The sequence below is a fragment of the Anas acuta genome, chromosome 12 (genome assembly GCF_963932015.1).
Source record: "Anas acuta chromosome 12, bAnaAcu1.1, whole genome shotgun sequence".
In the NCBI taxonomy this organism is placed as follows: domain Eukaryota; kingdom Metazoa; phylum Chordata; class Aves; order Anseriformes; family Anatidae; genus Anas; species Anas acuta.
Genome location: NC_088990.1, coordinates 6,259,739 through 6,388,183, shown reverse-complemented (window position 1 = coordinate 6,388,183; position 128,445 = coordinate 6,259,739). Strand labels below are relative to the sequence as shown.

At 43.9% G+C, this 128,445-nt stretch overlaps 2 long non-coding RNA genes across 2 annotated transcripts; both read left to right on the top strand.

Annotated features, from left to right (window-relative positions):
- Positions 1-32,805: 32,805 nt before the first annotated feature.
- LOC137863294 (uncharacterized) lies at positions 32,806-51,625 on the top strand. Its single transcript, XR_011100843.1, has 5 exons — positions 32,806-38,415; positions 38,468-43,787; positions 44,543-44,654; positions 45,491-45,592; positions 47,380-51,625. It is a non-coding gene; the product is annotated as an uncharacterized lncRNA (long non-coding RNA).
- A 3,609-nt stretch (positions 51,626-55,234) lies between these two features.
- Positions 55,235-109,135, top strand: LOC137863297 (uncharacterized). The gene is made up of 3 exons (XR_011100847.1): positions 55,235-55,391; positions 75,491-75,617; positions 108,859-109,135. It is a non-coding gene; the product is annotated as an uncharacterized lncRNA (long non-coding RNA).
- Positions 109,136-128,445: the final 19,310 nt, after the last annotated feature.

Here is a 128,445-nt window from a genome sequence, read left to right as displayed (position 1 = left end):
CACTCAGATCCTGTATCCATGGGGCATTTTGGCAGGTCTTGAACGGGGCTGTAACAGGCTTGGAAACTCTGGCACTTTGGGGTGACAGCTATTGGGTGAAAAACCAGAAGCAATGCCATGAAACTCCCTTTGGAGGAAAAACAAGCAATGCATGTTTCTGTTTGCTCTGCCCAGTACCTGCTGTGGTTTGGGGTCTGCTTCCCCTTGCAGGGGATGTCCTCTCCTGCTGCTGCTGGAGAATGCTGTAGGCATAGAGAGATGGACACTGGGGTCTGGTGTCCCCACCTCTGTTCCATCACCTGCCCAGCTGCAGCTCTCCATCACCTGTGTAAATGCTGCTCCCATTAAGTAGGCTCTTGCTGGACTCTAAAAGCCTCCAGATCCCAACATCCGACTGCTGGGGGCTGTGTTGCAGCTGGCTGGGTGCTGTTGATTGCCACCAAATGTGTGCAGGGGTTTGGCCAGGCAGCACTGACCGAGGGCTTGGCTGCAGACTCCTGTTTCACTGGGACAGATGACATTTGCTCTCCCTCTGTCTTCCCTACGAGGATTTCTTGTCTGGGACGTGACATGAGTCTGGATGCTCAATGTGAGCTCTCAGGGCTTGCAGGAGAGCCCAGTGGTGTGGGAAATGCCCAGTTTTTCTTTAAAGCAGCAAATTCTTTGCTCTCTGTGATATGCTGATAACACTGCAACAACAATCAGCCACCCCCTGTCCAGTGCTCAAACAAGCCCCTTGCATTGCACATTGCCTGGACAACTTCTCCAATGACGAACTCAGCCCACGAATAAGGTTTGAAGGATATTAGTGCATTTCCCAAGAGCACGCAGCTTTTTAAATGTCATTTTTGCTTGGTGTTAGGAGTTCTGGAAGTTGAAGCCAGCCAGCTGATAGGGATCTGTCACTGCATCATGAGGACTCCTTTTGGGAACAGGCATCCGTACAAGGGATTGTTGCAGGCACATGAATGAAGTGTTAAGAATCAGCTGAGGGGCAGAGCGTAAGGGGAAGGTGTGTCTCTGGGTGTGCTGAAACGTTATCTCCAAATTGCTCATTAAAACTTCATTTTAATGGCCTGATTCAGACCCTGTTTATTCAAGCGCAATCAAGAGTGGCTCCCCTGAAGAAAACCTGTGCCTGATACAGCAGTGCCCTGCATCTTGAAGTCCTTCATTTGGGAGCACGCAACACTTTTAGCTTAACCTCCTTAAAAAACAAAACAAAAAAACAACAACAACAAAAAAAAAACAATTCGAGGGGTTTTCTCTGTTCATGTTGAATATAACTCCACCTGCCCTGTTGTTTCTTTGCTCTACCTGGCCATCAGCTCTGTGCCTGCTGGTTTTGGGATCCAGCATGCTGCTCTGGCAGGTCATCGAGGCAGCTCGTAAGTACTCATTCAAACACTGTTCAAACCCCTCATCTAATAAGCTAGTAGCAAAGCAGCTTCCAGAGCTGCACTCTATTCCAGCAACTCCCTTTGCCAGCTAGAAATTACACTATTTTCCAATTTCATTATTACCTCTGTTTTTTATTATAGCATCATTAGAGTGAGAAAACTGGAAAGGAAGTGGGGATTGTATAATGCAGGAAATAGTGAATTAATACCTCGACCATATGATGGAATGGCGCAGAGCTGTGACAGGGTCAGGAAAATATAGAGCAAATGAAGACCATGCTGGCTGGGTGAGGACAAGACTTCTCCACTTGCTCTGAGGAGTATTAGCTCACAAAAAGAACGATTTATCAGAGATGTAAGATCTGTGTTTTCTTCTTGCATGCACATGTGCCTGCTTGCACATAGAGCTGTCACACGGAGATGGAATATGGAAAAAAAAAATGCTTTTATGATGGGCTTTAGCATGTTGGCAAAAGAAAGCTGATTTATTGCCTGAGAAGTCATGTCAGGGCATTTTAAGGAAGGGGCTGCATACGATGATGATAACGAATTGTCTATCCCTTACCACGTGGTTCTCCAGTGCTAAATCCTGAGAAGTGTTTATTAGCTCCTGAGCATTTATAACTACCAGCTTCAGTGCTGCAGTCTGAATAGGAAAGAGGAGCTCCCACCAGTCAGCAATGTGGAGAGGTTTGTCTTTGTTGTTCTGGAAGGGTAGGCAGCACTAAATAGTGGGGGGGAAAAAAAACAAAAACACTTTTTTTTTCCACTTTTCAAATGACATCTATATTTTCAGGCTCCCTGACCTTACACTGACACACACAAATCAGACAAATAACCTGTTATTTACTGTGCGCCCTGGAATTTTTGACAAAGCACGGAAATTTGGTGATTCTGCTGCTTGGAAATGGCACTGCTCGCAGTTCCTGGGGATGCTCAGATAAAAGCCTCTGCAAAATGCATCCTTTAAAACCCCATTTTGTTCATAGCAACACCAGAAAGTAATTAAATGCTGGTACATATCGTTTGTATTTTGACACTGCCTTTTGAGCTGTGAAGTGATTAGTTGGGTTAAACAGCTCGGCAGCAGAAGCGGCGTGTATCTGTTGTGCAGTTGTCAGATCTCAGCAAATGTGCTTTTAATAACAGCCTGTTATTCACTTCGCTGGGTAGCGAATGGAGGCAGGTTTTAGAAGCAACTTCTTATTTAGACATCTTCTGATCATCTCAGATGCCTGACAGTGCTGCAATAAAGATGCTTCCTAGCTGGGTGAGTGTCTTCAAAGGAGCTGCAGGATAGCGAAGTGGAAAACAAAAATATCTGCCGGGGAACTGAAAGCACCGACGGGTGCGGGACTATGAATTTTAAAGTATAAAAATCCGGATTAGCCATTTCTAGAGCCTCTCAAAGCTTTAAACTCTTTACAGCCTGTTGAGAGCAGGATGATCTCCGACTTCCTGAGGGGAGGCCAGCGCTGGGGTGGAAGGACACAGCTGCTTCGCCGGCACCGAGCAGCTCTATGAGGTCGGGAGAGATGCGAAGAAACCTCCTGCATCCCCCCAAAAAACACACGGGAGAGGAAGGGGGAAGCACATTCGCCTGCCAGGAGCTGCTCGGAAGTTATTGGGTCCGTTCCTGCTGCCACCATGGGGAGCGTGCAGCAGGCTGGGGTGACCCCCAGCAGGGCTTCCAAGGTCCGAGGCTTGTGGAGGCCAATTATGGGATGTTAAATAAAATGCCAGGCGATCGATGAAAAATGTACATTTATTGAGATGTAACAGTCAATTGCTTGGCTGTTAAGGAGCTATAACTGGGTATTAAATAATCAGTTCAGCTGGTATTTATTTAATATAATCGCAGCCTATTAAACCTGAATTAAGTACAGAGTTAAGTGTCTCTGGGACACACAGCTGAAAGTGCTGCCAGGAACATTTTATGTTGCCTGAAACCCTTTGTGGAAAACTCCCACAAACATGATCTCTGCAAACTTGTCCTTTGTTTGACGGGGGAAGCCTAATAGGAGGTTTTTAATTTGTGACCTGACCCATGGCAGTTATCTAGCAACTTTTACCTAGACGAAGACTTGATGCCGATGCATGATTTCTGTAGATCAAAAATACTCGACTGACTTTTTGGAGCTGTTCCCTTACAGATTTGGTACGGTTTATTCTGCTTCACTTGCACATCTTTGCTCCCCTGATTCTCTGATACTGACGCAGTTAATCGCATCAGCACCAAGCGAGTCCAAAATAAATGTAAAATGCTGCTAAGTCAACACGGAATCTGCTCTGACCTGGCTGGGCTCACAACCTGGAGATGTGAATACAGAGAAACCCTCACACTGGAAATGTGAGGTCAGAGGACCTAAGGGGATGGCTGATCCCAGCAGCTCCTCATTTTTTTTTTCTACCAGCTCTCAGAGGTTTGTGCTCTGGCTCCTCGGCTGTCAGCGTGGTTTTGCTTGGTGAGAGCTCACGTGCTGCCTTGAGCCTCCGAGCTAGCACAGGCTGGCACCTGGGATGAAAATCCTGCTTGTTATTTGGTGAAATTGCTGCCGCTGGTGTTCTTGGTCTGGGTTGAAATGCTTCTATTTTTGCTTACTTTAATCCCTTTATATTTCTCCTTTTATAGTGATGAATGAAGCCAAGGTAGGGCTCGTCTATTAAAACAAATACCCGGAGTGAATGCACATGGTGTAAATTACAGATTTATTTCTGTGACAGCCTGTGAAGAAAACCTGTTGCAGTCCGGGCAGACCCTCACTCGTTACCCCCACTGCCAGGGCTGCACGCGGTGTTTTCACGCAGGGATTATTTGGGTTGCTTTGGCTCTGCGCTTTCCTTTCCCCAGCTGCCTGAGCTGATGTGTTGTTTCGCAATTCCTGGGGCGTGGAAGTGTTGCAGAGAGCCGATTGCAATTTATTCTCCCCATCCCTGATAGAAAAGCACGGAGGAAGCGAGTGAGCCCACGCAGGGTGTGCTCCTGCCTCCCGAAAGCTCTCCCTTCTTGCAGTGGGGACAGAAATCGCACTAACCAGGCAAATCCCAGGGCCTGTGCAACCTGAATGCCTCTGTGCAAGGAATGCTGCAATCTCCCTTCCCCTCCCTCTGGCTAATTAGCCCGCGTTTAACACCCAGACAAAACCCCGCTGCACCTGCACTGCCCTGGGAAGCACAATGCTGGGGCAGCCAACAAAGCGGCGTGGCAGGGACCCGGCTCACTGAAAGCCCTGCGATCCCCTGAAAGCACCCCTTTGAAAAAGGATGCCAGAAAAAGGAAAAAAAAAAATAAAAAAGGAAAAAAAAAAAAGAGGAGGAGGCGATTCGCTCGCTAGGACTTTTTCACTATCGGAGAGAATGGGTGAAAGCCCACAAAGGCAGCTTAATAAAGAGGAGAGGGAGAACAAGGCGAGGGGAAGTGCAGGGCAGGCTGAAAGGAAGGAGGACTTTCCAGGTTGTATTGTCCCCTGCGCCCTCCGGAGATTCTTGGCCAACCTCTCAAAAGCCGTGGATGACACCAAGTTGATTGGTTTTGCCGCCTCCGTTAAAAGTAGAGGCTGGGGAATAGATGCGGCCACCTTCCGCCCAGGGCCCTCTTGTTAGGAGGACAAAATAAAGTCTCATTCACGGGCACTACAAAGGGGCCAGCCCTGCTTTGATGTGGTGACCGATGGCCCCTCCACCTGTTTCTGCCCTGCGGAGGAGCAGCGCGATGCGTCCTCAGCTGGCTCTTTGGCCAAGTTCTCCCTAGAAATAGCTGCCATTCGCCAGCAGCTGAAGGTTTTCCTTTTTGAAAAACTACTTAAAAGTCTTTAATTAAAAACTATAAATGATTTTCTACCTTCACAGAGGAAAGGCAGAATTATTCCTCCTCCCAGCAATACATATGGGAGAAAAGCTTATGCAGAACTTGTGCATTCTGGTGGCTGGGTTGGCTGATAATTCAGCTGGCTTTTAGGGCGTGACTTTTAGAAGCTGCTGCTGCTTCATCATTAAAAAACAAGCTAAAACTCAGCCGTGCCACCCAGGGGGGCTCAGCCTCCCATGCTTATCACCCTGCAGTTGATATAGGCAGCCTCAGCAGAGGGCAAAGCGGGGTGCATCCCTCAGTCACCTGCTGAACGGCCTGGATTGCTGCCGTTGGTGTGATAGATGGGCTCTGTGACAGGAGAGGAACCGGGGGCAGGATGGTTAAATGGCTTTCCTGAGACTGCTGAAAGAGTAAGTGTTGAGGATGGCTATAGATCTCAGGAGATTCTGATTTCCAGGCCAGCACGAACATATAGTCATCTATAAAGTCATCTTTTCTTGTTCTTTCACAGAATCACAGAATTTCTAGGTTGGAAGAGACCTCAAGATCATCGAGTCCAACCTCTAACCTAACACTAACAGTCCCCACTAAACCATATCCCTAAGCTCTACATCTAAACGTCTTTTGAAGACTTCCAGGGATGGTGACTTTGTACAGGACTGACAAAGCAGAGCCCATGAAGATGAGGGATGATCACAGGCCTGCTGTACAAGGCGCTGTATGCCTGAGTTAGCACTCTCGGAGCCACAGTTTGGTGCAAAATTCCTGAGAGGGGTTTTATCTGAGGGTGTCTGTTCCCTGTGAGTGAGCTCTCTGGTTCACCATCGCCTAGGGGAGGCCTGATCATTCTCAGTGTGATGCCCATGCTGGTGGGGTGTCTGGCATCTGGAGTCGCGGGACAAAGTGCCAGGTGGGAGACTGCTCACAAAGGCTGTGGTAGGCTTCAGGCATACCCTGGTTGATCTCAAAACGTGAGCAGAATATTTTCAGGCTTAACTAGCAGAGTGATGACAAGGTCAGTCCCAACAAGAATCACTAGGTGTCTAATACCCTGGGCATAAATTAGTATCATCAGTTCAAACACCTCGAAAATTAGAAGTAAATTACTTCAGACACTTAGGACAGATGGCAGCCACACACCAGGCAGAGCCAGAAAACCCAGCTGTCAGAGCATCGCCAGGCCCTCCCTCTCCTGTGGGCTGGGTCCCAGCAGTGACATGGTGGGACTATTGCTTAGTGCTGATGTGTGTTCCCTGAACCTCCCTTAGTAGCAGATGAGAGTGGGGGAAGAAAATGTGATTTGTGCCTGAGAACAGGTGATTTCTCTGGACATCCTCTTTCAGCTTCATCCAGAGCACAAGCAGCAAAGAGAAAAACTTGTTCAGTAACCCAGCCTCCTGCTGAGTCCTCCTACAGTGATATAAATATGGCTGGAAAATGTCTGTACTGTTTATTACTTTGAAGTTAACTGTGCACCAGCTATTTTCAGAAACATGGGAGAAGTAATGCCTTCTGCCTGGCTTGGAGCTGCTAGGTCATCTGACAAATTTCCCTTTCCCTGTCCCCCTGCATTTTTATACACACATGGAAATGCAGACACGGAGATTTTAATGTATATATTAAAAGTAGACCGAAAGTTCACTTGCTGTTTGGAGATGTGTGGCACAGAAATAAATCACAGAGGGGAGAAAGGAAGGCACGTGTGCTGTTCCCTGGCAGCCTTGTTTTGCCTGGGGCTACACAACAGAGTGAGGCACAGCTCCTGCCCCACAGCCTGAACAGGCAGGCAGGTGGATGTGGGTCAAACCCTAGGGGCAAAATGACCATCCATAATTTTTCTGGGGGTTTGACAGGGTTGTTAAGGTGTGTTTAGGGAGTAGCTTGAGGGGGAGCAATGAAATGCTGACAGCTTCAAGTGGGGAGAGGGCTGGTTTCTCCTCTCCCTGAGGTTATGTGGCTGAACATGGGCTGCATCCTTGAAGGTGCTCGTGGATGTTCTGGAAGAAACAGAGGGAAGGACACAGAGGACAACCAGGTCAGCTCCCTGCCTCGATGGGCTGTGTGAAGGTGTTTCGACACATCAGCTTCAAACAGCCAGCCGAAGTGTATCAAGACTTTAAAGAAAGCCCAAGGTTAAGGAATATTATCGAGCTCTTTTGTTTCCCATGTGTTGGGTTGCTATTGTTTGCTTTCTGACCTTTATTACACACAACAAAAAAAGCCCTTGAAAAGGTGATTTGGGCCATGAGAAATCAAGGTGCTGTTATCTCAGTCAGTGAGATATCAGACTTAGCAGATAGCAGAAGGCACCAGGGACTGCTCCCCAGCCTGATGTCACCAAGAACAAGCTAGCTCTGTGTGGTGACACTTTTCAGATTTCTACCTTTTCCTTAGAAGGCGGGAGGGGACATGGCGACAAGGCTGACTGCATCACTCAGGCCCTAGGAGAGCAGCCATGTGCTGAGAACACAAACTGCTCATTTCACTCATTACCATCATCCATGCCTTTCCAGACATCCTATGGATGGACAACTACAGGGCAATTCTGCACTGCCTTGAGAGGGCTTTGTGTGCAGGCCCATGCACGTGGACAGAAGAGCTCTACCAGGGAGGATGGCAGTGCCTGGGGTTGTCCTAATTGAGTGTTAATGGGTCCCAATTGGGAGACAGGCTCAGCTGGGTGACAATTACCCTAATTGAGAAGAAGCTCTGGTTGGGTCCTTGGAGGGTGCTGGTTCCTCACTGAGGAGGCTGGGAAAGGAAATAGCTGTTGTTTAAAAGGGGGGGAAGGTTGTGGTTATTGATTTTTTCTTTTTCCCTGTTACGATTTAGAAATATGCTGCAAAGCAAGTGGAAGGATTAAAAACCAAAAGGTAGCTCTGTGAGGGGTGGGGAATGGGGCTGCAGTGGAGCACACAAAACTGCTTAGAATAAATATCTTCAGCGTGGAGGGAAGCTGTCTGGTGCAGGTAGGAGAAGGGGTTTTGACAGTATTTGCTGGCAGGTGCTGCCTGGTTCAGCTGCTGTCAAGGAGCAGCTGGAGATCCACCTCCCCTTCTGCTGTGCCACTCACACAGCGAACGGTGCTGCCTGGGGAAACCACAGGAGGCAGGGAAGGTGCTGTTGTAGATATGGTTCATCAGTATGTTAGGGTGAGGATGCCTGCTTGAGCTTGGGATGGCTCTGGGGCTGCTGCTGTGTGAAGTATAGGGCTCTAGATTGGTGTTACATGGAGAAATGGGGTCAGTGGGAGAGCAGCTTCCTCCTGCGGGCTCTGAGCATGCTGGTGATGCTGGTGTGGGTGGCAGGTTTGGCTCAAAATGAGGTGGCTTCCCTCATCCTGCGGCCTGGTTGTTACACTTTGTGCTCACTATAGGGATAGATGGGACCAAAGGAGATAGGGTCGGTCTTCTGCTTGTCCTTGAGTCTGTCAGAGTCAACTGTAGGCAAGTAAAAAGGAAACTGAGTCATGGAGAAGTCATGAACAAAGCACAGTCAAGCAAATGTAAATTTAGCCTCTTCTTGGACAGATAAATAAAGTCTTCAGCTATGCAAGTGCATCTGCTGGTGGAGACTTTGCTGTTCGTTTTGCTAAAAATCCTGGATATTTTCCTTTGTTTGCTAAATTGATCCATGGCTCCCAACTCTGTTGAGAGCTTGTATCTTCAGAGTCTCAGCTGGAGCCCTTTCAGTCTTTCCCACCCAGCGTTTTCCTTTCCTGTGGGAGGAAGGCGTGCAGCAGGCATTATACAGCCTTGCTGCGGTGCCAGGCGCTGGAAACAACCTCATTACAGAGGATCCCCCTCTTCCTTTCTCTTTTTCTCACCAGGACCATAAAACACTTGCAGATGTGAAGGCAGCCTCCAAGCATGGCTCACCTGCTCTCTGTAGCGCTTGGTCTTGATGCAACTCCAGGGAGCTTTTTAGGAAGCCCTTGTAAAAGTATCAAAGGGCTGACTGGATATTTTTGTTACGGGGATATATTGCCTCTGATGCTCTTTTCTGGCCTGGCCTTTGTTGTTCTGTTAAGGCTTTATTTTTCTATGAGCAGCTAAGGGAGCTGGGCAGACCAAAGGTCTGCTTTGCCCAGCAGCCTGCCCCTGAGGATGTAGTGCCACGATTGTTCGTGCTGGCTTTGTGTGTTGGACCAGTCAGTGACAGGTCTGACTGGATCATCTATTGGTGTGTACAGAACTTGGTTTTACTCTTCAGTGCTTAGGAAGTCCGAGGCAACACAGACACTTTATTATTAGAATTAGTCACCATTTTTGGAGCTGGAAAAATGAGCTTTTATTAGACTCCACGCTGCTTTTTTTCATGTCTTTGAGCTATAACTGTGGCAAGAAATGTTTTGAGTCACAGCCTTAGGCAATAAATAATAGATGCTCTGGGAAAAAAAAAGGATAAGAAGGGGGCAAGCAAGAAGTGATTCTCTTCACAGTATTCTCTCAGATGCTGTTAACCAAACAAGATGGGCCATAACCATGTTAATTGTATGTGCCTCTGCTGGTGAAAAAGGCAAAGTACAGCAGAAACATCAAGGAAGCCAGCAGAGTCTCATCCCAGAGCGTGCGCTGCTGACTTATCAGCTTTTAAATTGCTGACAAATGACAAGCTCCTGTAATGATCCAGTTCAGAGAGTACCTTGCTGGAGAAACACAGGGATCCTCCTGGCAGGGTCATTTCTGGGGGTCATTAATCACTGATTTGATATTCAAAGCTGATGGCAAAGTCAAAGCAGGTCAGCATGCTAATGGTCATCAGCAGTGGCAACGACCAATTTCCACAGAATTATTGTCAGTGCAAGCAGCAATAAGCAGCTCAGGAAAGGCAATCTTTTATTTTTAAATGGAAGCCAATATGGGGTGGGCTGTATGTGCAAAATGAACCCCTGCCTGACAGGAGGCAGATTTGCTTCTAATTGGGAGAGGAGAGATGCAGCTGTAACTCCAGGGGCAAGCAGCATTTCCCAGCTGAGACCATCTGCTGTCATTTTGGACTGAGAAATTAAACAAGGTAATGCTTCTGGTTAGCGTGAGGGAGCTGGTGCTCGTTGTGGGTGAGCGTGGTGGGGGATGCGTCCATCCTCTGGGCTGGAGAGCAGTTCTTCCACTGCTTGCACCAGCAAGGATCCTGGCCAGAGTCCTGGGTGGCCCAGTTTAAAGGTGGAAAATAAAAGCTGTGAGCTCTTGAAGTTGTTGCTTGGCCCTTGTCTGGGAGCATGCTGTCCAGGAAGACTACAAAATGTCCTTTTGTATCAGAACCACTGCTTTCTGGCAGCCCTAAAGATGCCCCAGGAACAACTAAGGCAGGCTCATGTTTTTTCTTTCTTTTTCCGTAGACCCATGTGGTGGTACAGAGGTACCGTCTGGTGCCCAAAGGGCGAGGATCGCTTTTTTTTTTTTTTCCAGTTTGCTGTAGACTCTCTTGTTTGCATCCAGTAATTTCTAGCTCTGTTAAAGCAGCTCAGGCAGTTTTCCATGAAAATGAGTTTAAAAATATGTTGATATTTAATTTTATTTTTTTTAAACACCTGGATTTATCTGAAGTGTTTTTATTCAATGGAAAATTGAAGTGAAAGAAAACTGAAGTGAGAGCACTGATGTTCCCCCATGAGAGCCTGAAGCAGTGCTGCCCTGTTATGGCTCAAAGCAGTGAGTGGGCTCTTCAGTCTGCACTCGTGGGTCAGGGGCTGCTATGCTGCTGGCTGTGCAAAATCAGAACCAAAACTGCCTGTGTCCTCTACATCTCCCTGTCTAACTCCATCCTGTTATCTCAGCCATTTTTCTCCTGGAAAGCAGAATTCCAGCATCACATTAGGGATTACTTCTTACTCTGAATTATTGATCTTGGGTATGTGAATCTGAGTCACATCTTGAAATTATTTCTGTACAAAAGCGTATGTGGTGTGAGAAGAATGCCTCTGGAAATGGAGAGAACAGGACAAGTGCTGCTTGCTCATGCTGACCTTTGCCGAAGGCAGGTTTCCATCTGGGGATGAGGCAGGAGCTTCATCACTCTCTGCTGCTCTGCTCCTGTGCTCGAGTGGCCTTTGGCTGCTGCAAGTTTTACTGAGATGGACACACATGTACTAGGAATTGGACTTGAGACTGGCAATTAATTTCACATAATACTTTTGTTGTCCCTGCCTTGGACCAGATTTGAACTGGTGACCTGGAGATGAAAGTCACCATAGTCCCTTAATAGTCCCCGGAGGCAGGCTGTGCTAAAAGCCACCGCCAGCCTCTTTTCCTGCCTCCCTCAAGTTTAACCCTCTCCCCACCTCCTCCAGATCTCCTTTGCCTGCTGGGCATGATGGGGATAAAAGGAAGAGCAATGGGCTGTCTGTGAAGCCTTTTAACCCCTCAGGATGGCCTGGGGTGAGCTGCGTGAGTCCCGGGAGTCCTCCGGTTGCCTGAGCCTCCATGTGTCTGAGGGGATTGCATCAGCTAGAGATGTATTTGCTGGAATAGGCATGGCACTTGATCAAGCCTGTAGCTGGAATCCATTTGAGGAGCGTGAGGCCCTCTCTGGTTCCTCCCAGTGTCAGGTAATATATATTATTCATCTGATTCTTATCCAGTCTTCAGCCTGCACTCGTAGTGCCCTGCTTTTTGGCCCATGGTGGCAATGGCCGTGGTCTGGTGAAGACTAAGAAGTGATGCGTGTGCTCTGGCAGCAGCAGGAGGCAGTGAGCAGTGAGGTCTGGGCTGCAGAAAACTCCCACCCTGCAATGGGAAGGATTTTATGGGCTCTAATAAATTAAACCTTGTGTGCTCACTCTGAAATGCAGTAGTAATGAGCCAGCCTGAATTCTGAATTTGAAGATAACAGGAGCGAAGCACGGAGTAACACGCTCACTTTCAGAAGTCACAGGACCATCTGACAGTACAGGTGGTATGAAATGTAGGGGCCTGGCTGTCCTGGGTGGTGGGATGAGCTTCAGTCTCCTGCTCCTTTCCACAACATACCCAAATATTCTCTCCCAATAAACCTCCCTCTGATTTTTTTTGTAAGTTGTCTTTGAGGAGTTCCTCAGAAAACAAGGCATATCGTCATTAGCCAAGCGTTCTCCATGTGAAGGAACACAGCTCCACGGAAAAAAAGGTCTGGAAATCAGGTGAGCACTGAAAACTCCACGTGTCCAACTGCTCTCCAGAGCCGTGGCACTCCCCTGAGGCGGGCGGGCTGCCAAATTAGTGACATGAGCTCGTTAGGGGGAACACGTTCCTGCAGGCCCTGTGCTGGGAGTGTGCGAGCAGGCGGGAGGCTGAACGCCTGCCGTGACCCCCCAGCAACACCAAGCTGACATGGGTACATGGAAGGCTCCCATTCCCTACCAAATTCTTCCCCCTCCTCTTTCCCAGACATCCTAAGGACCTTACAGAGCCTCTTAGGAGCGTGTGGGCTCCTGGCCCTGGTGAAGCAGAAGCTGCCTGCAGGCAGAGCAACCCCCACTTGGACAGCTCGATGAAGACATCACTCGTCAGGCACCAGCCCTCTGCAGGTAACAAATCTCTTGCCCCTGCTCCGCAGGAATGTCTGCAGTCAGCGCTTGCACCTGAGGCTGTCGTCCTACAAAGCCCTCCCTCCCCACACACACGTGCTGCTTTGGGGATCTGGCCCCGTGTGGAGCCCCAGCCCGGCACCTCCCCGCTGTCAGCGGTGAGGAATGTCAGTGCAGGGCCAAAGGGAGAGGACGGGAACAAACCTCCCCTGCCAGGCTGTGAGGGTTGGCAGGCTTCAGTCCCACCCTGGTTCATCGGTCCCTGTCCTCCCTGAGCTGCTCGACCCCACAAGCTCTTTTCCCACCCATCCTGCTCCACCAAACCCGCCTGCTCCACTGAGCCCCCATTCCTACCCTTTCCATCGCACCCACCATACCATAATAGTATCAACAACAAGGAATGCTTTGGCCTTGTGTTTTTTAATCCCCCCTGGGGGTCACAAAGTGGACTGGAAGAGTGAGAAAGGATTTATGTGAACGTGAGGGACGTTAGTTCAGGAGGTTGGGCCCGGTCAGTGAGTTAGTGTCCCTTGGTGTCCTGCCACCAGGAGGTGATGAGATGACAACTCGGTCATCCTGCTGTCAGACAGGAGAAAAATGAAGGCGTGTTCAGCTGCAGGAGTGAGGGCTGGCTGTCCTACGAGGGGCTGTGCCTTCCCTACCTTGTGTGATAGTAGGAGATGGGACTGGCTGTGAAGGCTGGCTGAGCTGTTTGGGGGGTTAGGTCCATGTCCAGAGAATTTGGGGTAGTCTGCTCCACCCAGAGATGGGTCATGTTCCCTCGTGTAACAAAAATGCAGTAATACAGAATATATTTTGCCTTAGAAATTGTATTGTGATAGGTGGTGTGACCCACGTGCTAAGCTTTCTGTCTCTCAGTAGTTTGTTCACTTTGTGTGTTATCAACGAAGGAATAAAAAATTGCTTTTGATCACTCTCTGCCTAGTGCACTGTGCTGTGGATGGGTAATCTCCCATTCCCACATTATCCTCCTGCTGGATTTCAGGTGGGCTCTGCACCCTACTTCTCTACCCAACAGTGATTCCAGAAGATTGAGAGTGGGGTTCAGGCTGGGAGAGATGATATCAGTTGGTAAGATTTTAAAGGAAAGAATAACTCCCTCATCCAGGCAAGGGGACATCCAGCCACGTTGCAGTGCGGGTCTTTGAAGCATGGTGATGGATTTTTGTTAGTGAGAGAAGCTTCTCCTTGCAACAACAGGAAATATTTCCGCAGCCCTTGCCATGTGTCCCGAAGTATGAAATGCCTCTAGCACATGGGGAGGGTGCTGGAAATAGCAGCATGCAGATCTTCCTGAGGGGGGGGAAATAAGTGGACACATGGTAGGCACCAGGCGAGAAGCAGTGATGGAGCCCTTCCAGGGAAAATAACCCTTTGTTAGGGGTCACAGAGCAAACACAGATGTCTTGAATTTTAAGTAGCCAGAGGAAGCAGAGCTGAGCCATCGTGTAGGATGCAGGAGAGGTTTTGCTTTGCGGGCAGCCCCATTGGGATGCTGGCTGCAGCATGGGGCAGTGGTGCCTGGCTTGGGAAGGAGCTCTGGGGACAGCAAGGCATCCCTGCCTGGGACTGGCCGCTTGTCACGGCGCCTCAGCTGTCCAGGCTGGCTTTGTCCTGCAGCCTGGGAGCTTTCTGCTCTGTGGTTGCCTCCCCATTCACTGCCACAGTGAATGCTTGTGATTTTGGCTGGAGCTTTTGATAGACGGGGAGACTATGGCACGGGGGAAAAAAATCAACTTGGCCAAAAGCAAGTCTCATGTATTTTTTGGACAGAAGAATTAAGCCTTGATCTGCCATATGCTCCTGGACAATCCCATCTCTGCTCACAGCCTTAGACTTTGAGGAAAAAGGACTAAAGTAAATGAAATTCAGTGTGAGTGAGAACTGGGAGCAAGTGCTGAGAAGGGAGCAGATAGGAAATGTCCTTCCCAGGCAAACTTACATCCTATCAGGCTAGCCTCTGCCATGGCATGAATTGCTTATGAGTGACTTAGATAAAAATAAAAGGAAGGCAAGACCCCACAATGATTTAATAATGAAGTCACTGTTTAATTCCTTCTGGGTGAGCAGTCAGGGAGCAGCACTGTGATGGGGTGTATAAGAAAATGGTGGTAGTTCTCCTCCCTCCTGTGCTGGCTGCCCAGCATCTTCACCAGCTCTCAATTCACATTGCTTGCATCCTTTGCAGTGACTGAAAAAGAAAGGAAAATGAAACTTAAAAAAAAAAAATATATATATATCTATATAAAGGTTAGAGATATTATAAAGGTATCGTCCTTTTGTTAAGCGTGCACTTGGAGAGCTCTCAGGAAGGTTTCTATCTGAAGCTGAGATTGACTGAATTTCTGGAAAGGGAACAGGGATCAGGGCTGCAAAGAGAAATGCTGTGCAACGAGATGTGGAGCAGCTCAGCTCACTGCAATGAAGAGGGACCTGGATGCTGACCTCACTCAGGCTGCAGGCAGTTGCAGGAGGAATAAAAAGTAAATCTGGGCTTATTGCCATGAATAATATGATGTCTTTACATCCTGACCTAATTGTATTAATTCTTCATGGCAAATATCATATGGAAGTGGCTGATTAGTACCTAGCAATGAGACTGGTATTGGCCATCTGGTGCTCCTGGCTCGGAGGAAAAAAAAAAAAAAAAGGATGAAATAAAACTGAAAAACATTATAAGAGTCTTTCAAATAATGAATTAGCCAGATTCATTAAATTCCAGTTCAAATTTGTCTCTACTGCCACTCGTTTATGTGCAGGGCATGAGACAGTTGCATGACTGTATCTAGGAGGAAAGTGGCCCCTCCAAGCTGAACACGTGCAGTGAATTAGGGTTATTTTGCAAGTAAGAGACTCCATGAGAAACAATGGAGTCAGCTCTGTCTTATCTGACTTACTGTCTGTTTGCCTTTGTTCTGGGTTAATACCCCACCTTCAGTTCCGGAGACTCCTTATCCTGGGAGTGCAGCTCATTTACAGGTGAGAGTAATTAGTCAACAGCTCTTCCATCTGTGAATTATAGCAGGCAGGGAAACTGAGGTACAGGGATCTTTCATATGTCTTATCTGAGCCTGGCCTGGCAAGGCGGTTGTGTAAATCCTTCCCTTTAAACCTTTCACATCTGGCAGCTCAGAGACAAAAATCTGCCTGTGGTTTTGCTTCGTATTTCCCCCCTTAGTCCTAGGAAAAGGTGATGCCTGAGAATGGCAGTCCATTGAAATGAGGAATTCTTCAACTTCTCTTGGAGTTTGACAGCAAAGATCTTGCATGAGGTCTGCAGAGACTGAGGATCCTCTTCTGAGGCAGGCAAATTTGATTTCAAATGTTAGGATGTTGGGACTTCTGCTGAATAAATTTTTTCTTATTGTTGGAAGAAGCCAGGAAGAGACCAGTTTGGTTTGGAAAACAGGGTGGAAGTCTTGATCTGAGTACAAGAGAACTCCAGAGGGATGACAAAGTAGCTGGGTTCTCTGGATGGGTGGGGAGAGCAGTCAGGAAACCCGGATTTGAGTCAGTGGCTTCCCTCAGTGTGAGGGTTGGCCAGAGGTGACCTGAGTTGTTCATCAGCCAGATGTCCTTGCTGGACTGTCCGCTTGTGAAAGACCTGGGTGTGCCTGAAGTGTTCTGCAGGGCCTGCTCTTGGAAAGTTTTGGACAAAAACAAAAAGATTTAATTTTAAGGTTTTATTTTTGATTACCAGTCTCTTTCCTGTGCTGCACCTGTGTATGCTGAAAACACGTGTGGTGGTGGCAAATTTGTTTGGCTGGTAGGCCACTGGAATGGGCAATGGAAATGGGATGAGGTCCACTTGACCGAGGCTGTAGAGACCGGGTCTGTATGCTTGCAGGATTCTCCCCAGAGTTCAGCTAATCCCATGCTAAATCTCTGAAGTCAAGAAATTTTGAAGGCAGCATCGAGGATGGCAAAAAGTGGTGGATAAATCTTACAAGCAACTGAATTTGTTATTACCCAGGGAAAGGTCAAAGCTTTGCTAGCACACTCTATGCTGCCCAATGTACAGCCAAGTACTCGTGTTTTTGACTGGTCAGACCCCGCATACCCGGTGTTTGGGATGCTCTGATACCTGTGCAGTGTCTGCAAACTCAGTGCCCCTGTTGTGATGCTGCTCCTTCAGCGAGGTGAAGCTCAGCACATAACGTTGTCTTTCTGATGTTCGTCCGTGCTGCTTGTTTCCTCTCCTCTGCTCCTTAGCTTCTTGCTGCTCCACTGCTTCAGCACGGGGTCCTTGATGGGCTCTGTCCCTTAGGGAGTTTCCTGCCCTGGTGTGCTGCCCCATGGCAAGCTGTTCCCTTGGGCACAGAGATGCTCTTTCAAGTGTGTATCTTCATCTGTGTCCCCAGCTTTGTCCTCTTCCCGTATTTCCCTATTCCTCCTCTCTTACCCAACCACACCTCTTCACATTTCTCCTGTTGTACTCCAATCTCCTTTCCTATCTCCTTTTTGCATCTCCCTATGCCTTCCTCTTTGTGTCATTACCCCTCACATGTCCCTCTGCCAATCTTGTCCATGCAGCTGCTGCCTTCACTTAATTACACCTGAACATCAGTGCCCCGTCCTCCCTGAGTGGCTGCAGTTTTGGGGTGCCATGGGCTGCATGGATGCTGTGGGCACAGAGCAAAAAGATGCAGCTGCTCTCTGGGGGAGAGCAGCACAGAAACGAGCCAGAGAGCCTTGCTCTTGGGTAGGAGGAGCTGAGTGTCCTTGTCTTTATGCCTGGTTTACTACGTGCCTAATAAACTCTGGGTTTGCTTTTAATTTAAGCCTGCTTTTTCTTTTCCCCCTAATAATTAATGGTCAACAACATAACCCAGCCTGGTTGCTTGACAGAGCAGCGCTGCGCTATAACCATGGCCTTCTGAGCAGGCTCCTTATTAAGTGTGCTTGCTGGGTAAACAAATAGGGGGGAGCCTGCTGTGGAGTAATATATTCCCCAAACACTCCAGAGTTGCCAAAGGATGTGTGTTCGGAGCCACAAGAGCCATTTGTTGCTGGCCTTACTGACAGATACTCCTGATTGTCCATGCTTGTCTCTGAAGGAGGAGAGGTGGGAGAGCAGCAAGGGTTTTCCTTTCTTCTTTGGGGTTCAAAATAAGCGAGCTGTAGATATTTATGGTTATTGCGAGAAGCTCCAGGTTTGTGGTGATGAAGGGGTAGACAGGTTCCCAAGACATAGCCAGCACCTTGCATTTCCCATTTCACTGCTGGAGGAACCAATTTGATGATGAAGGATGAAGGCTTAGGAGGAGCTGTCAAGGCTGGGCCCATGTCCCCAGTGTTGCTTCACCTTGCCTGGATGGGCTCTTTCCCTCGATTTTACTTCATTTAGGATTATAACATTGCCCTTTGGTCTCTTACTGTAGATATTAAGCTGGTTTGGGGGAAGTATTTTGTGGCTGCAGTGGCGCTGGTGACCCATGTGTGCCTCTCCTTGGGCTGCAGGATTTGTTCTCCCTGTAGGATTTGTTCTCCCAAGGCCATGGGGCAGCCCTGGCACTCTTGCTGCTGATTGCTGAGAGGCAGCTGTTGGGCTGTGGGCAGCTGGAGCGGGCCTTTCCCATCTTTCACTGAAGAAGCAAGCAGCCATCGTGCGTTGCCCACTTCTGATAGCTCACAAAATCTCTCTGCATTTTGAACCAGTGACCTCCAGGTCAAAGGCTCTGTGCCCTGCTTGGTCCCCAAAGAATAAAGCCTACGGTTTTCTGCAAACCACAGGTACAGCTTGGCTGAGGGCTGGCTTTCAGTGGCTGTTTGCTTTTGGAGCCAAGCAAGCAGCTCCTGAGTGCCACCTCATTGTCATACGTTGGCTTTTATACTAGATTTTCATGTTTTAAAACTAACAAAGTGGGAAAAAGAAAGCCACACACCTCAACAATGCTCCAGCTCCTTCATCCTTCACCTTTCCAAATTGTCAGGGCTTGGGCAAAGCTCTACTTGGTGGTGGATCTGATCAGCCCACCATCTCCTGGAGCCTTTCTTGGACATCATCTCACTAATTGTGTGCCACCAGCCTTCCTGGCCTCCTGCCAACCCGTTGGACAGCTTTATATGTCAGCTTGTGAATTTATGTTCTGGGGAAGCATCCAGGAAAACATGGGCACAGCAGGATGCTCTGATGGGGCCAAACTTGTATATTATGCTTTTTTTTTTTTTTCTTTTGGATGGGTGGCATGGTGTAATGAGCAGTTAGGTGTTATCTCTACACTGCTTTTTCTGTGACCATCCCCACTAAGGGCAGACTTTTTTGTTCTGGGATCTTTCAGTTTTCTGGAGAAGTGGCTCTCCCTCTATTTCTCTTTATGGGGTCCTGATGTCCATTATTAATCTAAAATAAAGGGCTTGAACAAATGCTTTCACCAGATGATTATGGGAAACCTAAAATGTACTGAGCACTGATTCATCAGGGCAAGATAAGATGTGATCCTTTTATGACTGTGGTATGTGGATGACTGATTGCTTTATGAAGATCATGTGATTAATATGAAAGGTAAATTATAATTAATAATGACATTCCATGGGGTGGGAAGGGAGAATTCAGCCAGATGCCTTTCCCACCCCATCCCCATCTGAAACAACACATCTGTGGCAATAGAGCAATAGTGTTAAAAGTATGCCCAGCACGGCACAGTGAGTCTCTCTCTCACACACACACCAAAAAAATTTACAAAAAAAAAAAAGAATAAATATATAAAAAGCAAACCACCCACAGGCTTCCATTGACTAAAAATTTAGGAGAAAGATAATCAGCAAGTGACATCAGCTGCAGCTGACGGCACCGTGCAAATATGCATAATTATGCAAGCAATTTGCTTAGCATTGATGGTATCAGCTATGAGGTAAAAACATCCTGGTGCACTGTGGGAAGGTCCATGCAAATCACAACGGGGCCAGTGCTCGCTAACTTGATTTAAAGCTTCACTGAACTGCGGGTAGTCCCTGCAACTGCTTGGCCTCTGGGAATTAGCATGGTTTCTGCTACCTGCATTTTCCATGCATTTGCTACAGCTGTGACCACGACAGGCTAACTCCCACTTCCAAGGATCAGCAGCCTATGCAAATACGTGCTTGTATTTATTTGCTTAAGAAAAAAATAAAAAACAACTCGAACCCCCCATACCTTCCCTAATATATGTTTATTCATTTGTTCCTGTGTTAGCAGGACCCAAATGTATTGTTTTCAAAATATTCTTGCCTCTCTCCAGCAGTTTTACTGCTACCAAATATGTTCTGTGCCCCAGCTCAGCAGTAGGTAGTTATTTAAAACAATACATTTCTCTTATGCGCAGTGCCTTCTCAGAGGTCTTGGCTTGTTCAGGCTTTAACTAGAATTTTGCATGCAAATTTAATGTGTCATTGCGGCGTACTTAGGAATAATTAATACAAAAGGGTTACTTGTAAATTAGAACTAGGGACAGATTTGTGAACTCAACCCCAACAGTGTTTTTCCTTGAAACGCTGGAGCTGATGACAGGTTTGATGTGAGAGTGTCAAGTGACATTTACTAGCCAGGAGTATTTATATTTTGGATGTGTGTGGTTGGAGATTTTTTTTTTTTCCCCTCCCTTTTTTCTGTTCCCAAATTTTGCAGCTGTGCTTTGATTTACACAAAGCGGACAAAGTTGTGAGTTTACAGCATTCCAGTTCCTTCCCTCATTAGGAACCCAGAAAGGCAACTCCAGCAGTCCCTGGGGAAGGGGGTTCAACACTCTGCGTACAATATGAAGGCAGCTGAATCTATCTCATGAAATCTTGGCCAAAATACGGAGAATATGGAAATACCTGGTATGGCAAAAGGCTTTTCTCTGTTAAACATGTTAAAGAAGGTCCTAAATACTTAGGGGGTGCAAAAATCAAGTTCTTTCACTAGCTGACTCCTGACTGCACTACCCTTCTGAAAGCACAATGTAAAAAAATCAGGGGTGGGGGTGGAAATTGGGAAGCTGCAAATTCTCTCTTAAGAGCTTGGAGCAGATCGAAGCCTCTTGTTTCAGGATGCAAACTGGCTTGTTACAGAGGATTTGGGGAAAAAACTCCCTTGGAACAGCTGGAGCCGATCCCCATCGGAGTCAGGATACAAAGCCAGATGGTCAGGTCTGGTTTGATAATTGTATCTTATTTTTATTATTATTATTTAAATGAAAACACGCTTTAGTTTGTGGGGAAAAAAGAATTGTTACCAGCTCTGCTGTGAATAAACATAATGAAAAAGTAGTTTTTGTATTTTGAGAAGTTCACTGCTTAAGAGTGACTCTCATATCACTGGCATATCAAACAAGGAGCTGATCAAGAAGGGAAGGAGTCAGCTCTTTTTTGGCTTGCAGGGTTCGGCAGAAATACAGAGAGAAATAGTTAGTAGTTGATATATCGACCTGTTTTCATTATAACTTCAGTGTTTCTTTCATCTGAAAGAGAAGATATGATACGTCTTGATTAAATGAAATGTCATCCGAGTGTTGAATTAATTACGTGGAACGTGGGCAAGGAGTTGGTATCGTATTAATTTGGCTGCTCTGGAGAAAACATCAATAGGCTGTTTGCGAATGATAACTTCATACTCATCTTCCACAAAGGGATCTCACAGCTCTTGGCCAACGATGATGTATTAAGCTTGGTAGAGGCAGCAAAGTATTAAAATCTCCCTTTCGTAAGGGCCAGAATAGCACTAAGAAAGCTTATTTAAGGCCTTTTCCTCTGCAGTTTAAAGGTGATGGGAGTTTGATATACAGAGTTATGTAGGACTGGTCCCTAAACAAGCTGTTAAAGCCTTTCTGTTGCCTTTGTGCTACTAACTGCGTTGTGCAGGAGTGGCAGAAGACCTGCTAAGAGCAGACCAGGTTTCCATGTTTTTTAGTGCTGGAGTTTTTAAATGAGTTCGAAGTTGTGTCCCTGCTGGTGGCTCATTAAGAGCCAGCCACAGCTGGGCTTTGGCAAAGATCAAGATCATTTTACAAGCCCAGGTTGATTCACAAGTGAGTTGTCACATAATGTTCTCTGGGGAAAGTCAATTATAACTCGGTAGGTTTTGATATGAAAATGCTTTTGGCAGATATGTTCTTTTTAATATGCTCACACATGCTAAAGCAATACCGAAGGTGAGGTGACAGGAAAGGTGAACTCAAGCCGGTGTCTGTTTGAGCAGGGTCGTGTTTTGTTTGAGCAGTGCTCAAAGCAAATTTGAGGCTGTCCCCTGGACTCACCACCTCATTTAATGGGTCATTTAGGGCTTGAGACGGGGCTGACTGTGAGACCCAGAACTTTGTAAAAGTGCTCGAAACCTGCCTTTTTGAAAGACCCCATGGGCAGAGATACAATGATTGATCTCCCTGCGACATTGCAGCCCTGATTTGGGTTTTACTAGGGGCAAGGCAGGATAATGGTGCAGGTTCACTGCCTGCTCAACCCTTCACCTTCTCGTAAAGATGGCTAGGGCAGATTCTGTTGTGAGTCTAAGCACTGAGCCCTCCCCAGCCAGGTAGCGCATATAAATAGCAGGAATCATTACTGGCAATCGTTGCGTGAGATTTTATAGTGCAGACGTAGTTTTATGGTTATTTATTTTTATGGTTCATTGGATCAAGGCCCCCATTTACTTCATAGCTCTCCAATGTCAACAATTATCAGGCAGCTGCTAATTGGGGCTGGATCAGAATCAGCAGCCTATCGCTGATAATCTCCATGGGTGACATTTCTGACACCACTGAAATTGATGGCAATAAGCCCAACGGTGCTGAGAAAGCCAGAAAGTTATCCCGTTCCCCCATGTCCATCTTGAATGACAGGTCTGCAGGACTTGGAACCAATCTTGATTTTGGTCCTGATAAAAGCTAACGAAGCGTGGAGGAACATCATTAAGTCATAAGGAGTTCTTGCATTAGTTGCTGGATGCAAGGAGGGGGATCAGTGTTTTTTTTTTTGTGTGTGTGTGTGTGTTAGTGGTTATATAACTGAGTAAAGCAGTGTTCTGGAGAACTTAGCCCTCGGATGATGAGGAGAGACAAAGAATAAAGGAGAAAGAAAGAATAATGGCATAGTCATAAGAAATGGGGGGAAAATATTAAAGTTTTTGGCAATTTTCATAAATTTCATATTCCTAAAAAAGCGTCAAGACGTTGAAAACAAGCTGTAGACTTGGTCATACTTTGCCTGAAAAAAAAAAAAAAAGAAAAAGGAAAAAGACATCAGACATAACTTTTGACCTCAAATTAGTTTGCAGGCTTTAAATTCCATTTTTCTGTACATTTCCCATGGGACAAAATATCCAAAATGGTGCTACAGGCCCACCCTCGTAGTGGCAGCACCGGACACGTGCCAACGTCACCCTCACTGTCCCCGCTGCCACCTGTTTGCTTGTCACCCCGTGACAGCTGCAGCGTGGGAGGGCAGGGGCTTGCATCTCCTGCAGGCTCGGGTGGCAGATCCCGGCAGTGCCTCTGAGCTCTGCAAACAATTGACATATGTGCACCGGGAAGGGTTTAAAAATGTGCATTTGATGGATTATTTTTATATTTTTTTAGGATATGAGGCTCTTGTTTCGTGGTGGTTTTCTATCTTAGAAACCACTAAATCTATTGCAATCTGCTCGTGCGCTGTGAGGGGAGGTTGCAAACTCCCCAGAACTGCTTCTCCCAGCCCTATATTTCACCTTCCTTTTGATTGCTCTGTCATTTTAAGACTTTAGATAATAGGCCATTCTTCTCAGTATCGCTATTATATGTTATTAATAGGGCGGGGGGTGGGATTTATTGTCACAAACTCTGAAAGATTTGCCATCGGAGCACTCGCAGCTCTCGTAAAGGGCAATTCATTTAGCTGCCTCGTTTGATGGATGTAGACTGATCTCTTCCTTCTTACTTTTCTAGGTGTTTGCAATATTGGCAACCTACGTGGGTCCCCTTCGAGGCTGATGGCACCACCAGCTGGTCTCTGCTCTCGGTGATGGAGGCTGGGGTTGGTGCTGGTGGCTGGAGCCCAGCTTGGAGCTTTCCCCTCGTGTGGGTGTGCGTACGCGTCCCTACGGTCCGAGCAAGTCTGTTCCTGCTGGGGAGATCAGTGTCAAAAGTGTATTTTGTAAGAGCTGGCCGGCCTCCCGTTTCCACATTGCTAACCAAAAGCAGTTAGCTGCTTTCTTTTTTTTTTGGGGGGGGAGGGGGGGGACAAGGACACCTTCGTTTTTCTGAAGCAGAGCACTGCTCTGTCTCTTCCTTTAGCAGGGCAAGGAGCCGAGGGAAGGGAGGACGTGCTGCAGAACCCTTGGCACAAGGAGCCCCTCAGGGAGATGAGGCAGAGGTTTGTCTGGGTAGGCTGGGCACTGAGGGACAGCATGGACATCGTGTGACTGTAGAGGTAAGGAGCTGGAAAACCCCCTGCTGGGGGATGGGGACCAGCTCCAAAAGGCTTCTGCTCCCCCAGTGCTTACAAGACAGGAGCAAGTATGGACATGTGGGATCTAGCTCCGTCTCTCCCTTTTGTCTCTGTGCAAATCTTACCTTCTCCAACCCTCCCGATGCTTACAGCAAGGAGTTTTTTTTTTTATTTTTTTTTTCCCCTGAAGTGCCTGAACATCTGAGGCTGAAAATCCTGTTCTCACCTCAGCCTCCCTTTCTTGTTCCCATAGCACTGTGCTTGCAGGCATCTCAGGGTGCCTGGAGCAGCTGGGGTCTGGATGTGGTAGTGAGGTCCCTCTGAAGGGACCATGCTGGGTCCTGCCCCTGCACTGCCCTGGTCAGGGAGCAACCTGCTGGCTAAGGCTCTTCTACAGGGAACGTGTCAGTCCCTGTAAACCCAGGCAGGACTGATGGTGTCTCCTTCGATCATCATCCTTGGGGTGTCTCCTTCGATCATCATCCTTGGGGTGAGAAGTTACTATCTTTGGCATTCATAATTTTGTCCAGTGAAAACTATCCTCTGGGGTATTCCAAACATTACTGTGAGCATTATATGGCTGGGCATGGGGTCTTTGCACCCACCTGCCCTTGTCAGTCTTTTCTACACTTTCTCTCCTTGCTGGGGTGGCAGAAAGGAGGAAGGTGTGAAACTGGCTTTGTGAACCTTGAGGTAGATGTGGGCACCACGCTGGGGTGCCTGGCCTGCCTCTGTTAGCAGGAGGAAAGCAGCAAGGGATGGAGAGCGGGACTTGTTCCCCTCAGTGCATTAACCCATCCCTCTGCTTTTCAGGTTGTATGTTCTGGGGTGGGGGCGAGGGGGGACAAACAGCCAAAAGTGGCCCTCGGGGGAAACGGGACACCTGTGGTGGAAGCAGCTTTCAGATCCTAGCCATTGCCTGGTGTTTTTTCTTCACATTTTTCTCCAGGTCTCTTTTCTGTCAAGCCCAGAAAAATGGTATTTAATCTGCAGCTCGAGTGCACAGATGGAATAAATGTATGCATACCTGCACCTTTGAATGGGGTTAGGTATTTGTCGGGGGGGGGGCAGAAATGTTTCTGTGGGCTTGGATAAGGGTCTCGCATTTTATGCAAAGGAGGAACATAGTTTCATAGCTATCTATTACAGATGTAGCAGCTGGTCTTATTAGACTTGCTTGTATCCTGAACGAGCTGTTGCAATCAAAATGTGGATTTATAGTCTGAAAGAGTCCGGCCTGTGGAGCACAGGAGCTGTGTGGGTTGCCCACGGTGGCAGCGGGTGCTGAGATAACTTCCCTGACACCCAGCTCGTGCACTGAGCAGCTGGGGCTCCTGCCTCTCTCTGATTAATGCAGAGATCTCCGTCCTAAGCCAACATTGACAAACTGATATCCCGTATGGAAGGATACGAAGGTGATCTTTCCTGGAAGAAATGCTCCCGAATAGTTTTATTGACAGAGGTGGAAATAGAAATGGGAATTATTGACTCCCTGTTCAATCTGTAATCAGCAGCTTCACCTGCTGAAAGAAATCAGTAGGGAAGTCAGTGGGTACTTTACGATATTTCAGTGGTTCGTTTCCAATATTTCTAGTCATAGCCTTTCAAATCTCAAGATTCAAAAAATCCTTGGTTGAGTACTAACAATGCAGTCTGGTGTTCTAAGTTGCAGAGCTGTTACGAATCCTTTGAAAAACTAGAACAAGGACTTTAAATGTGCAAATCTACAGTCAGGAGCCCAGATTTAAGCATCTGGGTTTGCATACTTTGTTTTTCCTACCTACAGCTTCAGAAAGTGGAAAACTACTATGTTGATCACTACTATTCATTAATCCAAGCTCTTTGGAGGCAGTTTGTTTTGTTATAAATCAGTCATTAAGTTAATTCTATTTATTTCACTTTGTTAGAAATTATAAAGCTATGCTATTTTTCTGTACGTTAACAAAGCAAAACTTTGTTTGGCACTGCTATTTTCTGAGTGCCCCACAGCTAGCAGCAGTCAGATTTGTTTATTTTTTCCATTTTAAAGTGTTTTTTTGGTTAAGTCCAATTCTTGCACAGTTTCTTTTGTCTGGCTCTAGAATTTTTAAGGTCCCATCGCTTCTGGGCACAGGGTTCAAAAGGGCTCTGAGAAGAGCAGGTTTGCATCCTGAACTTTGGAGCAAGTGTTACAGGCCCCAATTTGCAAACAAGGAACCACGACGCTAATTATTTTGGTTGCTTATTTATGTCCTGATGCCGTAATCCAATTAAAATCACTGCCGTTACTTGTAGGTGGCATGCTTCCTCCTTTGGATTTCGGGAGGCGTAAACACCACCAGCAGCTTGTGTGGGAGATCCTGCTTTTGCGATGGGGAAATTCTCTTTGGAAAATTCAACTTGGAAATTCACTTCTGTGGTGTGTTTTTTTTTTTTGTTTTTTTTTTTTTTTTTTTCTTCCAGAGACTCTCTCAGGCCTTGAGCAGTGGAGATTTAAGATGGTAAATATTGTAAAACCTTGTAATAACTCTTATATCGTAACTCAATTTTAATGATACTGGCTGAATGAGGCCTTGAATTACCACCAACTTCTGAGCAACTTGTTAGGAGGAAGCGCACCCATGTATGCTGGGACAAACATGTTAGCAAAAAATATAGTTCTGGGCTTAAAAAAAACAACAAACACAACATCTTTCAAGCGGTTTCTTTAGAACTTGTCTTTAAATATCTGTGGGAAGTTGGCGTAATGATTTAAAGTCAGCCTGGAAAGTCGCGCACCACTTGTGGGTCCGAACAGTGAAATTAGCAGTAACGCACACGCTGGGCTACGAGACAGATATTGCCTTAATGAAAGGCACAGCAGTGACACCGCGTGAACTTCGTGTTTAGCCAGTGACGTCTGCGCTTCACGAGAGCCCAGGGGAGGCAATTAGGAGGGCTGCAGAAAGAGGGAATAATTTTACCTGTCAGGTTTATAAGTGGGCAGCTTTTCGTGTGTGTGTGTGTATGTGTACGCATATTTGTATGTGTGTGAAAGATCCAGAAAGTAATGAAACAGAGAGGCTTGGAGGGGACTGTCAAGCCTGTGGTTAGAGGTGGGGAAGCAGCTATTTCCAAACCCACAAGATTTATTTGTGGAGCTGGTGGGGGGTGAAGTTAGCAGACTTTAGCCTTCAGGGCTTTCATCTGCTTTAAATTCAGTTTAAAAAAAAAAAAAAAAAGGCAAGCTAATTGTGACAGCGAGCAGGTAAGTTACCACATATGTCTTACGGATGATTTCATTGTATTTGTATTTAAAGTTCTGATTTTTTTTCTTCCTGATTTCTTAGAATGTGACTGGGGAGTGGTAGGTGGAGGAGGCTCCAAATTCAACACGTGCAGCTTGTGGGTCTCAGGTTAATTTAGGTCAGCACTGAGATATAGCACGGTACAAAGAACAGTGTAGTTCTGCCCAGAGTTAACCTGGCAAATGGGAACTTTCAGGACATAAATGATGCTAAGCTGTACAAAAAAAAAACTGTACAAAAATGGTCCTTGCTCCAGGAGCTTGAAAACACCAGAAACGCAGTGCAAAGCACTCCTGCACGTGCAGGAAGATTTGGCTGAAGTCTGATCCTAGCCTTGTGGTCACCCCGGTCTTCAGCTAGTGCTAAGCCCCAGATCTTTCATCTCTGGTTTGGGGAGGTGTGGATCTACAGTTTCATCCCCAGGGCACATAAAGCTGCTGAGGGAGAATGAGAGCACAGAGCAGCAAAATACTGGGTCCAAAGAGTCGTTTCAGTGTCAAGTTCTTAATGGTGTTCTGTTTTCTCCTAGGGACATTTGCAGGGTGATCCTTGCTCAGGCACAACCAAGATTGTAACCTTGCCTGTGCCACCCAAGCCCCTACCCCAGGCGCTGGGGGTGATTTCAAAGCAGGGGCCAAACATCCCAGGAACGTGGCTCTGGTGCCCTGAGACAACCAGCAGTGATGGGACCAGGTGCGGTCGTTTCCATCGCCCACCTGGGTGCCTGCTGTGCCAGCAGTTACTGGCACATAGCTGCTGGCAGCATGAAAACAAACCCATCTTCCAGCACTGCTTTCATCTAAGACACTACTGTGACTTGGAGGCAGTTATTTTTGGTGGAATATGTATGAACTAGAGCTCAAAAACTTGGCTTGAGCCAAGGGCAGAGGTGGAAGATGCCTCACTTAGCCTGAGGAATTCTTTTGACAGACACGTTGTTGCCACATGGCTTGGCTGGAAAAAAAAAAAAAAAAGTTGTACCTTTCTTGCAAATGGAAAAAGAAATCACTGAAATCCTGCTGCAGGAACAGCAAGTTGTCTCTTGATCACATTTTTGGGTTTAAAACCCATTTGTAGTCCATCAACGAGGAGAAAATCCGAAGCTGATTCACACTTGTTGATGGAAAAAAAATAAATCACGTTAGATCTAAACCAATCTCCTGTGAGTCACGGCTTTTTAAAGGCCGGGGACTGATGCTGAGGCTGTTAGCAATGCTTGGTGCTTATCTGCGAGTGGTGAGGTGGTGGCAGGGAGGGGTTTTGTGGTGTCTTTCCAAAGGCCTGATCATTTGGCTGCCTAATTTGGGAAGCGGGACTATCACCGACTCGCTCTTATCACCCTTTCAGCAAGGCAGATAGCAGCCAGCACATTACTCACCATTACCCCACGGATATCTCTTTTTCTGAGTACGTGTTATAAAAAGGGGCAGCCGAAACCGTGAAGCCTCTCAGCGCTGGCTGGAGCCACCTCTGGCTGGCTGGGGACGGACTTGTCCTTGTCACCTGCCCCGGAGGCTGAGCACAGCACCTCAGTGGCTCTGCCCCGTTGGCACTCAATTAGCCACTTCTGGGGATTAAAGGGTGGGGAGAAGATAAGTTGTGCTGCAGATAAGTCCCCTAACTTGCCCCAAAATAATAAGGGGAACTTTATTATAGCTAGGAAATGTAAAAATAAAAATTAAAAAATCTGTTGCTTCCTTCTCCCTGACAGCCAGGTATGGGGAATGGAATTTAACCTCCTACTGGCACTTTACAGCTTTCTCTTCCACATAGGGTTTCAGTGCCCATGTGTGTAATTCATTCCCATTTTGCAGGTGGAAAATAGAGCCATAGAGTTCAGAGGTGCCTCCAGCTTTCTGCTGAAAATCCATCCTCCCTGAGCAGTGATGCAGCGAGGGGCGCAGCCTAGCCCACCTTGCACTAATCTGGATTCACCCCTCCACGTGTTCACACGTGCTACACTTTGTTTGGGAGCATGGGCAAGCAGTAAATCTTCCTGTTCTTGGGATAGCTTGCTGTTTTGGTGCTGGATTAAGCCTGAGATCTTGCTCTTGACTGTTCTTCCAGGATAAAAACAAGAGTTTGCAGAAGATGGGCTGAAGATTTCACTGTAGTTCTGGAGGATGCACAAAACTCCTTTCCAGCAAAGGTAAGCTTCCTTTTGGTGTCACAGGGGTGGTGAGGGAAGGAAAAGGTGGGATGGGAAGTGACAAAGAGGTTTTAGGATTGCCCAGGGCTCTGGTACCTGGTACTGGGCTTGTTGATGGTGTGACAAATACAGAGAATACATTGCACAGAAGCTCCTGGATCATTTTATAGCAGAATTCCTGCGTTAGCCTGCGGAGATGTTGTGGAAGTGAGAAAACCTGAAGAGCTGTGGGTAGAGCAATGAGGTTGGCTTGGCAGGGGGGGTGCAGGAGGTTGCACTTGCTCGTCATGATGCTGGACACACTGACTGCTGTTACTGGGAAGCAGCTGCTGCTTCCTTTGATCACCCTTAAATCTGTCCTGGTGCAAACTGTCCTCCTAGCAGGAATCCACTCGTTTGTGTGCACACGTGTAAAGGGGAGCAGGGACAGGATGGGAGTAGTGTTCATGCACAGCAGTCAAGAAGGATCAAAGTTTGGCAGTTTTCATTGCACAAAAGGGTGAGTGATGCTGAAGTCTTTCTAGACTGATTCCAGCTGAACTCAAAACATTTAAACCTTTTTAATCCTTGCTTCTGAATTACAGTTTAGACATTCAGGGGTTTGTGGCTTTTCTGTAGGTTCTCCCCTCATCCCAAGCATATAGCAAGGCACCCCTGAGTACTGCACAGTGCATGTTGCACGTTGAGCACAATGTTCATTTTGCAGGCTCTCTTTGGTTGTTTGCCTCCGTTGCTGACCATGGTGGGAATTCATGGGAATCCTCACTAGGAAGGAAGCAAACCTGAAGTGGCTGAGGATGTAAAATCTCATTTCCCATTTCAATTTGGGGAAGTTGAACCCAATTTGCACCTCACCCCTCCAAGGAGACCCCATAACCTTCCTGCGCTGCTCTTCTGCAATCTTCCCACCTTGGCTGTTTGCTTATCTTCTCACCAAAGGCTGGGAGGTTCCTTCATGCTTCCCAGTACGTGGGCTTCAGTGACAACATATCCGTAGTGATGCTAGATATGAAGGCACTATTTCATTTTTTTGGCCTTGTTTGCATTATTTTTGGTTTGTATATTTGGGCTTGGCATAAAACCCAGCGGAGAGGCTCTCATTTAGTCAAGGCCGTTTCTGCATTCATTGCAGATGAGCATGGTGCTCCTGGGAGCCAGTTTTATTCCGGGCTTTGCCAGTGATTCATTTCTGGACGCTGCCTGAGTGATTCCCTGTGGGCCTCAGTTTCCTGTTCTGTAAAATGGAGATAATACCCGTTTACAGCCCAGGGCTGCTTTGAAGCCCTTACAAACTAATCTGATGTGTTTGGATGAAAGTTTCTATAAAGCAGATTAAAAAAGCATGCAGCTCTCATTCAGGGGCTTGTATGAAGTGATGGGGACTGTTGAATTCCTCCCCGGGATGAATGTGTCTGTGTCGAGCACTCAGACAATGCTGAACACTGCAGCAATATTCGTGTAACTTTTCTAAAAGCATCCACTGTTGGTGCCCATGGCAGGGCTTGCTGCTATTCATTCTTTTTGTTTATTTTATGTAAATCCTTTTTCCTTCTCATTGAAAACACAAACAAAAAAGGGGGTGACAAAAAAAAAAAAGAAAAAGATTTTTTTCCCTGTAAGCCCCATAAAATCGATTCATCCTGACGGAGTTTTTAACAGTGCCAACCCTCTGCCTGTCCGTCTGATTTTAAAAAGAAACTCTCTGCTTTCTCCCGACTGTCATATTACGGGGGAAAACATGAAAGCAGAAATGAAAGAGGTGCAGAATTGTTGTCCCCTTGCTTTTCTCCCCCGGCTCCCTTTATGTGCGCCCTCCCAGCCCCCTCCACCTCCCTCCCTCCTGCTCTGCCTCAGTTCCCATTGAAATGTCAAATGCAGCAGTTGTCTGCAAGTGAAAGAGGGGCTCCCTGGTGGGAACAGGCTGCCCTTCTAACCTGGAGGCCTCGGCTCTTCTCTTCTCCCTTTTTGGTGTTTCCCATCCCACTTTCTCAGCAGATGTTGTGTGGCTGTAAAGGAATGAGTTTCTTTTCACCTGGCCATGTGAATGGGCTGGCACAGAAACTTATTCTCTCAGACTCTGGCAACAGCTTACACAGAAAGAGATTGTTTCTAAAAGCAGTCTTTTTTTTTTCTTTCTTTCCCTCTTTTTTTTTTTTCTTTTTTCTTTTTTTTTTTTTTAGAAGAAGATAGGGAGAAAAAAGGCGGAGAGAAACTGGCTGTATTTTAAGCTTCCTCCTTGGGTGCCAAAGGAGCCCTTAGAGTTTTGTTGCTGCTACTTTTGTTCCTTTTATAGCTCTGATTCAAGCCGCTGGGCTTTCAGCTCCCCTTTTGTCTTAGCCCCTCTTTTCCCAAGCAGTTGACATGAGAATGGCTGCAGCAAGATGGTGGAGGTTCACCCAGGAGCATTGCCCTTGGTTTCGTCCAGGGCTGCAGTTTTTGACTCTCCCAGTAGCTGATTTGTGGAAGTTCGCAAGCGTGTGACATTTCACATGCTTTCTGCGGGAAAAAATATTTACTTTTAGAAGGGTTCTGCCTGAAAATATGTAACAGCGTGGTGCAAAAATGCTCAAACTCTATCCCAGTGTTGGTTTTTGTGTCACTCAAATATTTGAGATAGGAGGAGCACATTGAAAGTGGAAGAAATAGAGGGTGGGTGAGCTTTCACACTCTGTCCCTATTTTAGCGTCCTCAATACTTAACGTTGCTCATTGTCCCCGGTAGCCTGCTTTTTCTCCCTTCATCACAAGTTCAGGCATCTAACGTTGGTCAACAGCAGAGAAGTTATGAAGAAGAGATGCTCGGCAACCCTGTGCAGAGGTTTTTGGCCAATGTTTTTCTGTGTTTATTTGCTCAGAGCCCAGCTCTTTCTACTCAGGCTCGGTGGATATTCAGGAGCAAACTCCATACCTGGGATCACAGATCATTTGGTCTTTTCCTGCCCCGATGAGACAAATGCACGTGCCGCTGGTCCTGAAGAATGGGGTTGTCGTTTACTGATTTAATGAGTAAATAATGAGCTATTCTGAAAATACTGTAGGGATGTTATGCCAGTGCTTCTCTCTGGGTATTTATACACATTTTAACTCCAGTTGTTTTTTTGTTGTGTGTGTGTGTGTGGTTTTTTAAAAATCTGAAGTTTATTTTTACAGTGGTGCTTGGAAGGCTGTAAATGATCCACAAGGAATTAACAGACAAAAGTCCCTGGCACTGCTCCACCCTATTGAAGGCAATGGCAAATCTCCCATTTACTTCAGTGGAAGTAACAAGTAAGGCCTGTGAGAGTAAAAAATTAATCATTTTTATGATCAGGATATCTTTCTAAGTCTTGGTCTTTGTACTTTATCTGACTGAGGTGTCTGGTGCTCACGTGACAAAGAAGGGCATAAACAAATCACAAACATCTCAGGTGAAATACGGATTCATAAAAGGCAAATTCATAAATCTGAAAGCTGTGGGTAAGCATTGCTATTCAGACAATATTTTGGAAACCTGGACTCAAGTTCTGTTAACAAAAAATACAGTTGGTGTGTTTGAGAGGTTGACCTGACTCTCCATCGATCACATAGTCTGCAATTGTTTGAGAGCATTTCATCTTTCCTGTTTGTAAAAAGTGCAGTTTTTGGAGATGCGGGACTGCAGGAGTTTGGAATTGAACCTTCTGCCTGGACAAGTGAACATGAACAGATCCCTTGCAAAATCTAACCAGGAGGAGATGGTTCACCCCCAGCCAGAAATCCTGTGTATGCTGTGCTTGAGGTTAGAAGTTTGTAGAAGCATTTTCCTCTGTCTGTTCTGGCATGTCTGAACTGTTACTCTGTTAAATAATAGGATGGTGTAAGTAACTCAGAGGTACACTGCTTATGTAGCCTGCTCTGTCAGTGGGTTCCAAATGACTTCATGAAGGAAGCAAATATCACTATCTTACATCTCAGATGGGAACCTGAGGCTCTCTAGCAGGGCCAAATTCACAAGGATAGGGTTCAGCCCTTTCCTAAGTCTTAGTCTAGCATCTTATCCCCTGTCTTTTAAAAGCTTTATCCCTAAAACGTGTCTTGAGCTAAGGGCTCTGTATTGTAAAGTTTTCCTATTGATTCCTTCCCTGGAGTTTATGCCTTTTGGAGGAGATGGGGCATTGCTAATTGCTTCAGCTGTTCTTGACTGTTACAGGGCACTTGAGCAGAACTGTGCAGCCTGAGCATTTGTGCTTGTAAAATAACCCTTCGGCCCTACAGAATGGAAGGATTAACAAGTTTAGCCTTCTTGATTTGTTTTGAATTATTCTCTGCACCATACTCGTCTAGGGCACAGCGTAGCTGAAGGTAAGGCAAGGCTGTCGCTACACTAGCTGAAGATGAGTGCCATGGAAATAAAGAGCTTTTGTCCCTCTCCAAGCAGTGACACTGACCGAAATAAAGGACATCTGGGTAGGAAATAGCAAGCTGCTTCCAGGGAGCATCCATGGTGTACCTCAGCTTGCCATGAATGCTGCCCGTGCTAGGCAACGAGCGGAGGGAGCTGCAGGCAGCCGTGAGCCAGGCCAAAAAGAGAGAAAGAGAAAAGAGTAACCCTGAGAAAAAGGGGTATGCTCTTCCCAACCATGCTCTGGGCTGGAAGTCTTTTTATTCTTGCCTTTTGTCGCATTTTTCCCCCTTCTTTTTCACAGCCCAGCAGTGGGTCTCAGTGCTGGGGGAGCATTGGGTGGCCATGTCCCCCTTCCTGCCCTGCCTGACCTTCAGGTGGGCTCAGGGCTACTCGTAGCGGGGCTGCAGCGGGTCTGGAGGGTGAGCTGTCCAATTTGTCCCAACAAATTTCTCTGGGCAATATTTTGAAGAAGGCAGTGGTGGACGGAGGTGAAGTAGCTTGCCCAAGGTTATAGGAGAAGTCAGTGACAGAGGGAAGAATTAAACATGGCTTTCCTCTGCCCATCTTACCCCCGTTTCTGTGCCATCTTTTTTTCCTCACTTGCTGTGGAAATGCATGAAATTGCAATTAAAATCAGAGGGTGAAAGACAACAAAAAAGGAGGTGTGTGTGGGGTGTACAAACGGCTTTGGATGAGAGCTGGGGGTCACTGCCAAGCCCGTGAAATGGAGCAGGACAGGGCAATGGGGCTGGAGAGGGGGCAATGCTCTTGGGGTGGCTCTGAGGCTGTAAGAAAGTGGGACCAGGAGAGGAGGGCAGGGGAAGAAGCTCCCCTTGGTGATGGTCTCACTGCTTAAATATTTCTTGCTGTCCATTTTGTCTCTGTTTCTCTGGGCTCTCTGAAGAGCTGCTGCCCTGTTCCTTTATTATTGTGTGTGGTTCTGCAACAAATCAGCACTCAAAAATTTACTAAAATTCTTGATTTAATTAATCCCTATTTCTCTCACATGCCTCCCTCCCATCTTTAAGGGCTGGAGCAATGAGACCCTCCTGAGATCAGGGGTGCTGGAAGCAACCCGAGGCATCCCGTGCCCTTCAGCACAGGCTGGGGGCTGAAGTGCAGGGGAGGCTGCAGCTGTAGCTCAGGAAGCAGCCTCAAGAGGGAGAGAAGGCTTTCTCTCAGGCTTTTACAACCAACGTTCAAAGAGAAATGCCTTTAGAGAAGAAAAGGCTGGGCTTGCTGGCTGTACAAACCCCAGCCCTGCAAATCTGTTCAGTAGCTTTGCTTTCCTTGATGCTCCTCATCTATTTGATCCTCCCCTTCATTCCTGCTGATGTCTGGGGACTGCTTTCTAAACCTGGGGGCTAAAAAGCTGAGGATGGGATGAGGCATCTCTCCTAAATGATGCAGGTCTGAGTCTCTGCTCCGTGGTCAGAGATGCCTCGTCCCTGTGCACGACAGGACAAACAGACTGCAGAGGAGGGGAGCGAGCAGATTTGTTTCTTTGATCTGAAGGATGCGCTGGCACTCTTTGGGTAATGACTGGACAAGGCCAGCACAATTGGACAAATGACCAAAATAATAAATAACAAATGGAAAACTCTGCTTCCAGCAACGAGCTGGCTCTTTACAGGCAGTAAGAGGTTTGCAGCACCAGCCCTAGCAGCAGTGTTGAAAGTTGTCCCAAACATGTAAATGAAGCAAAGCTCTAATGACAGGAGGCCAAGCCACCATGAACCCACTGTATCACGCTGTTAATAGGAAGGGGGCCTCAATTAATTAAACTCTTAAAGGGTGATGCAAAACCATCAGAAGAAATTTGTGGTGCACATAAAGACAAAGTGTGTTGCACCATATCTAATTGCCAGAATAATTATTTTCTGCTATGCAAATTACCAGGAGCAAATTCACTGCAGTACATTTATGTGTATTTAATTATCATCAAGAGCTGGAGTTGAGGGACTAGATTTAATATGTTTGTAATGAAATAGCCAGAATATGTGTGTGTGTTTGCAGAGAACTCGTTATTTCACCACAGCTGGATTTGTTTATTTTAAATAAATCATTATGGCAGATACAGTTTTGCATGTTTGCCCATTTGCCGATTTATCATAAAAATTGTGGTTTCAGTTATATGGGTGGTTTCTATCAAACACACATGACCCCTCTTGCTTGCGAGCTGCATGCTTCTGTGTTTTAAGGAGGAGCTCAACTCAAAGAAAAGATGTTAGTTCATGTCAAATATAAGAGCAGAGGAGTAGGAGGAATTGGGATGACCATCTTTGAGAAGAAAGCCTGGGTGGGTGTAGGTTTTGTAACGGGCCACGGGTCTCCATGCTTTCGGGATGACAGTTTTAATTCCAGCTTCGCCCATTTGGAAGCCAAAATGGTTCTTGCTGGATGGTTAGTTGGTGGTATACGTAAAGCAAGTCAGTGCTTTTGGTTTCTAGTGAATATTTTATATATTTTCATCCTACCAAAAAGCCACAGAAATGTGTGTGGGATGCAGGAGCACTGCTGCTGGCCCTGACATGGTTCTTCCCCTCTTAAGCTGCAAATTTTCTGGGCAGTGCTACAATGAAGATGCTGGGATCTCAGTTCAACACTGAAGTTATTAGAAAATATTAAAAATGGGAAGAAATACATTTGCTATTTTTTTTATTTTTATTGTTGTCTGTTAATGGAGCTCTTAGAAGGAAATATTTGACTCTTGCGCCAGGGAAAGACAAGATTTGCAGGGTATTCAGCTCTTTTTCCTGGGAGAGATGTATTTTATTGTCACTTTCAGAGAGCTCAGCAAGCTGAAATTTGCCTTTTGATTGAATCCCATTTATTCTTGTGCTCATTGTGTGTTAAGTGTCTTGATACCACCTCATGTGCAGAAAGTGCATTTGACAAGTGCTAGCACACCACAAAGTGAGGAAAGTACAGTCCTGGACTATTATTTCTGTGGGTCAGTGTAGGTGGCCACGTCGCATAGTTCTCAGCAGCGTTGTGTGCAGCGTGATCCTATCGAAATCTCTGGGGATCTGCAGCTCTGGAGATACTGCTCCATGGCAGTTCAAGCTCAGGTCAGGAAGATGAATCATTAAAAGTCTTCTGCCTTGTGTGTTTTTTGCTTCCCTTGGTCTAGAGGCAGTAACCTGGATGCAGTTGACTTCTGCCTAACACCCAACCCATCCCAAAAACGAGCAGAGAGGCTCCCAAGCTGACTGGTTCTCTGTGTGCAGCAGCAGTGCCAGGTGAAAAAGGGGTTGCAATGCAATTAGCAGCACCAGCCATAGCCACAGAGCCGTGCTTGGCACTTTGCTTCCCCTCGTGGATTCAGGCACCAGCTGCACAACACAAAGCAGGGGTAAGGAGGGGACACAAAGGCACCATGCTGTGACATGGGGGTGGGACAGAGCCAGCTTCTGGTGACATCGCCTGAGCCCCAAGGGTGCCCACTGAGACCTTATTTGCTGTGTCCCTGTGCTGGTTTGTGTATAATTGATGGACCCTCCGATGTCCTGCCTCCCCCTCCTCACCAGGACATCCTCTTCTGTGTTCGTTTATTTTTTAAATAATTAACAGACTTTGTGACTGCCTGTCTATACATCCCCCTGGAATTCCTCTCCAGCTGCTCTCATCCATCCCCACAGCTCCTCCCTCTCCTCTGCAATGCTCTTTTCCATTCACTGTGTCTTAAAAGGGTGCCTTTTGTTTCAGCTCTGCCGTGCAGTGAAATCTCTGGGCACTTTTTGAACGGGGTTCCCCTCGCTGCTTGATGGTGCCCTGTAATCTTCCTTTGCTTCCTAAGTGCACCGCAGAAGCCGTCACTCCTACAGAAACCGATGTGGGTGTGTATAATTCTTGTAACTCTTGTCTGATGGGCACCTTCTCTCCCTCCCCAAAGTGCCTTTATAAACCACTTAGTGTGAAGGGCTTGGTGCAGCTGAGGACGGACCAGGAACACCCTTCTTACCTCTGCCTTGTCCCCTCCTATGCACCCTCCATGTGGCTGGTGGTGGCCACAGCTCGCTGTGGTTTGGCTGGCACCTGGGTGGGTGCAGCTGGGGTTCGAGCAACCCAGCACACATCATCTTCTTCCAATGAATCTGCCTTGCTATGGTATGAGTAGTGGAGAAGCCTTAGCACTTCTTCACACCATTGGGAAAATCAGCTTCTGGAGGTGCTGGCTTCAGTCCTGCTGCCACGTTGGGCTCTGTGTGCTTTGTGTAAATCACCAGCAGCAAGAGGAGGTGCTGCTGTCCAGGTGGAAGCAGTGATTTGTGTGTAAAAGCCCTGGGGAAGTGCTGCTCTATGGGCATGCATTTGGGAGTGAGAATTGCTGGGACTATTCTTGTTGAGCCTGGACCTCTTCTCATTGTGAACAGAAGACGGTATCAGATTGTTTTTCTTCTGTCCCGTGAGGACCAGCTCCCTATGTTAATAACTTTATAAATAACCTCGCTTCCCACCTTCGCTTGCCTTGGCTTGCTGCTCCCCAGACCCGCCTCGTAATTGAGGCTCAGCCTGTGGCGAGGCTGGGGGCTGTGCCGGCAGTGCACGTCTTCACGGCGTGGCAGGCAGGCAGAGAGGACCCTCCCTGACACCATCACTCACAGCAAGCATCAGACACGCAGCCGGCTTTGATGTGGCTCCTGGGTTTGCAGCCTCAAAAGGGGGAATCTTTGGAGCCCCGTTTGCTCTGCTCCCTGCACCAGGCATCACAACGATGCCATAACGGCCAGCAACATTGCTCTTGGTGCATCAGGGCTGCTCTGAAGGTTGTAATACTCAGGGCTGGGGCAGGGAGGGTGGGAGATAGGGCTGCTGGGGGGCACTTGTCAGGGGACGTTAGCCCTGCAATTAGAAGCTGAGCAGGAGGGAAGGGAAGACAGCAAGAGCGATGCTGCAGCAGGGAGGGCTTTGTGTCAGCAAGCAAAGCTTTTCTGCTCAGCAGGGCTGCTGGGATTTGCTCAGGTCTCCTCCCAGACAAATTAACTCAGTACAACACCTGCTCCTTTACTATGGCCAGGCTAACTCCACTGCAGCCCTGGGCTTTCCTTCTCTCTCTCTCTCTTTCTCTTTTTAATGGCATGGATGCAGGCTGTGAACTCCCTTCTCTTATTTTTATGCTCCCCAACCCACCCTTTCCCATGGAGGGTGAGATTCGCTCCCTCAGAAACATAACTGGGGAAAAAAAAAAGAACAGTTGAACACTTGAAAGACTTAGAACAAAACCTCACAACAACAAAAAAAAAAAAAAAAAGGAAAAAACCAACACCAAAAAAACCCAAGCTGGCAAGAGGTGAAGGGTATGTAATTACTATTCCTTATGCAGCCTGCTAAAGCTGCATGTTTTAACCATCTGAGGACAGCAGGGAATTTTCCTTTCCAAGAGTCAAACGTGGGGTTTGCATTTTATTTCTTTACAGGAGGGGTGTGGGGAGAAAGAAGTGGACTTGGTTTTCATTGGGATTAGCTAAAGCTCCTTCCACTTTTATGTTGGCAACATGAGGTTTCGTCAGACCTCTGATCCTGCGCTGAATAAAAATATAGCATTACTGTCAAACTGTAAAAACGGAGGGCTTGAACTTAACTGGATTAAAGTGCATTCGCGACAGCAGTCTTTGCTTAATGGAGCCATGGCGTGTGGGGCTGCTGCTGCACTGCCCGAAGCAGCCATCATCCCCACCAGGGCATCCAGGGGGGTTTCGTTCCCTGCTGCTGACCGGGCAGCCTCTGGCTGGGTGTTCCCAGGGAATATTTCTCTTGATGCTCCATTATCCCATTGCTGCAGTTCTGTGGATTTATCCTTGACGAGGCACTGTTGGCAGCAGGCTCGCTAGTCAGTAGGGTGCACCTCATCTTCATGGAGATGTATGCACGTGCTTTAATTGCAAATAAATGCACTGAGCCGTATTTGCCTGTAGTTTGGTGTTCGCCTTTCCCATATGAATAAACATCCCTGGCTGCCTGTCTTCATCCTCCGTGCACTTTGAGAGGGCTCTCACAGCCTGTTTGCCACTGTTGGCTCTTGGTTTGTTGTTTGGACGCTTTTCTTGCCAGATTTTGCAGGTTTTCCCCCTTCCCTAGGATGAGGCAGGGTTTTCCTGACCTCCGCTAATGGTCCAATGTATTGTGGGTTTAATGCTATGTTTTATAATGGAGCTTGAAGGCCTGGGAGAACCCACTTGTGCCACGTTACGTGCTGTGCCTCCTGTCTTGATGAGCGCTTGGATATATCCCCATATGTCCAGTAATGAGCGTGGGCTAATTGCCTAGGCAGATAGAAAAATAGATAGGTAATTTGTAGCTATTTAATTTTACATTAGGCAGAGGGATGTAGGGGCAGAGGCTAATGTTGTTGGCATTTCTTTTCAGGGTTGTTAACCAGATATGCTGCCTCTGGGGCATAACAATACCTCCCTCGGTAGCGCTCTCTAATACTTTTATTACGTTCTTATTAATTTAGCAGTGGCCTAAAGTCTGCGAGGCACCTTCCAAGGCATGATCCCTGCCCTGAGGACCTTACAGACTAATTCCAAGGCATGATACAACCGGGGATTACTCAGTGAGGGCAAGGGCCTAATGGAGTACGAAATGGTTTCTATTAGATAAATGGATAAGGATGAATCAGTGGAAGAGTTAATCACGTCGCTCCCCATAGGCGTGTGGGGAGAAGCATCTCCTTAGGAGGTCAGCGGCGTGGCTGAGCTCAGCGAGGTCGCTCCGCGCAGGGAACGTGGATGAAGGTTGTCCCTCACCTCCCATCTTCTGTCGGGGCAGAAGCAGAGTGCTGGGGGAGTTTTAGGGGTGAAATCCCAAAGCTGTGCCTTCTTGCCATAGCTTTCAGCTCTCTGGAAGCCAGGAAGCGAGGTTCCAGACAAGAAAGCTCTCTCCAGGAGGCTGGGGAGAAGCCTGGAGGGCAGCAGGAGCTGTGAGAGGCTTTCTGCACAGGGGTGGCCCCAGCACCTGTCCTCCTCATTTGAAGCCTGGAAGCTGCCCAGCACAACCACGGCCGCGGGACAGATGGGGCTGCCGGGCAGCGACAGCTGGGGGGGCAGAGGGCAGCAGGGATGAAAGCGAGACGGGCAGCCCTCCCCGCGCTGCTGAGCCGGTGGGGAACATTTGGTGGCCATGTGGCATCTGGCAGCAGCGCTCGCTTCTCTGGCATTTCCTCTGGTGAAAGGAAAAGCAGAGCAATTTGCTCCCGGGAGGCTGCTCTGCCCCGACCCTTCAGCAGGCGCTGCGGCACAGGCCCAGCCCCCAGCCCAAGGTACACATCCTCTGCCTTGATTTACTCCCTCATTTATTTATTTTTTAAATTTATTATTTTTTTTAACTACTGAGAAACAAACTCTCTGCATCACTTACTTTAAAAACTAGTTGCTCTAGCAACTGGATGCGGGGTTTAGAGTGGCCGGCTGCGTCGTCTTGACATCATTGTTTGATTTTCAGTTGCTGGAGCAACAGATTGCTGGGAAGGACCAGCGAGGTCGAGGTTCCTCTTTCTTTCTTCCTCCACGTTGCTTTTCTTTAGGCCTCCGAGCACCATCGCTGGTTTGCCTTTCACTGAAGACACACACTGTTAACATATGATGGGAAGATGTCAGGCTGTATTAGAAGAAATGGAGGTTAGGTCAAAGGCTTGTTACAATGGGAGAATTCCTACAAAACTGAAGGGAAGAAAAAAAAAAAAAAGGAGAGAATGAATGAGCCATTATATTTCCCAAGATCAGAGCATCAGGAAAGACATGGCTCCAGCACACCCAGTGTTAGCCGTTTGCCACGCAGATTTTTTTTGTTGGTTGTTCTGAATCCAAGTTTTTCCAAACCTGAGACACAGCTGGGCTAATAAGCAGGGAATGTAAAATGTCATCAGATATAACTGTATAAGTCAATACCGTAACTCCTTAATTTCCTTTTAATGTAACATTACACTTATATCTGATATTTTTCTCTGATTTTTTTTGCCTTTCCCTGTGTCATCTCTGGCCAGAAAATAGCCATTTAATCCACCCCAGAAAGCCTTCTTCTGCAGTGTGGTACATGGGACAGCGATTTACCTAATTATTTTTTTTGCTTAAAGTTAGATATTCCCCATGCTGATCATTCAGGGCTCTCAAGAGGGTGGTGGGAGGATGTTGCCATCTCAGAAGCACCAATGTCTCCTCCTACCAGGAGCATGGAGGGATTGTGTCCCCGGTGGGACAAGGGTATCCTGAAGATGACACGCTGAGAGTTCAGTATAATGTCCTTAATGGAAATGCTCACAGACAGGAATGCTTAACTCCATTTTTCTGGGCTGAGACTTTCTCCTTTGTCTTTTTGCGCTGTGTGGAGGCTAGCAGCATCCTGGGCCTGGCTGAGCTCTCCGGATGAACAAAAGCCATGTTCCTACATGAAGCTCATTGTGAGATTTGGCTGGGTTTCCTCTCTGTCAGTGTTTGCAGAGCTTAAGGTGACAACAGCTACAGGCTTTTTTGGTGATGCTGAATTTGCAGTTCTCTGGGTCTGAGTTTTAAATTTCGTCCTGGCATGAGGCTGACCAGGCGTGGTGTGAAGGCCAGAACAAGGGGGAGGCTGGAGGCAGGGTGATGCATGTACTGGAATACAGTTTTGGCATTGTGCACTAAAATAGCAAGAAATGGGATGTCAAAGGAGGGCCTTTTTTTTTTTTTTTTTTTTTTTTTTTTTTTTTTTTCCTCCAAACATTTTATGCTTCAAACCTAAATGATAAACCACTGCTCTTTCAGGAGGCTGAATGTGTCCCTGATTACCTGACAAAATAGCCATACGTTTTCAGTTTATATTAGTAGATGTAGAGTGGCCTTAAGGGATGCTGTTGGATGGAATGGGATAAATGAAATGTAAAATGCAGTCTTAACATAAATGTAACTGGAAATTAAAAGTAAAGTTTGAAAACAAAATAAGAGGAATAATACTAAAAAAAAAAAAGAAAGAAAGAAAACCGTTGATGTGAAGATAATGGAAACTGTCATTAAAAGTTACTTAAAAATGTGAGCTTTTGTTCTGAGAACTCCTCCTAATGTGTCTGACCATCCAGCTCATTCCAAATTTCCATAATATATATGTATGAAGTGCAAACTTTTTCACAATGAAGTTATGGTTTCAGTGTTACACCCTCGCTGCCCACAAAATACACAGACTTCAAATTAACAAATATACATGCCTCAAAGTCTACACAATGCCGGCCACAAATATGCATGCAGGAATGCTGGTTGCTAGAGTTCGGAGTCAGCTATTAGCGAACAGTTGTATGGTGTTCAGATAATTTGTTCCTAAATGCCACACACGTACCACATGGTTCAGATGTGGTTTGGGGAGCCATAAAATGGGATTTCAAACTGGTTCTGTCCTTGCTCTTAAACCCAGAGCTCAGCTAGGGCTCAGATGCATCGCAGGCGTCCTCAGTCTGGGATATTGTGACTAGCTGGGTTTTGTGGAGGCTAAAAGACACTGGTGCAGCTGCTTATTAGAGAATATGTGCACGTGCCAGCCTGCAGTGAAATGTACTTGAAATAACCTATGCTATATGCCTCTACGAGGATGATGGCCCTGATGATTTAGCTATTTCTGTTCCAGCTTGAATTATTCATGTATTTGAAAACACTCATGAATTATTTGTGTTTTCACTAAATATATAATTTAAAAACCCAAATCCTTCCGATGAAATACAGAAATGAAATTTTTTGGTCATTAGTGCTGGTGCTCGGAGCTGCTGCCCCCCCTCGGAAGACCCCTCAGCAGTAGGCTCGCTGGGAGCTGCGCTGCCAGGGCACACGGAGGTCTTGGGCACTAGCAGCGCTGCCGACTGGGGACCCTGATTCAGCAAGAAAGAGGAAGAGACTTGGATCTAATCCTCAGCTTGTCTCTTTTTCTTGTGAGTATGGGCTTTTCGAGAATGGTGACTGTTTTGCATGTGAAGATTCCGGCTTTAAGAGTCTGCTTTTGTGGCCTTTGTTCCATGAGCTTCTGCATCTGGATTTAAGGTGTCCAAAGAAAGGGCACGGTCCTTGCCTTACAAAGTCCTGACCCTGTACAACCACCAGGCTGCTTCAAATACACTCAAGTATTTTGGAGATGTAACTTTATCCTGGCAGCCTCTATGCTGTGTCCAGTCCTGTCCATCATCTTCAGCCTGACAGAAGATGGGCAACCAGCTTACAACTGGAGCACATCACATCATGTGCTCGGGCTAATTCAACAAAAATGCCTTTGTGCTTGATCCAGATCAAATTCGTCCTGCCACGAAATCTGGGAGTACAGATGTGATATTAATAGATGTGGAAGCGCAGCCTCGGCCTCCTCCCCTCCCCAAACATCTGCAGCGGAGAGGGAGGCCGGCAATGGGAGGAGGAATCCTGCAGGGACAGCGGTTCTGCTCTCGTTTAACTGTGTGAGCTTCCCAGCCCTTGCATTAATTTTGAAGAAAGCACTTTGGCATAACTGACAGAAAATCTGGTCCCTTTACCTCAAGGGATTAGTTCCTTCCAGGGGAAGTTTGAATAGCTGCACTCTAATAAAGCATCTTAACATAAGATGTCGTTTTTCTCATTTTTTTTTCCCCTTGCAACTCTCTCATTGCATTAGGACTGCTCTGTACTGATTTATTAGTAGCTGTTTAACCTCTTTTAGCTGTGGATTGAGCCAGAAGGATCTGGCTGGCTGAGAGGCCTTGCTTTCACCTGGATGCAACCTTGCCATCAAGTTCATCCCTGCAGTGCCCAGCAGCAACCACTGAACCCTGGTAAAAATCGTTCCTTCTGTTCCATTGCTTCTGAGAGACCAAGACATATGCTTTTTCCTGCTTAAAATATATACATATATACATATTTATGTAAAATTGACTCACAGTTTTCCATCCTGTTCCCCATTCTTTTATTTATTTTTTTTTTTTCTGTTGTATTGACTTTATGTTCCACTAGAAATTTTTCACTTCCATGGCTTCTGCCATAAGAATTGAGTCCTCCCCCCCCAGCTATTAGTTGATTAACGTGCTCTCACGTACCCTATAGCAGCGACCCCTTATGCTGAGTGCTTGGTGCTTGCGTGTGTGCGCATGTGAGTGTGTGTGTGTGTGTGTGTGTGTGCACTCAACAAAAGCCTTTTCTCTCTTCATCTCTGTACTCTGGGACCGAGGCCAAGTTGTGATTGTAATAATGTAATCTCTTCTGAATACTTGAAGTGATGGGAAAAAAAAAAAGAGATTTTTGAAAATGAAATAGATTAATCTATACAGCTAGAGGGGGGAAATCATGCATTTTAATTAGCTCCTAAGAGTAATTTCCCTTAAAGTAGTACAAGCCAGGTGTGCAAAAGTATTCTCCTGCCTTGAGAGTCTAGCTTGCCTTTCTGGAGTCCTTGAGTCCTTGGAGGAGATGGTGGAAAGTGACAAGTTCCTTCAGGACGCTTCTCTTGAAGGGCTTGAACATAAGGCAACTGGACAGGACCTGATTTTCTGAGGCTGCAGTGGGCCTGGAGAAATGTTTTGTTCCTTCACGTAGATGTTTATGGGCTGGCTGTATGAGTCTGGTCTTTGCCTCTTTGTGCCAGGAGTGCAGTACAAATCTCTCAGCTTTGCAGGCTCTCCAGCCTCCTCTCCCAGATCTGCAGCCCTCCACGAAGGACACAGAATTTCAGTGAAAGTGCTGCTTTGCCTCACTCTGAATTTTATATCCCAGCTAGGTATACTGATTTTTTTTTTTTAACTTCCTTTTCAATCAGTCACTTTGGCATCATTATGGCTTGGGTTCTCTTTTCTGAAGTCTGTTTTAATTCTTTACCTTTGTATTTTAGCAGCGAGTTGCCTTGAATTTACAGTTCCTGTTCAATTCCTCTAAGAATAGCACCTAGGTTTCCTCCTCTGCAGCTGCAAACAAGGTTTAAAAGCTTTTGGGATTTCTTGGCAGCTAATAACTCCCAGACTTCAGCATAGTTCATTTTCGAAATGTTTCTCATGCTTCAATCTGGACAGCGTTATGCAGGTCAGGGAATCCTGTCAGACTGGGGGCCAGGGGAGGATGTTCCTTCAAAAGCTTTTTTGGCAAATTAAAAAAAAAAAAAAAAGCCAAAAGGACCTTTAGGAATACTGCTTAATATCATTTCCATCCAAAATAGGAAAAGCACCTGTAACTTATGCCAAGCACAGGACAAAATAAATAAAAAATCCCCAAGCAAAGACCTCCAACTGGAAATATTTCCTGAATGATCTCACTGAGAATCCCGTAAGTGGCTGGATCAGCTTTGGGGTGAGAGAGATACGGGCCTGAACTCCTTATTAAAAGACAAGAAAAAGCTTCAGAAAACAAAAAAAAAAAAAAGAGCCAAACACAGATGCAAGCTGTTAGGGCCGCTAGGATTTTTTTTGTTGCTGATTGAGCCCGTTCGACGTTTACGTCGGGACGCTGGGACGCAGCACAACTCGTGGTGGGCAAACAGGTCCAGAAAGCATCATGAAACTATGCATGTAGCTTTCATCCTGTGCCCACACTAGTGCAGAGGCAGACCCCTTAGGGTGAATATTGTCTTTATAGGCTGGGTATCAGTACCAGAGATGGCGCACGGGGTTGAACTGAACAGCAGGGGACTTGTTTCATGTTGTCCTGGCCTTAGGCAGCTCACCCAGCTGTGCTGCACTAAAAGTGCACATTTGGTGTGTTGCCCCACAAGGATAGACGCTTTTAGACTTTTGGCATCACAGAGATTCCCAAAATCTCCCCAAACAACCTGCAAGGTGCTAGCCCCACCAAATTCATCACCAAGGCAGGGTTTCTCTTTAATTGTGATTGGATCTTTGCCCACACTTGACCTGGAGTCAGATGCTGTCTTTGCTTTTTAATGATGCATTGGCAATTAGTATTTATTTTAGATTTAATCAGCAAGTGCATGTCAGCTAATATCAATAATTATGATTGTGCTGTCAGGGAGGAAGGAGATTAAACTTTAGAAGGTCACATCAAAACTCTGAATCTGATCGCAGTGTAAGTCCTAGGCAAGGCTGATGGCAATAACAAGGGAAAGGTACTTAGCAGGTTTAGAGGCACGAGCCAGAGAAAAACAGACAAGATTTTTCTGTGTAGCTGGGCCAAATTGAGTCACTAGGAGACACATTTGGATGTCATATTTTTTTGCTTAGAAAAAAAACACCTGTTTGAAGCTGGATCTGTGCTGTCCAGAATTTCTGTGACTTGTGCTCTGCTTCTCTTCTGCTCTTCTGAATGTTATCCATTCAGAGGGGTTAAGCTGGAAGTACCTTAAGAAGTGAAATCCAGCGGACCTTGCTTCCAGCTACACTGAAAATATTGCAGGGCAGTTTTCCTGATGCATTTCTTGCTGAGAATAAGAAATGTAAACCAACTGAGCCGCTCAGATCAGATGTTTCCAACCTGTGAACTGCAAATGAATTTGAGAGGCCTCCCTCCTGTTTTAACAGCCAGGAAAGAGAGCCCTGAAATCTTTCTTTTCCATTGCAGCATATGATGATGAGATAGAAAAGACTGAGACCTGCCAAAACAAATCCTCGTTGAAAGCCTGCTTGGAGCTTTAGAAATGATTTGAAGAACTTATCTGAGTTGAATTAGCTTGCTTAATCACAGCGACACTTTGGCTGAAGACGTTCCCTCGTCACGGATGCACTGCAGGCTGCGTGGTGTAATTCAGAGACAGGGACTGGATGAGAACAGCGAGTCCCCGCGTTAGTACCGCTGTCTGAACACCCTCAGCTTGCCAGACCGATGCATTTCATCAAAGCGGACTTCTCTGTCACAGTGTAATAGCTGACAGCGAGGTGTGAGCCTGTAGCTGCAAGTGTATTTAGAAAAGAAAGTAATGCATTTGCCATATGGTAGAAATCGATGTCTGGTAATAGATGTTTCATATATTCCACGAACATCATTTGCTCCAAATGAAAATTCATACTCTTTAACTCTTTTTTAGCTGGCAGCCTGCTTTTCAAGGCAAGGTCTTGGCTAATTCTGCTTTGTGCAGGATGGTTCTGCTTTCCCTGAGGTCTCAGTGCTGAGTGCTGCAGCCTTCCTCTGCCAGTGCCCTCCATGGCCTCAGCTTCACGTTGCCTTCATCCGTGGTGCCCAGGGAGCTAAAGGTGGAGAGCAAGGCTTTGTCACAGGCTCAGAGCACTCCAGTACTGTGCCCATTTCATCCAATGCTTATTTGGAAGAAGCAGAGACATTACAGCATTATTGCATAACTCAATATTTCAGTGGGTTTGGAGTTTCATGTCCTGATGTTTCATTAAAAAAAAAATAAAAATCTTTTGTTTTAAAAGTTTTAGAGTGCCCTGCTCTGTACTGTTCCAAAGAGCCAAAAAGATGAAACTTCTTAAAGTTGTTCAGAAAAAGCTATTTTTGTCCACATACAAATTGCTGTATAAATAAAAATAATTCTTTATCTTGAATAAGTATGTTGTTGCAAAATGCTCAGTTACTTATTGCATTCTTAAAACAAGGAAAACAGGAAAAATACTAAATAATTTCCAAGGCTCGAAGTAAAGCAGAATCTTACTTTCAGGAGAGGAGTGATCCTTCGGCACTTGATAAGAGCAGTGTTGACAGGTTTCCTCTGGATAACTTAAACCTGATTCCTCTCAGCAAAAGCAATGCCTCACTCTTTCTGAGTGTCTCCAGTACAAATCACCTCTAAATCCTCTTTATACATCATCCTTTAGCAGCAAATATGGGAATGCAACTGTGTATATGTATATTCTGGCCATAGTTATACTTTTCTCCCTGAGATATCTCCTTTTCCCCCACACCATATGGCCCTCTGATCAAGCTGTGTAACTTGATGTGTGTGCATGTGGAGGTCCTGAAAAGATGCATGGCCAAATCCAGGGGCATTTTAAAATGCAGGAGCTTTGCACTTCAACGTGATCCCTTCTGGTGCCAAAAAAATTCACAGGTTCTTATGTGAGTTGCAGGGCTGTGTGGTGGGGTTATGTGTTTGCTTTGGAGCGGAGCCTACAGCCAACCCACAGGGATCACAGCCCATTGTGCTAAGTGTTTTACACACACATAATGAGTAGCTGTATCTACCCCCCAAAAATGCAAAATGCCTCTGTAATGAGTCACTTTTGAGAGGCAACATCCAGTCATGTGGAGAGAGGAACAGCTGAGTGAAAGAACTGGGAATTTGTCTGGAGGCTTGGCTGTGCTCGCATGGCAAATCTTGCTGAGGTTGCCCCTGCAGGTCTGCTTTCAGCTTGTTGCCAGCTGCAGGTGAGAGCCTAGGGAGGGAACAAAGCATTCAGAAAAAAGAAACAAGAAGACTTTTAATCTACTGTTCCTCCCTGCCTCTCCAGGATGACAGCAATGGTGTTATGAGAATCTGTGTGTGTACTTTCTTCGCACCAAAACCTGTTTGCCCAAGAGAAGGTTGGAAAGAGGAAATGTTTTCTCCTTGCTTCTGCACATACATGTTTCTGAAAGCTCAGGATCAATAGATTATTTCTGCATTTTTTGGATGTATGTCACCTGCTTGTGTGGTATGCAGAGAGGAAACTCGATTGTGTGTCAGGAAGGTGAATAGGCTGGACATGCAGCAGAAGCTTAACAAATGTAAAATTTTAACAAAAGTCAATGCACTCCCTGTTTGTATCAGTCTTGGACAGTGGGTGGAACTGATCCAAGTCATAAAGTCTTTTAACTCCAGTGAGGGAAAGGATCATGTTGTTCAGACCGCCATCAAACAGGGTGACAAAAGTTATATCTGATGAAGACGGTGGGGCACGTCATCGGTTCAAAACGAGGGAACAAAAACAGAGCAGAGAGTTACAGCCAGCGTGCTGGGATGGACTCCAAGAAAATAGCAGAGCTGCTTCTCTGTGTGGATGAGACAGTAACAGGACAATGGAGTGAAGAAACACCGTCAAAAAAAAAAAAAAAAAAAAAAAAGACCTTAATTTTCAGAGAGTGACCTGATCTAGTGTTGTCTTTTTCCTCCTGGACTAGTGCATGCCCTTTTTGGCTGGTGCCAAAAACAGGTGCAGAAGAGGTTTTGGGACCTTGTAATGGCCCTGAAGTCTGCAGCTCTCTGCTTTGTGATATGCAAATCACATGTAGCAACAGAGCAAGGCTTTTCAGTGCTCTTTTCCACCAGTCAATGAGACCTTGGCTGCAGCAGAGAGAACAGAGTCCAAGGCGTCTTCTCATGGATTGTTTGGATGTTCTGCTGGACGAGGTTTGTGATGCACAGACCCAGCATTTTTCCCAGCAAGAGTGGAAGAGGAATTTAAGAAGGAGAAGGGAGAAAGGAGACTGCTGGTAAGGAGCAGAAAGCCTGCATCTTTTTTACCTGATGTGTATGTAAGTGTCCCACTGCAATCCTACGGCAATGGCCATAAACCCTGGCATAAAGCCTAAGCTGCAGCTTGTGCATGAGAAGATCTGAGAAGCAGCAGGGACCAAGGTACCTGCTTAAACCCTCTGCTGTGCTCTCAGGTGGCTGCCAAGGGATGAAGCACAGCAAGGAATTATTCTGTGCTCTCCTGGAGAAGCTGGACAGGTCTACCAGCAGGAACGAAGGCAGCTGCAGGAAAACAACCACTCAAGACATCAGCTGGCTTCTGGCCTACCTGGCGAGACCTGCTGCAGTCATTCTTCACATTTCTACATTGGCTTAACCCATCAGTCCAGTTGGTGCTGGCAGGTTGCATTTTTTTTATTTTTTCTCAACCTATGGGCCTGGTTCAAGACAAATATCTGCCCTCACAATGGCACAAAGAAGAGGAGCTTCCAGGATCTGAGGCTTGCAGATAGGGATGAGAGGGCATCTGGTCTCATCCACATGGTCTGCTTTTAGCTGGCTGTGGTACCAGGGACAGGCTCTGGGCAGACATTTCTGAAGTGGCTTGAAGTGGAGAAGATGAAGGGGTTGCTGAGGATTATAAGGACCTCTTTTGGAAAAGCAGGAGGGTCTTGGGAAGAAGGCTGGGTGAGAGAAGCTGCCAGATGTGAAGAGCTGCTTAGATAGAGGAAAAATGTCCACAGAGTGAATTGAATTTTCTAAGAGAAGCCGTGCAGAGGTATTCCTGTGCAATGCCTTCATGTGCTCCTCCATACTGTTCTCTCCTCAGTGCTGGTCACCGTAGGAAAAGTTTTTAACCTGGTGAGATGCTTCTCTACCCTCAACCCCTACAAAATGCTCATAACAAGCAAACATATACAAGTTTTGGCTTTTTCAGGTTTTTATTATTTAAAGAAAGAATCATCTCAAGCGAGGACAATCTATGATAAAACTGTAAAGGTACCTCAAGGATTTGCTGTATGATAAGCACGACTAGAGATTGATGATCTAAAACTGAAACAGAAAGATCCCCCTGAAGCCCCTATCTGAGAGGTACACATCTCTCCCACACACAGAATCACCTAGGGTCAAAATCTCTCCTGGTGTAAACTGGCAGAAATCCATTGAATTCTCCCATAAATCAATTTAATTAAAAGTGTCTTCTGACGTGCCTTTGTTTAGTAATAATGTTAATTTAAGAAGGTGTTATGGTAGGAAAACTAATCCCTTCTTTATACCCCCCCCCCCCAACTCCCTTGGTTCAATTTGGATGTTTTAAAAATGTATTTATTTTTCTAAATGTGAACAATAAATATATTGTTCATGAAGAACCTTTTGTTCTGCCAATACATTTGTGAGGAACACTTATTTGGACTTGTGTGCTGGGGAGGGAGGAGAGAAAGAGCTGGTGCAGTTTGCAGGTATAAATTGTCCACGTATGTAACAAAGATATGTTCACCTGATAAAATAAGACCACCCTCCCTGCAAAACTATACCTGAAGCAGAAAAAAAATCATACTTTTCTGAACCTCTGAAATTATGTGATTTATTTAAGAACTATTTTCTTAAGCTTTCCTACAAATCTGACTACTCCACCGGGACAAACCCATTAGGCCCAATTCGGCCAAATACTCCAGAGCCTAAATTCACCAGCAAATCACTTAACCACAAGCTTAACTTTAAGCACGAGCTTAAGTCTCAGGCATTCAAACCATGCCTGTGTGATTTATTCCTGGCCCTTTGGAGAGCAGGAGGAATGTAACGGGGTCAATCCACAGCTGATAAGGATGCAAAACCGAAGTGACAGACAGAGGTGCTGGGAAATATTTGCTTGACTCTGAACTTGTGTATTGGCTGGAGAGGGAGCCCTGGAAAAAGACTTAGTCTGTTTTCTCCAACTTTGTGTGATTTCATCTTGATTTTTCACATCTCCCTTTTCTATGTCAGACTATTTTCCTGCTTTTCACATGGGCTCTAGCCAACCCTAAACTTCAGGTGATCTTCCCCAGCTCTTGCTGATGACAACACGTAGCCCATAGGCTTTGGGACTTCTCTGGGGGAAAAAAAGACCAAAAAAAGACACGTTGCCAGTCTGCTAGATAGTTTATGGTTGTCAAGAGTCAGATCTCATACAGGTCTTTCTCCCTCTCAGTCTTCAGTGCATGTGGTGCTCTGTGATTTTGGGTTACTTACATGGTATGGAATATGTGTGTTCAGCATTTCTCAATTTTTTGTTATATGGGGGTCTTCCAAAAACCTAATCTTGTAATGTTGGGTGTTGCTATGCCTATCCTCGTGTGTCCAGAAGAGCCCTAAAACCAAGCCGTGCTGGAGACTGCCAGTCCAGTCACTCTTTTCAGCATCCTTGTGATGATGGTACTACCATTTCCAGTCTCTTTCCTCAGGTTAAGGAAAAATCCAATTTATGCACTTTGATACAAGGTAAAAGCATGTGTCCTTGTGCAGCAAAGTGATACTGTATGTCTGGATTATTTTTTTTCTTCTTTTAGTCCACCCCAGACCCTGGTGGATGGGCTCCAGCCCTGTCTCACAGGACACAGCTGGTGTCTTCTCCTCCTGGGTCAGTAAGGGCTGCACCTTCCTTCATCTTCCCTTTTGCACTGAATACAGATGTGCATTTTTTTTCCATGCATGAGAAAGAGCATCGGGTAAGTGCTGCTATTGTGAGACCTTTCACCATTCACTGAAACCATATTTGCTTTATTAAAGCCATTTTTCTCTGAAGTTTCCCCATCATTCGCTGGCTGTATTGAGCTGATGAGACCTCCTCACCTTCTGAGATATTTATAGGTTTACTAAAGAATTTGATGGACAATTTAGTCCTTCAGAGCCAGGATATAAATTTTAGCCGGCATTAAGCAGGAATATATTGGGGATAAACTAATATTTCTTACTTAAAAGCCTTATTTAATTTGATCCAAAGCACCTTATTTTTCAGAATTAAACATTACTGTTGGAAGTAATTTTAAATTTGCACAACGTTGAACCTAAAAATAGTTCTGAATTGACTTTATAAATGCATATGTTCTTTCCGGGATTGAAAGAGGAAAAAGAAACAGAAAGGGAAAAAAAAAAAAAAAAAAAGACGGCAGGAGCTAAAATAAAAAAAAAAAAAAGGCAATCCCTTCAACACCTAAATAAAACCCACTAAGTGTTGAAATGAGGTCTAAAGATATTTGTTAAGACTCTGAAGTATAAAAGCAGCAATTATTTCCTTGCAAAGTCTCTCTTTAAGGACTTAAGTAAGAACCTGGAGGAGGCTGCCTCCAGCTAGAAGGAATTGCCCCTGTTTTTATCAGAAGTGAGGGGAAGAAAGGAAGCAATTATGCACTGAACAATAGTGCATTAAGCAGCCCCATTCTGTTCTCAAAACCAGGATCCCTCCCCAGTGTGTTTTCCAGCTGGGCGAGAGGAGGAGATGGCCTCCTGGGGTCGGCTCCCCGGCAGGAGCAGGGACAGGCAGGTGCTGGAGAGGGAAGGAGGGAAGCACTGTGGGACCTCTGAGGTTTCCCTCTTCCCTTCAAGGCCTTGTGACTGGAAGAAAGTCATCCTATGGATCCAGATTTTGTCTTTCCTGTTCCTCTTCATTCTGGCTCTCCACACCCACCGGCTGCCCTAGCTGGTCTCCATGGCTGGAACTCATCCAGGAGCTTCTCGACAAGAAGTCCTTGCATCGTGCTCCTTCCTCGGTTTCCCCAGGCACTTTATATCATGCCAGGAACATGATGTGGTTTTGCCATGTCTCTGTCTTCCCCTGTTACCTTATCCCAGCAGCAGGAGATACCATGCATGGTTGCCCCGTGAAATCAGCCCCAGACCTCACCCCAGCTCAGATGGGGATGAAACGAGAGCTTCACATGGATTCAGCTCTCAGGCCTAGGGATTTGCAGGAGAGGATGCAGAGGTATCTGATTGACCAGAGAGAGGAGGCACAACACCTTGCCTTCGCTGACCCATTTTTCATTTTTTCTTTCCCCATCCTTTTGCAGCAGGCTCAGAGGCCCCTGCCTTGGATGTTTATTTCTGGTCATCATCTGTGAGAAGCGTTTCACTTCCTTCCTCATGAGCCTGTCTCCAGCTCTGTGTCTCTGGACGGCTGTACATAGCATGTGAGCAGATATTTCTGCACCCAGGGGTTAATCTGCTGCTTGAGTGACTGCAAGGGTTTGAGTGGAAACCACCTCAATGTCTCAGTCATATACCTGTGCCCTCCACGCCTGCCAGGCTGCCAGATGCTTCTCCTTCATTGGCGTGCTGCCTTGTGTGTGCTGGAGGACACTTTCCCCTTTTTGTTCTTCCTCTGAATATTGCTGACTTCAAAGATATTTTGTTCTCCATATCTCCAGGTAAAACACTTGAGCACATGATGGGGTAGGGCTGACTTTTTAATGACAGCAGGTCATGAGGTCAGAGAGTTGACCAGTGTGTCTTTGGTCAAAGTGGGCTTGTTGCAGCCTCTCTTGGGACATTTTCTGCAAGATGTCTTTTTTTTTTTTTTTTTTTTTGGTGGGGGAAAACCAGCCAAGATAGGGCTGCAGTGACCCCAGCGATTTGTATGTCCATCCGGGCTAAAAGAAATTGATGGACGACACATGGACTTCAAACTCATGTAGTGATGGGACCTTGATTCTTTTAATAAACTGTGTGTATGCTTCTAGACATCACCCTGGCTAGTGGCATGGACGCAGCCCCTGTTGGGCATCTGAATGTTTCTGCACTCATTATACTGTGTCTGTGCAACTCAGGAAACAGCAGGTCAGACCTACTTGTGGTCTCAGGAGTAGACTTCCCCTTATCCATGCTATAAGGCTGGAAGCTTGCACTAATTACCATCCAAGCCCAACTCTGGGGTTTACTGGCAGTGAGGACCTAAAGTCAGTGACAATTTTGGATGGGTCTGGCAAAGGTGAGAGCAGGGCTAAGTGCTTCACAGCTGTGGCCCCCTACCAGGTGCCCCCAGTTTATCTCCCCTCTGCCAGTGCAGTAAGGAGGTGATAGCCAGCAGGAGTGAGGGACATCATGAAGGTTATGGAGCTCAGCTGTTCTGCTGACACCCCCACCCAGGGTATATATACCTCTCCAGCCCCACTGCTAGGATTTTGTGTCTCCTTCTGGCTGTTGTTTGTGCTGGAAATCCTGGTTTGTCCTCCCCCACTTCACCAAGGTAGGCCTAACGCTCTAGTTTTGTTAAAAGGTCATTTTCTTTAATTTGAGGATGGGTCTGTTGCTCTGTTTCTGTATCACCAATGTGCTCCTTGTAGCTGGGAACAAGCTGTATAACCTGCACATGGCTCCGTGTGGCCCCTCCGCAATGTGTAATCCTGATAAAGCAACATCTGGGCTGCAAGCGTGTGAATACCCAACGTGACAGCACCTCGCATTCCTGGTTTATGCTTATTAATAACAAGCTGTAAAAATAGCAGTCAGACAAGATGAGATCATATGGCTGATTGTGGGATGCCATATGCTGTCTGTTTCACTGAGTGAGCCTCATGCAGAGGAGACTGAGGGTCTTTTGCAAGAGCAGGATGGGACTGGGGGGTGGCAAGGGAGTCTATGGGCTCTGTCCTCTTTGAAGGAGCCCTTTGGGAGGACAAATGTACCCTGGGTTTTGGGTAGTTTTACCTGGCTGTGCCTCTCTCTGTCCTGCTGTGGTGTGTATAGCATGCAGACACCTTACAGCACAGTGTATCTCTGCCTTCTTGGGGTGGTAATACCTTAACGGGGTCTGAAAATTGTGGTTTTTTATTTTTTATTTTTTTTTTTACCTCTGTTTATTGTAAAACTGAGAGTTAAAAAACCCCAGTGAGAGAATGCTGGACCCATTTACTCTTGCACATGCTTCAAAAAGATGATGTAGATCTTGGCTAGCAGTGGAGTAGCAACATCTGTACTTACAGAAATGATATTTCCAGCACCTAACAGTGTCCTATTCAGCCTTTCACAATCCCCTAGCTGAGATGCGTTACTCTAGATCAGGGCACTTCAGGCTCTGATAGTTAGTGGATAAATGCACTGTGATAGAAGGATGTGGGGGGTGAGGATCTGCTCTCTGCTAACCCCAGCTGAGGTGCTGGTGACCTCGTTTGCTCAGGAGATTTGTCTGTGTTGCACCTGGGTGGTTTATAGCAAACAGCAGAAACAAACTTTCTGACTCATTCCCCTGCTGCTTGTATTCTGCTTAAGGAATTCATTTTCTAATGTATGTTGTGGCTCCCTCGGTGGCGCCCTGGCCTGTGGAGCTATGTGTTCAAACCCCCTGTGGCCCTTTCTGTGATCCCCTTGGTGCATTGCTGCCCTGCCAGAAGGGCTGTTTCTGGGGGGGTGAATGTAATACCCAAACCAGCCCCTTGCTTGTTTGGCCTGAAAGAGGCTCAGGTGCAAATTAAAGCTTGCAAAATCAAGGGAGAGTGGGACCTTTGGTCATATACCACAGGTTCTGCTGTCCCAGGATGTGTGCATGAGTCACTGTCTGGAAATCCAAGTGGCCAGATGTCCGCCAGATACTGCTGCACTCAAGCTGCTAACTCCAGCAGGAAGGGCGAGGGGAAGGGGGCTGCTTCTTTCCCCCGAGGTGGCAGGCAGGTGAGCGTTCCTGTGGGTGCCAGGGCATGGGGCCGGCCCCAGGGGAGGCATCTGCAGGCAGCTGGGCCCATCTTGCTGTGCCCCCCAGCTCGGGATGGAGGGGGGCTGTTGGAGCAGCTGCCCTCAAGCACTTGGGCTCCAGCTGCTCTTGGCTGTGGCGGTGCCTTGCACTGAGCAGTGCGAGGGACCCCTGCAGGCCCCTGTTCCCAACAGCTGGGGAAACACTCCATTGGGTTTTGCTGGTGCCAAAGGCTTGCATTTCTTAGCACAGAGATAATCTCTGGGGATTTGGGCCTTGCTGCTCCCCTCCAGCTCCTGGGCTGCGATCTCCGTGCAGAGCACAAGCAAACAGACTCTTTCTACTCCTGTTGCTTGCCTTGGGAGTTTCTGGAGGCAGAGATATGCTATGGGTTGTGTAGTGGCTTTGCTACTTCAATTATACTATTTTTTTTAAAGCTTTATCTTCTGTTTTTATCTCACATTGTTGAAAAGCCTGGTGGCAATACATAATGGGGATATCCTAGTCTTTGCCAGCCTAGGCAGCGGCACATGAGATTTTTATGAAAATCGAAGTAGCTAGTGCTGAACTTGATAAACTCGTTAAAACAAGAAACACAACAGTCCTGCTTTGAGAAAAGTCACTCTCTCTCTGGGAAGAAAGCAATTTTCCATGGAAAAATGTGTGACTAGATCTAGCTGACAACTTGTTGGCCAAGGCTGGAGGTCCCTCCTTACTTGCTATCCACCTCCAGCCTGCCCCATGGCCCTGGGCTCATCTGTTACATGCCTGTGAGTGCATTGTTCACATACAGACCCCAAGGTGGGGGTGTATGGGCTGGGGCTCCATACTGCACATGCAGCAGAAAAATCCCTTTTTGTATCTGGCTCTGAAGGAATCTTGCTGGAAGGTGAGCCAGGGCAGTGGCTCTGCAGGAGGCTGTTGTAATTGCCAGATTTGGGATGTTGGGGTCTGAATAAATCCTTGCTTTTACTTTGCTGGGATAATTCAGGCTTGAGAGCTGAAGTGACAGCTTATATCCAGGCTTTTCTGTTTGGCTTGTCCAAGATTGTGCATGTGTGTATGTGGCTAAATGCAAATAAGCTGCTCCCAAAACGCACGCAATCCCAACTGCTAAACTTATTACCTGCACGGGCTGGTGGTGTGTGTGACTGAAGACCCTGTAAATTACTTTTTTTTTTCTGCTCAGAGTGAAAGTGATACTGGTGCTGCAGTCCTTGACAGTAAGGAATGGCTCCATTTCTTGTTGGGCAGGTTTGATTGGCCGCTAATTTACTCTCCCTCCTCTCATAATTCAGCACAGCTTTCTTGATGCACTCTGCCAGCTCTCACCAATTTGCTGCTAGGAGGATTTTTCATGCAAGTGAATTGTGGATTCTAGTTAAAACATGTACCGAGCACGCTCCTGCTTGATGGCTCTGCTCTTAGATGTCACAGGAAGAGACAGTGTTTTGTATAACTGCAAGAAAAATACCATGTTCTAATTAGTGTAATTTATAGTCCCTCGCAGGCTAAAACAACAGCTGATGAGTCATGAAAGTTCCTCCATCTGACATTTGCTGAAAGAAATGTTATTTTAGCTCCCATGACTTTTGGGGAGGGGAAAGAAGTAGGGTGGGGCAGAGGCAGTTGGTCTGAAACATCTCGCCCTTTCTCCAGTGCCTCCCTCCACCACATATTTCCTGTTTCTGGTGTGTTGTTCTGCAGTGAATAAACACTGATTATGACCAGGTCTAATTACCAGTCATGCTGGCCCTGGTTTGTGTTCATATCTGGAGCTGCTGAGCTGACTGTGGCTGCTGAGGCAGGAGGTTTCGGTACCTTCAGTGCTGCTGTTGTTGAACTTGATGTAGCAGAGTGGAGGTCTGGAGGCTGAGGTCTCCCCATACCCTATAAATGGACACCAGTGGGTTGTGAATGTATTTGCTGTGGTTGAGTGAAGTCTGAACATCATGTGGGACCCTCAGCTTCATTTTCAAGGATGATCCTACCCCACTGGCTTGTGGTTCTTCCTCATCCTACATGTATGATCCAAGATTGTGCTCAAACTGGTTTCTGCAAAGATGAGACGGTGAGGTTAAAGCAGAATGCTTTCCAAGGTGGCTTATTCACTCTGAACTCCTTGCTTGATGTCTAGGCAAGCAGTTCAGGAGTTGCTCCTCATCTGGAGGGTCCTTCCAGCTTGCCCAGGATGCTGTCCCTGTCCATGTAAGTCTGTGTCTGACCATCAGAGGTCAGCAATGGACCTGTGCCCAGTAGTTCCTCATCTTGCAGCACGTGTCTGAAGAGTCAACTCCACTTGAGTGTAAGGGATGCCATATGAACCATTTTGTTCAACATGTGTTGTCCATGCATGTGTTTGGAGTGGTTAGTGACATAAAACAAGATTCTTGGAATAGTCATGTCTACAGTGAGATCTGTGAAAGGCTGTGCCCACAGCAAAGCTGAAGATTGCTTTAATGATTTTTTTCATCCCGGTGGCTTTCTTGTTTGGCCACCATAGTGTACAGGAATTCTTCGGTTTCTTTTGTTGGGAGACAAATGATTATTCCAAGACTAAGTTTTTTTTTCTTTTAAAAAGAGTCTAACATGCACTCATTCAGGCATTTCAAGAACTCATGGAGGCATTGGAAATCGTGTGCTGGAGATGGAAAAGAGGAAATTGCACCCAAACTGAAGGATTCAGATTTGTACAGATTTTACAGAATGTTCACATAATGACATGGCAAAAATGGCTCTGGAAGTTGTTGGGACTGAGTCTGGCAGCAGACAAAGATGCAGAAAAACAGAACTTATGGAAAGGGAACCTTGCCAAAGGGGGGAGGTGGGGGATGTGTTAAACAACCAAAAGACAGACAAAAACTCAAGGTACTTAGTAGTGCTTTATAGGATTTTTTTGATGATGCCTACATAGCTTGCTGTATCTGGAGCAATGTGTGACTTTTGTTTTCCAGGCTTATCAGGGTCAATAATAAAACAAGACTAAAAAAAAGCTAGGGAAAAAATTGCTTTGTTATCCATATGCAAATACTCTTTGTGTGTGTGTGACTGCAAAAAGAACAACTGAAACAAAAGAAGACCTGAGCAGAGTGGTGCAAGATAGCAGGTTTTCTGGCAGGCAGAAACAATTTTAAGGTGAATTTTCCATTTATTTTCATGTCTGTTCTCAAGATGTTGTATAATCCATTGCTGGCACTTGCAGCACAGAATGATTTTAGAAAAGTAGCGAGGGATTCAATAATTTCCAGAAGAGCTAATTTCTCAGGGTGTGCTATATCTTAAGGATTGCATTTAACCTGAAAATCCCCAAATCTTCAGGCAAATTGATCAAGCTGCTGTTTGTGAAAACATATTGTCTCAAAGAGTTTTTGAGTGGATGGATCATTCATATGAGCCCTATCACCTTTTACCAAGGAATTGCCAAGAAAAAGAGCATGAAACAAATTAAATCTTTTTGTGGATATATTCGCTCTTCATTTTCCTTGAGTGAAATCTGGAGAGCTGATGGCTGAGGAGCTGAGCACTGCTCCCTTCAGAGGACTTCTAGTTCTTCCCCTCTTTCATCTCATCCTTCTGCCTCTCTCATCAGTTGTGGTTCACAAATATTGCCTCTGTTCCTCCAGAGCACCAAGTCAGGGTCTGAATAGTCCCATGGAGAGCAATGGATTTTATTCTTCTGTTTGTGCATGTACTTACCCTGCAGAATGGGAACATAACCAGAGATTGCTGAGGCATCAGTGGAAGATTTAATAGCTGCTTATTGATATTTTTTCCCCTGGGCCTATGGGTAACAGCTGGGGTAACTTTCTGCAGCCAAGTGTGGTAAACATTTGCCATTGTGAATGGAAACATTTTCCTTTGTTGCATGTTAAAGATAGTCTTGATGAAAAGTCTAATGTTGATGTCTCAGAGGGCCCCTTATATGATAACGAAATGCTGTTATAGCTTTGTTATTGGAGCTTTGCTAGGATGAGCCCTGTGTGTCACAGGGCAGGGAGGTGGCTGTGAGCTGTTAACTTTTTTTGTGGCTTCCCTCTCAGAACGGGCACTAGGCTGGGGAGTTGCTACAAAAGCATTTTGATATGAAAATTCAGTTATGAAGGCTGCGGATGGCACGAGGCAGGGATGGTCACAAGATGCAGGAGGGTAGCTGCAGCTCAGTAGTGTAGAGAACCACCACTAGGTTGTGTTTCCAAGCAAGAGAGGCCATCACAGCAGTCAGTTGACCATCAGACCTGTCTTATGACACTACGTATGATGCTGTTTGTCACAAAGAGGGCTGGTGATGGGTTGGCTCCACAGCTTGATAGGATCTGGCCTGCAGTAAGGCAGCTCTAGAAAAAAAAATGGAGTTACCAGAGGCTCGGGTGCCTCCTGAAGTTTTTCTTGATGTGTTGTCTCCAGAGGTTATGTCTGCTGAGGTGTCTATAGTCCCTATAGGGTCCCAGCCTGGGTTTGGATACCTGAGAGGTTTGCCTGGACGTGTCAGGGGCTGGCTACATTTATCCCTTCTGCCACACATGCTGTAAAGAGGTCAATGGCTTGGACAGAGGCCAGAAGTATGGATGGTATTTATGCCTCTGAGGCAATTCCTTTGTGATCCATAGACCGCTCTTGACAGATGAAGGCACCTTGATAGTATTTAAGCTCTTTATTTTAAGGAGCAAAGTCCAAGGTTGGTCTTGCACATCTTATGCCTTTGTTTCTCGTGGAGTTAGTACACAGTTGTGTGCCAGGATTGTGGTAGGGCGACATCTATGACACCAAACCTCGAGTCCTAATCTTTGGTAGACCTTCCTATTCAATTGAAAAGATAAAATTCCTTGGGGAGCTTGAAGTTTCAGACCCTTAGAGCATTCCTGAAATTTTTATGAAGTGATATTAAGAAAATACCTAAGGCAATGTTCAGATGTGGCAAGCAAAGATGCCCTGAAGCTGCTGAGACTTGCCAGTTACCTCTTTGGTGCATTCTGGAAGACCCAAATAAAGATGCCATGTTTTTGACATAAGTGAGGGTGCAAGCCATGTGAAATGCCTCGATAACTGTGCAATTTGCTGCTTAAACTGGAACCTGGCAAAGCTATTTGTGGTAGGCAGGCAATGCAGTTTTCCTCAGGTGAGGACCTGAGCAAAAGCACATTTGTTACTCTTAGAAATTGCTTTTCACCACCTGCCATATATCATAATCAGTGTGGTTGGGGGAGCAAAAAGGGGAATGTGTCCTTTGCTCTGCTCCTCTGTGTAAACAGAAAATCTTATCTGAAAAGCTTTAAATCTTTTCGGAAAGGTAGCCCTCCAACTATGGGAAGTGAAAGTCACTTCAAAATCCCTCATTAATAAATTGTGCTGCTTATACAAGGTCTTGTTCTACTAAGTGTAGATTTAGCATATGACACAGGGGGTGAGAAGTTTAGCAACTTGTAAGCATAGCTTGGGTTCCCATCAGGATGATAACAGGCATAAAAGCAAATCCCTCGTCTGGATCATAATTTCCTCCTTTTTGATAGAATACAATTGATGGAGCAGTTGATCAGGAGTCTGAGAAAAGTCTGCACCTTAGGGATTTATGAAGCAAAGGTGAATGTCTTTCTCTTAAGTAACTACTTTGTCTTGCTGGTAACTGCATTTTGCAGGTCTTATCTGCAGAGTCTCATCATACCTAATCAAGGGGGTCTGATTTTTTTTTTTTCCGCAGTCCATTAAAACCCTGGCTTTCAATTCAGGAGAAACTGGGCTCAACTTTAGCAAGGACAGACAATAAGTGTATACAAAATGTATACTAGCTTTGAACTTGAAGCAGTTAAGGTGAGATTCAGCAGTCAAATCAAAGACTGTCAGTCAAGCAGATCTGTGTCGTGTGTTAATGTGATTGAAATGTCAAATCTATTGTGCTCAGTTATGCAGAAACTTCGCAATTGATGTTCATGGTCTTTATATTCCAACACTTCATCTGAGCGCTGGGAAATGCTTTGCTATGTGCTTCTGCCATTAGGTTGTCAGTCAATGCACTGAAATAGAGTGGAGAAGTCCTGGGATGACCACTGCTTGTGCTGTTAGGGAGTAATAAGGTGGTATGAGGCAGGTTGAGTGCCCCATTGAAGCCATGTCCAGGGTAAGACTGGAACAGAAGGAAAGAAAGATCTCAAGGGAAAGGATGTGGTTACTTGTGGAATTGATTTCAGAAAGTTGTCAGTTGAGAATGGGGAAGAAAGCTGCTAGATTTTCTAGGAAAGACTCCTGTGGATCAGTGTGACAGTATAAGATGGGCTGCTTTTAATAATCTCTTCATTGTTCTTGCAGAAATAACTCTGAATCTGTGCTCCAGCCACTCCATCTGTTTGAGATGAGAACTCCTCTTTTCTTTCTTTGCTCTCCCCTCTGCTCTCTGCACTGTCATTTTTTGTTTGTTTCTGTTCTCCAAAGTTTTTGTAAGGATGGAGTAAGTTTGAGGCAATAGACAAGGTTACATGCACTAACCAGTGGAGTGCACTGACTTGTTATTGAACCTATTTTTTACATCCCAAATATACCTTCATAAAGGAAATGATTTAACTTTTATACTCGAAAGTTTAAGCCAGGTAGTTCTGGTTTCATAATGTAGAGTATTTCAAATGTCAATTGAGGTGTACGGTGCAGCCTTCCTGAACAGTGTGAGATGCTCCAGGTGATACTTGCTGTGGGAGGGGACTGCTGCCTTCACTCACTGGGCAAAGCAGAAGAGTAGTGCTTGGTTTTCTGTATGGTTATAAAAAAAAAATCAAGGAGAGCATTTTGCCTAGGTGTGTTCTTCAATGATATTTCTCCTCCTTCCTGATAGAATTCATTTTTTTGGGGGGGAGAGAGAATGAGGTGGGAACAGGAGGTGCTGGTGGGTTGAGGTCTCTTAATGCATTAAGCACAAGTCTTAGGTGTTCCTTGCTTTTGCAGCCATCCACCAAACTGCTCACAAGAATCAGCTTCCCCCCACTCCCCAGATCTCTCTAGTCTTCAATCAATCTGCTTCAAATTTTTCAGTGGAATATACTTGCCATGTAGGGTTTTTCTCCTACCAAAACACCCAGCTGTGTCCTATTACTTTTTTCAGGTGAACTGTCACTGCTTTCCTTTCCTGGGCCAGTGCGTGTCAGGCAGGAGCCTGACAGCTTCCTATCTTGATAAACGATGTGAGCCCAAAGGGCAGTGTCTCAGCCGGTGCTGTGCCGGCTGTGAGCGTGCGTGCTGGCCAAGGGAGTTCAGGCATTCTTCTTGCTTTGGGAAGTTTACACTAAAGGTCACAAGAAGATTCATCATGCATAACATTTTTCCCAAAGACAGTACTGAGAAGTGCTATGTGCCAGGAATGGATGTTGGTGGTAATAAGGAATAGTTTACAGCAGGCTGAAAACTTAGGTAAAGAGACTTTACCTGCGATGGTCCAAAGTCCTTCCTGGGGAAATGACCAGACACCTGCAAGTCTGTCAGCTGCAGTTCAGGTTAAAATGCAAGGCCTTGTTTGATAACCTACATTGAAAAGTCTTCTCTAGACTGCAAATATATCTCATTGACTTGCTTTTAAGACTTGCCTCCTTCCTGAGGGTGTTAGGTGTGTGCAGTGTTAATGCTGTTTTTTTTTTTTCTAGCTCTGTCCATCTGAAGGCTTTGCACTTTCAGGGCTTTGGTGGGATATTTGGGACAGGTAGGTGTTGGAAGCTAGGAAGCTGTGCTGGTGAGCTAATTAGCATGAGCTGATAAGACTTGAGCTGCAGTTGTTGAGTGAAATAAACTTGTACTGTCATGTTGCACAGCTGTGGTTTATGTCTAGCTGTAAAGCTTATGAAGCTCTTCGTGAGCCCCAGTGGTAAAAACAGATTTCAGTTCCTGCTATGTCCTGTTCACCTGCACCACCTCACTTCATCCTGCCCCCAAACCAAAGGAAGGCTTTCTTCTGTAACATAGCTACACATCAGCTAGAATAGCTTTGGCTTGGCCTGGCTGTGAAATAACACTGGAAAGAGGAGGTGGGAGGGGAATTAAACCCAGAATGAAAGCCTGAGAAACCCAAAAACTCATTAAGAAAAAAAGCAGACTTCTCAGTTTTTGTAATTTGTAAGTAAATGCTTTTGTTATCAGCAGCATTGCTATAGTTCATGCTATTTCCCTACCGTTGTTAGCTTGCAGTAATATTTTATCCTCCCTTTCCCACAGTTCTCCTGACTGCTTTGTAAATGAGACCTTGCATTTTTCCCTTCAGCATCCGCTTTATCCTCTGGTTGTATCCACAGACCTTAGGATGCTCTGCATGTGGAGGAGAAAAAATAAGCAGAGTTAATTTCCTGGTATCTGTTCTGAACATGACTGCTGTTAATTATTAAGCTTGACTTCTCCTGGCTGCAAAAAATAAGCCTTTTAAAACAATGCTCTATGTGCTTCTGTATTCTACTGATGGTTTGTGAGCTACCACCCATGGGTGTGGTAAATGCCCAACCAAGCTCTGTCCAGCATTGTGCTTTTAGTCTCAGTTCTGCCGTCAGTGTGCCTCTGTCTCCTCCATCTCTGATGAAACCCAGCAAATTTCTTTTAATAATACTTCAAAAAAGGTCATGTTTATTGCCTGAACAAAATGTTGTGACATAAGATTTCTGCCCATCTTGTACAAGCAGTGAACCGGTTGTGTCTGGCTGCTCTGGGATGTGACACTGAAATGCTATCCACAGCCACTGGCTGATGAAGAGCCTCAGGTTCTGTTAGACCAGGTCTGATAATCTTTAAGGTGTCGTAAAACTCAGAATTAGTTTTTGTAGGGGTGGATGTGCCCACTGCATAAATGGATATTGGCTATAAATATTCCCTTTTCATTATGTTGCTGCAGTGAATGCACAGCGCTGTTAATGATGCTCTGCTTTAATACCACAGTTAGTGCTTTTACTCCCCCCAGGCTTTGAAATGATTGACCGGTTATTGTCCGGGAAGTGAGTAGCCTTGTCTTGCGCCTCTTTGGGCAGGGATGGACAAATATTGAGGCTGTGCACTTAATAACTTTCACTTGTGTCACATTCCCTGGAGATCCATGAGCAATATATTTCTTGACTCTAAGGTAACAGCTCAAATGAAACTTTGATGCCCTGAAGAATACCTGCAAAAGACAGAGCAACGATCCACTCATCCTGGGTCCTTGTTTGAGCCTGAGATATAAGATGCAGGCTGGAATCTGATGTTTCTTTGAACCCAGATGCAGCTGAAATTAAAGAAACAGCATGAAAGAGCTGAGAGCAGCTTGGCTGCCTGTTTGAACGTGGTGTTTTCTACCTGCTGGAGCACAGGGAACAAGTGAGGGCAACATGCACAGATAATGGCTTTTTGTTAAATAAACTGGAGCTTTTAGTGGAGTGTAACTGTACTCTGAGGAGAGTGTAGCTATGATGGTTTAAAATAAAAAAGGAGGGTAATGGTGCAAAGGGAGGACCTAATTGCAAGCCTTTCAAAGGGGGAAATATGAATTGGGTCAGTTCTCTGCCCTCTAATTTTTTCTAATCTAGCTTGCTGTAGTACCTCACGACATTTGAGTTAATGTCCATAGCAATGAGAACTTTCCTGCTCCGTAGACAAACAGACCTCCTCATCCTGACCTCTGGCCAGGTCCTCAGCCCAACTTCTCCCTGCCTTCATTTCATCCTTGTCTCACTTCTTCGCTCACTAGTGCTTGGGGATGGTCTAGATTTTTAAGGGGCAAAATGAATCTTAAATACAGGATTTTCAGCCTCTGTAGATCTGTTTTCTACCCTACCTTAGAAATGGATCCATGGCAGAGTGGTGCAGCCTACTTTTACTTCAGATTAAGGTGTGACATGTTCTGAATGCTGATGCTTAAAAATATTGAATATTTTTAAAAGTATTCTGAACTGGGGGAAAGGTGATAGTTATTTCTGATTATTCCCTATTATGTGCATTTGGGGAAAAAGTCAGTGCACACTTAAAAAATACATACAGTGCCATTATCCATCATACTACAGTGCTTACAGTAAAGCAGTTGATCACACAACATAAATAACAAGCTAGTGGAGCAACATAAGGAATAAAGCTGGCAGGAGGACTTGAAGATGAAGGGAACAATGAGGATGAAATCCATGCCATGACAGCAAAACATCACAGCTGGAGGATATCAAGGCTCCTAGTTACCAACAATGGAGCTGTATTAGAGATGTGGGTGGATGCATTCTTTTATGGGAAGAAAAAGATGAATGGGCCAGAAGAGAACCACATTGTAGGGTGTTTAGGTCCCTCACAACACAGGAGATTTTTGTGAATAAATAGACTTTTGGGAAGGATTTAGATGTTTGATATGGTACTGCTGTACTGTGCTGGGCCCTTTGGCTGAACATCAGAGTTGTTATAGCCATTTCTGAATCTGGATGGGGACAGAGGTCCAGAGGGCAAGAAGACCAAGGTCATACGGAGCCTGGCTGTGAAGGGAAAAAAACACTGTACTTTTTAGGCTGAGTCCAACTGTAGGATTGAGGAGAACTGAGGAAGTCTCCTAGATCCTCTGCTGTGCTGTACTTCTTATCTTAAAAAGGTGTTTTTTATAGTGTTGTGGTTTAACACAGTGTCTTTTATGAGGTCTAATGCGTTTCAGTAGTATGAACAGTTTTATGTTCCCTTTCTCCATATGAGTGATACTTGATGGAGCTTGCTAGTGAAAAGAGGTTCTGAACAAGATTATTCCTTGGTGGGGAAATGGGACAGGGTGACATGATGGGTTAATCTCTACTTTCTTGCATCAGAGCTGCTTTTCTAATTAAAAATGCTGGCTGGCAGTTTGTATTATCAGGAGAACACTAGAAGCCTGGGCTGTGCTGAGGGCTTGCAAGCAGGATTTCTCCCAAGCTCTGGGAGCCACTGCTCTGTGCAGTGGTGAAATGTGCTGGAAACTCTATCATGGCCTGGCAGGCGGACGAAGATATTCAGCCATTTACCAGTTAGTGTGAGCAAAGTGATAGCAATTCCCAGGAGCTAAAGCCTAATTATGTTTCTCTGCTTGGGGATCAGTTGAACTTTTAATGAGAGGTTGGTGAGGAGAGGTGGCTTTTTATTGCAATTGAGGAGAGGGAAAGGCTTCGCTGCCAGGGAACGTGGCCTCATTGCCAGTGCTGTCCAAAGGCAGATGACACAACAGAAAAAGCAGCGTTTCTCATTTTATTGAGAGACTGGGCATTTTGGATCAGTTAATTGTTCTTTTTTTTTTTTTCTGTGATATGTTGCTTTTTGGCAACAGTGCATTGCTTTGCAGAGGTGAGTTTGCCACACTGTTCCAGGTTCTGGTATTTGGTGTTGTTCTCACTACCTCTGTTTGAGGAGGGAATGGGACACAGGTCTCTTGTGACCAGCATTTACAACTTGGTTGTGCCAGATATGGATCTACTGGTGTACACACTGATAGGAAGAAAGCTTGTTTCCTGTGCCACTGACATCAGATCTTGGACAAATAATTTGTCATCAGTCCCGAGTCAGGTGCATTGATATTCTGCCCTTTGTCCCTCTGTAAAACAGCAGCAGTGCGGAGTGGTAGGACGTGGAGGTGCCAGAGGGCAGGTCTGAGTGCTGCCAGTTTCCCAAGATTAATTCAGAGCTTGCTTTCCTGATTTTCCTTAGGTATCAGCCCTTGAGATTAAAGATTGTACGTGGGACTGTTGGTATGAAGTCATGGGCTGGCTTTCTGGAGTCCATGTCCATATAAAGTTTCAAATCACCTGCTCTGGGAACAGAGCCAGTATCAGTTTAAATCCTCCATAGGGAGAACAAACATTTGGATAAGCCATTCCTGCGAATGACAGGAGAGGCTTCTGGGATGTCCCTGACAAAGCAGCTTAAAAAGCCTGTAATGTGTTTTCTGAAGTCTCTTCAGCCTGAAAAATATTCATTTTAACCTGACTGCAGGACCCACCATGCCTTCCCTTTAAGTTAAACCCCTTTCTATTTTCATTCTATTTTGATTACTTTAAAAACCTAATTAAAGTCTACTGTTGCTATCAGCATTTTGGGACTTTGACCATCAAGGGTCTGTCAATATTATTCTTGCCATTCTGCACTAATTTAGTGCAGATTAGGTCTTTTAAACCACAAGCTTTTCAGATATAGGGTGGTATAGCTTCAGTAAGCAAATGCTGATTGCTGCATGTGAGAGGAAATAAGCTCAGCTGTGAACAGAAAAAATAATTTGGTGGTTTCCTCTGCATCCCAGCTTTTGTGATGCTGAGGAATGGATAATGTGATAAGCCTGTGGGTATGAAGAGTGTGTACTCCTCAAAGGGAGACACAATGTTCCTGTAGTGCTATTAAAAAGTTTGTCTAATGACAACACTGTTTTTAACAGGATAATATGAAATTTACTGCCTCTGCTTCTTCTGAGATGTTTTTAGTCTAAATGTTTTAGCTATGTGGTGCCTCCACAGGAATAAAGGCCCCTGGGAGCCCTCTGTGCAGCTCATCTTTACCTTCCTTCATAAGCTTTCCTCGGGCAGGGAACATCTGGAGAAACTTCTTGGATAACATTCTTGGGCTTGAAAAGGAGAAGATAACTTCACACATAACTAGTCTTTGAATGGATGCTAAAAGGAGTAGGGAGGGGTGTTCTGCGTAACATCCCTTGTGCATGACTGTGGGTGCTGGGGGAATATGCTGAGGAAGTGATCACACAGGCTCACATACTTTCTGTAAATAGCATCTCCTACAGATGTTGGAGAAAAGATATTGGGATAAATGAACCACTGCTCTAACCACTGATTCCTATGTTCTTCAAGCAGTCATCTGTATTTCTGAGTGTAAATCAAAGTCCTGGAAAGTAATTTTTGCTGTAAAAAGGTTGGATGTGCCCTGTGTGTGTATCTGGCATGCTAATGTGGCTGAACCTCCAGCTGAGACCCTGGCAGGGTTTCCAGTCAGACGCAATACTGGCTGAACCAGAAGAAAGCATCTCAAGTCAATCCAGCTGGCATCCTGCTGAGTGTTTCACCTTTTGTTACAATCTTCTCGTTTACTTGTCTTCCTTCTTGTGATAGAGCTCTTGCTGTTGCCCACAGATCTAACTATCATAATTCACACTGATGCCTGGAACCCAAATGGTTAAATGCATTTGGCTTTGTCCTCATCAGTCCCTGTAGATTGTGTTGCAAGAATTGAATGAAATTGATAGAGCTAGCATTACAGTGAGCAAAACCCCCTGAAGAAAGACTAGATGGGTGGATAGAGAGAATGACCCCAAAGAAAACAGCTGTCAAGGGCAGCTATTGGTTTATCTTTCATGGAAAGAGAGACGTAATGAATTCTAAATTAAGAGAAACTAGAGGCAAGGCTGTTTATCAGCTCTCTGCTGCAGCATAAACAGGCACTTTAGAAGTATCGACTGCAGTCTCACTTAATGTACCAGGTACATTTCCTCAGTGTCTGGGAACACCGTGCAACCATCAGGTTAGGCTAAAGCTGGGATATTGAAAATATGCTAGGTAAGGGCAACATCTCTTTCATGTATTGGCCTCTTTTCAAAGGGCCTTTGGACAGGGATTTCTTTAGTTTCTGGACTAAAAGAGCAGTACATAAACTTGCAGTCCAAATGGCCTTTTGCTTAAGAAAGCCATAAGCTGCGAATGTAAGTAAAGTCCCCGGGAAAAGCCCTGTGTAAATGTCTGTTCCTGGTGGACATGCTGAGAACAAAACAGCTCCTGAGTTCAATATGCTACAAGAAATGTCAAAATGTTATCCCACCATCTTATCTGTGTACATCACGAGAATAATTGTCTCTTTGTAACCCCACTGTTCAGACTAGCTGTGTATTTATCAACTGACCAAGCAGGGGTGGTAAGCTATCTGACAACTGACTCCAAATAAGATAATGAGACTGACTGATGAGTTGCTCTTGCTGTTCCTTACTTCACTTTTTCTCCCCTCTGCAGTCTGTCTCTGAGACAGAATCAGAAGTTATGTCAGTCCAAGGAGCACTTTGTGCCACAAGGTTATATTCACTCAGATTCACCTCTAACTTAAAGGAATTTGACTGCACAAAACATAACCTAGATAAGATTCTCTATTACGTGGTTCAAAGAAACACAAATATTTTGCATGTTACCCACCCAACACATGCCTGTGAAAGAAACTCATCAGATTCTAGTTCATTGCAGTGACTGACATCTGAATCTGTGTTTTTGGCCAGCGTTGCCAGTAGCAGGCTTTTTAAGAGCTAATATATGCCATTGGTTTCTTTGACAGGCTGAAGAATGTCTCTCAGGAGCTAGTGAGCATTTGGTGAAACATTACTTTTAGTTAGATTTGATGTGCATTTTGATTCTACCATGTCTTTTGAGCTCTAGTGTTTCTTTGTCTTGTCTTTGGACAGATGGCAGCAGGAGGCTTCTGTAGCCAAATAACCTGTTGGTTTGCTGGCTTTTGCATATAATTGCAATGAGCTGTAGCTCTGTGTTGAGGGGGGATTGAATTTTAAAGACTGAGCCACAAAGCCAAAGGCACTAAAAGTGTCCTCACTTTCATCAACACCACTTTCCCTTAAATGAAGTGTTGAAGATGAATTTGTCTTGATGGGTCAGCCTAATGTGGCCAAAATCCAGATGCCAAGGATGAATATGGCTCATTGTTATCTCCTCATGAAAACAATCCTTGCCATCCTCTGAGGTGCTTTGACTCTTGTCCTCACTCGACCACATGCTCTTTTGTCATTTTTGCACATTTTCATGTCTTTAATTAAAAGAAAAGGCCTTCCCAATGGAAGATTAATTAGGACAAATGCGCTGCCATTAATATCTGCCATGTTTGGAAGGAGATGATTCACCCTGTGATTAAAGCCAAACGGAATCTGGAATCTGAGGAGTAATTAGCCCTCAGCGGCTCGTAAGTCTGAAGAAAGCACTATTTATCAGTGGTGGTGCTAATGCAATTACTTCTCCACTGCAGCCTCCTGGACTGATAAATCATAGCCTGAGCATTTGGAGAAGCTATCAATTCAGGATTATGCTTCTCTGAGTCTACAAAGAGAAAAAGAAGGGAAACAAAGGGACAATCAGCTTCTTGATGCCTTTGATTGTATCAAAGCTATGGAGGCCAATGGAATATGAGCAATTCTGAATCCATTTCCTCACTTTCATAGAGAACTGAGCTTTTACAATGGTTGTTGCAGCTCATTGAAATTATGACTTGATTTTTTTGGGGGAACTGAATCCAAGAAGTTTTTGTTCAATAAACGTGATAACTGGGCAGAATGGCTTCACTATGTTGAAGCTGAACTTCTAACCTGTGCTTGGTTGGAGCACCTTTCACTTTTCTTCTGGGTTTGTTCAGGAGCGGGTGGTAAGCAGTGTGTTTTGAGGTGGTGGTTCTCCATATATTGTTCGTGGTTTTTTTGTGTATGTGGTTGGGTCTTCAGGTACAAACAGTCTTGCAAATCAGGAGCACCCTTCCTGTGAGACCTGAAACATGGGTTTGAACATTAATCTACAGCAATAGTTTCCTGTCTCACATGCACCTGTATATCCACCACTCCAATTTTAGAGTTAAGCTGAGGCATAAAGAAGTGAAATAATGTCTGATTCCCTTTGAGAAACCAGGTGCATCTGTGGTGATGTTCTCCTCTCGGATAGAAATGTGCCTTTTTGCATAAGGGATTTGTCCTCAAGATTTCCAATTCCCACCTCCTTAATAAAAAGCTGATGGAACTGAATATCTTGCAGAGCAAGCAACCCCTGTCTCTTCTTCATGGTGCTCCATAGGTGCCCCTTTGCAATTCTGAATTACACGGCACTGTACCACATTATAAGCTCAGCTCCATCACAGAGCCTGGGCTTTTCTTAGGGTGCTTCCAACTGGGGCCATGACACCCAGGGCCACGCACCTTTCCTTAATGATATTTCTTAATCCCTTCCATTTCCTGTAATACGGAATAGACCAGCCAATAAAATGTCTAGAGGATATGGGTGGGAATATGATATGCTAGGAGCTGGCTGCTGGGCTGAGCCGTAGGGAAATATCTTGCCCCCTTGCACTAGTTAATGTGGTGAGTGTGCATTTAAACCTGACTCCTTGTTCCTGAATGGAGCCCAGATAAACAAGCACAGCTGAGGGGAGTACAGTGAAGACCGGACTAGATGAAATCTTCCTTTGCACAGCTGCAACCAGCTGATAGAGCTGTTCTGGGATCATTCTCTATTCATCCTCTCAGATGCAGAAATTTGTGTCAAGACCCATGCCGTCTCCCACGCTAGCTGAAATACTAGCCCTGTTTTATTTGCTGTTGTGGAAGCAACCTTGTTGGAGATGAAATCTGCGTAGGGTGATAGACGTGTTCCATATTTTTTGTTGACCACATTTATAGCTACTTTCCATGATATTTCACATCTACTGTGTGTGGGCTAGAGATGGTGGTAGGGTTAAATGTGTAGCAGCAGGATAAAAATGAAACTTTTCCTTCAGATTCCAGGCAGGTCTTCATTTAGGAGCCCAGCAAATGAACAACATTTGGGATGTTCTTGTGGGCAGGTGTTAATTAAGGCTTTAAAGCAGATGGGCAAACAAAGACAGACTGAGATTTCTTGAAGGAAAAGATAACAGATAAAATTATGTTAGCAGCTGCTGTGTTGCATTTGTTGACATGTTGGCTGACTATGGTACATGTCACGGTGGAACAGCTCCAGCATCAGTGGAAGAATATTGATTTTTAGAAGCTAAAAGAGAAAAATCTAATGTTTCCCTTGGCTGCTGGAAAAATTCTAATTACCTTCTGGTCCTCTGATAAGAAAGAACCTGACATGAGATGAACAATTTTCTAAGATTTTTTTCTAGCACGTGTCCTTGATACAGCTAGTGAATTGCAGATGTTATTTGTTTATATTTTGGTTTTCATGGACAGTTTGATCCTTATTTTTACAGTGTAAATGTAGTGTAGCTCTGATCACTGGAAAGTAGTTTACCTCTCTAAGCCCAGATCTGTCAAACCTTTGCTCTGGTATATTGTTCCACAAACAGCTTGCTATATATTAAATTCTTCCACAGAGCCCTGTGAAGATCAAATGGATTAAGTCCAAATTCAGAAAACTGGATAAAAATCAGTGTTTAGATAAACACTTGTGTTCAAGAGTCACGATAGTAGATAGTTAATTTTTGAGACAACTGTAGCATTACAATTAGAGCTTGGAACCACATGGTGAAGTATGCTGTAGGCTAACAGTGTCACTGGCAATATTAAGATTGTGTACTTTATACGCATTGCCTACTAGAACTCTTCGGGTGCAGAAAGGTGGTAGTGAAGTCCTAGTATCCACTGGTATTAATTGCATATTATAAAATTGGCTTCAGAGGGGGGAAAAAACAGAACAAGAAGTGGGATAAAATGACCCATTGCCTTTTCTATGTAATATACTTCCTTTGGTAAGCACGAGTACATCAATTTCCTTTTGAGAAGGTCAGTAGTGGGAGCTATTGGGTTACCAGGGACATGGATTTCAAGAGACATTTGAAGTGTAATTGCTTGACTGGTTCTGGTTAGCCACAAGGTTGAGTTTGTGAAAAGGCTGCAATGGGGGGAGGGAAAAAAAGGGCCATGACAAGTCAGGATTGTCTTGATTTAAAAAAGAAAAGGGATTTTTCCCTGTAAGTATGAGGAGCCTCTGGTTCCTGGTGCTTTTGTTTGAGGATCAGCAGGACAAAGGGAGAGATTAGTAGAATTGTTCCCCATTATGAGTGCCTGTTGCATAAATCCCTACTCTTCAACCCATCCCAAGCACTCCTTTCCCCTGTTCACAGAAGCATGGATAGGGAGAGGTGCTGGGGATGAAAAGGAAAGGACTCCACCCAGCCCTTAAGACGACCAGCTGGTTGCTTATTTATATTCTGTGGTTTGAGCCAGTGTTAAAGCCTTTGCTGACTTTGCAGTGGTAAATAATACTAACGAGCTGAAATGTCGATACCTCATAAAGCTGGGGATGTTTCAGTAATGCACGATGGGAAGTGCAAGTGAGACTGGCTTTAGATGTAATCTGGACACTCAAACACGTTTCATAAAGGCTGAGTTTATTTTTTTCCCCTCCCCGGACCCTCTTTGTCAATTGGAAAGGCTGAATGGCTTCAGACAAAGACAACAGTCTCTTCCCATTCGTCATTCTTAGCTGCAGTGCTAGTGTAAGCAGTGCTGGGCTCACGCTTTAACTGCAGTCACTTGTTTCCCACATGTTTGGCGAAACATTCAAAGACTTCAGCCCAAAGTGAATTCTGAGGAGGTGTTGAAGCAGAAGTCCTGAAAATGGGGCTGAAAGGAACTCAGATGCGTGGCTGCAGAAATTCTAGTAACTTTAAGCGACATTTATCTAAGAACCAGGGCACCTCTGCTGGACTTAGGGTACAAATGAACCTACTTAATATTTCCTTACCCAGGAATCTCAAAATACTCTACATCACTGAGTGGAGTAAGCATTTATAGAATACTCTAGGTGCTTTTTGGTCTTTAATTCTTTACTGGTAATGATCCCTATATAGATCTTCTGAAAGTAACTTTCAGTAAGCAGGAATTGGGGTGTTCTGTTCATTTCCAACTTTGTTCTAGAGGTCTCTGGTAATCTCAGTCAGTGCTTTTTCCCCTTTTTATTTAATTCCTCAAATAACGCCTGTTTTGTTAAATTCCTCCTGAGGTTGGACTTGGAAGCATTAGAAGTGTTGAACAGAACTACCTGAGCAGACTGAGAATTTTGGGGAGAACTTCCTCTTAAGAGACTCGAATCCCTTTCCTGGAGCTGCAGAGAAGTTTTCATCACTGTCGTGAGCCTCCTTTTGCTTCCCTCTCTATTAGCCTGGGGTTTATTCATCACGAAGGGGTTTCTTCTGTGTAATGTTTTCTTCACACCTGCAAAAATAATCATTCACCACTGTTTTCTTTAACTTGCTTATTTTCCCAGTTTCTTGGGAGGAGTCTGAAATGTTAGTCTGCTTTCTTAAAAATCCAGCTTCATGCCAAAAGCATGAGGTGTGCAAATGTGGGTTTGCAGCGTAGAGGCTAGCTGCAGAACTGCTGGCTGGTGTGCAACTTCCTTGCTTTGTTGCAATTGCTGTGTGAGTCCAATGTGCAAGTGTGTGCTTGGACTGCTGAGTTACGAGTCCAACTTTTGTGAAATACAGGCTTTTAAGGGGGGAAAAAAACCACCCTTGGAACCAAGTGTTTGTACAACTGGTTAACAGTTCTGTTGTCCTCAAAGGAAGCTAGAGAGTCTATTATTTGTTCCTTCTTGTTTCCATGCAGCACATCATATAGTAATTTCTCTTTGAAAATAGCTTTGCACGTACGATTATGCACGTTGTGTTGACTGGATGTCAGTGACATCAGCACCGTACCACCAGCCCCTGTGACCAGAGGGACCAACTGATCGCCTTGTGCAGAAATTACTCTTCGTGTTCCCATCCCTGGAAGTCCTTCTGTTCTTCCCAGCTGCCTGCTGCAGTTTACTTTGCTTGGTGGGCAGCCAGAGGTACCCATAGTGTACTTTCCTGGTCTGTAGTGTTACATTCCTTTATACTAACATGTCAAGGTGCAGGATTAAACGTACTGTATATGCAAGACCTTCAAGACAGTTGCAGAATAAGGTGCTTTATATCACTTAGCACCTGCTGTCAGAGCTCATTAAGCTTGCAGGTCCTGGTGACTTCATTCCATCTCTCTGAAACAGTGTCATCCAGACCTTACAAATAGAGCACAGACAGATGTAGGGACCTGCCTGAAGAGGCAGAGCACAGGGCATAGAGCCTTATATTTGCTTTCTTTCCCCTTTTCTGTGGGCACCCTCAGCTCTGTAGGGCCTCTCAGCATCCAGTAACCACTCTGAGGCTGCAGTGAGAATAAACTGTGTGCTGTTGAGCCTGACAAGAGCCCTGCTAGAATACTCAGCTTGCTCATTAATAGCAGATGCCCATGATGGTTGGCTTGTTTTCAGAGGAAGCCAGCCATCAACACTCAGCAGCTCTGTAAATACCACCAATGCTGCAGATGCCTTCCAACAGCATCCAACATGCCATATTGGGCCTTTGAGCCCAGGAGCTGGTTGCTGTTTTCTCTCTGAGCATGGTCTGGTTGCCTTCATTGTCAGCCCTGCATAAATAGATTAGCAACTGCCCTTTTAGCAGGAGGGAACGTGGCAGATGGTTTAGGAGGATTGTGATAGGAGTGGGCTGAAGGATCTTTGCAAATATCAGCGTTCCCTCCTGTTCAAATGAATGGCTTGGGTATTATTTCGCTACTTGGCCTGTTTCATCTGCTGGAAAATGAAGAAATGTGAATTTCCTGTTCAGTGCTTCACTCTTTGGGTGGGTGAGAATCAGAAAATGTCCTTCTAGGGTCTATCATCACAGGGTTTTCCGTGTCCCCATTAAGAGCTGGAGGTGGAGGCTGGAAGAGTAGGAGGTAGGGGCGAGAAGGCCAGGGACATGCACATGATTTCTTTCCCAGCTAAAAAAAAAAAAAACAGCCTCCGATGCTGTTGTGAGCCATTGGCAACCTCTAAGTGTTTCAGTTTGGGACAGTCAAGATGGAGACTCTACAGTGTGTATTCATCACCTGGAAAGTATGGACCTAAGGAATAAACAGAATCACTCCATTGGGAAATACCAAGTACAAACAGAAGATTTATTTTCCATCTTCAACCCATGTATCACGTATGGAAATCATATGTATGCCATTTGCCATCCTTTCTTCTCCTAAATGAATCTTTTAAACAGAGATTCCCTAACACCATATGTGCTGGTCATGAATCCCTTCCTATCTGTCCTCTGCACTAAAGCCTATTAAGATCAATAAAGTTGTTCTGGAAGATGAATTCACTTACGTGAGTGCCTCCTGCAGCCCCGGAGACCTCAAAAAGCTGTTTGTCCCAGCAGTGCCAAAGTGGTTCCTAAGATTCTGACATGGCAGGGGAAATAAATTCTGACCTTAGACTAGGTAAATCGAAGTGAACATTAAGGGCTCTGATCTTCTTGCTCCATCTTGTCTTCTGGCCCAGGGATTTTGTTAATAATTCCAGTTTAGTCTGGTGGCTTTGCCTGAGGCCTGGGATATGAAAGCTTTCTCTCTCCGTACGGCTCCAGTAGAAACAGCAGTTTATTATTTTCTACACCTCACTGGAAAATAACAGGCAAGGCATCTTGAGGAGTTTACATTCAAATGTTTGGCTGGTCTTATTCTGGCTGAGAAACTGAAAACTAAAAATCACAAGTAGAAATAATACAGGTTGGGGGAATTTTAAAACTCAAATCTGCCCACACTGACTGCCAAAACCCCCACCTAGGCATTTTTCAAGACATACCTATGGAGTCCAGCTGCTTGAGGATCTGAAAATAGCACTGTAGTGAGGAGATGTGTATGCATTTACACTAGCCTGAAATACGTGCTCTTACTATGCTATAACACTATAGTTACTCATCTAAATATTTATCATAATATTTGGAACTGTATATAAGTCTATTTTTCTTTACCCACTTAGCTGGTGATTTTCCCTTCTGTGGCATACTTTATGCCATGATTCAATAGTTAAAATAGTTAATTCACCAAAATGGCACCAGAGAGAGTGGATCCTCTTAAATTTATGCTCCTTGTTACATCTCCAGACTGCATTTTATGGAAGATACTGTAATGACAATTGCTTTCTTTTACTCCGATTTTCTTGGATCATGTGCTGTGCAGCAGGTAGTCGGTTTGTTCTGTGTATGTACTGTAACGTGTGAAGTCCTGGGGTGAGTAGGGCTTCTTATTTTTCTCATGATACAAGGAAGAAGCAGTGAGAAACCCTCAACTTCCCAGTGAGAGAAAACCAAGTTGAGGACAGTTCAGAATTTATTTTGACCTGTAACTCTGCACATTTCATATCTGAAATGTTAAAAGAAGGAAATGCACATTAACTCACTTCTGTTACGGGTATAACTATTTTCTACTGTTCATCTATCTTTCAGCCAGTAGTTTGGGGAAATCTGTCTGTATAATTAATAACATCTGATTTATGTTAATCAATTATGATGTCTGTCTGACTACAAGAAATGATTATTATGCACACATGTACTTACCTTTCACGTAAGGCCTCCAAACTGTGCTCACTAGAGCCAGACAAAAGAGTGCTACGCTTTAATGCCTGGGCTTGACAAACGGCAGATATGCTCAGGAAGGAGCTGGAAATTGAAGAGTCAGTTCCTCCTGCCTCTTGAGGATGAAGGGGATGAGAAGAATAAAAGATAATAGATGCTAGACAAAGAAAGGTTACAAAGGAGGCTAAAAGGGCAATTCTTCTGTCCTTGTTCTCTTTAATGGACACTCTGGCCAGCAGTCTGTGCGGGATGTCCAAGGACTGAGCATCAAATGGATCTTCTAGTTTTTTTTATAATGTGGTCTGTCAAGGCAGGCTTAAAGCTAGAAAGGAGGTAGGAAATGACTATGAGCTTTTGTTGCTCCTGCTGCCTCTCTCCTGATGGCTGCCAACCCAGAATACTTCAGTGGAGCTAAACACATTTCAATGACTGCTATTTTTAATAGAAAATGGATGTCACAATTCATTTTGCACTTTGCGTTGACCATGCCTTGTTTTATCTACAATTATTTAGAGTAGTGCTGAAGACAGCCTTGTGAGATGTGCGGTCTTTACAAATTGCAGTATGAATCTAACTTCAAGTGACACTTGGCAAACAAAGTAAGCGTTCACTTGGGAATCCACTTCATTGTCCGTACATATAGAGGGGCTTACACTCCCAACACAGAGCAGAGACAATGCCTTGCCACAGACTGTGATGATAGGATGGAGGCTTTGAGTTACAGGTGGGAACAGGGAGCTCTGTGCACCCTCCATGCTGCCTGATGTTCATGTATATGTGAGGAAACATTCAGATAAGTCTGTAGGATTTCTGTTGGGTTGAGGGGATGAGGTAAATGGGAACCTATGAAATAGGAAAGGAGAAGGCCAGGTGTAGTCTCAGAAGCACGGTTATCTTCCATAAACTAGTTAGTTTTGAATTAGGATAGGCGTAGAGGTGCAAGTAACTTTAACTAAGGTTTGATTTCTCATGTAGTACTTCACCTGATTGATACATTCTGCAGGCTGCCAAACTATGTAGACTGAAAATGGCAATAATTATCCTTAACTCTTATTAAAGACATCATCAGGGCAAGTGAGAGAACCCAGAAGGTGAACATCTGAATTAAATCTAGCCTGCATGAACAAATCTTCTCCTGAACGTAATGGAATCTGTGAATTTCCCTCTAGTGTGCAGGTCACTTCAGTTTCTGCTCGGAGTGGTTAGTTTTAATTTCCTTGATAATAAATTTTGATTTTTTTTTGGTTTGTTTTTTCTCCTTTTTGAGGAGGTAAAGAGAGAGGATGTGAGACTGGGTTGGAAGCAGGTTACAAGAAATAAAAGCTACAGAAGGAAATGTCCTTTCTGTGCTGTAAAATGGGAGAAAAAAACCTTACTGCTGAAAGGGAGAATGACTTTATAATGGGCTGTCAGAAAGGAAATTGTGCTACTCCTGGAGTTAATCAAAAGAGGAGTGTAAGAGGAGAAATGGCCCATCAGACAGTGTGCCAGTCTGAGAATGACATGTTGGGAAGACATCAGATACAGGTATACTCACCATGAGGAGGATAAAAGAGATGATACCATCTTTTCTCAGGTGAAATCAAAATGTGTTTTTTAAAAAGTGTGTGGAGCAGTTTTATTTCTTCATTTAAGGAAATGCTACTTGGAAAATAAAGTCAAGGAAGAGCTGTTTGAGGCTTTCCTTTGGCCGCTGTGACTGTGAAGGGATGTGGCCAGGAGCTGCCAGCAGTGGAGCAGGGACAGAGGCTGCCAGTCTGTCCCCTGTGTCCCACCTTGTGTATCCTCTGCCTTCCAGCCTGTGACACACTGGTGCTAGCCAAGTCTGCACCTCTGGAAGCCCCTCTGCTCAGACCCCTGAGCAGACTTTGCACTGGTCAGTTCTGTTGTATTTTTGCAGGCTGTATGTGCTGGTGGAGAGCTTGGCCAGCAGAGGCTGAAGCCTACCCAATGTATCTTGAACTTTCAGCTATAATCCTGCACCTCCCTTCTGGCAGGACTTTTTATAGGACTTTTGCTTTCCCCCAGCCTTATTCCTCCTGAAACCTCCTTCCCCCACTAACACCTTAGGCTGGCTGGGATCCTGAGGTTTCTCTCTTCCAAAGGAAGGATCTGGCAGGAGAAGGGATTGTCCCTGGGAGCCAACTTGGTGGCGGCTTTAGCCATTAGGAGAGTCCTAAATTAAGAAGTTTTGCTTGGTGTTTAGGCCAGGATTTCATAATTTTCTGGTTTTATTAGTTTGTTTGTACTTCCTTAGCCCCTGGATGATAGATTTTAAACCACGGCCCCTGCTGCAATCCATCTCTGCTCTTTTTTTAAACTGTGCTGTTTGGCTCAGTCTTATCCCATTAGACTCTCTGCAGAATGTCTAAAAAGCTGTAAAGACTAGGAAAAGAAAAAAATAAAGAGGGAAGAAAACCTTCTCTTCCTACTTTTACCTTCCAGAAATGTTGGCTTAAGTGCGCATGGTCCAGAAACAGGGGCTTTCCAAGACAAACAGGCTGCATTATCACACCAGACTCCCCTGGCAAAGAATGAACTTTAACAGCCTGAAAACATATTTTTACGCGGATGGGGGACAAATAGTTGCAAAGCAAACACTGAGCGTGTTCACAGGTGCTGTGCTCCATTGTGCTGCCAACCAGATGTTCTGTGCTGGGACGCTGCCCTAGCCTTTTCTGGGATGAAATGTCACTCTTTGGGTGAAGTAGAGCGAAACTGTGTATGATTTCCTAGAACGAGCATTTAATTTGTAAGCTATTAATATAGCTGTGTCTTTGTGTTGGGCAGGACACCAGTCAAAATAAACATGTAAAATTTGACCTTTAGAAAATTAACTACCATTGGACCATAAAAAATCCGGACTTGCTACAGCAAGTTGTGGTGCAGTTAAGTATTATGGCAGCGCTTTTAAGAGCAGTCTTGCTGTATGTCACTGTGGGGTTGTGAGGATTCGGGGGAGCTGTCTGTGCACAGCATCTCATCTGAGTGTGTGGGGTTTGAGTTGTACTAAACATGTCTGTGAGCATCTCAAATGTTTTCTCTATTTTCTGCAGGCTGGATGTGGGGAAAATACCTAAACACAAGATGTATGTTATAACCCCTGATCCAGTAGGGATGCCAGATTGACAAGCACTAGGATTGACTAGCCAAGAGAGCAGATTTTGCCAATACAGATACTTTTGGCTATGCAGTTGACCCTCTCTGCATGGGGGACTGAGCACAGCTATTAACTGCTGCATTGGATCAGGGAATCCACTGTCCTGTTTCTGATTTGGTGTCCAATGTGTTGCTTTCCATTTCTAGTTTTCTTTTTGATAGAGAACCAGTTTGTCAGCAAAATCAGATTAAATTCAGCCTTTCCCTTCTCAACTGAAGTGACTGGGGTATGAGCTCTCAACCTGTTTGCTCCCAGTGGCTGGCTTTCCCTATCACAAGGTTAATCCTGCAGCATCCTGATTTTCTGCTCATTCTGAGGGAGCCTGCAACCTGTTTTGCTTGCACAGAAACTGGCGTGATCTCAACTTCCATCCCCCCCCCGAATTAACATCACTTGCCTCCTTCCTGTGTTATCTGTAGTGGGATTACACCTGCTCCTTCTTGCCTGATGTGACAAAGAAGGCTCCACTTCATTTTTACAACTGTTGCAGGGGCCACCACAAACTGACTTTATCTTCCCTTTTTCATGGATGCCTTGTACTTGAAGCAGCACCACTAATTGACAGGAATTCAGAAGAAGCGTACCCATGTCAAATGCTGTCTGCTCTGGAACCTCGGTAGAATATTAATAGCCATGCCTACCTCTTATGTGATGTATTTAATCCATAGCTTGGAAGCCTCTGCTGCTCTGCTCTTGTGAAGACAGGCTGTGAGGCTGACGGGAGCAATTCTCATTTGTGCTAGCAGCTCCTCTTGAAGATTTTCCTCTGAGATGGCACAAGCCAGATTGTCACGTATGCGAAAGCTACATTTCACTCCTAGCAACAAATGGCATCCTGGAGTAGATGTAAATAAAAATGGCCCTCACAGTTCCCAGAGTAATGTAAAACAGCCTTAAATGAGAAATCTTCCCTCTGAGAGGGAAGATGCTCAGATCATAATGAAGCGCTGTGGTTGTACCTACCCCCAAACACTTGAACACTGTCAACTTCTTTCCAGTTAATAAACCATTTATGTGGCCTGCTTTTAACATAGAGCAAAATATTTTTCAGTCAACTGTGATATATAATTATATAGCTGACATCAAACACGAGCAGATACCAAGTCAAAGGAATGAATTCGGTCCTGTTCCTGTAATTCCATTTCCATGTTAGCAATTTTCCCCCTCTTTAAATGGTGCTTTTATTGAATGCTTCAAAGGTCAGCTTGGACATTCAGAGAAAATTTGTAACTCAGATTGCTTAGTATTCTCTCATACAGCACAGCCCTACATTACTCGGTGTCAGCAAATTAAGGAAATGAAAGTTGTGGCCAAGGATTACAATAGCACTGGTGTTAACCTTTTATAGCATATGGCATCCTATCAATTCTAGCCACAGGAGAGAACTTGCTGTTCACATAGAGCAAGTGGGTGTTGAAGTTTTTAATCTAAAAATGAAATCTTGCCTCTAGGAGAGGAATATAAAGACCATAGATCTTCCTTGCTGCTGGAGAAACCCCTTGAGTAGTTGAGACCTTTTCAGCCACATGTTCTTTATTCATTCTTTTTTCCCCTCTCATGCAGGCATAGGGGTGTCTATTCTGCTTGACTAGAAAGGCAATAGTCGAGCACAGAGATACATAGATGCCCATATATTCACTAGACTGAGAGCCTGGGAAGATGGATGGATGACCTACAAGCTTTTCTTATTTGTAAAGCCCTCACTTTTCAACAAGGTCTAGTAACACATGCTCACCTAAAGTCAATTTTTCCGTGTACTGCTGGGGAGGGTAATGAGATTGCTCAGCTGTTTGAGTACCTTGCTGGATGGAGGTCAGAATTAATCAGGCTGTAATTATTCAGGTGAACTGAATTTTAACTTAAGTTTGCTTTATGCGATAGTAGCTATATGCTTGTTCAAAGCACCCCTGATTCCACTTGGCCAATAAAAATTGATAGGGCAGTTTCACTTCATTGCTACTCAGTGTTGTTTTTTGATTTCCAAGGGAGTGTTTTCTTTTCCTTTCTTTTTCTGACAAGCCTTGTGAAGAAAAGCAGTTCAAAAGCTCATTTTCACCCCAAATCACAGCAGTATATATCACACATTCCTGGAAGGGCTTCATTTTGGTCTCTAAACTTATACTAAAAGCAATACAAAAATGGTTCTAAAAAGTTGTCAGAAACTTCCCTGGGGGGGCTGTGTAATAGGGTCAGAGTTTATTTGGTAATGCTCTTTCAGTGGATGGTCCAAAGATTAGGAATTAATTTAGCCGGCACATGAGTAATTGGGTTGAAAGGAAACTAAAGGCAATGATTCTACTTATCAGGTCCTACCACTGTAGGATATGTTTATTCAGTTGGTTTTTCATTTCCCTGGAACTGGGTTAAAGAAAAAGGTGATATTTGTAGCTAGGCAGGTGACATACAGGCCAAAGAGCCTATTTGTGCTGTTATGACTGGATGCCTGAGCTTAGATAGTCTGCAAGTGCTTCTTTGGAGGGAGAGGATCTCCTGTAGACAGGATTTCATAGCCATCAACTTTACCTCCTGCTTTGATTTGTCTTTAGAGGAGGCTGCTTTGTACTTGTCTTCCCTGCACAACAGCACCTCAGCAGGTAGGAGAAATGTGGTTATAGTTGAGTTGAACTATGTTTAACATACCTTCCTAGTCCTGAAAATGGATGTGTCTTAAGGGTAGTGTGGGCATGCCCTCTACTACCCAGTCAGCCCTACCTGTTTGCTGTGTTGGGAAAAGTGCAAGCCATGCTTTCAGTCTCTGCATGCAACAATGTCCAGGCTATAGTAAAGTGTACAGAGGTGCTTAGAGCTGAATGGTGGACCCAGAGTACTGATCCTGGTGTCTTAATCCTTGGAAAGCATTTACATGCTCAGTTAAGCCCTTTTATTGTTAAAACTATTGCAGAGACAAATCACTGTGCAACATATCTGGGGTTATGAGGCTGTCTCCTTGTTTAAGCAGGCTCTTGCAGTGAGGATGAAGTGGTAGGGTCAGAGTTTGGCTTGATTGGATGTGGTGAACTGGAAACGGTCCCAGGCAAGCAGAAGACTGAAACTGGGAGATGATTCATGTAACCAGGAGGTGAATCATACTTTAAATAACCCCACCAAAATACCCATTTTCTACATTTGTTCTTTTGGGCTCTGAGCTAGAGGTTGCTGTCCCCAGCTACTTGCTGCAGAGCCCCTTGCATGTTGCTCCCATGCTTGTTCCTTAGCTTGTTTTAATCAGAATGGTCCAGTTTGCTTAAACTCTTAAAATATGAGCTCCTTCTGACAGGAAGGACTCAGCTGACAAAGGAGCTAATAAAGTCCTGCAGAAGTAGAGTTGGAATGTGCTGAGGATCATAAATTTTTCAGCTCACACAACCATAGCAAAAAGATGAGGATTCATAAGGAGGTGGCTGAACTAGCCTTGAAAAACAGGTTTATTTCTATTTATGGATTTTAGAATTGCTAAGTCTAGATGTGTTACATTTTTTCACATAAAGAAATGTTGACAAATTCAGTTTCTGAATACATTTTTAGCTGCCCTGCAGTCTCTTCCAGTATGCATAAAAGGACCTAACCCCAGTACTTTAAAAGTAAGGAACATAAATATTTCAGAAAAACAGTTTCGTAAACTGTTGCATTCAACAGCAAATAACAATTTCAGGCAAGCTGGTTAACTGACAGAGGCATTAGTTTGGGACTCCAGTAACTAATTCTGGATTCAGGCTTGAAATGGGAAATGCCCAGATAATCGGAGAGGGACTTGAGTGCATGGACTCCTGAGGCTGGAGACCACTTCAGAGGTGACTTTATGGGACATTCAGTGAATCCCTGGATACCCAAACTGTTCTGTAAGGTTTGACAGGCAGATAACATTAGTGGTGTCAGGGGTTGCATCAGATAACATCTGTCTCGCACACGGAAGCCAGCGTGCTGGGTCAAAGTTAAACACAATGTATAGCTGCCAAGATCAGGGGATGGAAATTACGTCTCATGCTGGACCTTTGGGACATTATCCCTACATTATCCCTTTCTTTGTAACAGTAGGTCTGGTCTGTGGAAACACAGAGTTACTTCTTTTTAGTGTTTCTTTTAACTGAGAGGAATAAGTCTTGATTGCATCAGAAATACAACTTCATGCTAGGCAGGATTTGCAGAAGTGAAGCTGACAGGAGGCGGCCGGAGTACAAATTAAAAATGAAGCAGAGCAGCCTTTTCTCATTCCACCAGCTCAGAAAGATATTGAAAGTAAACTGCTGGCAAGTAGACAGTGAAAAGCAAATTAGATTTGGGACCAGATGGTGTAGATCAGTATAATACAAGTTGATGTCAATAAAGTGGTATGATTAATGCTGCCAAGAATATCACTCATGATCTTTTTCAATTTCAGGTGTTATTTGCAGCACAGGTGAGGCAGTTACACAGACACATACACAGATCATTTTGGAAAGTGGGATTTAATTGAATGTCTGTTCCAAGAGAAAGGGCTAGGCCTGCATCCAGATTTATTTGGAAACGTGTGCACCCTGGAGCCTGTCCTGGAGGCGGGAATCTGGGGCTGAGGAGGGAAGAGAGCAGCACATCTGTGTGCTCAACCTCCGTGAAGGACTTGATCCCAAGTGCTGCAGGCTTCCTCCCTGGGAAGGGGCCTGCCATGACTTTGACTTGGTGCTGAGTAAATGCGAGAGCCTCACTTGACTGCGTGTGGTTTGCATGTCTGCATCCTCGGAGCCCTTGGAAGGGCTCTGAAGGATTTCGATTTTCTCGCTGCTTGCTCTGGACAATTCCTTCAATGCTGCCAGCAGCCTCCCTTTCAAGGGCAAAATATTTACCCGACATGCAGTTCTCATTTGACTTCAGTCAGAATGTGGATGATTACTTATGTAAATACTGTTGCAGAAATAGGGCATGCTTGTTCTTAGAGTTTTTTACGTAGTCTAAAAGAGGAAGAAATAAGGAGTCCCGCAGGAGAGGTCTTTTTCTCTGACAAAGACTTAATGTATATCGTAACTGTTTACCTGAATCCCTGGGTGTTTCCAGATATGCTCCTCAGGGATTAACTTGGTGTGCACTTGGTTATGGTCCAAATTAATAGAAGATTTAGCTTCAGGAGTATCTTCATGGTGTATTTTATAAATTAAACCATTAGTATTAATCGTTGATAAGAGTCATTACCCATTCTGTGTGCCAATTAAAACATGACTTTTTTTTTATTGTATTAAATACAAGTAATAACTTCAGCACCAGATTAAGTTATAATTATCTGCTCTTGTGTATACTGTTAAAAATGCTTGGACTGACATTTTTGTATATATGCATATAAAAAAACTTTTAAAGAATGGACAGAATCTGTACTTTACATATCAGTTTATGGGTTAGTGTCTGATATCTGGTTGGTATGTATTAGGATATTGGATGTCATTTCTATATATTTTGTATTGTTTTAGTAATTATATATTGCTGCTCAGTAAATGAGTGCACTTCTGGAGTGTTATGTTATCAACATTGGTTTACTCTTGCCAGAACAGTGGATTCTGATGGCCTCTTAATATTTAATATAAATATCAACAGAAAAATGTAATTCATGTGAAATAAAGGCCTCATTGTTAGTGGATTAGATATGAAAATGCAAAATAGACCTGTAAAAGATGACCGACAGAATGGAGAATATCTTCAAACAAGTCACGTTGTCTTGTTTTTCAGGAAAAATCCCTTGCTAAGGGTCAGAGCTTCCTTAATGAGCTTGAATGTGCAACCAACATCTTTTTGCACAGTGGAACTTTTCTTATTTTTCTTAAATGTTAATTGGTAAGGAATTTGAGAAACTTCAGTTCAGGAGACAAGCACCACTCAGAAATGAATGCCGCTTTTACCCTTAGGTGGGCATGAAATAGGCTAATTCTGAGTATTTAGATGCATCATTCTTGTTCATTGCCACAGGAATTTAGATACCTAAATAGAAATTAAGAGCTTAAATGCCTTTGAAAATCTCATCCTCATAGATGAATATCTTGTTCTATAACTGCCTTTCAAAATATATTTTCAGCGACTTAACATGCAAGTTCTTCATTCTCTGGGTGCATCTTTTTCAGTGTTTCTTGTGCTTATTAACCACATTAGCAATTCCTATTCTTTGTAGCACACCAGGAGTTAATATATTCACTTCCTTTGTATGTGTATAAGCGTGCATCTCCCCTTTGGTTTGTATTGAATTTGAAGCCTGAAGTGATGATCAATGGCTCAGATTATTTCCTTGCTGTCAGCTATTGACTTTCTCTCAGTCTGATATCAGAGCTTCTTTCCCAGGGCGATGCTAGCAGGGTAAAAACAGGAGGAGGGGAGTTGGGGGGGGAGCTGAAGAAAAGCTTGATAGAAGTCTTGCCATTTATCTTAAAGCTTTTTAACTGTGAATGTACATGAAAAATTGCTTGAAAACCGTGATTTAGGGTGGAAAATCAGGGAGGCTGAAATTTTCTATCAAAAATGTTGAAACAGGGTTAGCTTCTTCTCTTTCCCCAGTAGGGTTATTTATATAATTGTTTTCCTCCTCAACCTTTTTCGAAGTCCAAGTGTTTTGTTAGCTCTAAGGTACCATGCTACTTTGTCCGTGTGGCTTCCCTTCTCTATTGTGGAAGTAATCAAGACCAACATATCTGAACACAGTCCTCCAGGTTCTGGAAGTAAGCTTTTCGTGACTTCTGTCTGTATATTAAAGATGGATTCCTGATTTATCGTTCTTTACTCTATAATGACCTACATGAGTACAGTGACCACAAATTGCTTCTTGGTTTAGAACAGTAGTACTTTACCTCTTTTGCTGAAGATGAAACTAGAGTGTCAGGTATTCAGAGAGGTTATTTCAAGAGGAAGTGAATTTGTCATTGGAGCACTCATAACTCCATTTCTTGCTGTAAGAGAAGTCTATTCTGCAGGTCCCAAATTTTTATAGGAAAATGCAAGCATCTTTAGCTACAACTCTTTTAGGCTTTGAATAGTAAGATTACCATCTTTTAAGTGATAGCATGGAAGTGAGAGTATCGATATGGATTAGAACAGAATCACAGAATTGTTACAGTTGGAAAAGACCATCTGGTCCAATTGTCCACCTAGGGAGAAGATGGGTTAGTGGTGAAATAAGCTGGGTGTGGGTGAGTCATTTGAAAGACTGATATCTGACTATGGGAGAAGAGAAGGTTCTGTGTTGGTCAGTGTTCTTGCAACTTGGCTTCTTTTCTCAGCTCCACTGCTTGGGGCTGGGAGACCCCAAGTCAAGAGAATTTGTGCTGACCTCAGCAGACCGGAGTCTTGGCATTGCTCTGAGTCTGAAACATGTGGAAGCAGGCTGCATGTAGCAGCCTGGACACCAGTGTGGGAAGCTGGACAGACAGATGGGATGTCTTGTGGCTCTGAGTCATGGTGCTGAGTGTGAACTGGAAGTTGTTTTTCTGCTGGGTGTCTTGGGGCCACAGGTGTGGAGGTGAGAGTGGAAAGACTGGAGGAAGGAAAGGATGAGCGTGTCTGTGGGCAGAGAAACCCCCTGGGTGTGGATAAGGGTTGCATTTGATTTAGGTGCTAGAGCTGCTTTTTTAGCACAACTTAGCTTTCATTTAACCAGCCCAAATAGTCTATATTATAAATGGCATGTGGCCACCACAGTACCAAAATCACTGTTTACTTAATCAAATGTGATTAATGCATTGGTTTTACATTAGTATCTGCTTTTCTCCATTGTGGGAGTAGTCAAGGGATTCCCTTTGTCTGCTAGTGGGGAAGAAAGTGTTTTTTATCCTATTCTGCTTATTGTGCACTCACATCAGCAGTAAAAAATGTCTTTAAAAATGCCTTCTTTTATCAGTGGAGAGATCAATACAGCAACTTTCTGAAAGCATAATTCAATAACATGTGCTGAGGGAGAATAACGTGAGCTCTTTTGGTGAGGCTGCTTTTCAGACATGGAATGACATTGTGGACTTCATTTCTGAACAGGGTAAGATTAAAGGGATTTCAAGCGTGCTTTGAAAATATAAGGGAGAGTGATTTGGGCTTGAAGCAAGGCCTGTGCTACAGAACAGAAATAAAGCATTGCTGCAGATAATGTTTGCCTCTGCTTCTAGTGGAATCAAGAGAATCTCTGCTGCAAATCAGACCAAAAGTAGTGATGGTAATGGAAGGTGAGGAGGAGTATGTGTTGTCTTCAAGTAGAAGCCACCACTGGAGCTGGAAGACTTTGCCAAAACAATAACGGAAAAGGCTAAGCCCTTCACTGAGATAAGCTGGAGGATTTTTAAGGGACTTTGAGAAGCATTGGTCAGACACATCCCAGGTGAAACTTTGTACTTGATAAGTGAAGCATATTGAAGTCAGTTGAAGGAGACACAGAGGTGCACCATGATCTTTTCTGCTGCTTTTTCTTGGGTAGAATGTGTTGTTAAAGGAAATAGTGGCTCTATTTGATGGCTTCTGACAGGGAAGAGAATCTGGGGAACTAAGTGAATGTCTATAAGCAGTCTATTGCAATAAGGTTATGATTTGGCTAGGATGTTACTGTAATGAGCTTGCAAAAATGTCAGGTGTGATATATGGGGACTTCAAACCGCCACCCATCACAATTCTCATGGGATTATTTTCTGGATTTTCTTTTACTGCTCATAAATGAGTGAGGTTTTACTGCTCCATGGCAAATGTATGACTCCTTCCCTCTGAGAGGGGTGTTTGGCCAGTACACTCCCTGGACTATTGAGTCTACCACCAGTCAGGGTAACTTTAATTACTTATAACTATTAATTTTACAGTATGGTCACAAAGTCTTCTCTTGAACCAGAAAATATTAAAGCCACTGAAATCCAGAATATTCATCACATAATTGACTAAAATGTTTCTTCCTCCTTGCTGATGACTTTGTCCTTACCACTTTGTCAGCCTACTCAGTCTCTAGACACCTAGTGAGGTGTCAACCTCATTACCTCTCTGCAGAAACGTTTTCATTTCCAGACTTATTCCCGTACTTGTCATAGTCATTAACAAGTAAATACATCTCATAAAGCACAGAAATGAACTCATAATTATAGCTTTTCCAGCCATTAACACGTGTGATAGTTAAGTCTGATTATGAACTCTGCCTGTCCACATTCACTGGCAACGCTTTCCTGTGGGTCTCTCTATTTCTTTGCTTGCTCTGAGCGGAACTGACTTAAGAGTCCATAAAGCTAAAATCTAATTAAATAGCAGTGCTAGCCCTTGTATAGGGTTTAAATGTGCAAGAACTTTTCATTTTCTGATTTTTAAATATTTTTGATAAACAGATTAAAAACATCTTAGAAATATACCCCCTGACTTTGGGAGATGCCCTGGAATTTAACAGCCCATTATTTTTATATGGGCGATTTATTATAGTCAGAAGTGATGGAGTTCATGGAAAGCTAGTATATGGATAGCTGAATCATTCCATCACCTGTCATGACTCATTCCCATCATTTCTGTCCTTTCATGAAGGGTGCATAAACATGTCTGTGGACTTAATCAGGGACAAGAGTGTCTCATTAAAACATTACCTTGATTAGGGTCATAAAAATGATTGTATAGCCCCCTGGCTAGATTGTAGGAGACAGGGGATCAAGATATTCATTTGGAGGAGGATGCCCAAACAAAAAAGGAGTGGAGTCTGGCAGATGAAGGACTTCAGTCTGGGCTCAGGGCTCACTTTCTTGAGCTTCTCACCTCTGTGGGCAGAGATCTGCCAGATCTCATTCCTTCAGGTATTGTATGGTATGATCTGGATCCATTGTGGTGACTTGGTGACACTTACTTCAAGTGTATTCTGTCCTCCTTCCCCAGCTGACTCACACAGGATGAACCATGCCCTTTTGTGTCTTGGCTTAATCCACTTTCCAAGTGTGCTCAGAGGGCTTATCTAGACAGTTCCTCAAAGCAAGTGCTTGCTTGACCCATCCTCTGAGCTGACCTGACCAAATGCCATGCTTGCAGTTCAGAAAAGTTTATTAGGTTGTGGAGGGCACTGTGAAATCCAGTTACAAGCCTATATTACCTTAATATGTTTCTTTCAGGGGAAAAAAGCTTTTTGTTTTTGGTGATAGTAAGGCCTTACTGAACATCTGGTTGTGGGATTGAAATGTGTGCATGCATGTCAGGGGTTGGCTCTATTTCTTGGTTTGGAGCAGATCTTATACTTTGTCCCTATCTCCAAGGGATAAAGGAAGAGAAAAAGAAAATAAGTGCATAGTCACATTGAGAGCTGTTGAGCAAGTGCCTAAATCTGTGCAGATAGACTGTTATTGCTGTAACAATAAAATCTTTATTATTTGGCTGCTGTAATGCCCAAGAAATCGAATCATAGACGAAGATTGCACTAAGGTAGGAATAGCTCAAACAGACCAGCAAAAATACAGTGCCATGCCCAAGGGAGTTACAATCTGGATGTCATATCCTTCAGAGCAAGGTATCCCCAGGCTGAGCACAGCAATAAGCTCATGCACCTGCTGGCTTCAAAAGATATGCAGTACCTGTGGGGGAAACGGAGGGGTTCTGCAGTTTTGTGGGTAATTGAGCCATGGCTGTACATGGGGTTGTGGCTGAGACCTGCGCCAGGTGCTTCCTAGAAGATAGCAGCTCTGGGACTGCATCCCTGGAGCACAATGAAGAAAAAGCAGGCTTGAATTCATTGTCCTTCATTCTCTGGTCAAACTTGCAAAACTTGGGCAAACTGTCCAATGTCTTCTCCAGGTCTGTGCCTTACAGACATCACCTCAGCAATTGTTGTTGGCTCTTCTCGAGATGATTCCTCAGCCCTGGCTGCACGCTGACATGATGTAATAGCGAGAGTGGTCCCTTTATTGCACTGAGAGCACAATGCCTCATTATTCTAAGGATGAGGCTGGTGGGAAACAGCTGTTTTACTAATTGAGTAAATAAAAGCACGCCTCTCCCTCCCTCCTCCAGCATGCAGTCATCTGCCTGGGCTCTGTGCATCGTCACCGTCCCCTCGGCTCCCTGCCCCTGAGCAGGAGCGGGCAGTGCTGCTCTGGAAGGCTGCCCCTGCTCTGCTCGCTGCAGTCCAAGCGGTTTGTTTGGTGACTCATGCCCTGAGCCTTTGCTTTCGCCCAGAACCTTGCTCTGTCCTGCTGTTCCATTTGCTCATGCCCCTGCCCTGCCAAAGTAACCACAGCGTGTGGGGGGAGAGAGGAGAGGGGCGGCGTTGCCAGTCCTTCGTTAATTCCTAGATGCGAAACGATGGGGAAAGAAAGGCATGTGAGAGGCTAATAATAATGAGCTGTGGTCTTAGCGATGGAGAGCAAGGCGGGCTTCTCTAACTAACAACTTAATTATAATAAATTTGAGTCTAATGGCACCAGGCAAGTAAATCAATCAACCCTTGCAGGTGGGCTCATTAAAACTAGTAAAGTACAGACCAAAAAGTTCATCTTATTAAAAGGATTTAACATTTTCCTGTTAAATCCTTTGCTGCCCATAGATGCCAGGAGAGAATTTGGATTCTGCCTGTCTGTTGCAGTGGTATGAAAGGGCTGACCTTGCACAGCAATAAATGCCTTTGGTCCTGGCTGGCTGGTGCCAATGGGCATGGCTGCACAAATGCTGGTAGACTTTCACCAGCCTGGCCCAGCTGTGGGTTGCCAGCTGTCCCATGGGGTGCACTAAAACACAGTCAAGGGGGAGTACTCTCTCACAGAACACAAGTGATCTTGCTCTCCGAGCTGTTCTCTGGGCCTCTGTCTTACAGACTGAGACATCACCTCAGTAATTGTTGTTGGCTCTTCTTGCAGTGACTCTTCCCTGGCTGTGTGGGATGTCTCCACTCTTGTCAGGTCCTAATATATTGTAGCCCTCAAGCAGCATTTTCTGTCCTTGCCTTCCTCTCCTGGCTGCAGGATGTAGTGCTTTGAGAGGCAAATTTTCACAGACCATATTATAATCTTTTTCCTTTGGGAGAGTATATTTACCTTGGAAGAAACACTAAACTGAGAACAGCTATCCAAACAGCTGGCATCCTTCTTCCTGTTTTTCTTTTCTATCAGATAGAGTTGGTAGCTGGAGAGACAGATTTTTTTTTTTCTCAAACTTTCCTCTACCCACACTGTTACTTCAATGACAGCCTTATCTGCGTAACAGCACTCACTCGATACAGAAATCACTGCATTTTGTTCGGCAGGTCCCTGCAGTTGCAGGGTTGCAAGGGATATGCTGTTGGAGCATTACTTTGAATTGCATTTCTGGTGTTAACTGATTTTAGGGAGAAAATACCAAATGCATCAATCTGTCATTGTTCAGCAAAATGCTAACATTCAAGTCTTTTTTTTTTTCTTTTTCTGGTAAGAGAAGACCACAATTAAGAAAGTGGAGAGGGACAGGTTGCGTATCCCACCCCCTGTGTAGCACACCCATGGCTCTGTATCTCTAACCCCATTCTTTATGAGCCTGCTCTCTCCCAGAAATGCATAATTAAGGTGGCCACCCCCTTTATCCTGCTGGAGCTCAGGCAGCTCGGTTAGCCAACAAGGCAAGAGGGCACTGCCGTCAGAGGTGCAGTCCTGCAGTCTGAGTCCTGACTGAGACCTTTTAGTTTATGCAGCTCATGGCATGCTTGCTTGGTATCCTGCTGTGCTCAGGCAGCACTCTAATTGCACAGCAGTTTGTAAATAAGTGCCCTGCGTATGGGGGAAGTACCCCTTGCTATTTTTGATCATTTTTGAAAGGCATTTTTCTTTTAAGCTTTGAGAGGTCTCAGGGGCTTGTAGGAAATTAATTAGGCTTGCAGCAGTTCAGGAGTTTGTTCAGAACAAGTAGTAATATGTTAGAAAATGGTGTGGGAGAGGTAAATGAGAGAAATCGAGCATCTTTTATCCCACTAGGTCTCCTTTTTGCATAGAAAGTACTGAGTCTTTCCTCCTCTGCTCTAGACCTGTGGGCTGAGCACATCAGAGACAACTAATGAATGAGTTTCTCTGAATAAAAAGCAGCCCCTTGTCCTCCTCATCTCTAACAATTTTTTCTACTTCCACAGGAACAGGGAAAAATTCAGGACAGATTCAGTAACACCATGAGCATAGGAGCCCTGTCAGCAGTGTGATCAATATAGGACTGAATTGAGTTATTGCTGTTATTAAAGTATAGTTTTATTGCAATACTCTGGAAATATATATATTTTTTTGTTCCCTCTTATTTTTTACTCATTGTCCTCCCCCGTTACATCCCTTTAGCCTTTGCCCAAATTTCACCTCAAACCACAGGCAGTATTTTTTCCCCGGGAGGTGACGGGTTAAAACAATAAATAGATTGGTTCCTGTTTTTCCTCCCCAGCTCTGGGCTCCAGCTGGGTGCAGACACGGAATAGCAACAAGTCCATGGGAAAGGCTCATCTTCTCACAGCCCTCCTAACAGCACTCGGAGCTTGGCGTGAGCTTCCCAGAGCCCCCTCACTAAGGCTGGTGGGAGCTTCTTGCAGGGAATATAGCGATGGGGTGGAGATGGTGCGTGAACCCAAGTGGGACTCAAGGTGTGTAGGAAGAACACTGTAATGGGTCCTCAGCTGAGTGTTTTTTTTTTTTTTTTTTTTAAAACAAACTCACAAGCATAAATAATCGTGGCCGTCAGGAATTAACTATTTCTATGCTGTCTGCCTGATGACTTTTTAGACCTGCAAGAGAAAATGCATTTCTGGTGTAAAGCACCTCTTTCATGGGGGCCATTTAATGTCCCTGCAGACTATGTGCTTAGATAACTGCTTGTACCTAAAGACATCCCTGGCTGTATTTATATTTAGTCCTGCCAAATGCTGTCTGTTCCTCATTGATTTGTGATGAGAGAAAGCAAGTATTGCATCTTTACAGATTGATCAGTTTGCTCAGATTGATGCTGGAGAGCAGGAAGAGCTGAGGGTGGAGATGGGCACAGATGCATCCCTGCAGGAAGACCCGCGTGGTGCAGGCAGCCTGGGTGGTCTTGGCCGAGACGAATCCTATTTCCATTCCCCTTGGCTCAGTGTGTGCTCATGGAGTTGCTGTGGCTCAGTTGTCATTGCTGTTTAGCTACAGTAACCCGATCGTAGTCTTAAAGCCCAGTCCGTGGGGATGTGCCTGATGGTCTTGTTCCCATCCCAGTGTCAGCAGGGAATTCCAGCTGCTGGGGAGGGCTTTAGTGTGTTGTGCATGGTGGTGTGTCTTCTGGAGAAGCAGTGAAAAAGGAGTAGCCAGGGGATGGTAAAGGTGTGACAGCATCTTTACCAGCTTGGCACAGGTGTACTGGCACTGTAGGGTGTCAAGATGAGCTTGTGTAGTAGTGCCATTATAATTTTTTTTTCTAAAAGGTGCTAAAGCCCAGAATCAAAAGCTCTGGAGTCTGACAGAGCTGAGCCTATTGCTGAATGTCTATCACATCAGCTTCCTGGCATTTCTATCTTCCTTAAGCTAAAACCAGCAGCTTGCACCAAATCTTGCCCGATGCTACCAAGTGGTGCACCCCTTGTAGTACCTTTGAATAAACACCACTAATTCCTCTTTCATGCATTCCTGTGAGGGTGGGGACAATCAAGGGAAAATCAGGGAGCTATGAGATAGCCTGTACTTCTCCTGCCCTTAGCCAAGCAGTAGAGAGCAGTGGGAAACTGTTAGTGAAGGTGTCAGATTTTCTCTAAGGGCAGTCATGAAGCTTTTGTGCCAAACACTGTTTGACATTTAATTTAAGACCTATGTAAAGTAACAGCCAGAGCAGGCAACAAGCTGTGTTCCAGTTGACAGACTGGCTCTATTTGCTTCAGTTTCCTTAGCATGATGGCCAAGTTTATCTGTGAGCAAGAAATACTCAAATTATTATTTTTTTTGTTAGCCCATCATGAAAAGAGAGCACTTGTGTTAAATGCAGCTTTGTGCTTCAGGTGGCCTTCGTTAGGAAACATAACATGTGAGTGCTGTGCGTCACCCAAGGAGCCAAAGCAAATTGTGCCTCTTTGATTAAATAATGCCAAAGTCAAATGCTGGATTCCTGACTTGGACTGACCTGGTCAGCAGGTGTAGGGATGGAGGGGATCAGTCTCACAGCTAGATGTGGGGGAGTAGGGCTTGCTCCTTCCATAAATGTGGGTGTTGTGACCATGTTGTGCACAGGGGTTTAACATGTTGTGTGTTCAAAGCAACCATGCGCTACATTTCATCTGCTGTTTGGTGTTTTGGGAAATGGCAATGAAACCTGTTAGGGTATTTGGAGGGTTTGGGTATCTGGAGGGAGTGGTGTGAGCTGAGCCCCTGTGGAGAGGAAAGCAGTAGTGAAAGGCTGGCTGGTTAGCCAACGCTGGAGAAAGGAATGGTTTAAATGGTAGTTCTACATGTAGAAACCACTCATGAAATAAATTATTTGTGTTTAAGTTCTTTATAAAGAAAAAGAAGGTATCTGGTCAACATAGTGAGGTGTGCAAGTTTGGTGATGAAGATGGGGAAGGAGTATGTTAGCCAACTGGTAAGGAATAGCAAAAGAGGAAGGGTCTACGAAGCAAGTGGCTTGCTGCATTGAGGACCAAAAGCAGCTGCAGAAGGTGGAAGCAGTGGGAGGAGAAGGGCTCCCCAGGCAATGGGACAGAGACAGTGGCCTGAAGGCGGTTCTGGCTGGCTGGAGGAGGACTTGGCTGCTTTTCCAAGGTCATTAGGAAGTCTAGACTTTCCCATAAAAGGGTCCCATTTGCTGCAGAAATCCTTGGGCTACCAATGCCCTGAGGGAGGGGAAAGCATGTGTATTTCCAGAGAGCTGCTTGCAGCTTCATAGAGAACATAAAAAGCATGGAGGAGACCAGCCTGGCTACACTGGGGTACCTTCCATGAGTCCCTGTGTACATGGACCTTGGAAGTCATTTTTGGGGCAGCCTGGCAGGACCTTTTTCCATCGATCATGTAGCCCACCTTGCCAACAGGCAGCTCTGGGGCTGGCCCACCTGGCTGTGGGGCAGCTGCTGCTCCAGGCTGGCTGGGTTGTGCTTCTCCACAGGTTCCTTGCCCAGCAGACGGGCCAGAAGAGCCAAAACCAACTGCATTCCTCTTCGAAAGCCAGAGAGCAAATAATGACTTCTGTGTGCTGAGGGAGGCATTTGAGGAACTCTATTCATGCAGCTGAGTTCCTGAAACTCAGAAAGGAGACTTCCACCTCTGACAAACTCCCCCTTGGTTACCCAGGGGCTGTTTGACCCATGGGTTGTGCCTTCTTTTGGCTTTAAGCGCTTTAAAATACTTTCTTCTCTCTTTATGTAGATAGCATTGGTCTTGCATAACCCACCTGGAGAGACCTTCTTGACAGCAGTGTTCAGAGTAAACCACAAGCCCCAACCCCCCTCGGATCAGCATATGCTTTTGTTCCTGTTAACAGGGCTTGCCAACTTATGCTGCAACTTACCTTGGAAGGAGAAGTCAGAGTGAGTTGCTAAAGGCAGGGAAAAAATGATTGCAGTTTTCTAATTGAGGCAAGGGGGAAAAAATAATACAAAGTTGAGAAATGCTTTTCTTGAATAAAGGTTTGAATGCCTGGGAGACTGGCAGTAATTGGATGTAGTTCTTTTTGCAAGCCCAGCTATATGTTACCCTTGTCTTAGTGCCATATTGTGAAAATCTGTGTCAGAAAAGACAGGCCTGGTGGACTGGATCCTAAAAGTCCTTGTACCAGGGGAAGTATCTACCGATGTGAATAACCGCTGGAGACAGATGATGGTGCACACCCCAAAAGAAACAATGCTGGAGACTGCAGTGCTGGGTAGAGTGATGTTGAGGCTTCTACCCAAGGGGACAGTTTGGATGTGAAAAGCCTCCTGCAATCTGCACAGACTTAGATGTTGATTCAAGCCTCAGAGTTTGCAATCTAGCTGGGATTAGCTGTACAATTTGGCAACCAAATTACATGGTTGGAGATGGTCTTAGTGATGTGACTAGTCTGGGACCTTTATGAACAGATTTCATTTGTGGTATTTCTTTGTGGCATGATTTCTCTTACATAGAATCACAGAATCATTAAGGGTGGAAAAGGCTTTCATGTTGGTCTCCCTGAGTTGTAGTTGGATGGTGCAGTGAAGAGAAGAACGTAAGGTGTTAAATCTTCCCATCACTGTGTGAGAAGGAATCCTGAATACCATCAGGGGAACTTTCCAAAATTGGTGCTTCTTGGAATCACAGTGAATCCAGTATCAAAGTTTGTGCTTATTCACTGGGATCAAGCACTAAACAAAAGGTATGAGAAGTAAGTAAAAGACAGTGCAAATGACTTAAACCCTCCTCGAGTGCCCATAAAGGCAGCCTGAGGGCATCACAGTGTGTTGGGTGGGCAGGCATGGTGCTGGTCAGTGGGTTCTCTGGGATGCAGAGGGACTGGATGGTGCTGGATGGCTTTGTTTTTTTCCTTGGATTAGGTCTCATAGCACGGCTTGCAGTGCACATTTTGTGAACTGAGAATGTGCTCTCTGTTCGCTTCTAGCGCACCTGTTAGCTCCATAAGCAAGCCTGCCAATTAAACACAGAAGTCAAATCCCACAAGGAGCTTGGCTGCGTATGCTAGAAGATGTATGTATGTAATAAATGGTATTATGAGGTACACACCCAAAGCTATTTGAGTTACCATATGAGAGAGAAGGCAGGGTCAGAGTACTGAATAGGCTCAAATAACACAGATATAAATGCTAGATCCACTTGCACCCCTTTGTTTCATCTTGGACAAATCATTTAGCTTCTCGGGGCCTCAGATCTTCTACTGAGTACATCTGGGGTGATTAAAAAAAAAAAGATGAACCCACACCTTTTTATCTGCATACTCTGATTTCCTCTTATTTTGAAACAGGAATTGCCCCTCTGTGCACATCCTCAGGCATGATTTTATAGGGACTTTTGCCTATGTAACACATAGGTATTGCTGCTGCATTTCAGCCCATGCCCCTGCAGAGCAGAGTGTATATACAAGTAAAATCAGCATTATGCCTTTGAATCCTGTTTTCTATTTCATGATATGTACTTCCTTACAAGTGAGCTGGATTTTACCCATCACTGGAGAAGCAAAGTTTGGTTTCCATGGGAGCCAGGTACCTCGCACTTGGTGAAGTCCAGCTATTACTCATCAAGAGAAGGGCAGCCAACATTGCACTTTGGCTGTAGCTGACAGGCAATCTATCTGGGCTGAATCCCTTAACAGTGGGCTCCAGCCTTGCCTGAAATCTTATCCTTTGCCTCTCTGTGCAAGTGGGGATACCGCCTTCGCAGGGCGGTTTGTTTCAGACACATGCTGACAACTGGAGCTGAGTGGTAGTGGTGGAATGTGATGGAAAGCTGCAGTGAATGTATTAATTGCACTCTTTTTCCCTCCTTTCTGTAAAAGCCTTGTGTGCTGGGGGGAGCCTTGCTGAGTTTCTCTTATGCGGTAATTATCTAACACAGTCCTAGACTTTTGCCTCGCGTCCAGGAAGGTGCATTACTAACCCAAAAGGATTTGATACCCTCCCACTGTGGCCCATTTTCTTGGCTCTTGCCTGCTCCTTTTGGCTCCTTCAGCCTCACAGGTCCATTAAGATCTTCTCGGTTGCCCATGCACAAACCTGACAGGCTCATGGGGAGATGCTAAAATGGTTCTGGTTCAATTAGCAGGATATAATATGCCCTTTGGTGAAACCCTGGCTCCCCTGCCAGGCTAAGCACATGCTGCCCGGGCTCGTAGCAGAGGAGGGGTGTACCCATCACCTTCCTTCACTGGCAAGGCACAGAAACAATGAATCCAAGTAGCTGCTGCAAGGAAGTACCTGTATTTTACTCCCAATTTTATTATTATTTTTTTTCATAAAATGAGCTTGAGACTATCAGAAAGCCTGCTTAAGTTATTCAACATACTCCAGCTAGCTGGTAGCTGTAGCTTTTATTTTAGTCTAGGAATATTGCTATTTTCCTTCCCTGTGAGCCGTCTTGCATTTTGAGTTGTTCTGCCCTGTGGGTCACAGACCAGTTTGGTACTCAGTCTTTCTGTCTGTGTTGATCAAATGCTTCTCTAGGTGATTTGCTGTTTGCCATGGTTGATAGCCTCCTGAGCAATCAGTGTTGTTTCTCTCCCTTGCCTCTGAGATGTGTTGAAAGATCTCAGTACCAAATCATATATTCACAGCAATTATTCCCAGGTTGGCTGCATAGAGTTTTTTAACATGCTTGCCAATAACAGAAAGGTAAGTCAAAACTCCAATGAAACTGATGCTCAGACCTGGGGGAGAGCAGGAAGCACGAGCTGTAATTGTTTTCTCGGGGTTCAGCCGCCTTGGACAGTAGCTGTTTCTATGAGACCTTTTGGAAGTAAGAGGTATTGCAAGTGGATGAATTCATATGCTTTGGTGGTAGAATTAACAGTCCCAGAGGACTGGGACACCGGAGAGAATATGTTGAAAATGATGGTGGCTTCTGCCTCTGCAGGGGCAGGAAGCAAATCTGGATGGAGCTGCACTGTGAATAGCATTGGCTTGGTCTGGATGCACTGGCTCTCTCATGTGGTGGGAAAAACCTGCCCTTAACTCTAGTCTTGAGGAATGCTTTTTTCTTCTCTTTCCCAGGAGGTTTCCCTGGGTTTATAAATGACTGCATTTCCCTTCAGCATGACAGCTGCAGCTTCACCTCTTCTCGTGTGAACCTGGAGTCAGGTCAGGCTAAAATGCTGAATCTTTTCTTTCTCCCCCTTCACTTGGTTCTCTGGCCCCCTCCTTCTTTCCCCATATCAGCAGGCTCTATTGCCATAACTTGAGGATTAGCTTTTCCCTGCAGGAATGAGCTGAAATGCATGTGCTTTACTGAGCAAAACAAATCTCTTCAATATTAGAAAGGCAAAGCAAAATGCTTGAGCACATGTGTTTTTTGTTAGCTGACTTCTCCTCCAGCTTTGTGTTTGGTCCCAGTGTCAGATTCCCTCTTAAATATGCTTAGGAGGTCACAGCAAGCAGGTGAATAGTCATACAATAAAAATCACATCACACCTCTTTAAAAAAAAAAAAGAAGTACATATAAAAAATACATCCCTTCTTTCCTTCTTCCATGATCCCCACCCCCTCCATGCACAGTAGAGGTAGAGGCTTGATTATGCACTCAATATGAAGTAAATGAAGTAAAAATGAGTTTTCCACAGCAGACAGCAGTTCAGGCATTTGCAAGTGAGCACAGAGTTTATAGGGTGCCCTGAGTTAAGCAGGTAAATATAGGTCAGGTTCTCAGCTGGTGTAAATTGACTTCCCTGGAGTGATGCCACCCTGCACCAGGGTCTGGCTTCCAAACACGTGTGCTTGTGCCAGCTGGGTATTTTCGGGAAGTGTGTGTTGGGTAAGATGCTGAGAAGATGACAAAGGTGTATATATGCAGAACACACCTCTGAGTGTTTAGTGCAGGTGTGTGCAATAAAGCTTGGATGGGGTTTTTGAAACCATGACTCAGTTCCTTTAGGAAGATCAGATACTGGGTTTCTGTTATGATAGCATACAGCCAAGTGCCCCAGACACCCCCAGCACTTCTGAACTGGTGGGAACTCGTACAGACTTCTCTGAGTTGACCTGACAAAAGCAATTCTAATAAAACATTGAGGTTCTGGTCTTGTGTGTGGATTTTACAAGTTACCTCAGCCAAGGCAATACCTCTGTACTGGCAGAAGTGGGAACTAGCTCAAAGAAAGCTAGTTTGAGTACTAGAAATACTGGTGACCCCGAGAGAGATATATATATTTTTTATTTGGTAAGTCTAGCAAAATGATCTCTCAAGGATTTGTCTAATGTCATTCTGAAATGACTGTTCATTTAGTATCTCAAAGGATCTGGTAGAATTGACCTGGTAGAGTTTGAAGAATGTTCAATCAAGAATATTCATTTTAGACTGGGCATTAGGAAAAAATTCTTTGCTGTGAGGCTGTTTAAGCACTGGAACAGGCTTCCTAGTGAGGTAGCTTATGCTCCAAGCCTGTTGTGTTCAAGGCATTTGGATAATGTCTTGAACTTTTAGTTAGACCTGAAGAGGTCAGGCAGTTGGACTCAGTCTTTGTAGGTCCTTTCCAATTGAACTACTCTAGCTTATTTATTTTACAACCTAGACACTTGCAGCACTCAGACATTGACCTGCAGTGCATTGTGCCAGAAGGCTCTAAAAGAACTGTATGCCTGTTCAAGGCTGTTACATAATTAAAAATAATGTCCGAGAGCTCAGATCCCTTGTATGGAGGCTCAGTAGCAGGAGAATAGTGTGCTATGAGAAGGCAAGGGACTTTTTTTTTTTTTTAAATAAAAAAAATTAAGGAGCAGTTGAATGATAGTGCAGGACTTCAAACAAACATGTCTTCAGGGCTATCAGCAGCAATGTTTGTGGTAGAAGCACTCAGTCTCCAGTGATTCACTTGCCTGATTCAAGCAGTGTAGGGCATGGAGGGAGTTTGGCCTTTCCTAGGGAGTGTGTCCTAAAGCAGAACGCTTCAGGACTTCTGTTTCATTGTTTTCAGTATCTATTTGGGCTTAATGCATGGATCATGACTACAGGTACAGCATGGGATGGACCTCAGGCAGGCTGTAAACTTGCAGTCCAAAACCCTTATCCTTGCTCACTAGTGGCACACAAGCAGTGCTGTTTAGCAACTGCTCAACAGTGGCAGCACCTCTAAGAAATTTGTCTTGGTATAACCATAAATGCAGTGTGCCTTAGCTTCACACCAACATACAGCAGAAGATGGTAAGAGACTTCTTTAAGATGGATAACATTTTCCTTTTACACATCTGGATTCTGTTCAGATTGCTTTGTTAATTGCCAAGAGATGACAGTAAGAAAGGGGAGAAATGTCAAAGAAGCTTGATTGCCCCAAGCATGGAGCTGAATACATTTCTTTCTCTATATTGGATGCAACCAAAACTGTGAACAGCACTAACATGTGGAAAGGCTTTTTAAGAGATTGTGATGCAGTATAACCAAGGCTTTGCCTCTTGTTTTTACTGAATGACACGTTTGGCTCTTAGTTGAGGCATCTTTTGAAAGGGGAGCTGTGATGTGTGCAGGAGTGTAAGGCGTGAAACTTTATATAAACCAGTGAATTCATTTGATTTGAGATTTGATCTCACAAGCAAGCCTTTGGGCTGAGAAAACAATTCTGCTTGTTATTCTAAGATAGCTTTTCCTGGCAATAAACACTCTGGTTTTTATCATCTTGATTTTTGTTTAGGTTTGTTTTTTGTTCTCACAGTCCTGTGCTCTGTTCCTGAGTTATTTCCAGGTTTTGCTGGTATAAAATAAGGGGTGAAAAGAGCAATTGAAACAATTGCAGCAGAGGAGGTTTTCAACTTCTAACATCTGTGTGCTTGATGGCATAATGTGAGTCTTAAATAACCTTTAAAGCAGTCTGGTGTATGGTGCTCAGCTGAATGCAAGTGTAGTGTGGAAGCGCACAGCCCTGCAACTTATGCCATAAATACAGCTATCACGTTCAGTAAATTCAAAGCTAATCACCTCATTCTTGGTATGACAGTGTCGTAAGGTGTAGCTGTGCAGTTCTGCTAATTAAAAAGTTGGGAGAAAGAAAGGTCGCTATAATTCAGCATGTTTCTATTAGAAATCCTTTTGGCTATGAAAACAAACAAAACTCTCAGTGCAGGTCTGACCTTCTCTTTTTCTTTCTTTCATTTGGTCATAAAATCCATGTAATTACTTCTAGAGGCTCTTGGTGATATCAATGATAGTGTTTCAAAGCAATTAATTTAGTGTTTTGGTCTCATAAATTGTAAATGGCAATTACTGTACCAGCGGCTCAGCTAAGCAGGGAGTGAAGCAGCCCCAGATCTCTGGATGCTTTCCAGGTGTTCAGCTGAGACAAAAAAAAAAAAAAGTTATGGGTATGGGATTAAGGGGATTGTTGTTTGCACGATGCATAAGCAAAGAGGTACTAGGAATATATTTTTTTTTTGCATCTGCAATATTAAGTCTGGGTGTTGTCCCCTTCTTAAAAGGAAGTTATAGGGGAAAAAAGAAAAGGGAAGTGATAGAAATGGACTTACACGTTCAGGTTTTGGCAAGAAATTTGAGATAATAAACATCAACTTTCCAAACCAGGTCAGTAATCCGTAAGCATGTTTAGCAACATAGCAAATGACTGACCCTATAATCTCACAAGGGAGAGAATATTAACATACAACAGCTTGAAGTATTTTTATTTTTACAGTTGATCACTAGTGGTGCAAATTCATTTGGATGATTTACCTGTGAGTATGATAGTAATGAACGTTCATAGAAAAACACGTTTGATATAAGCAATGTTTCTAAGAGTCTACTTTTCTGTTTCAACCAAGAGCTGAGTGCAGAGATTTGAATAATGTTACATAGCATGTGTTAGATGTGAAGTCAGCAAAACACCCCTCATAGCCACATCATGCTTTTAAAATCTGGGAGGATGAAGTGGAGCTTGGCCACATGATATAGCGAGAGGTTGAAAAAAAGGTAAATAAAGATATCTTCAAAAGATGAAGAGAAATCCTCCTGATGTTCCAGGAATAAAAGTGTAATGTTATGCTGCTCCTTGCCAGCAGCCTCACAGAGAGAAGCAGGGAAGGCAGGCTGATTTTTGCTCTTATATCAGCTCTGCCCTGTTCTCCATGGAGAGCTGCTCCAGCTCATGTCCTCTGAGGGCCTGGGGCATTGACCAGAGGTGGGGACGGTTTGCACACCAAAATGTCGCATCACACTGGAGCAGCAGGCCAGACACTACAGTGATAACTGCTTGGGACCAACCACATGGGATGGCTGTGTTGTTTACTACTACAGACAGGAGTTTGGTGGTAGCAATTGAGCAGAGGATGTTCCGAGGAGGAGAGGCTGGGAGAGCTGAAAGCAAGATCTGCCTCTCAGCTGGGGAGGAGAAGGTTGCAGTGAGATGGACGGTGCTGTCTTTCTAGCACAATGGCTTGATATTCTACTCCCTTCTTATAGTTAGGCTTTGGGTTCAGCCATTTCTGGCTCAGTATGACACAATTTTTGCTTGTCTCCGTGTCTTGACTCTAATTAGGGGAAGTTGGTGAGGTTAAGTTTGAAGAAGGACCTGCTACGATGATAAATAAGGTGCAACCAAAGCCATGGGCCCTGGATAATGGATGTTCCCTTTTGCAGGATGCACAGTTTTGTGGAGTTTAATTTCTAACTAGTTAAAGATCCATCCTGTGAAAAATGACTTCCCATTTCCAACCTATAATGAAAGTAAAATAGTGGAAAGACAGATGAGTTAGTGCTCCTAGTAATCTGTTATGTAGCTGGGTGAGAAATAAAACCATTTGTCTCTCCCCCCGACTGACTTTTCTTACACAAAATAACTGTGTAATTGTCTTAAACCCTGAATAGAGAGCAAAGTCTGGAGGAGAGAGATTCTTATGTTTCAGCTGGCTCCCAGCTGTTCGTTTAAGGAGAACAAGGTTGTGTGTGTGAAGGGAATTCAGTGGGAACCCATTTCTCAGGGCTGTGACCTCTTTCCTGTTTGTCAGATGCACTGATTATCTGGAATAATTTTTTTTTTTTTTTGCGAAGCGTTGTGAGATTCTGGCAAAATAGCTGTATTGGAGCCCAACAGGTATTGTTATCTGGCTAAGAACTGGGTGTACAGCATGGTCTTGTGCACTTCATAGACAAGAAGAGGAGCTTAATGGAGCTGTGGAGTTGAGATCTGCATGTCAGTTTTTATATTACTTGGGGTAGATGCAAACAAGAATCAGTACTCTGAAATAACCAGAGCTCATATGGTGTTTGCTGTAGGGTTTGGTTCATATTTAAGTGAACTATAGGTGTTTTTCAGTTCACTGGACAAACAAAAAGTATTTCAGTTAAAACTGACCCAAGATGTTTTGATTTGGAGGGTGTTCTTATAAGAGCAATTTTTTTTTTTACTGACTCTTAAATTGTTGAAATAATGCAAAGAAATTTTATGTTAGTAACACTTTGGTAGAGTTCACTGAAACTGGTTATATTTCTTTTTTTTTTTTTAATCAGATTTAAATGCTATTTCTGAATGTATTCCATATGGACTTAGAATCTTTTTTTTTTTTTTTTTTTTTTGCCACCACATTGTATAAGCTCAATTTTAGAGCTAGGCCTGGGCAATGGCTTCTGATTGAGGGAGATTGTCTTCTGTTACTGTAGCCTGGGGTGGAGTTCAGGAAGAGACTTCAAGAAGCACTGATAAGTCAATATTTTGGCATGTGGCTTTTAGTTGATACTTTGTGGTAATGTGTTTGTAAGCTGTTTCCCTAAGAAAAGAACCAGTTCTATTTCAAAGCATACTTGTTTTAGCAGTACATGGCACATGAAATGCAAGGACTTGACTCAAGTTTTTATCCAGGGGCTAGCGAAGCTTGTTCTGCTGAGGTAGGTTTTTCTTTCCTTTTTTTTTTTTTTTTTTTTGAGTGGAGACTGTTTTAATTGTAAGAGTGATAGTTAACTTTTTAATGCTTTGAAGTTGTAATATGGGGAAATGCAGAACTCCAGAACTCTCAGCACAGTGCAAATGTTTGCAATTAAATCAATGAGCTCCCTGCTGAGAAGTGAATGACCAAATACTGCAAAGCTCTGTCCCCTTTATGTAATCCCAGTGGTGGGAAAAGTGCAGTCTCTTCCCTGAAAATTAGCAAACAAGATTCATAGCAGTAAAGGCACAATGCAGTTCATCAGACAAACTTGCTGAATAAACAGTCATGGAGAAAGATTCAAGTTTATATAATGTGGTGAGGGAGGAGGGAGAAACCAACATACCCTTGCAAAACCAACGTGTATGAAGGAGATTTTTTCTCTTTGCTCCCTGAGGGAGTGGGTTGATGGCTAAGAGCAATGCCTTGCAGCAGGTATTGTGTGTATGTGTCCTAGTTCTTGTGGGCCTTTTCCATCTCTGAAGGCCAGGCAAGGTGCCAAAATTGCAGCTAATAAAACATCCCAGTCCTGAGCACCAAAGTAACACCATCCCATGGCACAATGCTGCAGGGTGCAAAGCAACCAGGTTCACATTTGGGAGGGTGCAAGGATGGTGTAGGTATCATATTATTGACATTGCGGTATTGCTTTGGAGGGAGAGGTTGTTTGTTTGCCTTTGCACCTCCTTATGTATGGATTTCTTCCTGGTCTTCACAGTGATGTATGGGAATGTCATGTTAAGACTCAACTATGACTTTACTATGGGAGATAAACAAAGAGGAAAGTGTCCCCTGAGGATGATATGGCATGGCAGAATTTTGTCCTATATGTTACCTCCTGAGTTGATTAAACTTCTACAGTGAGACTTCACCTAATGAGTTTGGCTGAAGTGCAGATAAATGTGTACAGGTGCTTCTGTGCTTGGGGCCTTTGGCTCCAGAGTTGGCTTCCAGCCCTGGTGCAGGAAGGACAAATGCCTTGTCTGGTCTTGTGCCTCCTGCTTGTTTTGCAAGGCCTCTCGTACCCAACTATTACCTCTGTGCTCCTCCAAGCACATACATGATGAAGAATAAATGACTGAGTGAATGGAAATAAGAGGTGCAAAGGTTTTGGAGTACGTGCATGTTAAGAAAAAGCTAATGACACATTTTGCATGGGAAAGTCAATAAATACTTTCTATGTTTTTTGGCTAACCCAAAATGTATTTCTAATGGTAACAAATTGGATGTTTCAGTCAAACTAGTGCCTTTCATCAGTCCTGAATTGCATTTAAAACAACATTTTAACGTGTTTTTAAAGAACCACTTTCTAACAGATGATCCAGGAGGCTGTGCAAAAATAACTTGGAATAATCTTGAAATCTATGCAGGGCCAAGCCAGAGAAAAGAAGCCAACACCTTTGGGCAAAGAAAACAACAAAATCTAAGAAGAGCCAGGAAGAAGGGAGGGAAGAGATGTTCATGGAAAAACCTACCTCTAAAAGTCCTATGCTGTCCAGCAATAGCTCTTCTTTCTTTCTTTTTTTTTTTTTTGAGAAATCTGCATGTAAAACCAATGCAATGTTTTACATATTCAGTTTTCCTCATTGAAAGGATTCTCTAGCTGTTGAGAAAACAGTTAGTGCCAATAAAGCTATTGTCTCCAGAGCTCTCAGTATGCTTGGTTATTCTATTAATGGAATATTAGATTAGGGAGTTTGGGTTAAATACAGCATAGAGCAACAACAATGTACAGCCCAGATCTCAGACATTTTTGTTACTGGTTAATCCATGAATTGAGGAGACCAGGTGTTTAGAAGCCACATCCTTGATAAGGAAACAGGTGTCCACTTATCTGAATGATTGTGTCTCTTACAGAGCAGAAAATCTCCCCATATAGGACGCTAAAGGAATCCATACCCAAAGCAGGTCTATTTGCTACATCATTGCTACTTGAAGCTATCAAAAATGTAGTAAGCAGTGGGGAGAAGGACTGTCTTTTCCAAGATAAATATTTTAATTGTGAAAGAAAATGAACCTGAAGGCTCAAGTGTAATGCAGGTGACCTTTCCTGCTCAGTTTGTGCAGTGGAGCAGTGGGCGTTTAGAAATATGCTCTGATGGATGGGAAGGGGAGGCTTTCTTCTTTCTCGTCAGCTTGCTGCCAGTACATACAAGAAGATATGGTCTAGATTTTCTTGTCATTCACCATGTCGCTCCAAACTGAATGTTTCTGAGATTCATCTGTGGAAGATTTTGGACACTAAAGGAATATTCCAAGTCAAATTTTATGGCCAGACTTTTGAGGATCACAAATGATTTCACTCAAGATTCTTGGTACTGCTTCAGGTCCATGTATAAAGAGGCAATAGTGAACCGTACAGATTATATGGTTTAGGACAGGCTCTTGCTTTTTGGAGACAAGAGTTGGCACTGGGCTAGTAAGTTCATTTTTTGATATCAGAATTCTGCATGAAAATCAGATGACAATATCTGAGGAGCAGAGGGGCCAAAAGTAGAACTGCATGGATGAACCTGGATCTCTTGTTCCTCTAACAGTGTCTCCCAGTCTATAGGGAGAAACACTTATTTAAGGCCACCTCTGAGATAATGTTAAAGATAAGAATAGCCAAAGTATCTTTTAAGAAAATGGATTACCACAAACATCAGAATTCCTTATTCTGAAAAAAAAAACAAACACATCTAACAGACTGATAGCAGCAAAGATAAATGTAGTAGTGTAGTAGGGGAGCTGTGATGAACACAAGCATATTCCACTGTGAGGCTCTGTGACATCCTGAACCATGTCATTGGAGCAGTCCCAAGATTTGCACTGTTGGATTCAAAGGCAGTGGCTGAGCCTGAGGCAAGTTCCAAGGCACAGGCTTGTTCCTTGAAGGCTGTTTCCACTGGACTCAAGTCCTCCCTTAAGATTTTCAAATCTGATAATACAGGATCAGAAAATCATTAAGAAGTTGGTCTGTTCCTTCTTTGTATTTCACTTTTTATATTTGTTGACACTCATCAGGACTTCTGTTTGAAAGTAGGAACATTCAACTCTGTTACATTTTTATTAGTAAGATCTGGAGCAGCCAAACTTGTAAAATACACGGGGAAAAAGAATACTGTTTAGGTTAGCGAAGACTTAGATGGGAAGGGCTTAATTTTTTTAGTGATATAATTTTGCTGTGCTTTTACATTTGTTGTATCCTTATCGGTCCCTCAGTAGTAGGTAGAATCCACTGTGACCGTAAGTATGTAGGTTGCTGCAGTTCACTGACTGATAGATGCTTAGTAAGTTTAGCCTGTGATTTTTGGGATGATTGGGAAGATTCAGACACTGCTCTTCTTTGTATATTTAGTAGAGGCCTTTAATCTCTTGAGGCCTATAGATACCTGTCCTACTTTGCTAGATAAAACATGTAACTGCAACATGAACTGAAGAATTCTGGGGAAACAAAACTAAATAGAGAACCTTTTTTTTTTTTTTTTCTCTGCATATTTAGTAACTAACCCAAGATTTTTTATTTTTTTATTTAAAAAAAAAAAAAAACAGCCTGATGTTGTTGTGTAGGTTGTATCTGGCCCCTCCTACTTTGCATTCTCTGTGCATGCTGACACATCAAAGCAATCGCGTGTTTAAGGGGGAAAAAGAACTTCTCTCAAACTTTGGTATATCCTTGTGTGACATTATACCAAAGCAGAGAAAATATTTATGGGAGAGGTAACCAAGCAATATATGTACAGATGTGCATAGCCATGCATGCTGTGTGAACTCTCTCTGCAGAATAAAAAGCTTTTGTGACTGCTTAAGAAAACTGAGTTACTAAAGGGACTGGATAGCAGCATTTTTTGAACAGCTGTGCTTTTCCCAGACAGCATTCAGAAATAATCTTTCACTGCTGAGGCAAGAAATAAATAAAAATGTAGCAAAATTTCTCTGGTGGGGATTTTTTGGCTTCTGTATGAGCCTAGGCAATGTGACTGGGCTGGGTTGTGTTAGGAGCTTTGCTCAAGAAAGTGTCTTGAGCAATGCACTCAGTCTTTTTTAGAGTGCTGGATTCAGAGACTGGGGACTACAATTAGGTGTTCGTAGAATAGAGGAAATAGTATATTAAAAAAAAAAAGTTAGGTTATAGCTGCCCTGTGTCTCAAAGCTTATTTGGAAACATTAGTAATTGGTCTATCTATTATGCCATTCATTTGTATTGGGATTGGTATTGCCTAAAAACAACCATCTCAGCAAAATCATGTTCTCTTCACATTCTCTTCACAGCTTCATTAACCTCTACAATAAACAGTTGAGTCTTTATGGTAAAAATTTTCATGGAGTGAATGTTCTACAGCTCTTTGGGTGGGTCAGATGTCTTCTGAGGTAGCCAGGGGTGAATGCCTGATTATTATTTCTTAAATCAATAAAATGATTTTTTTAGAGGTCTGCAGATATGCCTGTTTACCACAGCTCTTCTTCTGTGTCCATTCCCAGAACACACTTGTGGACTCCATCAACAGATCTCATTGTAATTGAGTTGACACTCAAAATCATGTGTGCGCTTAGGATATTTGTACTCTTAAGAGTGGAAATGAAAAGAAATTGCGGCTATTTCTCTAGAAAATAAACAGTGCTTCTTAACATGCTGCATCTTGCTAAATTTGGCACCAGACTGCAGTATGCCCTAGCTGGAGGGAAGAGCTGGGTGGAGAAACTTCATGGAAAGATCTTCTAGATAAGCTGCTCTTCTCATCTGAGAAATGCTTTGAGAGAGGAGTGGAAAAAGAGAAAATAACCACATAGGGACTTGGGCTTCCTGTAGGAAGCCCTTGCTGAATGACCCACAAACAGCGAGTTAGCTTTGGGAAATGCATACTCAGATGGTCTTTTCAGGCAAAAGTGAAGCTGCCACTTAGGACAACATGTTCCAGATACAAAATCAAGAAAACAATGAAACGTTAATATAAAATATATTGCTGGGGGGTAGTGGAACTCATGATGAAACCCTGAAGAAAAACTGAAGTGATGGGGAGAAAATGAGAGGATGCACGGTACCAAGACTTTTGGTTATCTGGGCTTGATCAGAAGTCAAGTGAGAGTTGGTTGCAGCTCAGATTACAAGTGGAGCTGAGGGAGTTTGTGGCTCTCCACATTGGGTTTTGGGTGTGAAGTAATCTCTCTAGCTTTTAGGGTTATTGCTTTGAAAATTGTCCTGTAAGCTTGTCCTATAGCCAACTGTAAGACTCCACAGAAGATTCAACATTGCTTGTAAACTATGCAATATCTGATTGGGTTGAGATTGAGTCAGGCTGTAATGAGGTTATGTATGTGCTAATAGTTATATTAACCTGTTAGTATGTCTATGGTGCTTCTGTCACAGTGTTTTAAGTTCAGTTGGTGGCAAACAAAAAAATGGAAGCAAAATGTATTCATGCTCTGAGCTTGCAATACCAATTTCACCCTTGGCATTTGAGTCATTTAATAGACTAGAAACAACACTTTAAACAACACTATTGCAAGATAAATCCAAGTTTCTACTCAGGCTAAGCTCTGTTTAAGATCCCTCTAATCCTTTTGCCTTAATAGTCACTGTGCTCATCAAGGTACTCATGGGTGTTTCAGTCAGCTAAACTTAACTGCTTCGTAGTACTGCAGCCTACCAGATAGGTAATGAGCTGTACAGGCACCTAGCAAGTAAATGTTGTGATGGCATAGTTTTACTGGCACTATTTATGTTTTTTTTTGAATTTTTGTCTTTCCTTTCCAGAAATGCTTTAGGGGTTGATCCAAGTCTTGAGAGGAACTTGTCCATGGAATAGTAATATGTTGTTTTATATACAAGCTACGGGAAAACAGACAGGACCTCTTCATTTAGCTGATGAAAGCAGAGATGGCATCTTCTAAATTCCCTGGGCCTCTAGCCAGATTCATCCCAAAGATAATGGGTACCATAGGTAATTTAACAAACAAAGAGCCTCCCCCTGCAGCTATGTGCAATTGCTGATGGTTTCATAATCCTGCAGCTGCACACAGTTGCTGATGGTTTCATGATCCTATCTCCAGCTATCTTGAAGCACTCCACTTGCCTCTTTTCTACTGCAAAATGTCTCCTTTCTTGTGTCTTATAGACTAACTTGTGGCTGGACACTGTCTTACAGGTCATTTATCTCTTTTTGCTCTAGATGTAATCAGATTGCTCTTGATTTGATTCCTGTCTGGTGTATGTTTTTCTAGCATGCTGAGGAAATGCTCTTGAGCAAAAAAAGGGTTGTAGGTGATTTAGTTGAGTCTTATTAGTATTTCTGAGCATCCTCATGACAGAATCTGCAGTCGTTCTTTCTCTGTTCTCCTCGTGCTATTGCAGTGTGCTTTTTTAGCCAGTGAGATCATACATAGAGATGTCTTGATGTGAACTTGTTTCTATTAATGTATCTGTGAACTATTTCACATCAACATTCTGAAGCAAACCAGGGTGTACCCATTCCTTCATGTGTGCTGGCTTTTCTTTCCTTGTGGAATTTTCCAGTGATGAAACACTATGTATCAGGCAGGAATTATATCTAGCTTATACATCTGTTTTTTGAATCATCTCACATTTTAAACAGATGTTTCATGGTCTCAAACCGTTTAGTTCTTCTTATGTCTTGTCTACCTTAAGGAAGATTTTACTGATCTGTTTGTTGCTTGTTCTCCTTTGTACCTCTCTTTAAATTCTAGATCATGTTAGGTGGATCTGTGGAAGCCAAGAAATATTAGTGGTTTGCCCAAGGTCATTAACATCTGTGTTTAGATCCTAGGAATTAGTACTACTTATGAGAAATAATAAAATAGTGCTTGTGCTGTAATTTTCATCTGTATTATCTTGAAATTATTCATAAACATCTGTCAAATAGTCATAATTTCTACATAGGAAGGTAAAAACCCAGGAAAGCGGAAGGTTAGAGTCCTCAGACAGACTTAAGTAATGCCTTCTCCATTTTCTCCTTCCCAAAAGCTCTGAAAATCCAACTTCCTGATTCCCTCAGCTTTTGCTCAAACCTCTGTAATGTATATCTGCTGTCATTTCATTTTACAATTCATACTAATGGTAGAAGGGAATCTTACGCAACACCACACATCTTATGATGCACAATGTTAAAAAAAAAAAAAAAAAAAAAAAGCCTAGATAACAAGCTTGTTAAAATCCCCACCAAAAGCACTAGAAAGTTGAAGAACTGAGCTACATGGAAAGTAAGGCCTGATACTCTAACCAGCTCCGGTAGATGCTCATGAGCAATTCTGGTTTGTAGAATATATAGATACTGAGTAAAGAACCTGTCAGGGAACCTAAAGCAAAGTCTTTAGTTGGTTCTTGTGTATCAAGGCAATGAGTGTGTTCTTCACCTGAGTTAGCTTCTTTGTATTTAAGAGCTGAGTACATCCTATAAAGCTGAGCCGAATATTCAAGGAGAAGCAATGACTTGGTGTGTTTTCATTCAATGGATCTATCTCTTGAAGTCTGTTTTCCTGGTGTTTCTATTTCCTCTTTGGAAGGTGTATAATTTTCTTTTCACATTTTTAAATTTTGCCTGAAGCCATGCCATCTAGGTGGTAAGTGAGCTGGAGGTGAGTCCTTTGATTTAACTCCATGAAAACAAGTGGATTTAGCTTCAGGGTTTAAGTTGGCTATTCAGGAATACACAAGATGTTTGCTATAAGAACGGTTGGTTGTAGACCCCGCTTAAGTCTTGTTAATGACTTAAGAACATCTGTTCTGGATTGTCAGAATTTGGCCAACAACTTGTTTAACTCTCATTAGAGCAATTAGCAGGAGTTGCACAAATAGAACTTTCATTTTAAAATTCCTCAGTCTCCTGACTTTTCAGTGGGGATTAATTCCGTTGGGTTTAGTCCTTTTTTGGCTCCACCCTTCTGCTGCTGCAGAGGTGTATCAGTTATATTTGTTGTTACTTAAACCTGACTTGATGCATCTTTTTGGGTGATGTTAGCTCTTCATTATGTGAAAACTTGGATCTGAACTAATGCTCTGAGACTATGTGACTTGTCCATGTGGATATAGACCTCAAAGTAAGCATGACTTCAGACCCAGTGGTTGAGTTACTGACTGTGTAATTAGCATGAGTATACCATGCCACAGTTGACACGAGCATAACTCTTCATGTTGAATTGGAGTGGGTAGCCTGGAAGAGCCTGATTTGTACACGACTTCCTATCAGAAACAATCTTTTTATTGAGAAGAGTGTTTGCATTTGATTACTAAGAGCTGTTGTGTTTAGTCAACATTTATTTATTTTTCCTCTGTGAGGAGGAAGATACGTAATTTGACTTATTAGTAGGCAGATATATACAGTTCTTAATTAGAAGGCTTCAAGGATTTATATTATGAATTTTACATGAAAACACTACTCTGGTTGTCTCTGCACATTGACATCTATTAGCCAAACTGGAAGTTTGTATCTCTGGGTTTTATCATGCCCATGAAGGAGGAAATCAAGCTTGTCAGTGCCCTTCATGCAATGAAACTGACTTATTTTTTCACTGAAAGTCTAGAGACTTTTGCAAATCTTGAAAGCCTTTGAGGATTCTCTTTTTTAAATCTGCTTATCCAAGATACTTTCTTCAATTTTTCTTTGTGCGTTGTGGTGCTTTGTGTGTGTGTGTGTGTCGGGGGGGGGGGGCGGAGGGGGAAGGGAGGTAGAGAACAATGCTCATGAAGAGATCTTGTTTATCTCCATAATCTATTTTAATATATACATGTATATTATGAATTCCTGGCTATATAGAACTTCATTAGCTTCTACTTAAACTGGGTGAAATATTGGCCCAGAGTGCAAAGCTGAAACACATATATAGTTTAGTCATTTGTCCAATTACAGAATTTAAAATCTGACTGAAGAGTGGAGAATTAACTTAGTGGGACTTTCAATCTTTGATTCATTTTAATGACAGGGAAGCAAAAGGTTCAAAACTTTCTCTTTGGTATTTTTAAATAATCATTCAGAAATATCGAAGATAAAGACAGGATTTATATGAACTCAGCAATGTCTCACCCATATAAGACAAACTTGTACTTCTCTACAGATCTTATTCTGCAAATCTGTTTCCTTCTTTTAGAAAATATTATAAAAAGAGGGACAGTATTCTTGAATTTAAAGGATGAACTGCATCTGACAAGTATGAAACAAGATACACGGGTGCGGTTTTTTTTTTAGATTTAACAGCATTTACATTTCTGGGTGTTACAAAAGCAATAGTTTTGAGCTGCTGCTTGGCCAGGTTAAATATCGAATTATGGACTTAGCTTGCAAGTACACCCCAACAAAATCATTATTGTCCTCAGCTGGTCTCATTCCCTTTTATAACATCTGCTGTTATAAATCTGACAGCTTTGGGTTGTTGCCTACCTGACTTGATTTCTGATAGGTAAATGTCAGGTCTTCTCCCAATTAGGTAGCTCGAGGAACTTCTGGCTCCAACTTCTCTCATATCTTTCATCGTATTCTCTTGAAGACGAGTTAATAAATATTTCATATGGCCCTGTTTTGGCAGACCCTGTGGTCCTGATGGTTGAGACAGAGAAAACAAGGGAATAGAGCAAACATCATTCCATTTGAATTAAGAGTTCAGCCATTAAAAGGAACCTGTAGCTAGAGCTAGCTGGTGATGCCTGTTTTTTTCTTTGTACCCAGTGAAGAGCACATCAGTGTAACTAACAGAAGGAATCTTCCTTTTCTCACTTTTTTTTTTTTTTTTTAATAATATATATAGTTTTTTGCATATGCTTGTGTGGATTTGTTAGAAGTCAGAACCACAGTTCACTCCAAGTTTCTCCAGTCATGAAAGCAAGTTGTTCAAGTTCAGCACAAGGTGAAGGTGGAGAAGCAGCACTACTCTCTAACACCACTTGCCTATCAGTGACAAATTAATTGCTCCAGCTCTGCAATGCTGAGCATTTATCCCATCTGAGGGGGACTGTGGTTTGCTACTCAGGCACCAGTTCAGCTATCTATATCCATTAACCATGCTGTAGAGCAGAATGAATGGAGTAAGTGGTGCTCTGGCTTTTAGAAGATCCGGTAGTGAAATCTTAATTTATCTAGAAAACACAATGTAATGTTCCCATTTCTTCATGTCTTCCCTAACTAGTGTTCAATATGGGCCTGTCTCACTGTGTTACTGCCAAGAAAGCCTGTAAACGTGCTGCTGTGCTGAAGACTAATGCTATGAGAGACGGGTAACTGAGCAAGGACAGCACCCTATAATCCAATATAACAGAACATTTACTTGCTGGAGAATGAGTCTTATTTTTTTCTCTAAGTAAATTCTGTGTTGAGTAGTTGAGGCAGATATCTGAAGACCTCTATTTGCCCCCCAGTGTAGATATATTATAAGCTGATGATCTGTAGGCTTCTGTTTTTTACCCAATCATGCAGTGTCTGCTAATGAACCTTCACTGTGTCTTTGAAGAGTCCTTTATAGTGGTGAGAGGAACAGCAGATGTATCTGAGTAATTTGGTTTATGATGCTGTCCATGGTGTGGTGGTTTAATTTTATTTATTTTTTTAATTCTGCTTACTTGAAATGGGGGTGCACTGGTGTTACTTCCTTGAAGGTCCTTCAATTACTTTTGCAGGAATAAGTAACAGGCTTGCACTATGGAAAGTGAAGATGCCAAGGGGAATGTCAGGTTGCTGAAACTCTTGCCTCCTGACAGACCAATTTGACCATGAACTCATTTGTTTTTACTCTTTTTATTTCTCAGGGGAGCAGGTCCATATTGTACCTGGCCCCTGCAGGCAGGACAGCTCCAATCGCATCACTGGGGAGAGTTATTGCACAGGGCAGGCTTAGCTGCAAGCAGGAGGGAAGCTGCGTGTTAAAGATGAATTTCTTCCTGAGCTGGCCCGAACAACCATCAGGTCAAAACAGCCTTGAGAAAGGCAGATGAGCATGGATTTCTGGGGTGGCAGAGGTGAATGATAGTATGAACACAAAGCAATGTGCAGAAAATTGTGACAGTCCTGCCAGGTAGTGGTAAAAATTTTGGGGTCCTGTTATATGCCTTCACAGGGCCTTTCTGACATGATCTCTGCCTGCAGGCTCAAACTGCAGTGATATTCTGGAATGTAAATACCTAATTGTGCTTGCAAATCAGATACTTAAACTTCCAAATCCTAGTCATTTTGGTATCCTTGTTGTCTAGATTATATGAATCCTAAGGGTAAGAAAAGCAGATTTCAGGATGACAGTTTCACAGGCAGAAATGTTTCCTACAGGACTGAATATTTTGTGATTGCCACGTTAACAGTCAAGGAAGAGGTAACACCTTGAAGGATTTTTAGGAAATAAATGGAGGTCCTCTAAGAGGCAAAAATGGAGAATGTGACAATAAATTTCCTCATGGCAATGGGTGTTCTAGTTTGGATACTGTCACCTATGGGGTCAATGACAGGACACGCATGGTTTCTCTCCCCTGCTTTCTGTTATTCAGAAGCTGGTTGGGCAGGTCATTGAGACGGGGAGTCCTCCCATAAGAGGATGGCTTCTGTGAAAGCTGTTGTGGGCTCCTGCCATCTCTGCTGGTTTGCAAATCTCAACCCCTATACTTTGCTTCCAACTGCAGAAACCTGTAAGTTAAGAAAAATTCAATAAAGATCAAGAATAGAAGACCAAGAAATCATTTCAGTGTGTGTTAAAATAAATTTACCCTTACCTAAAAATACTTTAGTGAAAAAGAATCACCAATAGCTGATATTAGGAATCTGGACCTTTACTTCAGCTTCTTATTTATAACAATTTTAATGGGAAGGGATAGTGAATGAAAAATTTTGTGATAAATGAAGACTTGCATATGGTAATGAACTGTGGCTCTTTCTTGGAATGGCAACCTCATTTATTAACATTTTAAAATAGTGTGAAATTATTAGGCTCCAGGAAAAGAAAGTCGTATGATCTAGTGTAGTGTTCCACCATTAATGAAAGAGTTATTTACTTTGGTAAGAGTATTATTAACAGTCTTCTCCAGAAAGATCATAAATAGGAGAGCAGAGCTTTGTACATTTTAAGGCACTTCATAGATGATTGCAGGTGCTCTTGCTGTGAGGCACGGTGATGCTATTCCCACTGGAATATATGTCACTGCGGAGCCCTGACAACTTAGAATGTGATGAGAAGAATATCTCTGGCTGATGCTGCCTGGGCATGGCCAGTTCTATAGCACTACAATAAAATTGTGTAAGTGAAAAAGTGGACAGAATGATGCTATCTTCTTTGCGTGACAGCTCATTCTAATACCTTCTGCAGACCTCCTTCCTGCCAAATAAAAATAAGGGCCCTGACAGCTGCTTGTGAATGTCTAGACATCAGCTCAAGATTGTTGTTGAATTTTTCTTAATTTACAATCCCAACAGCCTTCGCTTTGAAAAAACATCATGCTTTTGCTTATCACAGATGTCTCTCATCCAGGCAATGTTTAGACTCTAGTAGCTTTGCAAGCCTTGTATCCACATTTGTCTAGGTCTTGTTGTATAAGCATAATGTTTGAGACAATGGCCTTCTCTATCTCCTGGTTTAAATAACTCATGTCCAGGTGCTAGTTTTTACTTCATTTCTGCAACATCGTTTTCCCTTACATCGTTTTCCCTTGACTTTGACAGATGCCATGTGGTTTGGTTATAGGAACTGAAAATCAACTGTGACTTCTCAATTCCATCAATTTTTTTTTTTCTTTCCAGAACTTTTCTGCAGACTCTTTCTCACTTGACTCATCTTATGGTCTGTATCAAACAAGATCAAAGCTCCTGCCTCCAATTGGCTCATAACACTGTCCTTCATCATCTGTTTATTACACTTTCAATTGCACATTTCTGTTCCCTTCTTCCAGGCAGTTCTTCTCCTGTAGAGGAAACCTACCACCAGCCTGCCGTTATCCTTGAAGTCCATACCCTGCTCTCTTGCCTAATGACAATAATTAGGTGTATGGAGGCTGTGAGTCATGGTGTGATCATTTTGATCAGGTTTCCCTGTCATTTTTTTCTGCCTGAACGTTCCTGTCACCTCTTGCCTTTGGGTGGCAACCTCTTTGGGGCCAGGTTGGTTGTACGTTGCGTAAGTGTGATGCAAATTAGCAGCGTTAATATCCAAATAACTTGGAAGGCCTCCATTCATCCTCTTAACTCAGAATAAATGTGGTCCAAATGAGACTTCACAAATTAGGTACTTATTTAGCAGATTTCTGTTGTCCTATGGGATGGAGAAGTGTCTTTTTTTAAGTGTGGTAGATGGGTATGTATTAAGTTATGAGAAGTTTCTCACTAGCAACATCAGTACAAATTTAAAGACTGGTAATGTCTCTGCAAAGGGACGCAAAATGCTATGAATTAATTCAAGTTCTTAATTAGGGGATTATTCAAACCTTCTGGGTGGAACCTAGTTAAAATTGCCTTAATTGACTTTGGAATAAATATTTAACTTTAAAATATTCACACAGCTCTTGGGGACATAGCTATCTCCCCTTATTAATTTTTTTCTGGCTTCTTGGTTTGCCTGGATAGGAAACTTAATATCGGGCTGGGGACTGAATTCTCTCACTGACCTCTCTTGAGCTGATCCTTGGGACATGCTTGAGATATTTGCTTGAATTCATGCCCAGATGCATCTCCAGGAGTCTTGTGCTTGCCTGATCATGCTTGGAGTCAGCTCCTGGGGGCTCAGTGGGTGCAGCTGAACTTGCAGGCTCTGGGGACAGGCGCACCCATGCGAGTGGCAGAAGGGAGCTCCGATGGCTTTTGGAGTGCTCTGTGGTTTCTGCAGGGGGGCTTGGGGCTGGCTCTAGCTCCCTTTAAAAGGGGCTGGAGGAAAGGAAACACAGTTCGCACAGCTCTTTGTCTGAATCCAGCAGGGCAATTCTTTGCATCCCTCTGGAGGAAGACAGGCGACTTCATTTAACCAGAGGGTTGGTAGATTGAGTCATTCCCTTGACCAGCTTTTATCACTGCCAGAGCCGTTCTTCAGGAACAAAACCAACAAACCATTACTATTTTTTAAGGACATCAGAGCATGTGGCAGACTTCTAACTACAGTGCTAGAATATGTTTCTGCTATGTGCAATGAATATTTCAAGTGAAAGCCTCCTCCCCCCTCCAACATTAATTTTATAGATGGCTAATTAATTACCCTCCCTATGGCAACTGGCTGTGGTTTTTATTAACTTGCAAATCAAAAGAAGAGTCTGAAAAATGACAAGCTAATTTTTTTAATAAGGTATGTCTTCCGTGTTTATTCGTATTTTATTACCCAGCAGTCTGTAAAGTTATCTATTTAATTTGGGAAAACACATTATTGCGGTTTGAGTAATCTCCCATGGAAAAAAAATAAAGATTATTTTGCAACCACAGTGATGAAATATATTGTACTGCAGTCACAAATATGCTAAACAGATACATATCTTTGCTTAATTTAAGTATATCAGAGAGTTGCTCTCCCACTGTACTGATTGCGATGGTAGCATTAATGCTAATATCCCTGCATCAGTCTTCTCCTGGTATGGGATATTCCCAGATACTAGATTTCTGCCCTGAGGTTTCCTGCCATAATTTTTTCTTTTTGACTTTTGGGATAGATCCTGGACCTATTTAGGCAACAAGAGTTTTGCAATTGGTTTTGATGGAGCCAAGTTTTCTCTGTTCCACAAAACAAAAAACACCAGAATTGTTCCTCCAGCATGAAACAAAGTTTGTACAAGCAGCCCTTCCACATGAAGAGAATGAAAAAATACAGAGGAGCTCCTGCCAATGCTCATTTCATATTGAAACTATTCTGAAGAAGACTGTCAGAAATGGGGAATGTGAAAGCTCTAGGAAAAAAAAAAAAAGACTGTTGCAACTTTTTCATAGCTATTTGTACTCTTTCCACAAAGTGATTCTCACCACAGAAGGTCCTGCTGTTTCTGTGGCTTATCTCAGGAAGTAACGGGCTCTGTAAATCCCGGTCAAGTTTAGCAAAGTGAATAATTTCAAATTGCTTTGATTTCACTTTTCGGTTTCTCATTCCACTGAGTGCTGGCTGGGACTGTGCCTGAAGGTGGTGACAGATCCCTGCTGGCTGGGGGCTGGTGTGTGTCCTTCTACTATGAGAGTAGTCAGCTCTGCTACGTGCTGCGCTGTCCTGGCTTTGCACTGTGTTACCAGAAAGAACTGTGCTGCCTTCTCAGGTGGATTTGGTCATTTGATCCACCCTCATCCTGCTCTGGTCCTGGGAAGTACCAGGTACACCAGTAGAAGATATCAAGTGCCCATAAGAGGGGGTTTCTCACCTGGGCACCTGCTTTTTCAGACAAGCTCAAGTTCTCTTTGAAGCTCTGAAACAAATTGCTCCGCTTGTTGCCCTGTTCAACACTTGGCCAGCAGTCCTTGGCTTTCCTTCTGAAGCCCGATGGTTTATAATCTTTATGTTTCTTTTATCCTATTGGCATAATTTAGAGATTTCTTGATTATTCATGTTTGTTTTATCTCTTGGAGGAGTTCAGGGAAGACAAGATAGAGAAATTGTACAGAAAGAAAGAGCTGTCAAGTGTAATATTGTACATTTCTTATTTTTTTTTGAAACTCTACAGAAAGAACTGTTTGCAAGGCGGTTGTTTGAATAGTCTCTGTTCCAGCTTTAGAAATCTGTGTGTATTTATAATGTCTGGCTATATAAAATTTATGACTACGTGTGATTACTATAAATACAGATAAGTACAGCATTGGGCAATGCTATTCCAGCCATGGTCTGCAAGCTGCCTGCAGGTAGCCTGTGGCAGCAACTGCAGATACTCACAGCAGTGTGTGTTTTTTCTCCTTTTTTTTTTTTTTCTTCTTTTCTTTTCTTTTCTTTTCTTTACTTGTTTTAATCTGCATCATGAAGCTTCAATGTAGCATCTGAATTGTCTGGACTCATGCTGGCTTCTATTTTCAGTGGTTAGTGATGGACTAGACAAGTCAGGCCGTTGCCATGAGGTGAAGCAGACTTGTTCAGGTGTCAGTGCATCTGCTGGAATTACTGGCAGCGCATTGGCATGGTGCTCTGCCCTGACCCAGAGGAGAGGGTTGTACTGAGTGTAGGACTGCACCCAAGAGCTGTGGAATTGAGCAGTAGGGATTACCGGTGATCTGGTTCCTTCCCCAGGGGAGGGCATTTGCCCTCTCCTTCGCTGCTGCTCACACCCAGAAATAAGGCTCCGTATGTTGTTGCAAAGTTTCTTCTCAGTTGTGCTCTCTCAGTTTCTTGCACTGATGGTGAGATTTGAATTCCCTGGGATAATTAGGCAGAGTCTGAAAAAGCCAAAAAGGACTTTGCCCTAATTTAGAAATTTTATTTCACAGCAGTAATAAATCTTGCTGGGATTTTAGAATTGTCCACACATTTTTTTTCTTAATCACTCCAACTTTGGTTTCCCTCCCTGGAGTGTCACTGATAAATATCTCTCCTTTTCCCATCATACAGTTTAACTAAACCTTTTTTCACATGCTCTCCAAAATCGAGATTCCTACCATCAGAAAGTGACATGAAAAACACTTGATTTCTTTCCAAGTCCAGGAAAATGGAGAAATCCCCACCCTACTAGCTTCCCTTCAAGAATGTAACAATCATTTTATTTTTTATTTATTTTTTATTATTTTGCTCATAACCTCATAGTATTGCAAGTTAAAGAAAGTATTCTTTCAGTCCTGGCACCAACCTAATTTAATTTCCATATTTTCATTATCTTCCTATTAACCACTAGTGCTCTGCAACAAAGGAGCTATTGGAAATATATAATGCTACAGCCATTCTGTGCTGCAAACTCTCCGGGGCACTTCGATAAATTACATCCCCATAATGAAGAAGTAGAGGAAAGAGTGGTAACAATAGATTTTTTTACACAATAGAATGAAATTGGGATTTGATCTGATGCAACATGACTTGCTCAGAACACAGATAGAATATCAAATCATCCCTACGAAATTTAAACCTTGCTATAATCCCCCCGTATCCATTGTTCTGCCGAAACCTCGAAGACTGCACATAATAGTTTGCAAATTGGGATTTAGTTGATATAGTTTGTTTTTTTTTCAACCTGCTCAATTTAATTATCCTCAGCCTACAGTATAATTTATGTGTGTTTGATGTCACTATTCATTAGCAGGACAGATGTGGCCTGGAAAGTGACTGTTAAAAAAAAAATGCAGCTGGGTTTCCCTCTCCAACACACTGCAATGGTGAGATACTGGAGCTTTGTTACAGAATGAGTTTGGAACAACATTGTCAGAAAAATTACAACCCAGAGAAGCCTAAGAATGGGAGTTTGCATAAGAAATGCCTGTAAAAGCTGTAGTATCAGAAGGACATAGTTCTAACTCTCTGCCAGGATGCATATCACATTCATTGGCTGTCACTTAGAGGAGAGACAGACGGACAGACCCTAGATCAGAGTTACGATTTTCAAGGTCGCTGGCTAAATTGCAAACTGGCAGCACATTTAATTGTGAGTTGCTAGGGGATGCATTTGTTTTTGTTTTTCTCCCTCAAGTCAAAACTCCTTACAATGTTTTTAAATAAACGTTAAAGTTTTGCAAATGGGAAATGAAATATTTGGGGTCTTTATGTTTTTTAAGCACGAAGCATAACACGAATGTTACTTCCATCTGAAAATTAAAAAAATCAAAATATTTCTGGTTTCTACTTGTCCTTTTTTAATACTTATATTTTCACAATCAAAACAACTTACTGATTTTGTCAGAAACTTGCGAATTAGTTTCAATTACCGAAATGCTCATTTGCAGGTGTTACAGACATTGCTTTGGCTAGCTGTTCTCTTGCTGCTTGGCTGTAAGGAAACAAATCCCTGAGTCTGAGGCCAAATCAGAGCACTGGTTCCTCCACTCCCTCTATCCCAGCAAGCACAGGTGAAGGCTATGTTACTGCATGTCTGTCCAAAGGCTGCATAAGGGAACGAGGTTTTCCATTTCAGTCCCATCCTTCTGGTAGGGAGACACCTGCTCATAAAAATCCTTTCTGCAGTTTCCCCCCTCCATCACTCTTTCCCCTGGGCAAGGGGAGTTAGGAAACCTTTGCAAGAATAAATGCTGAACCTGTTGCCTCTTGGTGCTTCCTATGGCTGGGTACTGCTGAGTTATGGGGAGAGCTCTGCTCTGCAAGGTCCAGTCACTTTTTAAAACACCATCTTTGCTTTCAGTCGCATTTCTCTGCCTTCTGTATGTATTGCTGGATGATATAACCCTGTGGGAAATTAATAAATAACTCCTTAAAAATAAAAAAAAGCCAACCTTCTGCCCACCAAGACCAGAATTCCCTGCTGGGCTAGAGCAAATGGTGCTTGTGGGAGGTCCTGCTATGTCTCAAAATCTCTCCTTGGATTTAACCCACAGCTCAGGTTTCAGGAGCGTGGCCTACTGCTGCCCTTTCCTTGGCCAAGGAGGAATTTCTCAGTGCTTTACACTTGCCAGCTGGTTGGAAGTACTGATTTTGGGAGGGATCCCAAAAAACAGGTGCTGGTGGTCATGAGAGCTGGTCCTGGTGTTTCATTGACTGTGTGAGTTTTTCTAGTGCCTGTATTTGGGGTGGTTGGGCTCTGGAGCATGTGAAGCTCATGTGCCAGCCTGGTGCTTGCTCCCAGTTATCTGAATTAAAACCTACCTATTCTTACAATGGAAATCTGAGCCCATGTAGTTATTTTAAGCAATAGGGTGAAATGCTGTATGTACCAATTAAATCAGCCCTTCCAGTGACAAGTGAATATTTGATTTTCTACCCCCAAAGGATAGCGTGTACCATATTGCACTACAGTGATATTTTCTAATAAATTATCTAGCTGACATCTTGTCTTGGGGGGAGGGGCGGGGAGGGGAGATTAACAAAGAAGTCAAAAACAGATCTTTCCTATTTATGCTTCATCCGCACTATGCATAAGGGCAGTGGTCTTAGTGCTCTGTACCTCATAAACAATAGCTGGGAGAGGAAGGATTCATTCGCTGCTTATAACACACGCTACATATATAGTTTTGCAACATGCCTACAAAGCAGTCAGTCAACTTTAGCTTTGCCTTCTCCTCTTCTTTTCCCTACCCAGAAGCAAGTATCTCAGAGATGGTAGAGGAAATATTAGGTCAGACCTTCCAGCAGCATTGCATCAGCATCACTTCTTGCAGAGCGTTGCTTAGTGGGGGAAATCACACTGGTTGTGCAAGAACATGTGAAGTGTTCTGACTTGGGATGGACAGTGACTCTGGTGTAGTTGGGATAAATGGAAGGGCTGGCTTTGCTCTCTATCTGTGTTGGGGATAGCCAGGAAAAGGATAATTCATCCTTTGGCATCTCTCTCCTTATTTGTGAAATGGAGATGGTGATCACAAACAATCAGGCTGGGGCAAAATTTTGGGAGGGCGTTGGAGGAAAGGCTGCGTGAGCCTCGTTGGGCTCAAGGGAATGCTCGTGAGGCTTTGGAGAAAATTATATTGTTTTGCCAGGTTTGAGAGACTCATTAAGAATATTGAAGTGGAAATTATGATGAATTCTTCTTAATTAATTCAACACTTTGACCAAATAATCTGACTGAGAGGGAGAAGGGACAGCTGGTGGAACAGAGTTTCACAAACTTCTGTGAGTTTTAACTGCTCAGAAATGCTTTACCAGTTATCTTGTTTTTCCAGCACATCAGTGGCTAAGGGATCAAGAACCACACTGCAAATAAGCAAGCAAAGCAGGAGTCTCAGAACACAGCTTTAAATGAATTTACACTGAAAATACTCCTCTGATTTGCCTTAGCACATACTTATGAAAGTACTTGTTGGGACTTGATTCCAGCTGCATGCAATTCATTAACTCATTTTTCTGTTTATGGAAGGTGTTATCCTCTATTTATTGGTAGTTGGATCAATCAGTCATGTGCAGTTTGTTTTATTTCAAGGAAGCTCTTTGGACAATATTTTTTTGTACAACTTTATCCCTGTAAACGTGAGAGCAGAATGGGGTCAATGGGCTGTGTTCTTCCTGGTTCTGCCTCCAGAAAGGCTTTCCTAGCTCTCAACAGGAGCTGTTGTGGGTTAGTGACTTAGAGCTGCAGGTAAATGGCAGTTCTCTGCAGGGAGGGATATCTCTGAGAAAGGCTCAGCCTGCTGCAGATAGTGGAATAACCGCAGGAGAAACCCTAATTGGGTGCAGGAGGGAGGAAGGAAAGAAAGCCCTTGACAGGTTGAAATTTTTTCTGTGGTGGCAGCATTTTAAAGACACTTGTTAATGAAGATGATTGATTAGAAAATGAGTCAAAGCTTTTAAATCTTTATAAATGATATATATATTTTCACTTCTTGAAAGTGGATTCCTCACATGATCACCAAGACAGCAGAATTTTCCTTTCCACCTCTGAAGAATTAAAAGTTCCTCCAGGCTCAGCCTCAGACACGCTGTGTAATTATTCATGGGACACCTGGTGCTGCGTGTGACAGGCGGGATGAGGTATCTGGGTTGTTTTTGAGAGGGAGAGAGAGAGAGGAGAGCAAGAAGGTGTAATGCCTTTTGTGCTAAGTGTTTAATGAAAGTCTTTTGTCAAACAAATTAACGCCAAGTATCTCCACCCTCCCAAATCCTAACCAAAGCTAAAAAAACAGCTCTAGAAGAATTACCAACATTTTTTGAAAATATGTATTGTTCCATCTCATGAAAAAACAATGAAAAGGGGGTAAACAAAAGGATGTTTTCAAATGTTTTTATCGTCTTTTCTACTGTAGTGGAAGCGGTAGCTGTCAGTTTTGGTAGGGAGGGTAGAAATAATGGTAGCAGTATTAATATCCATTTTCCTCTTACGTCTCACTTCCAAACACATGAAGTATCTGCTAAGAAGATAAATGGCATCAATGTAACATTAATAAGAGCTCAAATATCAAAAATTCCTAAAGTAAAAGCTTTGCCACCAGTTAATTTAGATTTGCTGCCTATTTGTATATAAT